A 120,401-nucleotide genomic window follows, 5' to 3' on the forward strand; every position below is an offset into this window, starting at 1 on the left:
TATGATGATCAATTCTGATGGACGTGGCCAACTTCAACAATGAGATGAACCAAATCAGTTCCCATAGAGCAGTAATGAATTGAAACAGCTACGCCCAGCGAAAGAACTCTGGGAGATGACTAAGAACCATTACATTGCATTCCCAATCCCTCTATTTTTGTCCGCCTGCATTTTTGATTTCCTTCACAGGCTAATTGTACACTATTTCAAAGTCCGATTCTTTTTGTACAGCAAAACAACTGTTTGGACATATATACATATATTGTATTTAACTTATACTTTAACATATTTAACATGTATTGGTCAACCTGCCATCTGGGGGAGGAATTGGGGGGGAGGAGAGGAAAAGTTGGAACAAAAGCTTTTGCAATTGTCAATGCTGTAAAATTACCCATGCATATATCTTGTAAATAAAAAGCTATAATAAAAAAAAAAACTTCTTTCACATCTCTGTTTCAAAATCCCCTAGTAATCTTTATATATCTCTCTCTAGTCCACTCTTCCCCCTTACACACACACACACACTCCAAAAGCTTGGAAACCCACTATTTAAAGTTTAAAAGTCATCTAGTTCAAGATTTGAATCTAGGTGTTCCAATATCAAATTAAGAATTTATTTAATTTCTTTGGAGAACAGATGATGTTTAAATTTGTTATCTGTGTCTATTCCAAACCCTTCTGTTTGACAGGTTCTTTGTAAAAGACCCCAACCAAAATCCCACCCAAACTATCAGCTTCCTTATGCCTCAAAGGGCTCTGGACCTGAGATTTAGAACCCCCATCTTTAGCCCTTGCTGTTATTCTGCATAAAAACTCATCATTCTGATTCTACTCTACATTCTGAATGTAGAAGCTTTTAGTAGAAAAAATAACTGGAAGTGTGGTCCTGATGTGGGTCTAGTGGTAGTGGAGAGGTGTGAGAATATGAGTTCGAATCCAGGCACTATCACTTCTTAGCAAAGTGACTACAGAAAATGCTAAAATTCAATACCTGGATTAGAATCCTGGGTCTGTACCTGTGTGATTCCCAGCCAGCTTTTTTTTGCTCTGAATTTCCTGATGGATAAAATGAGGCAGGTCTTTTCTTAAGGTCTTTTCTAACTCCAGATTTTATAATCCTATGACTTTCCAGGACCTCGGTTTTGATGGAGTAGTCTAAAGGATTTCCAAAGACCCCTTCTATGAATGTAATTCTGTGAAGCTTGAGAAAAGCTAGAACACAATGAAGTTTCTCCCCAAAGTCTCCTGCTGAAATTCACCCTTCTGTGTCTAGAACTTTATTCTCCAAAGGTGGCAAAAGCCTAGAAACCTTGTGACTGCAAGAACCTGGGCAATGCCCAGTTCTTGTCCTTTAAGCCTCCCGCCATCCTCCTGGCCAAGGTGACTCTGATTAATAATAGTGTCAGTCATCATAGCTAATCATTCTCACTTAGAAGCTAAGACAGAGAGAGCCTGTGAAGCAGAACAGAGGGACCTCGGAGAGAAAGACACGGGAATAGACAAGAAAGGGAAGCAAAGACATGGAGAGAGGGGCAACTGTAGAGTCTTCCCAGCAAACCTAGATGGGGAAGGGGTATTGGGAGTCAGGAGCCCTAGATTCTGAATCAGTCACTACTTAATTTAACTGCTTAACCTTGGGTTTTAGTCAGCCTACAAGCATTTATTAAGTACTTGCTGCATGCCGATCACTGTGTTGAGGAGGACATATAAAGAAAGGTAAAAGAGGGTTCCTGATCTCAAGCAGCAAACAGCTATATACAAATAAGATTCCGACCGGATTAATAGTAAATAATCATCAGAGGAAAGGCACTAGCCTTGATGGAGGGAAGGCTTCTCATGAAGTTGGGATTTAGCTCATTTTCCTTATCTACTAAAAGCACATTTAAGGCTTGATGACTTCCAGCTCTGATGTTTTCTGATTTAAGAGAAAGCTTTCTTGCCTCCCTTTCTTTGTGAAGGAGGCACATAAGCCACCCCACTGAAGAAGGAGCTCTCAGAGCAGATAGAGAAGTCTAGGAGCAGAGAAAGGGAGAGCAGGGCAGGGCTCAAGGGAGGGGAGGCCCGAGGTGTTGGGGCCACAGGGAGAGGACTTATAAGGGCAGAGAGAGCCAAGAGAGGAGGGATATTAGGAAAAGGAACAGAGGCCAGCCAGGGGATGACTAAGGGGCTCCTGGTATAAACAGGAGCAGAGAAAGGGCAGAGAGCGAAGGCTGTTTGGCTTGGCTTGGGTTGGGGGGGAGGGTAGGAGGACCTGGACAGAACATTGTGTCCACTCCCCCCAGACTCCTGGGAAGAGTTGAGTCACATTCTCATTCCCTCTCCCCATCCACAGCACACACCCCAGCGCCCAAATCCTGGGAAAACTCAAAGAACCTACCTAAACTGGAGATTCAGACAGGAACTGACTCATTTGCATGTCTTTTGCATATCATTTATATGCTTACTGAAATACAGGGTCTCCATAATGTCCCTCCCTCCCCCAGCCTAAATCTCAATACTTAAGTAAAACTGAAACTTCCAAAGTTCTTACTGGGATTACTTCAGAGCCATTTCTGGACTCAGGTGGGCAACCTCAGCCTATACTTCTAACAAGGGGTGCCGGTGATTGCAGATTTGGGGTTGAGAATGGAATACCTCCTTTACCTGGCAAACTGGCCCCTCTCTTGGGGTGTAGCTGGCACATGGAGGGATCCAAGCAATGGCTATCGGATAGAGTGGCATTGTTTGGGATAAGAAGTGGAATTTCAGTGATTAGTAACGGAGGAGTGTGATGGAAGAGATAAGTTCCCTGACCATATTAGTTCTGGGACCCCAATGGGGGGAATCTGTTGAAAAAAAAAATGGATCCACTTCCATCTGGGGGGTAGTGAAACAGAGGAGCCCGGGAGAGAGGGATAAATAGGGGCGAAGCTGTTCTCTGGCCTGTATGGTCCCTGCCCCCTCCCCCAGGTTGAGATAAAGTCCTGAATCCTGGGAGGTGACATCATCGCCAAAAGCTGTGGGGGGTGAGGAGGAGGAGGGGGCCTCTACTTTCCACGCTATGTGTTTCTCTTTCTGTTTCTACAGGGGGCTAAGGGATAGTATCTATATCCAAAACGTTTAAGAATCAGAGGATGGTGGGAAAAGAGTCCCAGGGATACTTTTGGCTCTTTAGAAAAACTGCCTACAGAACCCCCTTCCCATGATGGAAGTTTTAAAGGGCATCGTGCTACAAGGAATGAAAGGTCACTCCCTGCCCCAACCTATTCACAGTTCATCTTAAGTCAATTCAGTTAAGTATGTTAAATTAAGCTACTGTGTTCTAAGCACTGGGTCCACAAAGAAAATTTATAATAGCTAGCATTTATCTAGCACTTTAAGACGGGTAAAACAAAATATATAATATCTCTGGAAACATATATGCATGTACACATACATGTGTGTACGTACACATATTATATAGTAAAAATTAATATATAATTATCTCAAATAAAACAATCTCTGCTCTCCCTCAACAGTTCATTACCCTACAAGGAAGGGAGAAATCTCAGATGGCCAGATGTAAAGTCATCAGATACTTGAGTCCTTAACTCTTGATTCTGGGCATTGGGTTTATAAAGAAAAAAGAAATACGAATAGCTAGCATTTATATTGCACTGTTAAGATGGACAACGCATAATAAATAGATAGACTCTCACTTGGTGTAAGTGTATACATACATACATATATACATATACACAGATAAACAAAAAGATAAATTCAAATGAAACAGTCCCTGCTCTCCCTCAAAAGTCCATTCCCCTGCTAGAAAAGGAGAAATCTGAAATTCTCCCATGATACCTGGGACTTCGGCTCTTGTGAGGAACTCTGGCCTTATAGCAACTTCAGATTTAGAAAAACCCGATCTCTTTGCCAAACCTGGTGCAGAAAGCTTGGCACCTAGGATGCCTGGGTTCCAACCCCAGCTGGCGTGGACCCAGGCATCTGGTGGCCCCGGAAGGCAAGGAGGGAATCCCAGCTGGCTGGATGCCAGGGGTTCCCCTTCTCTCTACAGCCCAAGGATTTGTCCTGAGGGAGATGGAAAGGGAGGCCCCTGAAATCAAGATGAAGAGATTAGAGGGGGGGGCCCTCATCCCCACCCCTCTCCACCCTGGCTCCGTCTACCCTCCAGAGGTGGTTCCTTTCCTCATTAGGAAATTCTCCTCTCCTTTTTTCCTACTCCTTTTCCTGTGCGTTTACGTTCTACTTGTGGAGGGGAGGGGAGGAGGAGAAAGAGGAGGAGGAGGAGGAGGGAGTAAAGGAGAAAGCAAAAAAGGGGAGGGGGAAGAGCTCAAACGTACCCAGTCTAACCCAGTCCAGACCAGGCCAGTTCCACCGGGTGACTAGAGAACAGGGGAGCAAAGAGGAACCCCATCTCTCCGGGGTGCGGGGCGTGGGCTCTGCGTTCCAAAGACCCAGGAATGCCCCCCTACCCGCCCCACCGGCCGCGGGGGGGAGGGCTCAGCCGGGAGTTTGGCAAACTCCTCCCCGAGTTGAGTCATTCGTCTCTGGGAGGTTTAGGAAGCGACTCCGGGTCGGTGGCCCCAGGACAGGGAAGACTGGGCGCTATGGGGAGTTGGACTCCTGGGTTCCTATTGCTTACTCGGCTGCTCCGCTCCAGTCCTCGGGCCCGGCACCGGCTCCTGCAGCTGCTGCTGCTCCGCCCGCGGTCGCTGCTGCTCTCGCTGCTGTTGCTGCTGCTGCTGCAGTCTGGAGTCAGGGGCTTCAACTTGGACGGGGAGGCCCCGGCCGTGCTCACGGGACCCGAAGGATCCTTGTTCGGCTTTTCGGTGGAGTTCTATCGGCCCGGGGCTGAAGGGTGAGTGTGGCAGCGAATTGGCGCCCCGGTCCACTTGGAAAAGGGAGTGGAAGGATTTGGAGAGGCCAGAATTGGAGATCAGAGGGGAATAGGCTGGAGTCTGAGGATGGAGGGATTCGGTTAGTTTGAAAGAACCAGGGCTGGAATTTAGGAGCAAAGGGGTCTGGGTCTAGGGGGCTGGGACTGGGGAAGAGGATCTGAGGCTGAACTTTGGGGAGATTGCAATCAGAGGCGAGGCTCGAATCTGAATGGGAGGGCAGGGTTCCAGTTAAAGAAATGGGAGCCAAATGAGCAAGAACCGGGGCGGATTTTGGAGAGCTACGGCTGGAGGATGTGTGTGTGTGCGTGCGTGTGTTGGGGGGAGGGGCAGCAATTGGGTTTGTGGGGGTACCACCGTTGGAATTGAATGGGGGAGCAAGTTTGGAGGAACCAAGAAGTTTGAAAATGTGGGGCTAAAGCTGGGAATCCCCCGGGGCTGCGATGGGATGGGAAGAGGGGGAAGGGATGCAAGGAGACGGGGCTGAAGTAGTAGCAGACTTATGTCCAGAGAGTATCCAAAGAGCCTGGAACTTGGGGCGGGGGGAGGGCGAGGAAGCAGGGTGGGCGTCTGACGGGGTCTGGGCTAGGAGGTCGGGGCTGGGCCACTAATGGTGGGTGGGGAGAGAAACGGAGCCGAGGGACTGGTGTTTGGGGGCGGCTAGGAAGGGTGGTGACCAAGCTGGGCCACCGGAGACCGAGAAGACTGTTGTGGCGGGGCCAGGGGACTGGGAGTGAGACGGGGCCATTGTGCTTGGGGGTAGGGGTGGAGGGGGCGACGGTCAGAGCCAGAGTGGGGAAAACTCCGAGAGGGGAGTCAGGAAGTGGCGGCTTGGACAGGGAAGGGTGGTGGTGACTACAGCATGGGGCTAGGATGGAGGAGTCAGTCGGGCTGAGGGGCTCCTTAACTTCCCTTCTACCCCCCTCTGCCGGTCTGCCGGCAGATACAGGGCGAGTGCCGCCTGCTCTTCTCCCCTGTCCCCCAGAGCGTCCTCCACTTTCCTCCAACCTGGGCCGCTGGAGTCTTAGGGCTGCCGTTAAAGGACGTGGGTAGGAGTGGGGGTGTCCAAAGGAGACTTGGGGCTCTGGGAGGCGCCAGGACAGAAGGCGGGCTCAGTCCCGGGCGGGTGTGTGTGTATGTGAGTGTGTATGTGTCGGCAGGCGGGGCGGGGGAGGCAGCTTCCCTTTTCCTCTCACTTTCCGGTGGAAGAAAGAAGCTGATTTCCTGTAAGCAAACAGTGGGAGCTGGACTTGAGGCTAGGATTCCTGGGTCCTTATTGGAAAACTAGGGTTCCAGACAATTGTCTTCCCAGGAAACCTAGACCGGAGGGGGGGCTGCAAGAAGGTAGGGGTCTGGGAAATAGGGCTTTAGGGAGAGCTACAACCCGCAACTACTAACCTATCAAGATGACATGAAGTCCCCAGACCCTAGCTATCAAAGGAGCATGTTATCTTTCCCCAAACACGTTTCCATTGTGTTCCCTCCTGCCTCCCACCTGAGATGCGAGTGGAGAAGTTCAGCATTCTTATCTTGTCTGCAAATGTGGATCAGAGCATGGTTTCTTGGGGACAGAGAGACAGGAGTTTAGGATTTCTTATCCAGATTCAGAGAAAGGGTGTTATTTGAAGACACATGCCCTCCTTCAGTAAACTCTTCTGACTCTCAATTTGTGGGAGAATTGCTTCCCATTGAGTATAGCATGGAGTTCATCCAGCACACACTCACACCCAGGAAAGAAAGGGTTAATCCCATTTGGTGTCCTAAGTGGGGGCTTCTCTGGTGTCTATGGGAAAGGAGAGAGGGGAGGGGTAAAAAGAAGAGGGGATGCTTAGGCCCCAGCTGTTAGCTCTGGGCTAGTTGAGGTCCACACCCACCCCACCTCCCCTCTGGCCTCTTGCCCAAACCCCATTGCATCACCCTGGCCTGGGACCTCTGCCAGGCCTGACTTCCCCCAGGCCCCCCATCCTCCCCCCACATCTCCAGTGGGGCAGGGAGATAGGGAGCCACTTTTCTGTGGCCAGGATTATGCTGGGAGGGAAGAAGGCAATGGAGGAGCTGGGAAGTTGTGTCTGAAGCTGTAGGGAGGAAATAAGAGAAGAGAGATGGTTCCCTGGGTTCTTCTAGTGAGGCAAAGGGTGAGGATGGGCTACATAATTCCCAGGTGTGTTTTTAAAAGGCAGAGAAGAGAAAAGGCTGAACTAGAAATCAGCATTTTTTTTGGTTCCAGTTGGGATCAGGGGAAAAAGGAAGGGGAGGAGATATCACACCCAGATGACTTGACCCCCTTGGAAATGACTTTTTGCTTCTCCACCTCTTTCTGTCATTCTTTAAAACCCTTTCTCAAAGCATGTCTACATAGCCTATTTCACTGCAGGCTTCCAGCCTAGGTAGATACACTCTCATGAAGAGCCAGATGGCTTCTGCCCTCTCAGAAGAGGGAAAATACCTCTCAGCCATATTCCTCCCCCCCATAATTCTCTAGCTCTTCTCTCCTATTGGACCCTAAGGAAGATCCCAGAGCTAGAATTTGGGGACAGATTCTGACCCCATCCTCTCTGGTAACCATCGGGCCTGAGCTAGGGTACCTTTATTTTTTGCCTCAATCATCTCCCTGCTTTGCTTTACTTTGGAAAGATTTTTAGGCTAAGTTGTGGAGATTTCTGCTCCAAAGCCTTACCTCCAGGGATTAGAGAAATGAAGTCCCAAATGCAACCAGGTGCTGGTTAGTATAACTAATGGATGCTCTGGGAGGGGGACATCCCCATTCTCTGGACACTGCCCAATCTCCTGACCTTGTTAAGGCCAATGGAGTTAAACAAAAAATAACTTTGTATTGAACAAGCTTGTTAATCAATAGCTTGGCTGGGGAGAGAGGAGAGATATGGTTTTGTGTTTAAAATGGAAGGAGAATTGGATTGGAAGTCAGAAGCCCCGGGTTTTAGCCTGAAAACTCCACCACTAATTTGGGGGACCAGGATCAGGTTTCTAAGATCTCTCTTAATGTGGGGTTCTAGATTATGATCCTGGGGATTTAGGAGTTCTAGGGCCCTGGCATTTAAGAAGCAGGATCTAGAGTAAGAAAACAGTTGGGGAACAGGGATAGGAAGACGAAAAAGCACCCAGGACCACCCAGCAACTCCATACTTGAGTCATTATGTGCAGGCTTGCCTGCCAATGACCTCGGGAGTCCATCCAAACCTAGGTCTTTCGTCCCTGAGTGTCACAGACTTTGTTTGCCCTAGGAAAAACCCTGGTTAGGGAGCCCACCCACCTCTCTCATGCCTTGTCCCAAATTGTCTTCTCCAATACGTCTGAAGCTCTTTCTGATGGGGCTGCTTTGTAAAGTATGGAGGCTGAATAAATTGGTGGTGGAGATTGTGAGACTTCATTACTCACTCTCCAACTTCAGTGGGGCTACGGGTCCAGACCTTATGTCCTGGTATTGCTCGGGCCTGACTTCCAAGCCCAGCTCATGCTGTTCTTTGGCCAGAATCAGGTGCCAGTTCTGTGGGAATCAGAGCCTGAACTGACGCCAAGACCAACACTCATCTTAGAGGGCAGGGCTCCAGGGTTCTATTGAAAGACACTTTAAAGTGCCCTTTAGTCAACCACCCTAGCAGCAGAGCCCAGGAGATCCAGACAGAGGAGAGAGGAAGGCTAAGAGACAAATGGAATAGTGAGAAATTGGAAACAAACAGGAAACAACCAGTAGTAAATATTTTCTCTCCTTGAAACAACCTCGTCTCATCCCCTTCCTCCATTACCTTCCTTTGCTCCACCCCTTCTTCTGTCCCTCTAAATGGTAATTTTAGTTATCTCATCCACTTTTATATGTTCATTAAACTTGTGACCCAACTCCTAGACCCTTCCATGGGCAATGCTGGCTGTCCCTGACCTTCCCTTCTGTCTCTATTCCAGTTGTGGTACACCTTTGAACCCATGCTTTTCTCCCTGGACCCCTCAGGACTAGAGATCTGACACTGGGATCTTGTCCCTCAGAAGGACTTTGGTTAAAGAAAGTGATTGGAATGAGTCACTTATTGCCTAAGCCAGAGTGGGCAACTGGACCTCAAGGGAAAAGGTGTGGCAGGGAGAATTTGGGAAGCCAGAAAGAGGAAATAGAGGTACAAGTGGTAACAGGAACAAAGGTAGAAGGATGAAGATACGGCAGGCATAGAAGAGAAGACAAAGGTTCAATGACAGAAACCAAGAGAAACAGGGGGGAAAAGGAAAAAATGGTAACGGGAGGGATTATAAAGCCAAATGCCACATGGTGACAGATAAGAAAGGACAGGCAGGATAGGAGATGGAGAGCAAAGAGACACATGAGGAAAGACAGGCAGGGAGACACGACAGAGAAGCAGGCAGGCAGGACAAGCAGGACAGACAAACAAAGGCAGGCAGGGCAGGGATTGGAGAAACAAAGGCACATGAGGAGAAAGGACAAGAAGGCAGGCAAGACAAACTGGCAGGCAGGACAGACGGATAGGCAGGCAAGCAGGACAGACGGGCAGGCAGGCAAGCAGGACAGACAGGATAGGGGGTGGAGAAAAAGAGATACAAAAGTAGGAAAAGACAAAAACTGGCAAACGAGCAGGACGGACAGAGGCCGGCAAGCAGACCAATTAATACAGATACACAAGAAGAGGAGGGCAGAAGAATCAGCTTCAGAAAGGATTAAAAAAAAAAAAAAAAAAAAAAAAAAAAAAAAACAGTGACAGAAAAACCACTTTGTATAGAAAGAGAATTTAGAAAAATTCCTATTTGCTCTGACCACAACTACTGTCCCTTGTCATCCACCTCACTAATAGATGGGAGCAAACTACAGTATAATTTATAGCCCCTTGGGAACACAAAAGGGCAGGAGCTGGACACACTCAATGACAGTAGAGTGTGAAGATGGAAATATAGCCCACAGATGAGATGGGAAAGAAGCCTTGGAACCCTGAGCTCCCAAATCCAGAAGCTCAATGAAGAGTAAAATTGGGCAAGGAATAAGCAGCTCTTTGCCCCCTTCCCTTCCCCCTCTTCCCTAGCTCCTCTCTCTGTATTCCCTCCTTTCCTATTTTCAGGACTCACATTTTCCTCCCATTCCCCCTAGGCTGGGAAGCTGGATGAATCCAGGCTTGGGAGGGGTTTGGCTTCAGGAGGGGAGCAGAGGTGTCAGTGTATTTATACCAGTCATGGCTGGCTGAGGCCAGAGAGCTGGGTGTCCTGTAGGTTGAGAGACAACAATTCACAAGGAATAGTGGGTCCTCACCGCCCTGATAACCAAAGCCCTTTCCCTTCTTTTCAGGATTGAATTTTTGATTTCCTCTGGAAATTCTGGAGGAGGGAGTGAGTGCCGCAGGGACTCACAGGGTTGGGGAGTAGGAAGGTTTGTTAGTGGGGGAGAGGAGGAGAGGTTAGTGACAGCGGCACATGGGGACTGCCTGACTCCATCCAGCTTGTGCCTCTGGCATCTGTGGTATCTCCCAAGATATAAATACCCACCCAATGGGTACCTGCCCCTCCCCAGCCCCAGGGTCTGAACCCCTGGGTTCTTGCCTTAGAAGACCATGAAGTCTAGAATTCTAGGAGATCCAGAGAGCCTGGGATAGGGAGAAGTGGGGAGGGGGAAGGGAGATAAGATGGGAGAAGATAGGATAAGAATAGATAGAGACCAGGAAGCAGTGTGGGATTAGGAGTCAGAAAGCCTGGGTTTGAGCCTGGTTTTACCAGTAACTAATTCTTTCCCTTAGCAAAGAATTTCTTTTCTCTGGGACTTGGTTTCCTCTTCTGTAAAATGGGGATAATTTTTAAAAAAAATTTGTAAATGACAAAATATTTATAGAAACGAGTCATCCTTTTAAAAGAAGGAAGTTAGACTGTTGCCCCCTTATTTCAACAATCTCTAAGGTCTGTTCCAGGGCTAAAGTTCTTAGACCTAGCGACGATAAGGGGAAAGGCACCGGAAGTGGGAGGGATAAGGGTGAAGAAAAGGGGATTGCGGAGGGGCGCTACGGCCGGGGGACTGGCCCACCCCCTGATTAGCCCCTTCCCACAGGGTCAGTGTTCTGGTGGGTGCTCCCAAAGCCAACACAAGCCAGCCAGGAGTCCTGCAGGGCGGCGCCGTCTACCTCTGCCCTTGGGGCCCCAACTCAGCCCAATGTACCCCCATTGTGTTCGACAGTAAAGGTAACGGGCTGGGACCGGGTGAAGGGGGCGGGGCGTGGGTGGAGTTTGGGAGGGGAGGATGAGGCTGTAGAATAGGGCCGAGGGAAGGGGTGGGGCCAGACCAGCTTAGGGAGCTGTGCGGGTGGGCGGGGAGCACCCCGGAGGATGCCCAGCTTGGATGCCCCGGGTCGGACCGGGAGAAAACATCTCCTTTCCGCCCCTCATCCTTCCCCTGGTTCCCTGTGTGGCTTCTGCCAGTGGCACTGACGATATGTTCCCAGCCCAGCCTTGGCGAGGCGGGGCGGGCATGATTCAGAAACATGTGGCTCTCATTTCCCCTGAATCACCCACAACTCAGGGAGGCCGGGGGAGAGACAGAGACCCAGACAGTGAGAGGGACCGGAACAAGGAGAGCCATGGAGGCAGGGTTAGCTGGGAAGAGAGTCAGCAAGAACACTAGGGAATGCTAAAGGAGCAGCTAATGATAAGGGAAAAGATATGTGGAAAGGGAGATGCTGAGAGTGAGACAGAAACGGAAATGAGAACAGGAAGGGGACAGATACAGAGATGCAAATTTAGGAGGAATCCAAAAAGAGCTGAAAGAGACAATCAAGGAAAGAGCTTGGAGATGCTTGTTAGGAACCAGAGGCAGGAGAGACAGAGAGAGAGAGAGAGAGAGAGAGAGAGAGAGAGAGAGAGAGAGAGAGAGAGAGAGATACAGAAAGAGGACTGATCTAGGGTAAAAGACAACACACAAGCTAGAGAGGCGGAGGAAAAAGTAGAATGAGTTCATGTTAACAAATTCTGCCTGAAAATATTTTTGCATCCACTCCCTTCTTTCATTATTTCTCACTCAGCCTCTTAATTGGTTTTCCTGCCTTCAGATTCTCCCCATGCTAACCCTTCTCAGGAATCTTGGAAATATTTGCAAAATATTGTTTTGATCACATTACTCTCCTTCTCAGAAACTTTTAATGGCTCCCCATTTCCCTTTATGTTATAAATAGAAAGCTCACCTGGCCAGGTTTATCTCCTGTGACTTGTCTTTATCTCCTTTATGTTTCAGCCTTTTCTCCCTGAAGATACTTTCCCTAAGGCATCCTGTACTTTCCTTCCTCCCTACCTTTACTCAATATAATGTTTGCTTCTCTTTTTTCTCCTCACCTTTAACTCTTGTTCCCATTTCTTGCTGAGCATTAAAATTCTTCTCATCCTTTATGGCTTAGCTTAAATACCACCTGAAGCGTTCACAAGTTACCCTAGCTGAACTATCTCTTCTCTACATTCTTATGGTTATTTGCAAATATATTATCTTCCCAATAAATAGGAAGTTCCTAAAGAGCAGAGTGCCTTATTCACCTTCATATCCCCCACAGAGCATATATATGAATATGTAATACATATAATATGGCCGATATAATAATAAACAAATAAGAATATGAATATATAACATATGTATAATATATATAATATAACAAAGATAAATTGGCACATAGTTGGCCACAAATCTAATCGCACAGATCCCTGACCTGAGGGACTTTTAAATTGTCTATAAATTCTCACACTCTCCCAACCCTAACCCTAGACAGCTTGGCTGAATCAAGGAATTTTGACCTCTGCCTTAGTGGAGAGGTCAGGAGAAGGGAAGCATGGAGGGCAACTCTGGAAATCCCTTTCTGAATGAAAAGGGATGAGTCAGAGTAGGAAACTGTCTCTCAAAGAACTTTTTTCTCCAGTCTGTCTGCCAGTGACTCAGGAAGGGTCAAGGCTAGAAAGTATTTGGGGATCCCCAGCCAGAGGGAATCTAGTGGGGAAAGAGAGGAGGGTTAAAATTCTGGGTCCCAAGCTTTTCACCTTTATGTACATCTTCCCCTTACCTCTCAGGCTCTCGGCCTCTGGAGTCATCCTTGTCCAGTCCTGAAGGGGAGGAGCCTGTGGAATATAAGTCCCTTCAGTGGTTTGGGGCCACAGTCCGAGCCCATGGCTCCACCATCCTGGTGAGGGGCACAGTGGGCATGTCAGGGAGGTAGGGTGGGAGCCACGATTGGTAAGGAGGGAGTTGAATCCTGGCTGAGCGGTGCCTATTGGTGTCTGCAGGCCTGTGCCCCTTTGTATAGCTGGCGCACAGAGAAGGAACCCATGAGTGACCCAGTAGGCACCTGCTACCTCTCTACTGACAACTTTACCCGATTCCTGGAGTACTCACCTTGCCGCTCAGGTATGGGGAGAAGGAAGAACCAGAGAATGACTTGAGGAGGAGTGGAGTAGAAAGAATGGGGTCTGATTGTCTGATTGGGCCATCTTTGGCCCCCCATGCCCACTCCCTGCCTTCTCACCCTCTTCACTTGTACCTTCTCTGCTTGCCACACCTGCTTCTTTCTGCCCCTTCCCTTGTTGGCTAATCTCTCTATACTATGTCTCTTTTCTCCCTGAAGATTTTAGCTCTGCCACAGGGCAGGGTTACTGCCAAGGGGGTTTCAGTGCAGAATTCACCAAGGTAAGGAAAATACGAGAAGAGAGGGCACAACCAGGGTGGGAGCAGGTGTTGGGTTCATTTCACAACCTCTGTCCCCCATCCCTCTGCCCACACAGACAGGACGTGTGTTGCTGGGAGGACCCGGGAGCTATTACTGGCAAGGTGAGCCCCAGTGCCCAACTCAAAGCTTTGCCCAATGTCTTTTTGACCCTTTTGTCTAACTGTGTCCTGTCCCTGGTACTGAACTCCCTCTAGCTTTTTCCCCCTTCTCCCCTCTCTGATCCATCCTGCCCCTGCCCACCTTCCCCTTACCATCCAGGGCAGATCCTGTCGGCTACTCAGGAGCAAATTGCAGAGTCCTACTACCCAGAGTATCTCATTACTGAAGTTCGGGGGCAGTTACAGACCCGACAAGCCAGCTCTACCTATGACGACAGCTACCTAGGTGAGCAGAAGGTGGTTTGGGTTTGGACATAGGGGAAGGGAAAGAGGAGAAACACTCAGAAAACTGCCTCTTCTCCAACCCTGGGGCTCTGGTTCTCCCCTTCTATCTCTTCCATTCCCAGGAGTGGCTGATTGTGGAGAGCCAACTCTTGAGACAGTTGGGTATCTAAGTGAATAAACAGTTAGATTAGAAATTAGAAAGATCATCTCAGACACTGTATAACTCTGGGCAAGTCCTTTTTCATCTGTACAATAGGAATGATAATAACATCTACCACTCTAGAGTTGTTGTGAGGATCACATATTAAAGATATATGAAATAAAACATATTAAACACTTCACAAATCTCAGTGATTTATAAATGACAGCTATTATTCTTATCCAGTAGCTAGAGAAACACCTTGGTATAATATAAAGAATGCTGGATTCAGGAGTGACCTGGGATCATAACCTAACTCCAAAATTTACTATGAAAAGATACCTTTCTGAGCTTTAGTTCTCCCCTTTAAAATGGGCATAGTATTTTCACTACCATTGCACAAGCCTGTTAGGAAAGTATTATTCAAAACTTAAAAATCAATACTCTAATGGGGAATCAATACCCAGGTGGGAATTAGGGAGCAATGGGGAGCTAGAGGAGACTCCTCAGAATAAAAACTCTAACCACCCTGACCATTGTATTCCCCAGGATATGCAGTAGCTGTGGGCGAATTCAATGGAGATGGCACAGAGGGTAAGGAGGTCACCAGACCCAAGACTGAGGGAGGTGAATGGGATAGGGGTTAGAGACCTCATACCTAGAAGAGGTATCCCCTCTGCTTATCTCAAATGTTTCTTTCCTGCTTGCAGATTTCGTGGCTGGAGTACCTAAAGGGAACCTCACCTATGGCTATGTAAGACCCCCACTACTGGCCTTCACCCCATACTGTCCATTTTCTTTATTCATTCATTCATTTGTTTCCCTAACATTTATTGAGTGCCTCTTCTGTGCAAGATAGCATGCTTTGGGCTGAAGAGAATATAAAGACGTATTCTCTGCACTCAAAGAGCAAACAGTCCAGCAAGGGGAAAATTGATAATGCATATAAATAGATATCAAAAGAATCAGGGTATGATTAGGACCGTGTTTATTAAAAAAAAAAAAGACAGCAGGGGGAGAAATCATTTCTCTGTGGGGGAAGCTTAGCCATGTTCATGAGGGGTCTCTGGATCTGGGCTCTGAAGGATGGGTAGGAGTTCAGAAGGTATGAGCAAAGATGAACAAGGGTCTGGATGTCTTGTATTTTCTGTAAATAGTAACTAAGCAGGTTGCTTTCATTGAAGTTCAATATTTTTTCTAATAAAACATTTTTTAAAAGATATAGAGAAAAGCAAGTCAATAGTCCTATTTAACCAGAATATAGAGTGCGAGAATGAGAGTAATACAAAATAAAATCCCAGGATAAATGAGGAGTCTAAGTTTTTTCCTGTAGATAGTGGGGATCTCTTGAAGAAGTGGGGATAAGGGAGTGAAATGATTACTTACGTTTTAAGAAGATTAATTTTATGGGCATGTTTAAATAATGTCAGATTACTCACCATCTTGGGGAAGGCGGCACAGAGGGAAAAAGAGAAGGAGGAAAAAAAATGGAAATCAGAATCTTATAAAAGTAAAGGTTGAAAACTATCTTTACATGTAATTGGAAAAGATAAAGTACTATTAAGTGGGAATGGGGAGTAACGAAGACTAATCTTAAAGGCAACATGAGCGAGTTGATTGAATCTAGACTTGGAGGCAGAAACCTAAGTTCAAGTCCTGCCTTATATACTTACTTCACTTGATATCTCTGGTTTTTGGTTTCCTTATTTGAAAAAGGAGATGAATGAGTTCTAAGACCTTCTGGCTCTAAAGTCTACAGTCCTGTGATTTATACTATAATCTGGCAACGAGGGGGTGAGATCAGTTGTTAAAATAATACAGGTGAGCAGTCAGAAGGATTTGAATTGGTGTGGCAGTTGCTGGAAGAAAAAGTCTCAGTTTCCTCATCTGTAAAATGATGAGATTGGACAACATCATCTCTGACATTTGGTGATCCAATAATTGCCGTAGAGGCAAAATTAATAGAACTTAGTGACTAGGTTGATGCAAGGCTAAAATATTACCTAGGTTTCAAGGCTATTTACTAAAAAGAATGGTGATGCGTTAGCAGAAATAGACATTAGAACAAGAAATAGGTTTCAAGAAGGGAATGATCCCTGCTTTGGATGCATTGAAATTATTGGTCTAGTGGGACCCCTTGGTGGAATTGTCCAGCAGACAGTTGGAAATACTGATCTCAGCCTGGGAAAGATGCCAGGCTTAGATCTATTTTTGTCAGTCACTCCCGCCAACATTTGGGTGCCTGTCCCATGAGTCTTCTCCAGTCTTTCCAGGGAATTTTGGATGTGTTAGAAGTCCCAGTATGTATATACTGAGACCAATGCAATTATTTCATCCCATCACCCAGGTCACCATCCTCGATGGTTCGGATGTCCAGTCCCTCTACAATTTCTCAGGGGAACAGGTAAGGGCGACTTTCTAATCATTTGTTTGCATCCCCAACCTGCCTTCGGCTCTCCTCCCCCTAGTCCCTATTGTCCCCTATTTCTCCCTCTGGTGTTCTAGAAAAAGTACCTTTATTACCCAGTCTTATCTCCTTCCCTAGATGGCCTCCTATTTTGGCTATGCTGTTGCTGCCACAGACATCAATGGGGATGGGTAAGTAAGTGAAGGAGAAGAACCTTCATTAATATTTCTGGTTGTCGTCCTTTGTTTTTGAAAAGGACCAAAATGACATTACTGTGTTAGAGTCGAGTTACAATATGTCTGACTATTTCTGGGTCTGGGTAAGCACCATAAAAGTGGGTGGGAAATAGAAACTGTGGGACTCTGGCCCTTAGTATCTATGACTCTGGCATAAATACTGGTCTAGCAGCATGGAGAATTGAGGTTCAAAGGGGAGCACATTTACAGATCAGCTTAAGTTGGGGGTAAAGGGGGCCATTCTGTAATAGCTTCTGACCAGATGAAAAGTGGATGATAATTAATCTGCCACTAAATTTCAGTAGCCTGGAGCATCAGCCCAGTTATCCTGACTTAGTTATAGCTGGGGCATGGGGTTGGGAGTTGAAAAGGAATAGGGATTGCTGCTTTCTGCCTGTCTTGGGATTTAGAAAGGTGGGTAAGGATTTGAGGACAAATCTCTGAGTTCATCTGGTTCAGCCACAGCTTCTTCTGACTCTGACAGAAGGGGAGGACTAGGAATTAAGTATCATGGAGCCCGGATTTTTTCCCCCTGGCCAGGTTGGACGACCTTCTAGTAGGAGCCCCACTACTAATGGAGAGGACAGCTGATGGACAAGCTCAGGAAGTGGGCAGAGTATATGTCTACCTCCAGCACCCATCGGGCATGGAGCCCACGCCAGATTTGACCCTCACAGGACTTGATGAGTTTGGACGGTTTGGTAGCTCCTTGTCCCCCCTGGGAGACTTGGACCAGGATGGCTACAATGGTGAGAGCCTTGGGGCAAAGAGAGCCCCCACACTTGGATTTGGGGAAGATAAAGGAACTTAGTAGGGGAGACTAAGAGCTAGATACCTGAATCTGGTGGAAAAGTAGGAATCAAGAGGCCGAAGAGCCTGGCATTTGGAGGGTAGAATTCTGTTTCCTTGAGTGGCAAACAGATGTGGATAGATGAGTATAGACCTATTTTAAGGGCAGTGAAGAAGAAGGAAGATGGAATATGGACACTTTTATTTGAGAAGTTATAGTGTCTGAATTCAAAGGAAGTGGAGAGAGAGATTTGAAAGCTGAAGCATATGAGTCTGAGGGTCTGAATGGAGCTGGGAGCCAGATGCTCAGGTCTTAAGAGAACAGAAGAGAAGGGATTTAGAGCTAAAGCATACTGCTGAGGGCCAGTGTGGGCAGCAATGATCAGTGGTAATAGGGCATGTTGTGTATATATTTCAGATGTGGCCATCGGAGCCCCATTTGGGGGGCAGACCCAGCAAGGAGTGGTGTTCGTGTATCCAGGAGGTCCCAAAGGACTGGGTTCAAAACCCTCCCAGGTGCTGTTACCCCTCTGGCAACCGGGGCATAGCCCTGATTTTTTCGGCTTTGCTCTCAGAGGGGCTCGAGACCTGGATAACAATGGATATCCAGGTGAATGCAAATATACCCCCTTTTCTCCACACCTGGATTCCCCACCCCCCCATCTGAGTCCAAACACCTAATGGAGAGTGCTTAAATTCGTTGTCAAGGAGCCAATATTCCATCCTCATCTCCCAGATCACCTCTCCCCCTTAGGGAAATCCACCTCTCAAGTGCAATTTTCAACTATGGCCACGAGGTGGTTACATCTCCCAGCCAGAATTCCATTATGTTTAGGACACAATTTCAGATTGGGGGGAACACTAAATCCACTCAATGAGGATCTCTTTATAAAAAGCTTATTGGTGCAGGGTTCTTTTTTTTTTTTTTGGTTACTTTCACATCTCACTGATCCTCCTGCATAATCCTCATCCTCCCTAACAAACAAGCAAAAAAAAAATAAGATAGACACTTTGGGGTCACGCATTCAGACCCTAACTCAGATGGTTCTGGCTGTGTTGCTTAACCTGAAGGCCCCTTAGTAAGATGCAGAGAAGATGGGATTCTCCATTGGTCAAAGGGAGGTTCCTGGTCCCTGTCTCCGTCCCAAGCAAGACAAATCAGGGCATTGCTCATATATGAAAATGTGTTTCCCACCCAAATTGCGCTACCCCTCTGCTGAAAAGTGGAAGGCATGTGTCCCAGCTTCTGAATTCAAGATTGGTTCATGTGTTAAGCCATATTCTGATTCCTTCATTCCTAATGTAATTTTCCATTACATTATTTTGTAAATAGTAAGTTGTATTCAGGAGAGATTTTAGCTCAGGGTTCACTTTGTGACTTTTTTGCTTTTTTGCAGACTTGATTGTGGGGGCCTTTGGTGTGGACAAAGCGGTTGTGTACAGGTATAGCAGGGAGATGGGAAGCATCAGAAAACTGGGGGTGATGGGAGTCCAGGTGACTGGCTGGAGTACAAAGAGCCTAAAGTCCAGGATTCTGAACCCCTGTTTTCAGGGGACTGCAGAGCAGAGTAGAGTTCTGAACATCCTTTTTTTCTCCCTCATCCTGAAACTCCAATCAGGGGTCGTCCGATTATCTCTGCCAGTGCTTCCCTCTCCATCTTCCCTGCCATGTTCAATCCTGAAGAACGAAGCTGCAACTTGGAAGGGAACCCCATGTCCTGGTATGGTGCTGGGGGAGCGGATCGCACTAGGGCCTAGTTGAGAGGAGAAGCAGTTCTGGGGGGCAGATTCTTGGGTCTATGCTTTGGGGTGAGGTTGGATAGAATTTGTGATCAATGTTGTGCCATTGGGGACCGAGGAGACAAGCTGGCTTGGGGGGGAGGGAATTGGGAAATAATTGGGAGGACTGTGGACCTGTATGGCTGAGTCCATCAATCTACTTCTATCTCTCTACAGCATCAACCTGAGTTTCTGCCTCAACGCTTCTGGAAAACATGTCCCAGACTCCATTGGTGAGAATCCTTAGGGCCTTAGAAAGCTGGTCAGTCAATAGGCGTTTATTAACACTGACTGTGTGACAGACATTGTGATAAGTTCTGGGATACAAAGAAAGGTAAAACACAGTTCCTGCTCTTGAAAAGCTCACATCTAAGTGGGGGAGACAACATATAAATAACTATTAATCTATAAGATGGATGCAATGTAAATTGGAAATAATACTAGAAGGAAGGTGATTGATGGCAGTGAGGGGATCAGGAAAGACCTCCTCTAGAAGGTAGATTTGAGGTGATCCTAGAAGGAAGCCAGGAGACAGATTGAGAAGGAAGAACATTCCAGGTCTGGGGAACTGCCAGGGCAAAGAAATGGAATGAGGAGAGGAGAGGAATAGAAGCTCCTTTAGGGCAGTGACTGACTTTTGCCTCTTTTTTGTATTCCCAGCATTTAGCACAATGCGCAACACATAGTAGATAATTAATAAATGTTTAATGATTGGTTGAAAAGGCCATTGTTTTACTGGATTATGATCCAGAATATCTAGAGAAAAGTAAAACATTAAAAGGTGGGAAAGTTGTGAAAGGTTGTAGAAGCTAAACAAAGGATTTTATAGTTGGTCCTGAAGATAATGGGGAACTATTAGAGTTTAATGAGTGAGAGAGTGATGGGATCATTAGACCTGCCCTTTAAGATCACTTTGGCCACTGAATAGAGAATGGACTGCAGTGGAGAGCAAATTGAGACAGGGAAAACAACCTTCAGGCTATTGCACTAGTCCAGGTGTGAGGTGATAGGAGTTATGCTAATTAGAGAGAAGGGGGGCTTAGATGAGAGATATTGTGAGGTAGAAATGATGAGACTCAGTGGCAATTTGGGTATGTGGGACAAGTGCATGAGAGAACAGGTGATGATGCAAAGGTTGTGAGGTGGAGTGACTGCGGGGATGATGTGGCTTCAAGAGTAACAGGGGCACCAGGGAGCATAAAATGCTTTGGAGGAAAGAGGAATTCTGATTTGGACATGTGAGTTGGAGGTAGCCACGGGACATTCAGTTCAGGATGTCCAATGGGCAGTTGGTAATGCAAAACTGGAAGTCAAGAGAGATGTGAGACTAGTTAAATAGATCTGAGAATAAGTCATTGATCATTGAATCTATGGGAGTTGATGAAATCACTAAGAGAGATTGAATATAGGACCCCAAATTATGCTTTGAAGGAACATTCTCTGTGAGGAGGTATGACTCAGGATAAAACCCAGAGAAAAAGATGGAGAAGGAAGAGCCAGAGACAGGGAAGAATGAGGAGAGCAGTGTCACAAAAAACAAGGGAAGAAGGGAGGAGAGAATATCCATCTTACAGTTAAGGAAACTAAGGCAGATAATCATTAAGTAATTTGTCCAGAGTCATACACCAGCTACCCCTGGTGAGCCAACGGGACAGATGCCACCTCCCTCTTTAAGAAACTTGGCTCTTCAACAATGAGGCAATTCAGGCCAATTCCAATAGACTTGTGATGGAGAGGGCCATCCTCATCCAGAAAGAGACTATGGAGACTGAATGTGGATCACAATATAGTATTTTTACGTTTTTGTTGTTGTTGTCATTTGCTTGCTTATTTTTTTCCTTCTCATTCTTTTTTTCCTTTTTGATTTTTTTTGTGCAGCATGATAAATGTGGAAATAGGTTTGGAAGAATTGCACATGTTTAGCCTATATTGGATTACTTGCAGTCAAGGGGAGGAGGGGAGGAAGAAAAATATGAAACACAAGGTTTTGCAAGGATGAATGCTGAAAACTCTCTTCACATGTATTTTGAAAAATAAAAAGCTATTATTAAAAAAAAGAAAATTATCATTTAAAAAAAGAAAGAAAGAAAATCATCTAGGAAAGTTAGTAGATAGTCAGGAGGACCTGAATTCAATTGGGGCTTCAGACACTTATTATTCAGATACTGTGTTGACTCTGGGCAAATCACTTAACCTCAATTGACTCCCCCCAAAGCTCCCAAGAATATAACAAACAAAAAGAAAAAGAAAATCAGCTAACAAAGATGAGAAGAAAGATTGACCCCCTTCTTGTATCTTCTTTAGGTTTCACCGTAGAGCTCCAGCTGGACTGGCAGAAGCAGAAAGGGGGCATTCGTCGGGCACTGTTTTTGGCCTCACAACAGGCGTCCTACACCAAGACCCTCCTCATCCAAAACGGGGCTCATGAGGATTGTCAGGAAATGAAAATCTACCTTCGGGTATGGTCACCATCCAGAGTCCAATTCACAAGGGGGTAGTTAGAGAAGAAGGATGCCCTAGAGCTCTCCTTCTGAGGAGGGCAGGACAGAAATTTTACAGTTACAAAAATTGGCAGAGTGGATGCAAAAAAAATAATAATAATAATAATCTGTGCTTGAAAGAGGAAGGAAAATGGCCAGAAGGCACTTGGGTCCGTTGGTGGGGATGGGAAGTGACTACTATAGTGGGAAGGAATTAGGGAAATGAAATTGATGTTTGGATTCTGGAGAAGAAATATCCTTCAATTGGAATAGACCTCTGGCTAATGTTACAGTAGGCTAGATAGGCTGGTTATGCTTAAGGAAAATACCCTAAGGGTCTAGTGACTAAAACTGGAACTGTTCCTATACTGACTCAAGCCTCCAGTCTCCCAGCCCACAGCAGGCTGCATGGGGAAGGAAAGGGAAGGATGGTGTATTCTTCATAACTAGGAGCTGAGGCCAGAATTCACATATCCTTATTCAATCCTCTACATTCTGGTCCCTAGAATGAATCAGAATTTCGAGACAAACTTTCCCCGATCCACATTGCACTCAATTTTTCGCTGGACTCCAAAGCACCTCCTGACACCTATGGCCTCCGTCCGGTGCTGCACTACCAGAGCAGGAGCCGAATTGAAGATAAGGTAAGAGGGGATTAGGGGTTTAGAGGCCTTCACAGAGAGCAAGTGGGAAGAAAAGGGCAGAAAATGGAGGAACTCAGTCACAAAAATCTAGGTACAAATAGCACCTAACTCATAGGATTGTTGTGAGACACAAATGAGCTCATACATTAGTGCAATTGTAAGTTATTAAAGTTTTAAGCACTATGCCTTATGGGATACTCTGTATATATAAAACATTTTATAATTACACTACTCTATAGTGTATATAATTATATATATATTTATAATTTATAAGTTACATATAATTTATATATTTTTACATGCATAATTGTTATATAATGTTATATATATTATATATCTAGTATATAATATATAACATTACTATAATAAATAATGTTAATATGGTAAGTTTTATAACAATATAATAGCAGCATTATGATATATAACAATTATAATTATTATGGTATTATATAATCTATTGTACAATGTGATATATGATTATTATAAATTATATGAAGTACTTTAATGATGATGATGCTGGTGGTGAAGATGAGGATGATATGGAAGAGTAAGGAAGGAAAAGGTGGAGTTTAGGAGCATGGCACACTAGAAAGGGAGAGGAGCTTACAGGTTGCCTGTAGGAGGATGGGGCTGGGTTTTTCAGGGGAGAAATTAAATTAGAAGAGCCTATCTTAAAACTCTCCCTCCTCCCTCCTCTTCCTTGCCCTCCTTAGGCCCAGATTCTTCTGGACTGTGGAGAAGACAACATCTGTGTGCCTGACCTTCAACTAGAAGTGTTTGGGTAAGGGAATGTCCCAACGCCCGAGGCTCTCGGTGCTCATTGGGGCTTGGAAGGTGAAAGCCAGAGGATAGTGCAACTCTAACACCTTGGGGCTGGGACTGGAGAGGGTGATGTTGACAGACTTAGAAGGCCTGGAGGCAGCCTGCTTGGGTCCTTGGAGTCCAGGGTTTGGGAGGAGAGAGGATGGTGTGGGTGCTATTCTGGGGTTTAGAAGTTTGGTCTGTCATTTGTGAGACAGGGCAGGCTCTTGTGACCTCAGTTTCCTTGTCTGTAAAATGACATCCAAGGTCCCTTCCAGCTCTAAATGCTTGGTACCTTGTATGATCCCAGTCCCAGCAGAGCCATAAGCAGGAGTTCTGGCTCCCAGGGCCAGAATTCAGTATGGGAAGTGGGGTGGTGCTCCTTACTCAGAAGGAAGTCTGTGTTGATTCAGTTCAGTAGTGCTGGGAGAAGAGAAAGGAAAGGAAAATGTCCCCTTAGAACAGCAGTTCCTAAAGTGTGCAAGTCTGAGTCCACAAGGTCAAAACTATTTTTATAATATTACCTAGTGCTCTTTGGAATCCTCATTAATTTTTAAGAATATAAAGGGGTCCTGAGGGTGGAAAGTATGAGAACTGTTGTCTTATACTCCAGAGGCACTGCCCATAATCCCTGGCTTCCTCCTGACTCTTGAGGGGAGTAAGGGGAATAGAGGGGGCATGTCATTGGGGGAAGGGACAGAGATAGAGGTGGGACTCTTGAGGGTGACATTGGAGGAAAAAGCAGATCTGCCCTAGGTATGTCTGAGTCCCAGATCTTCTGTTAATGATAGATTGGACAGGCCATTTTCCCATCATGGAACCCAGTTTTCCTCATTTGTGTAAAGAGGGAGCCAGTGTAATTTGATTCTGCTCTGGATTTGATTTCATGCCACTAGGAAGGACTATGAGTCAGGGCCTGGGTCTCTTGCCAAAATTTGGGGGATTTCCACTTGACACCCAAACCCTAATATCTTGCACTTCCATCTTCCCTTCTGCCAGGGAGCAGAATCAAGTGTTCCTGGGGGACAAGAATGCCTTGAACTTAACCTTCCATGCCCAGAACCTGGGAGAAGGAGGGGCCTATGAAGCTGAGCTTCGTGTCATTGCCCCCCCAGAGGCTGAGTACTCAGGACTGGTCCGACACCCCGGGGTGAGCAGGGCTCAAGGCAAGGGATCTGTGCGATGACCAAATGGGAAAACCAGAGCTGGGACGGGGCTGGGGTGACTGAGGCTGGAGGACAGGATGGGGATCTCCAGCATAACCAGAGAGGGTACTAGTGCTACAACTCTTCCCCCCCTAGAATTTCTCCAGCCTAAGTTGTGACTACTTTGCTGTGAATCAGAGCCGTCAGCTTGTTTGTGATCTGGGGAACCCCATGAAGGCCGGAGCCAGTGTAAGTGGGAAGGGGCAGGGGCAAGGTCAAAGGTGACAAGAGTCAGGAACAGGGAGCGGTAGACTGGGGAATGAGAGCGCTCTAGGGAAGAGGCTCCAGCACAGTATTCTTCAAACAGGCCTCCTTTAATAAATATTTGTTGATTGATTAGTTGGAAGGGCGACAGGGGCTGAGAGAGGGAGGGGATTAGAAATGGGGGTGACAGACCTGAACAGTGGAGGAGGGAAAGGAGGAAGAAAGGGGACAGGAATGAGAGTGGGGTGATAAAAAAAAAAAAAGGGATTGGGCAAGACATCTTTCTTTATTTTCTCTGCATTGGACAAATGCGTTGACATTTATGCAGTACTTTGAATTTTGCAAAAGGTTTTACGTACATTCTCTCATTTGAGCCTGACCAATCTGACCTCTCCTTCTTTCTCTATGGTTACAGTTATGGGGGGGCCTTCGATTCACTGTCCCTCATCTCCGGGACAACAAGAAAAATATCCAGTTTGATTTCCAGATTCACAGGTAGGATGGGGTCAGGGCCTATGGGTATGAGGAGAGGAGTGGATTGAGCAGGGAAAGAGGGCTTCTGTTGGACCAAAGGCCTCTCTGTCTCCAGTTCACAATCTTCTGTTTTCTTTCCCCTCCCTTCTTTGTTCTTTGTTCTGCCCTCCTGCAGTAAGAATCTCAATAACTCTCAGAGTGAAATGGTTTCCTTCCTGCTTTCTGTGGAGGCTCAGGCCCAGGTCTCCCTGAACTGGTAAGTCACAGGTTAGAGATCCAGCTTGGTGACTGGGTTGAACCTTCCAAAGGTATCTGGGATCCATACTGATCCTTCTTTCTCTTCTCAGGGTGTCCAAGCCAGAGACAGTGCTATTCCCAATAGGTGGCTGGCAACCCCAAGATCTACCCGAAGAAGAGAATAGCATTGGCCCTGAGGTCCAACATGTCTATGAAGTAAGAAAAGAAAAATATCCGGGGGGCTGGAGTGGTGGAAGAGGGGAGGAAAAGCCTGGGGAAGAGCTGAAATCAAGAGCTCAAAGAGATCATTTAGTCCAAATATCTTCATTTTTTTTCTTTTTAAAAATTTCTCTTCATTTTGACCTTAAACACCAAATCAAATGGATATTTCCATATGTGCAGTAGAACTGAAAAAGATGAGTATACATGAAACTGCAGGTGTCTGTGAAGTACTTCTTACTCTTCTTTTTTAAATATAAAAGTTCAACCTGTAGCATTCAGAGCTATTCTGCTTAACTGGGCTTTTTCCTGGCCTACCTTCTTTTCTCTGCTTTAAAAAAAAAAAAAAAAAAAGAAGAAGAAGAAGAATGATCCTCTTTTTCATGTGCAATCATTTTAAAATATCTCCATATTAGTCTTGTTGTGAAAGAAAAACTAAAACAAAAGTGAAAAACCCCAAGAAAGAAAAAACAAATTAAAAAAAAAAAGGTGAAAATAGTATGCTTTCATACACATCAGTCTCCACAGTTCTCTCTCTGGATGTGGGTGGAATTTTCCTTCCCAAATCTCTTGGAATTGTCTTGGGTTACTGAGAAGAGCCATGTCTGGCACCCTCTTTTCTTTCACTATTTCTCTCCCTTTCCACCTTATTTTCTTACTCCCTAAAGGAAAAATAAAAAGTTCTAGTAACAAATACATATAATCAAAGAAAACAAGATTCCATATCGGCCAAGTCCAAAAATGTAAATATTGAACTTATTCTGTCCAGGTGACAGAAAGTCTTCTGTACTTATAGTTAGTCTTTAAAATGAAGGTTTGGAATTTGAGATGATCTCTATGGACTCTGATAGCTCTAAACTCCATGGTCTTGTGAATGGCACACAGGAGAGTGGGGGTGACCTAGGGGGCCATGTGGATGACAGATGAAGGCACAGCAAAGGGCTAGTCACTGGTGGTCAGAGATTAGGTACATTGCTGTCCTTGGGGGAGCAAGAGAGGACAAGACAGAGCTTCAGCTCAATTCTACAGACTCCCTATGGGGGTTTAAGGGAGGTCGGTGCTCCTAGGAGTGGAGGGGAGGGGATAGTGCCAGGAATGGTCATGGATTTGGAATCTATAGAACTGTGCCACTGATGATAAAGTGCTGGAGCAGGGGTGTGAGAGAAAAGGAAACAAAAATAATAAAAGTTATTTATATGATACTTTAAAGTTGCAGTTTTTAAAAAATGGAAATATTGTATCATTTGAGCTGGAAACAGTTGTGAGAAATCAGCATACCCAGTGTTTATCCCTATTTTATGATTGAGGAAATTGAAACTCAGATGTTGGAGGTAAATGTTCGATGATGTGAGGGCTTGCTGAGGTGTTTTCAAGGCTGCTCATCAACCATTGGTATCCACCCATTACTCAACTCTCACCTGGGGTTCCAAGAACCTGTAGCATACACAGTGACCACCTCCAGGCAAACCTTTTTGGCAGACAGGCTAAACCAGGCTGAGAGTAACTGACTGTCCTCAGACCCATGGGTGAGTTAGCATCCTAACTAACTGAAGACGTCCCCCTGGTGGAATGGACAGATGAGAGCGATTTGTTTCAAAGGCTATGACAATAGCTGAAGCAGGCTCCGTGAAGCACTCAGAGCTTGAAGGTGAACACAACAAGGTCATCAGTGCGTCCCAGGCCATCGCTGGTCACCCTGATTTGGGACTTTTGTTTCACCACTGGACAGTGGTGACTCCAAAAGCAACAGTGAGGCTGATGACTTCATGCAACTCTTCCTCACTTCAATTCAGCAGCTAATCAAGATATCCCTGATAATACCATTGATCCTTTTTGAAAATAAGGACAAACATCACCTAGGACAAAGAAATCAGCCTCATCCAGTAGCAAGAGCATGAATTCATTGGATTTGGGCTCAAGAGACCTGATTACAAATCCTGGCTTAGCCACTTACTGCCTGTATGGCCCTGGACAAGTATCTCATCTCTCTGGACCTTTCTTAGTTTCCTCAGCTATAAAGTTTGGAGATTAGATTAAATGATCCCTATGCTCCCTTCTAGCTCTAATTCTATGATCCTGTAACCATTGAGATTGCAAAAATGGGAACTGAGATCGAGTCTTCTGTTTATTCCACCAAAGTTGGATTTACACAGACCCCTAATGGATTCATCACTAAATTTTGGCATGGAAGCATTGACCTGCTCCATTTTTCTATTTTTTACTTCTGTCCTGGGTTAGTTTATCCTTCCTTAGCCAGGTTGATGCCCCCAATTCTCCCGAGGGTCACCATTTTTGGTGTCAGATTTGGTGGAAACACCTTACCAACTTGGCCCATTTCAAATTCACAATTCTTGAGCTCAAGCAAACCACCAGCCTCATTTTCCCAGGTACCTTGGGCTATTTTGAGACCAGATCTCTTTAGGAAGGGAAATTCTTTGGATTTGCTGAGTTTGAGCCAAAAGGGCATCTAACTATCAGGCAATTTATGATGTAGAATTTGGACCTACATATGCATACATACATACATATATATATATATATATGTGAGTTGTTTTTTTTAGAAATGAAACATGAACTTTTTCTAGAAGCAGATGAACTTACTAGGTGAAAGAATGTAAAAAAAAAAAGTTTCAGGAGAAGGAGATGAAAGCTGCACTATCAAAGGAGGCTGAAAAGACCAGTCACAGAGATAAATGGAAGATCAAGAGGATCAGTGTCCCAGATGATAAAGAAGAGTGTGTTCTGTCCTGAGTGATGATCAACAGTATTAAAATCTACAGAGAGGTCAAGGTGGATGAGTCCTGAGAAAAGGCTACTGGATTTAGTCATGAAAAACTCATTTTGTTATTGTTGATGACCTTAGAGTAAAGCAGTTTCAGTACAATGTGAAGAAGTTAGGCTGCAAGAAGTTGAGAAATAATAAGTAATCATGGGGTGAGGGAAAAGAGGGACTTCGAAATATGTACAGGGCAGTGGTATCAAGATCAAGAGCTGAGGTCAGTACCAGGACTGGAGTGTCCCCTACTAATAACTCCATTCTTCCTTTCCTCAGCTTATCAACCATGGTCCCAGCTCCATCAGCAGAGGGATATTGAAGCTTAGCTGCCCACTGGCCCTGGATGGTCAGCAGCTCATCAATGTCACCAGTATTTCAGGGCTTAGCAATTGCACAACTAGTCACTCACCCAACTCACAAGACCTGAAGGTAAGGAGATAAGAAGTGGGAGCAGAAGGAGGAGATGGGTGGTGGGGAGGGACTGGAATCTGGACTCTGGGGAAGAAATCTAGGGCAGAGGACACCAAACCCTTCAGTTCACTTTGTGTTCATTTATTATTCTGCCTGCAGTATGTAAAACACAGTGATGGCTGTTGGGGAAGATGCAAAGTTTAGGGAATATGAAGTCCTTGCAGGCTTGAGATGAGATCATGTAGATAAAGATCATAGAATCACAGAATTTGAGGGTTGGAAGGGACCTCAGAGATCATCTGTTATACACAAAGGAATTCCTACTCTATTTCCACTCTAAAATACCAGATCTTGTTTCAGAAAAAGGGACTACAACCTGTTGAGGGAACTTATTCCAGTTTTGGGATGTTGTGAGGAAATCATTCTCATCATCAAATCTAAATTTGCTTTTGTACAACTAAATAATACTAATACCTAGCATTTATAGGGTGCCTATTATAATCCAGACACTATACCAAGTGTTTTATAAATATTATTTCCTTTGCTCTTCACAACCCTTACTTAAATTGTGAATTTGGTGCCATTTTTATCTTCATTTGACAGTTGAGAAAACTGAGCTAAATTAGGTTAAGTGACTTGTCCAGGGTCCCACAGCTAATAAGTGCCTGAAATCAGGTGTAAATTCAGGAAGATAAGTCACATTGACAGTCCTTCAAACATTTGAGCACGTCTGTCATATAACTTCTTCAGACTAAATTTGTCTAGGGCCATCTATCCTGACTTTAGACAGGTTGCTCTGGAAAGGATCAGACCCTAGATCCTTTCCAGAGCAACCTCTGTTCTATCTATTTATACCTCCCTCATTTTCTACTTGGGAAGGTACTTTTTTGTGCCCATGTGCCAAACTTTATATTTATCTACACAGAATTTCATCTCATTAGATTCAATCTGCCAAGATTCCTTTGGATCCTAACTCTGTCATCTATGTGAGCTCTCCCTCCCAGCTTCAAGTCATCCACAGACTTGATAGGTGTACCATCTATGCCTTTATCCAAGGCATTTGGGATATCCAAAAATATATCCAAGGGGTTTGGGAGCACATGCTTAAAATCTTTGCTATTAAGGGAATCTGAGGCTCGTGGAACTCTTTGAGTTCTGGGGTCTGAGCTAAACTGGCCTAGAGTGGAAAGTAAGCTAAAGATTTAAAAAAATAATAATAAAATAAATAAAGGATCAAGGATTAAAACCCTGGGGTCCCTTCACTGGAGCCTTCTGCCATGTTGACGGCAAACCATCAACAACTGTTCTTGGAGTCTGACCATCCAACTAGCCCTACGTCCATCTAGTTGTATTATCATCTAATACAGACTTTTTCATGTTTTTCAAAAAAAAAAAAAGTATAACATTTTATTAAATTATTTGCTAAAATTGAGGTAAACTATATCCATAGTATTCCCCCGATTTACTAGTTTAGTAATCTTGTTTAAAAAAAATATATGAGATGAGTCTGCCATGACTTTTTTTTTTTATTCTGGGTCTCCCTGTGTTACCTTAAATTGGAAGTACAGCATTTATTCATGGATCCAATCCCACTGTTGTTCAATAATGAAGATTTAGCCTACTTTCCAATCTAGGCCAGTTGAGCCAGAGCAGGTTAGCTCAGACCTTAGAACTTTCCCCAGCTTCAGACTCCCCAGTAGCAGAAAGTTTAAGCAAATGCTAACATACTTATTGTGACTTGTTCTTAATAAAATCATGTTGGTTCTTTGTCACTATCACTTCCCTTTCTATATATTAGTCAACCTCTTTTAATATTCTTTCTAAAATCTCCTGAAGAATTAACATCAAGCCCACTGGCCTGTAGTTTACAGACTATTCTCTTCCCTTTATGAAATATTAGAACAAAGTTTGCCCTTATGCAAAGTTGTGAGACCTTTGTTGTCCATGATCTTCCATATATTGTTGACAATGGCTCCCGATTCATCTGCCCATTGTTTTCCTCCCTTGTTGTCTTGATCTTCCATATACTGTTGATAGTGGCTCCTAATCCATCTCCCCATTGTTTTGGGACCTGAGATTGTATTTCATCTAAGTCAGTTGATTTTAATTCATTAAAGGCTCTTAAAAGGCATTAAAGTGCTCTCTTGGGTATCATATCCCTGTTTGACATTTTTATTCTGCCATTTCCAGTGAAAAGGTTCTACTTTGCTGAAAAATCTGAAACAAAACAAATATTGAGCTGTTCTGCCTTCTCCCAATCCTCAGCTATTGTCATCCCAACTACCCTCCCCGCAAAAAAAAAAAAAAAAAAAAAAAAAAGAATTGAGCAGCTCTGTTTTCCTTCTGGTGTCAGTTATCACCTCACCTCCCATCCCTCCTTTGATCCTCCTTTTTCTCCCCAGATAACTTTAAAAGTTATTTTTATCATCCTCAGCTTTCCTCAACAGCCTTAGCTCACTCTAATACTTTTTACAGGACTTATTTTACTTAATTTTTTTTACTTACATTTACACTCTTTTTTTGTTGTCTATTTGTTGTCTATTTCCTGGCCTTGATTCCATTTTCTGTACATTTCTTTTCAAAGTCTCAGTCAATTGGTGAGTTTCCTGTGCATCCACATTGCTCTCTAGAGAAGTTTCATTTCTGTTCCTCATTGGAATGATTTCCCCTTATGTCTTTAAGACTTCCTTCCTGAGCATCTCTCAGGCCTCCTGGGCTGACTTTTGAAATATTTTAGTCTATGACATCATCCTTGTTTTTCCTCTGACCCCAAAAAAGGCTGATTTCCCAAATTCCCCTCTCAATCTATCATCATTTCTAAGGTAGAGTGGTCACTTCCCCCCCCCAAGTTTCCCAACCTTCCCACTCTTAACTATTTATTATTTCCTCCCTGTCAGTAACACTCATATCCAAATTAGGATTTCCTTTTGATAGATTCCCCATCTTTTGAAGGATGAAATTATTGCCAAAGCCAATCAAGAAAGTAATAGATAAAAACTTAGGTGGATTTCATGTTTTATTCTGTTCCATAGTTAAGCATATAACAGAAGTACAAGCAAAGTGCATTGTATGGGAATGGGGGTAAGGGAGTCTCTCAGGGTGGGAGAGGAGAATCAAGGAAGGTTTCCTGCAGGAAGTAATGGTTGACTTTAAAACGTAAATTCAGAAAGTGAAGGGAGAATATTCCAGGAAAAGACACAATGGGAAGGCTGGTAAGAAAAGTCGAAAGAAGGCAGATATTGTTGAGGATCCTAGAAGGAATCAACAAAAGTAGTTAAGTGAATTGTGCTCAATAAGATGTTTGAACAAGGTTTCTCTAGAACAAAGAGCCAGGGTTAAACAGACCTGAAAATTGGGTTACCTCTATAAGAGAAGGAAAATGGAATCTAACCTGAGGTTATCTCCCTCCAGCTGGATCCCCAGGAGCCTCAACACCGGCCGCAGAAGTGGGAAGCATTAAGTCGGGGATCCACCCCTGTGCCCCGAATTCTGGTAAGTTTGGAATTCTGGGAACCCTGAGACTTGGGAGCTTTGGGGGGTGACTGAGGAAGTAGACTTGGGACTTGAGAACTGCTAGAGAACATGGAGCCAGGGATTAGATTAAGAGTTAAATGTTAAGACTCCTAAGTTCTGGACACCTTCATCTTCTAAACCTTCCTCAGAAATGTCCCGACGTAGAATGTTTCGAGCTGCGCTGTGAGCTAGACCAGTTACACAGGCAGGAAAGCCGAAGTTTACAGTTGAACTTCCGAGTATGGTCAAAGACCTTCCAGCAGGTAAGAGCCGGATGCTTGACCTTTTTCTCCCTCCCTCTCTGTCCTTGCTTCTTCCTCTCCCCTTTCCCTTTCCTCTCTGTCCCTGACCCTCCTTTCCTTCCCCCCTTCTCCTTCCTCTCTATCCCTGTTTTTCTGACCCTCCTCCCCTCCTCCCTTCCCCTTCCTCTCTATCCCTGTCTCACCTTCTCCTCCCTCATCCTTTCCCCCCCACCCCGTGTCCCTCTCTGTCCCTGACCCCCCTTCCCTCCCCCCTTCTCCTTCCTCTTCCCTTCCCCCTGCCTTTCTTCCTGTGGTTTCCCAGGTCCAGCTCCCAGTCAGGAACTTTCCCAATTACAGACCAGTGCCTTCTCACAACTTCCACTGCCAGAGATTTGTCTGGGGCCCAGAGATGTCAAAGGGTCTTAAACCCAGGTCTCCTAAGGCCCGCTCTCCCTGCACCACCAGCTGCTTATGGGTGTCATTACTTTAAAAAGTTTGATTGATGTCCTGGCACAATGGCTAGAGAAACAGCCTGAGGGGCAGGAAGAACCGGGTTCGAGTCCTGTTTCTGATACAGGTTCATTAGCCACTGTGGTCCGGATCATTTACACAGACTGGTCCCTGATACGATGAATTACAGACAAGTTGCCAGGATAAGGGAATATTTGGCATTTCTTAACCTGATGCAATAAAGGGTCCAAGGCAAATTCCCGGAGTTGCTCCTGGTGCCACAGGGTTTTCCCACTGTAACCTCCCTGCCCTGAACTTTCTGTTGTAGTCCCCCAGGTAGTCACCGAGGCAAGGTTGGGACCCCATCTCTCTGTAAAAGGAAATATAGTCCGAGATTCCAACTCCTGACCTTTCCCCTTCAACTAGCCCCACCTCCCTAAGCTCCAGCATTACATCTCCTATCCCCAACCCCCATCTCTCCCTTCTTCTACTTCCCAGACCCAATCTGTATCTCCCCCTTCTCCTGCCTATTGTCCGAGCTATAAGCCCATGCTGCCACCTGGTGGGTACGATCGGCACGGCAGCCCCTCTTTCCTAATCTCTTCAACCACAAAGAGCTAGGAGGGGACTTGGAAACACAGACATTCAGAGCAAGGAGAGGGGGAGGGGAAGACCCTACCCCAGTTGGACAAAAAGACACAGGCACGAGAGGAACAGAGGCAGACGTGCTTTGGGAGACAATTCAATACAAATCAATTTTTACTGAACACCTACTGTACGTAGGGGACACTGAGCTAGGTCCTGGAGGGAGCCTTGAATATGTAAAGCATCTGGGAGTCTGTCGGTGTGGGTGCTTCTTGACCCCCTTCCCCCGCGCCTGCAGCAGCCCTCAGTAGATGGCCCTTTTTTTGCCCAAAATGTCATCACCCGGTGGCCAACCAGGTCCCTCCTGTGGAAGCTTTTCAGGTTTCCAGCTTGCTCCGCACTGGCAGGAGCCCTCGTTTACCTCCATGCCGTAACAAGGTGCCGGGGAAGGCTCGAGGTGCTCTGGGGTGATGGAGGGGTCGCATGCAGCTTCAGTAAGGTGGGATCTTGCACTCCTGCTGAGGTTAAAATCCAATAGAAGACACAGCTGGATGTGAGAGCATCCTCCCTGAAATCAGGAGGCGGGATTCCAGTCTGGCCGGTGGTCCTGGGCAAGTCACTTAACTCTGATTGCCCCAAAGGAAAAATCTCTAACAGAGAGATGCAATACAGAGAGGCAGTTGTAGTACAATCTACAAATCAAAATGCCTGAGACCCAGTGAGGTGAAGTTCTGAAGGAAGCCAGAGATGAGGGAGGACTTGCTGAGGGTATTAAACAAGACTATGGATAGTAAGCTCTGGAGCTGGATTTTGAAGGATAGATTGATTGACAGAGACCCAAGGATATTGTGAAGAAGAGACAGAAGGCTGGAAAGACAAATAGTTATTCAATTTCCTCATTCACAAAATAATCATCTTGTGATTTGATGATGCTAAGAGATTCACAAAACTACAGGAAAAAAAAAAAAAAAACAATGAAAAAACAAGAGATCTCTCTTCCTGGTTCCTGGCAGACTGAACTTAGCGGGAAGGGGAAGAGCAGTAGCCCTGACTTTCTCTTTTTATGCTGCAGTGGGAACATCAGCCAGCCACTCTGCAATGCCAGGCAGTATATGAGGCTCTGAAGATGCCCTATCGGATCCCACCTCGACAGTTGCCTCGCAAGGAGCTTCAGGTAAGTCAGGGATCCAGTGCTTGGGTCAGGAAGTGAGAGAAAACCATGGCATCCAGGAGCTGGGTGGGCTTGCATCCCAGGCCTAGGGCCCAGCTGTGGGCTTGCAGGGCCAGATTTAACATAAGGGTAATCCTGCCTCCCTCTGAGACCTTCTTCTCCCCTCCAGGCGGTAACTGCAGTGCAGTGGACCAAGGCGGAAGGCAACCAGGGGGTCCCACTCTGGATCATCATCCTCGCTGTGCTCCTCGGCCTCCTGCTCCTCGGCCTCCTGATCTACGTCCTCTATAAGGTCAGTGGCAAGCTCACACAAAGTCCCTGTGTCTCTCGGGCAGAACCCCCAGCCCCTTGCAGTAGTCTGACGGTGCCCATGGTGATCACTCCCCCCAACACCCCTGCTCTCATCCTCTGTGGTGGGTTTCAGCTTCAGCCACAATGTCTGGAAGAAACCAGTCAGAAGGACACTGGCTTTGAAGTAGAATCTTGGATTCAAATCCTGACTCAGTGACTTGCTACCTTAATGTCTTGGGGCCTCAGTTCCTCCTCTGGAAAATGAGGGTGCTAGACTAGATAAATGCCGCTGAGGTCCCTTTTGGACTTAAATTTAAGTCCTAGGATTGCAATGGACAGTGAAACCATCCGGCAGTGGGTTAGCTCCCATGCTGTGTTTTATCCTGGAATAAGTACTGCTTCCACAGAGTGTGAGGGTGGTGGTGACTGACCCTGTGCTGGGGACTGGGGGGAGGGCCCTCGAAGCTGAGGGTAGGGGACAGGGACTTTGTACAATACCCACAAAACAAGGATCAGGAGGATATGCTAGAGTCTCGTCACTTTTGTTATGGTGCCTCCCCCTGTCCCTCTGCCCATGAGATATTTCTGCCAGCTTACAGGAAACCAAAGTGATCATTAATCGTGCCATCTAATACAGGCAAGAGGAAGGGGACCCATGCCGAGGAGAGATCCTGAGGGATTTAATTCATTGCTTTTAGTCCCTCAATCTAAGATCTCTCCCCAAAATCCAGCTATCCCCCCCCCCAGCCTCAAATAGCTCATTGATGTGTTTCCTGTGATTCTATACATTACCAATGTCATCTCATCTTCATGACCTTCATTATAGGTTCCCAACTTTCCCTCCCCCATACCCTCCATCCCACCCAGGCTGATGGGGCCCTCCCTAATTTCCATAGGCAGTCAATTGGGGGAATAGGGAGAGAAGCTAAGGGTCCATTGCAAAGAGGACTGGGAGGGAGATGACTGGACCCTCACTTCTTTCTCCTCCTATGTCCCCAGCTCGGATTCTTCAAACGTTCCCTCCCATACGGCACCGCCATGGAGAAGGCTCAGCTCAAGCCCCCCGCCACCTCGGATGCCTAAGATCTCCCTGCCCCGGACTCCTTATCCCAAAAGCCCTGTCCTTCCTCAGCTGACTGGGGTGGAGGAAGGGAGCAGGTGCTTCCTAAAGGTGCTTAGCAAGGAGGGGGGATTTGATCTTCCCTCATCCCAGCTCAGAGACATACTTGAAGAGTCAGAGCTGGGAGTGGGAGAGCAGGGGACCCTCTCCCCAATGCACTGTGAAGGACCCAGATTATGGGGACAGACATAGGACCCTGCAACCCTAGACCCTTGGAGACTTGGGACAGAAAGTTCTTTGGAAATGGCTCCAGAACCAGAGCTGGGAAATCCAGTGCCAGATTCCTGGGGGCCAGCTGTAATTCTCCAGCTTCAAGTCCCCTAACGGGGGAGTCCTGTCCTTAGCCTTGTAACTGACCCAAGGGCCAGAGAATCTTCTGGACTGTGAACCTGGAACTCTGCGGAGGGTGGATGCTCTGGACCCTCTGAAGCCAGCCCCAGCTCTGGGTAAAGAAGAAACGTAGACCTAGGCGGGTGAGCCCAGGGGCTGATATAGAACCGGGAAGTTCCATTCTGTGGACTTGGCACCCGGCTCGAAATGGAGCCAGAATTCAGATGAAGACAGATCTCCAAAATGATCTGGCACTGACTTAGAACCCGGGGCTTTCTAGGACTACTTGAGGATTCCAATCAGGCTAGGACTCCAGGTTAGACTGATGTAGCAGCTCACCTGGAGACAAGTCCAGGACCTGACTCAGGAGAAGTTGGAATCCCAGGAAGCCCAGGGCCTTGATGGGAACTACAGTGGAGGCAGCTGCCAATCGGAAACTCCACTTTGGCCTCATCCCAGGGCCTCGGAGCAAGAGGGCCTGCCTGCCCGAGCCGGGCAAGAGTGTTCTTACAGCTGTATTGATGCTGCCTCCTCCCCTGCCCTGCCCCTCTTCTTGGCCCTGGGGATGTCCTGGGACTTATTTAAACTCTGTTGCAAGTGCAATAAACTTGGCTAGGGGCCACCACTGACCACAGGCCCAACTGTTGTCCTCCACCGCTTTGCTCCTCCCAACACCCCCCCCCAACTTCCATCCTATCAGGGGTCCTGGTCTCACTGTATCTCTACATGTTTTGCCTTCTCCCTGGGAATGGGATTTAGTGTCCAAGAGCTGATGGGCCGAGATGGGTCAAGAGAGAAAGTGACATGAGGAGAAATGGAGAACCTTCTGGACTGAAAGCTCCAGAAAGCCCAGGTGGGGAGGGGGTCTGTGCTGAGATTGATCAAGAAAAGCCATTATCATTCCCAAATGTCAGAAGGATATCTGTTGGTAGTAACAAGATGCTAAAAGTCCAGGGAAATATCAGGAGAATTTGAGCCAGGGAAGAGAAGGCTGAGGAGGTAACTGGACTTTTCAGTCCTCTAAAGCACCAAACTGTTAAAAGAAGGGAGATACTCTCTTTTCTCTTTCTCTCCTTTGGACTTGAAGCAGGGAAAGAGGAAATGATTTTAAGATGAAGCCGAGATTAAACTTGAGAAAAGCTTTTCTGCGATGTGTAGAAGACTAGAATGTGAAGGCAGCTGTCCAGAGCTGTTCAGGCAATTGGAGGGCACTAGGAGACCGTCCTTCATAGTCTGAGGTTGCAGTGGCAGGATCTAGCCACAGGGGAGCAGCTTAGTCCCAAAATTATGGGATGATGACACGAGGGAGACAGAACCACCAGGTTGTTGTGATCTGTGACCCAGCTCCCGGCTGCAGCCCATCAGCATTTGTTCCCAAACATGCCTCTGGGCAAAACATGCTCTTTTCCTGCACCTTTCCCACACTTTCCAACACTTCCCAGGTTCAGGAGTTCCTTCTCAAGAGGCCTGGGATGAAGAAGAATTGTTATCTGGGGGATGTGGGAAGGAAAGATAGCAACAAGAAATGGCAGGTTACCTTTATTCGGTCCACCTTGTTCCCTGTTCTCTTGGGGAATCTTCCAAAGTATGTAAGGAAGGCTAGTTATATGGTGAACTCTAGGCTCCGGAAACAGGAGGCCGAGTTCAAATTCAGCCTCAGACACTTAACACTTACTTTCTACCTGGGTGATCCTAGACAATTGCCTCACCAAGAATTAAAAAACACAACAAATAAAGAATGTAAGGGCAGGGGAAGAGGAGAGACTCCCTTCCTGAAGAGTAAGGAAGGAATGTTCACACTAAAATGTGGGTCCCTTACCCCCTCTCCCAGTCTCCCAGATCCTATGGGTGTTTGCCTAGCACATGTCTCTGGATCCAAGCTGTCTTGTGTATGAGACTTAAGTGACTGGAGAGAGGCAGACATGAAAGTGTTGGTGGGTGCCTGTATACATCTGTGGGTGGCCTGTGTTAATCAGTGGGACACATTTTATTTATGAGGGACATTGTGTATCATGAAGAACAGAGGACACACAGCGTGTCATAACTGATTTGGAGCTCAGATCTAGGAGGGATCTCACAGAGTGCCTAGTCCCGTTTCCTCATTTTACAGATTAGGAAACTGAGGTAATGTGATTTGCCCAAGGTCACACAAGTAGGAAATAGGAAAGCCAAGATTGAAACCCACATCCTGTGGTTCTAAATCCTGCATCAAGTAATCAGAAATAGAGTGCAGAGTTTAATCCAGTTCCAGGTACAATTATTCCATCCCTAAATGGAGGGTCCCTCCTTATCTGAGATTTAGATCTTACCTTCCAAGATTCCCAAACACTTAGAGAATGAGTGGGGCTTCCCATCCAGATACCTGAATAAATCAAGAGAAGAGAGGAAGATAGGAGCTGGAGTTGGGGATGCTTAAGTCCCCACACTCTATGCCAGAGATCAGAGGAACAACAGAGACCAGAAAGCTGAGTAGTCAAATGTTGGAAGGGTGCTGCAGAGGTAGAGCCAGCTGGCCGGCAGGAAGCTGATCTGGGGGTCTCGGGTTTCCCAACATCAATTAGAGCAGCCAAGCAGGCTCATTAGCAGCCTGGGGCGCAGAACTCATCAATAATAGATCCACCCCCCCTACCCTGGCCACTCACCAAAGTCACCCCCTCCCACTTTCACCCTTTCCTCCCCTTGGCAATCATTTCTCCCTAGAGTAAGATGCTCTTCCACTCCAACAAGAGCTCTTTTCCATTGTCTCCCTATCTTAGGGATTCTGATGCAGCATGAGGTGAGCATGGGTTATGAAGATCAAAGATCTGTCTCTGCTTCTCTCTCTTCCTTCCTCCCCTTTCCATCTTAATCTCCGTCTTCCAGTCTGTCTGTCTCAGTCTCTCCTAAATTCATCTCTCTCTCTACCCAGCAAAGCACCCCAGAATCCTGTGCCTCAGTTTCCCTTATAGAATAGCAATAGTTCATATTTCAGTAACACCTCAATGTTTAAAAAATTACTTCCCTCTCAGTACCCATATTATTATTCCCATTTTACAGATTAAGAAGCTGAGATTCAAGGGTTGTGACACAACCAAGATTTAAATGCTCTCTTGGTCTTCTTACTCAGAGGCTAGTGCCCTTTCCATTATACCACTCTGCCTTTGGAAGGCTTCTCTGGAAGGAGGAATAAAGAGCGATTCTGGGCTAATAGTTCCCTTTTCTTCGACCCATGAAAGATAAGAAACTAAAACTTATTTCCTCCTGGAGGTTGGAGCAGGAGCAGAAATTAGGAATAGGTGAAGACTGGGGTTAAAATAACCTTGTCAGGCTCACAGGATAAGGAATTCAGATTTTCCAAGGTCTCTCTGGTCCCTAATCTCCAGCATCTAAGAGTCTAAATTCCAAACCTCTTTCATCCTCCTTGAAGCAGGACAGAACCCAGATGTGCAGGACTCCAGTTTCTCAGCACTGTTCCTTGTCCTTGAAATGGAGCCCTTCCATCAGGGAGGAGAAATAGATCTCTTCCCTCCCACATTAGATCAATGAGAGGGGACATGGTGGAGGAGATCAAAGTGTCCCAAAGAAGGGAACATGAGCATCTGATCTCTCATCGATTAACTCTCTGGGCCCTTTCCAGATCTAATTCGGTCATTACTACAGCATTGAGATTCCATGCAAGCCCTTCACTCCTTAAGAACTCAGCCATCTTGGCCTCCAGCTCTTTCCCCCCACCCCCCTAATCTGTTCCCATTTCTATCACCCTCCCCCAGACTCATTCTGCCCCTTCCCAGTTCTCAGTTCTGCCCAACCCAGTCAAACTTTCTCCTGGTTTTCTGATTCAGGTCATCCAGAGAATAGTCTCAACATTCTGGGACTTTAGGGACTAGATGGTCTCTCTTTGTATCTTCTTTACTAAGGGCAGGTAAAAACAAGTCCCAGACATTAGTAGCTTCACCCATCTTCTCCACTGCCTCCCTGAATCTCTGCTCATATTGCAGGGCTTTCCCCTCCCAACCCCACCAAACATGCTCATCTGTTCTATCCCTCTGCCTCCTCCCTTCCTCCAGAACTCGGGTGTACAGGGCCCAGCTTCAGATCCTTTCTGGGCCCCAACCTCCACTGAGAGCCAGATATCTTGCTTAAGTCCTGTCTGGTCTGGGACCAGTCTATCAGAGCCCAAGTACTCTGTCCTCCAGTCCTTTGGGTGTCCTGTTTACCCCAATATACTGTAGTATCACATACATAACACGCACACGCACACTCCTCAGCATCTTCTTTAGGCTCATCATTTCACGCAGGACAAAATCACCCTATTCCCAGCCCCTTGTTCCTCTCAGGACCCAGGAATCCCATTCCCCAATCCCTTCATTCAGCTCAAGGCCCGAGTGTGTCTCATCCCCAAAATCCAGGCATTCTTTTCCTCAAAACCAGATCTCCCCTCAGGCCTCAGGTGCTCTACCCCACAACTATCCCATCAGCCTCCCTTCCTTTAGGACTCAATGCTCCAGCCCATTTTCCTCTTCAGGACCCAGGTCTTGCTCTCCGCCTCATTCATCCCGGCCCCTGCCCATGGCCTAGCCTGTGGCCCCCCATCCCCAGGGCCCAGGTGCCCTGCCCCCCAGGCCTGGGCCTCCCTCCAGGACCCAGATAGCTTCTTCCTTAGTCCCAGGCCTACACCCTTTTCTGGGGGCTGTCAGATAGCTGTGTACTCCTCCCCAAAGCCTCCACAGCTTTCATGAACTTCAGCCTCGACTGTCCCAGGCCCAGTTCTCCCCCGGCCGGGCCTCATCCCGCAGCTCCCCCGCTCCTAGGTATTCTGTCCCCCAGGGCCAGACCTCTTTTTATGAACCGTGAATCCCATCCCCCAGACTCAGGTCTTCCCTCCTCCCATGCAGATGTCCTGCCACCCACACTGAGGGCTCAGGAAAGAAACAGAGAAAACCTGAGAGACAGAGCGAGACTGAAAAATAGTCTGAGAAAGAGACAGCCGCCTGGAGAGATGGGTGTGGGCCCGGGAGCCCCCTCCCACAGAGCGCCTCCTCCTCGCTCGGCCTCCCTCGCCCCGTCCCCTCCCCCTCCTCACCTGCTCTCAGCCCCAGCCCCGCCCCCGCTCCGCCCCGGCCCAGCCACCAGCTCCGCCCCTGGCTCCTCCTCCCCCCCCCCAACCCCGCCAGATCGGCCCCCGGGACGGAGCCGCGCGGAGCCCCGAACGCTTGGGTCCCCAGCATGATCCTCGGTGAGTGGCCTCCGTAGCTCCAGTCTCCGGACCCCTGGGTGTCCCCTCTGGATCTCCGTTCCCCCCAAGCCTGGGCTTCGCGATGACAGCAGTCTCCTGTCAGAGCCTGGCTCCCCCTCCCCCTACATCTGGCTCCACATCTGTGCCCCCCCCCCCCCCAGAGTCCCCTTTTTCCCTGCCGTTCACGACTGGAGGAGATGGGGGTAGGGGAGAACGAGACTCCTATAATGAGTTGCTGCATATTCATGAGACTCATGAATATTCTATGAAGACAGTCAGGGATTGAGGAGGGGGATTGTTTGGGGGCCGGGGATTTGGGGGTTTTGGGGGGGGGACTGCACGGCCACTACCACCTCTCCAACCCACATCCACAGGGGCCTGAGCCAAAGTAGAAGGGGGAAGGAGGAAGCAGGGAGCAAGGATAAATTAAGGGAGATTAGAAAGGGGTGGGGGAGTACAGTTTGAACCTAATGGGGACAGGGCAGAGTGGAGAAAGGAGGAAACTGGGGAGAAAATCGAGTCTGGAAAGACTGTGGGAATAGTAAAGGAAGAGGGACTGGGTTGGGGGGGGGCAGGGGCTAAGAGTAAGGGGACTGGGGCCTGGGTGCTGGGGGGAGGGGAAGGAGCAGGGTGTGGAGGCCTGAGAAGGGGGTCACCAGGACTTGCAGAGTTTTGTGGGGTAGGGCCGTAGAGAAAGGGAGGAGGGGTGGGGAGCTGCCTATCCCAAAGGCCTGGGCGGTTCAGATCCTGTCTCTGCTCCTGTCTCAGCAACCGTCCTGGTCCTACAGGCTGAAACCTGCCCCATTCACTCCCAGTTCCTGGCGCTGGGAACCTGTACTCTCCCCACCCCCCTTCCCTTCCTCCTCCTCCTCCTCCTCTTCTTCCTACAATGCTGCCCAGGGCCGGGGGAAGCCAGGCTTTGAGGGGGAATGGGGAGAGGGAAGGGGGAGGGGATTCTGCCTGGCCTCTGACAGCCCATAGCCAACAACATCCCCATCCCTGGTGACCTACATCGAAAGGAGCCCTGGGGGATGGGGGTGGGGTGGGAGCCCGGCTCAGTCTCCGTCCTCCTCTCGATCTCTGTTTCTGACTTTGTTTCACTCGGTTGCCTTCCTCTAAATTCCCGAAGGTTCCGTTCTGACCTCTGATCTCGCTCTGCGCAGGCTGGTTTCTGATGTCCCCACCCCCCAGGTTTAGGGGAGCCTGCCTCCGTCCCCACCCCAGCCACCTGTAACTCACTCCCTAACCTACCCCCTACCTTGAGGACACCTGGACTCTTTGCTCTAGGCCTAACAGCTGCCCTTCTCTCTAGCTGCAACCTTACTTCTTGCTTTTCCCCTTTGGCTCTTTTTTCCTAATCTCCTCCTTCCCTTCTGGTCTTTCTCTTCCACTAACTCATTCTATTTCTCTTTCCTTCTATTCCTTTTGTTCTGCCCACATCTCTCCCTCGTCTCTCCCCCTCTATCATTTTTCTTTTCCATTTCTCCTTCCCGATCCATCGTCTACCTTTCCTTTTCCATTTCCCTTATGTCTCTCCGTTTCTCACCTTCTTTCTCTTTCCTCCTCTGTGTGGACTCCATTGGTGGAGGAAGGAGGGACTGTTATAGTCAGCAGTCCTGAAATTCCTCATCCTCTTAGGAGTACCTCCTTCCCCAAAGCTTAGGCCTTTGTCCAGAGGCTCAGCATTCCTCAGGCCTCTGTGACCCCACACACCCTTGACCACACTGGGAGCCCAGGGACTCTGTGACAGCAAAATCAAAATGTTGTAAGGTAAAATTGGTGGAGGTGATTCTTTTATGCCCGATAGAGTCCCGGGAAACGTCCTGAGCATAAGAATAATGTTAAAAGCTGGGGCAGGAGTTTGGGTCCAGATTTCCTTAAAGTTCCCTTTCCTCACATCTCCCAGGAAGACACCATAATAACCCCTTACTCTGTGCCAAACATAACAACAGTGGAGGGAAAAAAGGGGGGGAGAGTGTGGTAAGGCTGCCACACCTGCCAGGAAGAAAAGGACTGGAGGGAAACAGAATCAGAGAAAAGAGAGAGAGATACCCCACAGTCTGAGTTATAAATCCTATATTCTAGGCCCTATATTCTGGGTGGGTTTAGTTATGTTGGGACTGAATAGGAGTTTTGATCATAGGGTGGTAGGGATTCTAGGATTGGGTTCCAGTTCTGTTTCTTATTCTAAAGTACAAATTGAGATCTTTGACTGGTCTTTTGTTCTAATGGGTCAAGAAGCCCCTCTGCCCTTCACTGTTTAACTCGATTCTCCCCACTCTCCCATCTCTCCCCCACCATTCAAAAACTCATGGCCATCCCTCCCCCACCCCCATCTCCCTGCCCCCAGGGGATGTGTGTGGAGGGGGAAAGGGAGCTGTTATTACAGATGATGGTTTAAATAGTTGCTCATAATCATCCCCCTATCCCTTTCATCTTTGACTTCAAAGCATTTTCTAGCTCTTAATTTGCCTCCTTCCTGGAAAAGGGAAACTGAGGAAAAAGAGAAGTAGCTCTGAGCCTCAGACAAAGAAAGAATAACCCAAGAATTTACCACTTCCTCCATCTCCCCCTCCCCACACACTCCTTTGTCAGGAATAAGAAAATTTGGGGAAAGAGACCGGGGATAGGAAATGAGTTCAAATTCCCTCAGATTAGCATCCTAGACCTAGGCCTGCACACTTTAACCTCAAATATTACCTAGTCTCTTAGGAGGTAATTGTCCCCTTGGGGGTCTTCCCTTTTTGGGCTCCTAGAGACTAACCCCATCAAACTCACCCCTCTATCTTTTAAAGTCTCTTTCTTTCTTCCAAGTCCAATTCAGACAATATTCCTTTCATGAAATCTTTCTTGAACTGATTCTCTGACTGTACTCCCCTTGCCCTCTCTCCCTCCAAAGTGATTTCTTCTTCCTCAAATTTCTCTTAACACTTTTCACATTTTCTCTTAGTGCAGTTATTAATGTCCATGACTTTCCTCACTATCAATATATAAACACGTTGATACCAATTTTTTTTTTTTTGTATCCCCAGGGCCTGCAGACTGATTATGTATATAGTAGGCTCTGTGTATATTTGTTGAACTGACAAGAAAACTATATTTGCCCAAAGCCTTTGACCTCGATCTCTAGCTTGACCCTTTACCTTGACTGACTTCCGTTCCTACTGAGCCCCTAACTCCAGTGTCCTGATCTCTGTGTTTCCATCTGCTTCTCCCTAGTTGGGCTCCACCCCTACCCTTAAAAGGAACCTCCCAGTTCCTCCTTCTAATCCTTATCTCATCTTGAATCCTGCTCTAACCTGAGCGGTCCCTACCCTCATTCACTCTCTATTCCAATTGTCTCTGGTTCCTAAACTTCTATTTTGTTGCCCACAGGGCTACTAGATTTTCCTCTTTCCCACCCCTCCTCAAACAAGACTGCACAAACCACTTTTTCTCAATTGGAATGAATGGACCTGACCCAGGAGTAGGGGATAATAGAAGATGTTAAGGGATAAGGCCTTAATAACGGGAACCTAGTGATTCCCGAGTTCCTAGCTAAGAGGGGCTGAGGGGTAGGTTTCAAGAAGAACAAACAGGTCCCAGAAAATCAGACTCAGGAGAAAAAAGGATGAGGAAGGCCAAATATATCTTGAAGTTAAAGGGGGAAATGAAGATAAAACAAACTTTAAAAAAAGATAAAAAGTAAAATTAAAATGAATATAAAAATTTTTTAAACTTTTTTTAAAAGGTTGGGGATAAAGAGACATCAAAAAATATTTGAGACCATTAAGATTGTTTTTAAATGCCCTTGTTAGGTTGTGTCTGACTCTTCATGGGACCATTTGGGGTTTTCTTGGCAAAGATAGTGGAATAATTTGCCATTTTCTTCTCCAACTCATTTTACAGATGAGAAAAGTGAGGCAAAAGGGTTAAGTGTCTTGCCCAGAGTCACACAGCTAGTAAGTGTCTGAGACCAGATTTGAACTCAGGAAAATGAGACATTCTGACTTCATCTCCTGCCACCTAGCTGCCTCTTCAAAGAGGGTAGGGCTCTTTCTGCTGGAGGGCAATTACTTTAATGAGCGTCTCTTCTTGCCCTAACCTTGATCCAGTCCCTCCCTTTAGCTGCACAACCCCTTCCTCTCAATCACTGGGACACCTGGATTCCCTGTTTCATTTCCTGCCTCCCCACTTAGATGCCTCTAACCCAATCAAATATAATTCAATTCAACAAACATTATTTAAACTCTTAGGTGAGAGACTATCCTCAAAATCAATCCTGGATTTGCTTCCTCCCTTCTTCCAGAGTCCTCATGAAAAGGAGAAACAGTCCTCTGTTCCCAGGAAAGAGGGTCTCTTATTTACCCTCCCCCAACCAAACCTGGAGGCTCTGGTTGGATAGAGCAGGCTCAAAAGAGAATGTCATGGAGTGGTAGAAAGAATGCTGATTTTAGAGTAATAGGACCTGCTTCTGAATCTCAGCTTTGTCACTAGTGACCTATGTAACCTTGGGCACCCAGCCTCAAAGGGACTCAGTTTCTCAGCAAACTGAGAGACGATCTCACAGGCCCCCTCCAACTCTATTATCTTAAAAGGAGGCATTTCAGAGAATGGGGCCAAGCAAACCTGCCCCACCCCCTCTTTATTTATAATAACTCCGGTTTTTATAGCATGGTGAGCTCAGTTCTTTTCCTCACAACATCCTTGTCCAGAGGGAGCCCAGGCATTATTATTCCCTCTCTTTACAAATGAAGAAACTGGGGCTCACAGAGGTTAAATGACAATTATTAGATAATCCCAGTTTGTATCACAGCCCAAGTCTTATGACTTCAAGTCCAAAAGCTCCTTCTACAATACCTCTCTCTGTCTTTATTCTCCCCCTAAATGCCTAACTGTCCCCCTCTCGTCCTACACAAACACAACACAGCAGGAGTGCAATCTGGTTGAAAAAAGGGGGGGTGGAATTGGATAGGTACCACTCCTCCCCTCCTTCGGAAAGCATTGGGCACTCAAGACTGGCCAGAGAGCTGGAAAGCTCAGGGTTCAAGTTCCCTGCTGGGAGGGAGTGGTGTGGATGTGGGTGCATGTTTGTGGCTTGACCTGAGCTTCCCATCCTAAGGATGCTGGAGAGAGGGAGGGAGAGGGGGAGGAGGGGGAATTACTGATTTCCCCTGTGTCAAGATCTAGGAGTCAGGGTAATGGGCATGGTGGCCAAAAAGCAGCCTCCAGTTTCCATGTGTGTGTTAGAGGGAGGAGTAGAAATGATAGCTCCTAGCCATCTGTGGTGGGCAGAGAGTGGGGAGGGAGGGTGGCTGGGGGCTCTGGGAGAGCTCGGGTTTCTAGCACCATTCCCTGCTGCCACTCTAGGCTAGTTAATGCTGCCCAGGCCTGATATACCAAGGGATAAGGGGGAGGGGGAGAAGGAAGGCATTAGAGCACGAAATAGGGAGAGGAAGTGACCAAAGTACCCCCATGTCCTTCTATTTTGTCTTAACCTCTGTCATTTTCCCTCTGTCTTCTGTCACCATTTTTTTTTAGTCTGTCAATCTCTTTATTCCCATTTCTTTCTTTCAAAAATATTATTTATTTTAAATTTTGAAATTTGAAAATTTGAATTTCAAATTTTGAAAACTTTTGAATTCCAAATTCCCTCCCTTGGATTTCTCCCCTCCTTCCCCTCAACCCCACATCCCCACTGAGCCTTCTTATCCCTTTTTCTTTTCTTTTATTTTTCTCTCTTCAGATCTGAGATAGCCGAGGGCATAGAACCTGAGTGTTCCGATTCCCAGCTGCTAATCTAGAAAACTCTTATATCCCAAGCATCCACTTTTAGCTCCCCAAGCCTGACCCCAGCCTCTAGTAGCCCCCGCTCCTCCTGAACCTCCCAGGTAGAGCACCAGGATTCAAGAATCCTGGCCAAACAGCCTTAGTTCTGAATGGAAGAGATGCCCCAGGACCCTGGGGACAAACTCCCCCCATACCTTGAGCTGTGCCTGAGTCTTCCCCAACCCCCTCTCTCTCTCCTCTGCTTCCCCTAATCCCTGCTCCCCCGCCCTCCCCTCTGCCCCACTTTTCCAGGATCCTGATTGGCTGATTCTCTTGGCCAGGCTTGGGGGGGGGGGGGTTAGGAGGGGAGGATAGGAGAGGGAGGGTGTCAGGGGCAGGACCCAGGAAAAGGGAATTTGTCAGGCCTAGAGCCCTAGGGGGGCTGGGGCCAGTACCTTGGGGCAGTGGGCACCAGTTCCACCAGGTATGAGAAAAAAAGAAAATCCTGGAAGAGGGAGGAAAGGAGAAATTTAAAAAGGACCCAGGCGATCCCTTTCCTCCTTTGAAAGGAAGAGGGGACAGGAGCCAGGCCCGCAATCTCCGATTCTACTTTGGTTCCTGGGAGAAAGCAGGTGGGGGTGGTCGGTGACCTGGCAAATGCCCCGGAGCTCCCTCAGACCAGGCAGCCCAGGTCTGCTGGAAGCCCTGCAGGTCTCCCCAGAGTCGCTGCCTTGGTTGGCCTCAGTTGGGCTCTCCTGTTAGGCTGGGTTGGGGTGGAGGGGTGAGGTCTGGGAGGGTTGGGATTTTCATTTCCTCCTTTGGTTCAGACTTAGGCATTCCCCATTCTGATTGCCCTGGACATGCTTCCTCCTTCAAAAGAGAAGCAGGAGATGCCTGGGTGAGAGAAAACGCCAATGGAACTGGGGAGGTGGGGGGAAGGTGGAGGGGAGGAAGGGGGGGGAGGAAAGAAGCCGAAGAAAGGTTTACAAATGTGCTACTTACACACCCTTCTCTGATTCTGTATGGTTTTAGAGTGATGTTGATTATTAGTTAAGCTTTGTAATGAGGAATGGGGAAAGGAACAAGCCTTTATTAAGCCAGACACTGTGCTAAGTGCTTTATAAATATTATCTCATTTGAACCTCACAACAATCCTGAGAGGTGAGGAGGTGAGTGCTATTATTATCATCCTGTTTTATAGTTGAGAGAACTGAGACAGACAGAGATTAGGTGATTTGCCCAAGATCCTACTACTAGTAAATGTTTAAGACTGAATTTGAACTCAGGTCTTCCTAACTGTGATTGATCCCAGGGATCTCCCCATCCATTGAACCAGTTAGACATTACTTAAGTGCTCTTGTAGACTCCTGAGGGATTCTGTACCTCCATCCTTCAATCCTGAGCCTCCATCTCTCTTTTGGATCAGTAGGCTGAATCAGCCATCTTTCTCCCTAATTAATTCTCTTAATAGAAGTACAAAAAGAGAGAGAGGATATTTCTGCAGTTCCTGCCTAGTCAGATCTCCTCTTCCTTTTCAAGTTGGAAGGATCCCGAGATCACAGAATTTTGAGTTGGAGGGGACTTTAGAGGTTCCCTAGTCCAAGCCTTGATGTTACAAATAGGAAACTGAGGCCTCCAGAGGTAAAAGATGTACAGAGCTAGGATTTAAATTCCACATCATTGGCTTCAAACGTGACCTTTCCCATCCTACATGGAATATTGCATTCAGTTCTGCAGTGTTCTTATAAAGGATATATTGCTAAGTTGGAGTCTATTTAAGGAGCTCAAAATCATATCACAATAAGGCCATTAGGGAAAAGGTGTTAGACTAGTCCTTCCTGGGTCCAGAAGGCAAAATGTGGAGGAATGAGCAGAAGGTGCATCTAATCAGACTTCTACTGCATAGAAGGAAATACTTCCTAACAACTGGAGCTATCCCAAAGTGAGAAGGACTGAGTCACCTCCACCTCCCTCTTCCTGTCCCCATACATCCCGTCCCTCCTCCCTTTCACTGGAGGAAAGGGTCACCTGGGGTAGGACCTTCTTTCATTTCTCTTTTCTTTCCTCTTCTAGGTTTCTCCTTCCTTTTCTTATACCTGATTGGAACTTATGCCCACTGCCCTGAAATACTACCCTCCCTCCCCCCCATCTTAGCGCCCCAAACTTGACAAATTTCCTTTTCCTGGGTCTTGCCCCTGACACCCTCTCTCTCCTGTCCTCCCATCTCTCCCCCTCTCCAAGCCTGGCCAAGAGAATCAGCCAATCAGGTTACTGGAAAAGTGGGGCAGAGGGGAGGGGTTGCCTTGGGATGCAGTGAGTTTCTCATGATGGGAGGTCCTCCAGTAGAGGCTTGGAATGACCATTTGTCAGGATATTGTAACTAGGATTCATGATTTGTGTCGGAGTTGAACTAGATGACCTTGGAGGTTCCTTCCGACTGTGAGAATCCATGACTTTTCTTCCTTTGGGGTGTTAAGGGCTTTAGGATCCTTAGAGAGCAGGAAAAATTCCAGATTCCTGGAAGATAGAGCTAGGATAAGGGACATCTGGGTCCCATGCTTATCAAATAAGAGGATTCTTTCTGTGTCTAAAAAGTGCTTAGAGATCTTGGGGGATGGGAGAGATCTGGAGAAGGGAGAAGTGAAACCAGCCCTGGAGGGAAAGAAAGAGTTGTACCCTCCCTGTTTCTGTCACCATATATAGCATGCTTATAGCTGAAGTCCCATGGAGTGAGTCTGGAGGGGTGGGGGTGGAGGGGTGGATGAACAGGACAGACAAGGTGGCTGCAGTTGGGGAGGGCAGAGCCCACGACTGCCACCACTCAACCTCCCCCCTTCCCCTATAACCTACCTTCTCCTGCTACAGGAAGCCTGAGCCGAGCGGGGCCCCTCCCTCTGCTTCACCCGCCCCCCATCATGCAGCCCCCCCTCGACCTCAAGCAGATGTTGCCCTTCCCAATGGAGCCAGCTCCCACCCTGAGCCTCTTCAGCAACTTCGGCACGGTAAGGATGGCCCTGCACCCTCCCCAGCCCCTAACTCACTCAAACCCTCCCTCCTCCCCACTCTTCCCTTAGTCTCCATCTCTAACCCCCTTCTCTTCAAACTCCACCACTTCCTCTCCCTTTACCTCCCACTCTTCCCTCCCTCAGACCCCACCCCCTTTCAGCAGATTTTAATCCCTGTTTCTACCCCTCGAGCCCTATTCACACTCTCCCTTTAGACTCACACACTTTCTTTTCAATTTCAACTCAGTGCTACTTTTATTAAAGACCTACTTAATAAAGATACAAAAAAAAAATTATGATAGCATTTCTAGCTTGAAGCAATTTACAATTTAGTGAGGAGATGGGATATCCCCACTTAATTCCTCAGACCTTGTTCTCCACTCTCCCCTTCCAGCCCCGCAGATTTTCTTCCTTAACTGTCCTTCTAAGCCTCAGTGTCCTCAGATTGCCTTTCTATATTAAAAATAGTCATTGCTATTTCTCTAGAATTGTAAAGTATACAGAATGCTTTCCTCACAACTCTTGAGAAGAAGGTATCACTGTCACCATTTAACATATGGGAAAACAGACTTAAGGAACGTTAAGCAATTTGCCCATGAGCACAGAGGATTTAGGATTTGAATTCAGTTCTCTGGATCTAAAATCCAGCACTACTGCTATTATTTGATGCTTATGATGTGCCCAGCCCAGAGCTGAGCACTGGAAGAGGTATAAAGAATTATAAGACAGGGGACAAGAAGAAGCATTTACATAAAGTTTTCTATATTCCCTGCTCTGTGCTAAGTACTTGAAAACAAAACAAAACAAAACCCCCAAAACACAAATATTCCATTTGATCCTTTTTACTTGAGATGTAAGAATAGATTTTGCCCTCAAGGAGTTTATAATCTAGTTAAAGGGATACAGTTAACTTAAATGAAACACTAACATGTAATTAAGAGCAAATAGTATCCAATTAAGTTACAGATTTTGTGATACAGGCTCCAAGTCCTGAAAAAGTTCAAAGGAAGGGAAAATCATGAGCAGTCAGAGAAGACTTCCTGGAGGAGGAAGGCTTTCAAAGAATGGATAACTATTGGGTCCAGGAGGTGGTAGAGGACATTCTTATTTGGGTACCATTTGGGTACCTCTAAGGACCCTCCTAATATTAAGGTTCTTAAGCATAATGTTAGTGCCAACCACATTATCAGGGACAGTTTCATAGGAATTATAATTTAAACAGGTGATCAGATTACAAGGTGAGCTTTTGCAATTTTAAGTTGGTGTCTGGTTATGATTTGCACAGGGCGAGTTTTAATTAGCTTGAAACCACCCTAAATCACTTTGGGGACCCCCATACAATCCCAGCTCATGTTTCTCTGGGACTTCACTTTCTGTTCTGTAAAATGAAAGTTGAATTAGATGATCTTAAGGTTCTGGTTCTAGACTCCAAGATTCTGTAGAGTTGAAATGTCCCAAATGGCTGCTGAAATTCCCACCCTCAGAGTGGTCAATGTTTTAAACAAGTGATACTCAACCCTAAGGTACTTTGTAACACAAAATTCAAGACCTTTGGGTTACAGTGTTCTCTTTACATAGCAGGTTCTATAGTCCTATACTGTAAGTGGGCAAAGAGACCTGCATTCCAATCTCTAGGTCACCAATGAGAATTACTTAACTTTTATCTCTGAGCTCTTTTTCTCATCAGCAAAATGAAAGTGAAGCTATTTGTGAGGAAAGCACTTTGTAATCCTTAAAGGATTAGAAATGTGAGTTATATGATGTCTATGCAAGTGGCTAGAGTTCAGGACTGAATTATTAGCTGAGTGACTGGGGCAAGTCACTTAATTAAACACATACACACACACAAATATAACACATACATGTGCGTGTATGTGTATGTGAGCTATTTATTAAATCAGGGAAACATAGGTTCAAATCCCTGACCACTGACATTGGGTGATACTAGACAAGTCATTTAACAGTTATATTCCTCAGGCAATTCGCTCGATCTTATTAAGATCTGCATTTGTGTATTTCTGGAAGGAGTTCCCACGTCTCAATTTCTCTATGTGGTTGAAACCACATAATGCGTATTTTTATATTAAAGTTGAACAAGGCAACTGTAGAAGAACTTTATTTATGTATTTATCTTTGTATGTGTCAGCTAGAGGCAATGCAGATTGACAGGCCTGAAAGTCAGGAAGACCTGTGTTTAAATTATGACTCAACTTACTAGCTATGGGACTTTGAGAGGTCATTTAATATCTGTCTGCCTCAGTTTTCTCAGCTGTAAAATGGGGATAATAATAGCACCAGCCTCCTAGTGTTGTTGCTGTGAAAATCAAATGAGAAAACACTGGTAAAGTACTTAGGCACTTAATACTCACCAATTCCAATAGATATTGCTATGTTTTATTTTATTTTTATATCACCATCTCCTAATATACTGTTTTCTACAGTTGACGCTTCATAAGAGTTAAATTGTTGAGGTAATAAAGAGGAAGATGTCCAAGACGATTGATTATTGGTGTCCATCTTGAATGATGGAAACAATGGAGATGATAGAGAAGTAGGTTTGATTTCAGGGAGGTGCTAAGTTTCAGACACATTTGAGTTTGGGGCATGGAAAGGATGTAGAAATAAAAAAGACCCAGAAGACCATGAGAAGTTCAAGACTGAGGACAGTGCTACAGAGGTCATGTGATATCCTCAATCTGAAATCATAAGATCATGAGACTTTTAGATGGGAGATCATTTAGACCAAATCCCTCATCTTACAGATTAAGAAACTGAGGTCCAAACATGTTAAGTGATTTGTCCAAGGTGACAACAGAGTTAAGATGACTTCCCAAAAAATTCTCATTCATGTATTTTTGTATTTTGTTTTTAAATCTCCTCCATTTCGAAATGCATGTCCCTCTTCTTCCATTCCCAGAGAGCTATCTCTTCCTTATAATAAGAAAAAAATGAAAGAGAAAGAAGAGCAACTCACCAGAACTAACCAAGATGTCTATTAGCTGAGAGTATTGTGACTATAATGTTCCATGCTTGTAGCCCCGCATCTGCGCAAAGAAGGGAGCTGTCTTTCAGACAGCAGATCCTCTACTTTCCCCATTATTTTATAAGTCAGAAGACTATCTATTATCCTGAAACCAGTCACAAGTAGTCTAATGGAGATTTAGAGCTGGGACATCTCTGAGCCTCAGTTTTAAATCTATAAAATGAGAATAAGGAGACAAGCACTTTCTATTCTGTAAAGCTGTTGTGAAAATAAAAAGTTATATAAACCAGAGGCATCAAGTATGTAGCCCATACCATTCCTAAGTGGCCTGAACTGGATTAAAATGTAATTTAGAAATATACAATAAAACATAGATAATACATTCTTAAACTAAGTCAATATGGAGATATTGGTATAATCATATAATTAGTGCCCCCTCATTTCTATTTGACTTTGATACAAGTGGCAAATACTATTAAACCCTAGGGACATATGAACTATTATTGATTTAAACTGCATAAAGGTAATAGTTAATGCCTGAAGCATAAAGAGTCTTTCAGAACAGCCCACTTAACAGAAGATGGACACAGGAAAAAGAGCCAGCTGAGAGGAAACAGAGAAGGGAAAGATGGAGAAGGGGAATGAAGGGGCAACACCAGAAGAGAGGAGGGTCAAAGAAGACAAGGAGAGAGTTTCTGGAAGGAAGATATTGTCAGCAGTATCAGATGCCCTAGAGAAGTGGGGCAGGGGGGAGGTTAGGAAAGATCTGTAGCCTTAACAATAGGGATTTTCTATTCTTCCCTTTCAGCTCCTACTCAGAGAGTAGTCAATTCTGGAGTAGAATACACTACTATTATGTTAGAGAGAGAAGGTATCTTTGGCCCATCCTATCATTTTACAGATCCGGAAACAGACCTACAAAGAGGAAGTGACTTACCAGGTCATTGGCACATAACGAGTCCACGTAGTTTATTATTTATTAAATACCTACTATGTGCCAGAGGCAGCTTGAACAGAGAACAAACTTTGAGACCAGGATCCAAATCCTTCTATTCTTACTAGTCCTGTCATCCTGGGCAAGAGCACTTAAATCTCCTAGCTCTTCAGGCAAATCTTAAGACTGTAACTTGTACAGAGAAGAGGTTGGCCTGGGAGCTCTCTATACCTATAAAATCACAGGTCCAGTCTCTATCCCTATCTATAGACAAAAATACAATAGTTCCTGCCTTCAAGGAGTTTATCTTCACAGATTAAGAAATCGCAGAGCTGGACTTTAAATCTGGTCTCCAAATCCAATTCATTTTCAGCTACAAAGCAGCCTGGAGACCCTTTTAGGAAGTCCATGTGGTGAGGTCACAGCCATCTTCATAACAATACCAAGACATTTTCATTTGGAATCTAATAGGTAGACAGAATCCAAATAAAACCAAGCCTTTTTGAAAAGTCCACAACTGTTTTTTACATAATTTTAATACCCCAAAGTTTGAGAATTGCTCCATTATACCACATCTGCTCATTTTCCCTGAAGGATTTACCCCAGTTCTCTCTGTACACCCCACAAAGGACAGTGTGCTGACTCTCCTCGTCTAACTCCCTGCCCTTCCCAAAGACAAGCTCTCTTCCAACTCCTAGCCTCTGTCTCGCTTTAAAAGGTGATGAAATGAGATCCAAAAATACAGGTTAGGGAGACTCTATGTTCGAGGTATAGGAAGGGGAGGGGAAGATGAGCAGAGTGCAGGACTGGAGATGTGCGTTGGGGGAGAAAAAGAGGTCTTAGGTGATCTGAGGTTATCCTGTGTTGGATCTGTCTTCCCCCCAATACGCCCCCGCCCCGCATCCTGCCACATGTGGCCGCCAGAGGGCAGCGCCTGCTCAGATCCACCAGCTTGGTTGGGGATAAGGGAGCTCTAGCCTCTTCGCTGTCTAAGGTCTTCTGCGGCGTGGTCCCCCGAGTTCTATCCGACTGGGGGAGGGGCTCGGGGAGGGGCCGGGGACCTGGATACCTGAGTTCCGTTTCCATCTTCCTCGCCTACAGATGAAGGATGGTGCGCTCCTTTACTGTGCCTCAGTTGCCTCCAGTGTAACCGGGGAGAGCAAAGGGACCCCCCCAAGGAGAAGCCGCGGCTTGCGTCCCAGTCCCAGAGGGGAGTCAGGGCAGGGCAATGGATGGGGAAGATGATAGTGTTGAGGAATGACAGACAGGGTTCGAGCATGAGAAACAGGGACGTCAGAGAGGAGTGCAGTGCAAGAAGGCTGGACGCCAGAGATCAGACGGAGAAGGGTCATTTACGCGGGGCGCTCAGGGGCTGAGATCTGGGTGGAGAATGAGACCCCGCATCCCCATCTCCTTGTCCCGGGCGTCTGCGGTCCTAGTTCCCGCCCCCGGCCCGGGTCCGCCCTCAGCCCCTCCTCCGGGGCGGGGCTCAGGCCCCGGCCAGTACCGCCTCCCTCTACCCCGGCCGGCCCGGCCGCACAGCCCCAAGCCGCACGGGCAGCGAGCGCCGAGTCCCTGGCCCGGCCCGGCCCCCCTCCGCCCGGGTCCTCCCACCCCGGGCCATGGAGTCGCGGCCCCCGGGGTCCCGCAGGGTAAGCGACCCCGGACCCCCGCCCCCCTCCGCTCCCCTCGGCTCCCGCCGCTGCCGCAGCCCCCGCCTGCCCCTCCCCTGCAAGCTGCCTCTCCCATCCTTTGAACCCCTGGTTCCCCACAGGCCCCCACAGCCCTGCATCGCTCCCCACCCCCACATCAGATCCCCCGATCCCAGAGAAGACCGCCCAAACTGCCCCCTCCACACTGGATTCCCCGCCAGTCCCCCCAAGATCTCTTTTGGAGCACTCCAGGTCTTCAGGCTGCTCCCACCACATCACCAGATTCTCTACCCTTCTGCAGAATCCCATGCCTTCCAGAGCTCACTGCATCTTCCTTTTCTCCCATCCCAGCTTCTCATCCCAAACCTGCCCTCTTTGTGCCGGATACATCTCCCAGGATTCCCTCCTATCCCTCCAAGTCTCCCACCTGCTTCTCCCAGACACCCCTCACCCATCCTCCCCTCTATCAAATCTGGATGTCCCTCTCCTCCAGGCCCCCGATCTCTGGCCTTCTCTCTTCCCTTCCTGTTTTCCTCTTTCCTGGTCTGTTTGTTTTGAATTCTGTGGGGGTTTTGATCTGGAAAAAAAGGGTAAAGAAATCAATAGAGGGGCATCTGGCTTTGTAAGATAAAAAACCAATGGAAGGAAATATAATCAAAGCCCCCCTTCTCAATTTCCCTTTCTGGTTTCTCCCTGCCTCCTTCCCTCCCCCCAACCCCCAACACACATAGCGTCTTTCCTGATTTATTCCTCCCTAGCTTCTCAAGACAATCCACATTGATTTTTAATCTTTGAGGGCATCTGGGGGAATGTATTTTGGAAGCCCCTATGGAGAAGGATCCTGTATTTCAGGAAGGGGCCCAGGTGTGGGGATGGGTTTCGGAATATTTAGAACTAGGAGCTAGATCACTTAAGTCCCCCTGACCTTGGCCTGAACCATTCCTTCTCTGTGGATAGAATTGGGCCCAGGCATTCTAATACCCAGGCTGACATTTATTCCAAGGAAGATACCCAGAAGGGAGTTGTATGACTTGAGTATCATTCAACCTTCCCTCCCCCCCACCCCCAGCCCCAATCTAATATTTACGGAGTTAAACTAGACCTTTCCCAGAACCTGGATGTAGGATAAGAGAGCTTCTGGAAAGAAGGTTCTGTCACCCTGAAGGGGGGAAAGAGAAATAGAGGAGGCCAATTGTGGGTCAAAAAAGGTCGGGGAAGGGTAATTGGGAAGGACGGTGTCAAAATCATTGTCTGTATGGTGGAGCCTTAGCATCTAGGGAAGAAGGCAGGAACTGGGGGGATCATCCTGTCTCCTTTACTCCCTCTCCGTCTCCCTTTTTCACACACACACACACACACACACACACACACACACACACACACACCATTCTCTCTACCCCAGCTCATCCGACTTGGGTTTCTTGGCCCATATTGAGTTTCAGGCTGAGCTGAATCTCAAAGCAGAGGACCTGGGGCCACGGGGCCAGAATACCCCCCAACAGGGGAAGGGAAGCGTTTAGGGTCTCAGGGTAAGATGGTTTTGGTTCTGGAGGCCTAGGTCTGGCAAGGAAGTCTGTGTCAGTTCTATTCTCTCTCTCTCTCTCTCTCTCTCTCTCTCTCTCTCTCTCTCTCTCTCCTTCTGCCTCTTTTCTCTCTCTCTCTCTCACATACACACACATAATCACACACACACACACACACTCACTTATATGAATGCCAAATACACATTATACACATACGCAGATAAACACATATGTCGATTATACAACACAGCCGTTCACCCTTGTCTACAGTCCTGTACACACAGAGATAGATGTAGATAAGCAGCTGACGTATAAAGAGCACATGATACTCATTCACGTCCCACCCATACACAAAGACTCATCACAGCATGCTTAGTACATACTCACACACACCCCCTTCTATTGGTTGGCTTTTCCATGGATGTGGGCTTGGTCTTTCAGGGGGGTAAGGAAGGTAGATATTGACATCTGTCATTCAAACTTTTTTTGAATTAAGGCAAGATTATTAGCAATAATATTATCAAAACTTGGGGAAAGGCAGTGAATGGTGGTCACTGTCAGTGATCTTTCTCTCTAGAGATCTCAAAGCCCCTGTCCTAGCCATAAATTTCTTCCTTCCTTTTCTGGCACAATTACTGAAGATGGGTGGGTGGGAGCTTCTCTGATCATCTCCCAGTTTCACTTTTCAATTCCAGAGTCTCTCTGGAAAGAGTGAAATCAGAGCAAGGGGAGTTCAGCCATGGAGCTGAGGATCTTGGAACCCCCAGCTACCCGCCCTCACTTGACCCCTCCATCTGGATGATTATGCTTCAACCCCAGCTTGGCCCCATTCCTATGGGTGGTCCCTGTCACCACCCATTCCTCTCCATCTCCAGCTGCATTCCAGACCTGCCACTCCCAGGCCCCCTAAGAATAGAGGGGCTAGAAACAGAGGCAGTGAGGAAAAGCTATTGTCTAGAGCCAGGGGTCCCCTGGCTCCATCCTCTGGCCTCTCCTGGCCCCCTGTGGCAGAAGTCTTCACAGGAACTCCCATCTCCTCCCCTCCCCATGTGGCCTCTTGGCAGGCTGCTGAAGAGACATCTGCTGGCCCATCTTTCCCAGGCTAGGGAGAGATGCTTTTCAGATCCTGACCAGCACTGTAGTCCTGGCCCTGGGGGCTGTGCTGCTCGGGGAGATGGCTTCAGAGATCCCTAACTTTCTTCTTCTAGCCAGAGGGAGCTTTGAGGAGGGGCTGGGCTCCTGGCTGGCCCCATCACCCCGGTTCCTTTGCTGAATTCCAGCCACAGCCACATTTTAGGAGTTACTCTGGTCACCAAGTGTATTGTAGAAACTAGCAAGTCCCAGACAAGCTTGTTAGGAATTTATTTTGCCACTCCGTTACATGTATCCAAGACCCACAAGGTATTCCTTGTCCACAGCAGAACTCTTCTAACTTGGGTTCAGCGAGAAGTTTACTCACCATGTCTGAGGGCAGAAAAGATGGAAGAAGGGATTGGAATGACAGGGTTGGGTATGTTGGGGTTGTGAATATAGGGCTGAAAATAGGAGAGTACACTGAAATCCAGGTCAGATATAGTTGGGGGGCTGAGAAGGCAACCGTGGAATTGTAGTATGTAGATGCCGAAGGAAGAGAGCCCTTTTTGGCCTTTGGAGACTGGCGCACTATGCTAGGGTTCATGACTCATCCCCTGACTCTGTCCTCAGATGGATCCCGTGCAGAAGGCTGTGCTGTCCCACACCTTTGGGGGACCTCTACTCAAGACCAAGCGGCCAATCATTTCCTGTAACGTCTGTCAGATCCGATTTAATTCCCAGGTGAGGGGCCCAAACCAGCTAAAGGGAGAAAGATAGACAAGAGCTGAGGGGACGTCAACAGGAGCGAGGAGGGGTCTGGAAGAACATTGGGGGAATCTTGGGATGAGAGAAGCGGGAGCTGGGGGGACCCTGGAGGAGACTGGGAGGACACTGAAGAGAGAGAACTGGGGTTGCTTTACTTTGGACAATACACTCTTGATACACAAATGACTAGGTCAATTAACTTGTACTGTTTCTTGGTCCTGGAGAGCTGGTAGGCAAACTTCCTCTTGGGCCCCCTTCAGGCAAACTGGCTTTTCCAAAGATCACCCCTCAGTTCCCTCTAACTATAGAGGAAATCTTCGAGGAAAGCTGAGAGATCTTTCTTGACCTGGGGAATTTCCAGAATAGGAGAGATAAGTTTGAAAAAAGGAAGAATCATACAGTTTAAAGGCAGGAGAATGGCTAGAATGACCCTTCAGGAAGTGTCTGGGTCTTCTTTTCTAATAACAAGAAGAATCTGTGACTTATGATGGACTTTTCCCGATATAAATTCCTTTTCTCTCCTCCATCTATTCCCTCTCCCCACCACCCTTTCAAACTTACTAACACACATATATAGACACATAAACACACACATACACACAATATGCATATATGCCACTTGCCCCAGGGGCTCAGAGCTACCCACAACCTAGTGAATGATCTTTCCTGATAATCTCCTTTCTAAGTTTCTTCTGTGTGCGACAGGAAAAAGAATTTTTGTGGCATCTTAATGCTTTGAGATCTTTTAGAGGGAAAGCAGCAAAATTCACTCTGCTGAACCTCTGAACAGTGGAAATTAGGAAAGAATGTTTAGTTTCTGTCTTTCTTCTCTTCTTCCTTCTTCATGCTGCTTGGCTCTGACTTCTTACTACCCCTCTAGACCAAGCCTGCTGAGCCTGCCCTCTCCTCCCCACCCCTTACATTCCTCCCTCTATCCCAGGGACCTTGTGGCTCCTGGGATCTTGTTCACCCAGCAGAATATTACTGTATTGGGGGAGGGGAGGGAGACAGAGGGAATAGTAGAGAAAGTTCAGGTGTGAGGAGCTGACTCACTTGGAACCAGGTATAGGACCCAGGTATGCAATTCCCCTGAACATCTTGCCCTGGTCACCAGTGGTTTGTAGAGATCTAAGTGGTAGGGAAACAGCTCCCCTTTCCCCCCATTGCCTTCTCCACCTCATCCTCACCCTCCCACCTCCCACTGTGGGTTCTGTTTTGACAGCTGTCTCTGCTTCTGTCCCTGTCTTTTCTGCTGGAACTAGAAAGCTGATCCAGAGGGCCTGTGGCCAGGGTCCTCCAGGGTCTCTGCCATGGAGACCTCTGGGGAAACAAAACCTAGGACAGTCAGGACAAGGACCCAGGCATATATATATCCCAGACCCAATCCTTGAACCTTATCCTGAAACAGGGACACTGAAAAAGGGCTAGGCAGGAGAGGTGAGGATATTGGGGAGTTGGGGAGGGTAGCAGCCAGGGGGATATGCAGGCCCTTTCCAAGAATGGATTACATTCTGCTCTGGAGAAGGCATGTAGCCCCTTCCCCCTTCTCCTAAGGGCTCGGGAGGGATAGTAGTCTGAGGCATACCAGAGTATGGAGATGGGGTAGGAGAAGGTGGGACTAAGGTGTTACTGACTCCTTAACTAGGGGTCCCTCAATGAGGTGTGTGTAGATAGATATATGGATATATATTTGTGAATGTGTATGTATATATGTGTGTATATATTTGTGTGCACACATGTGATTGCATGCATGTATATGTGTATATGCATAAATATGCATATATGTGTGTATATATAGTTAATATAATTGATTTCCTTTGTAATTCCATGGATTTTACTTTGTACATTTTAAAATGTGATCCCAAGAAAGGGTCCAAAGACTTGGACACACCAAAAAGGTTAAGAACTCCTGTTCTAGAGCCCGAGAACACGAATCTCTGGGAACAGGAAATATTTCTGCTTCTTTAACATCAACGAAACACCCCCAAAATAATTGGAATAATTTGTTATTATTTATAAATACAAGTGATCAAAATGTTTCCCGTGATTCTCTCTTCTGCCCCACGCAGTCCCCCAGCAGTGAGACCTCTGGGGGAGAGTGTGTGTGCAGAGAGGGATGTAGAGGGAGGAGGAGACCGAGGCTCCGAGGGAAAGCACGATTGTCAGCCCCTTTTCTGACTCTCCTCTTCTTCAGAGCCAGGCAGAGGCGCACTACAAGGGCAATCGGCATGCTCGCCGTGTCAAAGGCATCGAGGCCGCCAAGACCCGGGGCAAAGAGCCCGTCATCAAGGAGCCTGGAGAGCCAGCACCATCAAGCAACAGCCCTCCCAGCGAGGATGGGGGGGCCCTCCGACCAGGTGTGTCTGTCAATCCCATGATACACAAATGCACATATATTGCATACAAATACACATAATACACTTATATACATAGTGCATCTCTACAGATATGTTTCTCTGCGTCTTTCTGTCTCCTACTAGCTTCTATATCTCAAATACAAGAAGGAAGAGACATATTAGATCTGGAAAAAAAATCTGGGTATTTCAGTGGCCTCCAAGCTCAATATAAGACGGTAATTTGGTGGGCAAAAAGCTAATCCCTTATGTTCAGAGAGGTTTCTCTTCCAGGAAAAGGGGAGGTGATAGTGCTCTGTTCTCATCAGAGTGGTAACGGAGGTTAGAATAGAAGCTGATAAGCTCAAGACCATCCAGAGAAAAACAAGGATGATGAAGAGTCTTGTGTTTAAGCCATTTGAGGATCACTTGAAGGAACTAGTGATATTTAACCTGGAAAACATTGTCTTCAAATACTTGAAAAGATGTCAAGAGGGAGAGGGAGTAAGCTTGTTCTGTTTGGCCCTAGAAGACAGAACTAGGAGCCATAGTTGGAAGTTACAAAGAGGCAAATTTATGCGTAATAGTGAAGGAATTTCCTAATAGAGCTGTCTAGTAGTATAAAGGGTTTTCTTGGGAAGTAATGGTTTTCTCCTAATTGGAGAGCTACAAGAAAACATGCTTGGTTCTTTTTGCCTCTGTTTCTTTGCATTCTCTTGTATTCCCCACTTTCCCCCATCCCTTCTCTCTTTCTGTCACACCCTTTCCCCCCTTCTCTGTTTTTTCTCTCCCTCTCTTGCTTCTCTTTGTTTCTCCTTTTCTTTTCTTCCCCCTTTCTCTTTGCTCCCTTATCTATGTTTTCTGCCCCTACTATCTCTCTTTTCCCACTTTCTCACTTTCCTACTCCTCTTTCTCCCTCTCCTTCCTCCCTCTTTCTTCCCTTTTTCTTTCTTTTCAAATAATACACATTTTGAGATAGGAAATGTATGTATATATGTATGATATATTATATATATATGTATGTACAATGGTGTGCAAATTGGGATGAATTAGAATAATAAAATTTATTGGTTTATACATTTAATTTAGCAACTTTTTACATCTTTAAAAATCTTTTAATATGCATTATAACCTTCCTTTGCCATAATCACTAGTTTTACATGATTCTTCAATGAGTGTATAAGATTTTGACACATATTCTTTAATTCTTTATTGCAAAATTACATTTTAATCATATTGAATATTAAGTTTACCTTAAGAGAAACAATCCATTTCCCTAGATTGAGCCTTAATTATAGGCCATGGGTTTTCAGTGGAATTTCTGTTTCAGGTGATTTCCTAGGCCACAGAGGCACATTATCTCCATCTCTAGGATTAATTTCTTATCTTTTCAGGATGTGTCATAATACAAAGTTGTGCAAAGATATTCATCTACATTTTAAAATTTATATAATTCTAGAACAATTCTACTTCTCAAGTACATTGGTATATTTAACAAAGAGTTAGTCATTCCCCCAATGGGGACAAGACTTTCAGGGTCTCTAGAAATAATAAACAAACAAAAATAACAATACAAAACATTTTTGGTGGATATTTTACAATCTGATGAAGAAGCCTAGTCATGCAGGCTCACTTGAATTGAATTCAGTGAATTCATCCGTGAATGAAAAAGTAATTTTCATCAGTAAAAATCACATTTTTCCCAAATTGTCAGTTCCCAATCTTTGTATTCTCTTGCCCATGACGAACATTTTTTTCTTCATAGTAATGGTTAGTGGGTTTTTTTTTTTTTTAACTTGTCTTCTCATTTTTTTTCCAAGTTCAAGAAGCCATCAGTGCACTATAGAAGAAATCAATAACAGTCCATCCAGCTACCAGGTCTCTCTGAAGGTCTTTGCTTGTTTTTTGAGAAATAATTAGGCTGTTTCACTGCAATGGTTTTTCCATTTCTTGGTGCTGTTTTTTTTTTTTTTTTATTGTTGATCTCACCTCCCTTTGTGCTTCAGTGCAACTGATCTTGTTTCATTCTGGGCTTGAATACACCTTGGAATGCTTGGCTTCCCCACACCAACAGCTTGCTGTAATATCTCTAACAGTCACTGAAGTGTGCTCATTAAGAGTGACACTTTTGCATGTTTCCTTAGAGTGATATCCACTCTTAAAAACCATAGATTTAAAAATGCAACAAAAGATAGCAACAAACATGTATATAGAATATGAAATCTAGCATTCAGCTTTCAGAATTAACTAAAGGTGGGGGAACCAGCCCAGTTTGGTTTCATATGGTCAAGGTTAGGTATCCTGAGACAGTCTAGAACCAGTAAAAGAATACAAAAGAGATCAGTTCTGTCACAGAATGAAAATATCAAAATCATTGCTTGTCCTGGGTAATTTGCACACCATTGCACATATAATGAGTGATTTATCCTCTCTACATTTTTGTTTCACTCTCTCTCCATTCCTAGCTCTTCTCACCTAGGTAAGCCCATGAGCCAAGCCCAGAGACCCCAGTGATCTAGACTTTCCATCCTGTCACCCCCTAGCCCCACCACACCCCATTCTAGCTTTTCCTAGCACAGAGTCCCTTCTGTCTTCCCTGAAGCCCAGCCCAATGACTCAGAGGAAAAGGAGGAAGAATTGGCAATGTTTTGACCTGGCTCCCCTCCCCAAGAAGAGAGGCCCCTTCACAGGAGAGGGGAAGTACAGGAATTCTGAGCCATCTTTCCTCTGGACCCCACTCTTCTCTCCGGGAACAGTGGGGAGAAAAAGGAAACTAGATTGGAAGTCAAGAGACCTGGATTCTGGATCTGGCTCTTCTCTTAACTAGCTGTGTGATCTTGGACAAGTCATTTGTCTGTGAACCTCACTTCCTCATCTGTTAAAACAAAGAGGTTGGACTAGAAGTCCCTTCTGACTTAAACCGTATGATCCTATAATCTCGAAGGTCTTTCTCAGTTCTGCCCGCCAGCGGCCATTCCAAATCCAATTCAGAGCCAGGAATCAGAGAGAGAAGAATGGGTCAGGGGAAGGAGGCTCATGGACTGGGCATCCTCACCACCATTATCCTGCCGCCACGGCAACAAATGTCAGTCATGATCTGATCCCTGTACCTCCTCCCCCTCCTTGACTCAATATCCCCCATCTAGGGGTGCAGAAGGGATCCAGGCTTGCAGCTTAGACAAAGAGAAAGCAAAGGAGGGGAACAGACAGAAGGCCAGCACTAAAACCTCATGACCTTGAACTTCACCTTACCTCTCTCAGCCTCAGTTCTCTCATCTGTTAAAAAAAAAAAAAAAAGTGGGATGGGAGGACATAGAGAGGGAGATCGGTGCCTTCTTTGTATTTCTCTCAGTACTGTGGGGAAGATCAAACGAGGTCATGGAAATAAGCTTTGAAAACTGTAAAGTTTGATCCGAATGTCAGCTATAATTATTGTTATTAGATGAGACAACAACACAGAGAGAAGGGAAGACACAATAGGACGGATGGACAGACTCTTGCCATGGATGGCTCTTTAAAGTATTGGCTCCCTTCTTCATTCAGCCGCCCTCACCCCTACTCCCGGCCTCCCTCTGACCCGGAAACTGGATCATCTGCAGGAGCTGGAGTTTCCCCTGTTGAGAGTTGAGAGGCTGGAGCCCAGACCCAGGACTAGACCCTGTGCATCTTTAATGGAGCCATGAATTATAGAGCAGCTCAGCCAGGGTCCCTGTTCCTTCACTCTCTCTATCTTTGTCTATCATGTCTCTGTCTCTAACTATCTCTGATCCCATCTCTATCTCCTTGATCCTTTTCTCGGTGCTCCTCGGTGCATCCCGCTTCCCTTCCCCCCTTCCCCTCCTCCTCCTCCCCCTCCCCCCTCCTAGCTGTCCTTTGTGGGGGTGGGGCAGGGCCCTAGGGATCAACCAGGCCTGGAGCTGAGTGAGGCCAGGCCGGGCGGGTCCCGGATCAGCCGTGCTTCTCCAGCCTGGCCAGGCAGCCTGCCAGGATTCTGCTAAGCAGGGAGGGATGTGCTCATTCCCTGTAGGGGAGAACAGTGGAGGGGAGAGGGGAACCACTTGGCCATTACCAATTAGGAGGCCAGAAACTTTGAAATGCAGGCTAGGTGCTTCCCCGGGGAAGCTGGGAGCTTCAGCCCGGAGGTGGGAGGGCTGGCTTCTTTTGCCTGAAGAAATTCCGGGTAAACTCAACTTTTCCCTGGTGTCAGAGGCTTTTTGTTCAGAGGCAAACCATTTGTGACCCCTGTGTTCTTTTCCCATCCTTCCAGTTGTGGTGGAAAACGGGCTGAGCCTGGCCCCCCGGTCACCGGAGAAGCAGCCTGGTGTCCCCTCCCCACCCAATGTCCCAGAAACTGGACGGGCTGGAACCAAGGGCGACGGGAGGACTCCAGCCCCAGCCGCACTTCCAGGGGGCAGCAAGGAGGAGGAAGAAAAGGCCAAAAGGCTATTATATTGTGCTCTGTGCAAGGTGGCTGTGAACTCCCTGTCCCAGCTTGAGGCACATAACAAAGGTAATGAGTCCCCATGAACCCTTTGACCTGACCTCAGCTGACCCTGGTCCAGGACCCTCCTCCCAGCTTAGGATACTTGGTTATCACATCTGCCCAGACTTATCCATGGCTTTCCTGTATTATCCTCTCCTCGCTTCTCTTATGATCTTGAAATGTCTCGTGGTCTCATGCTTAACCCTCAACCATCTCTCTGGCCGTCAGAATTTCCTCTAGTAGATCAGTTAGTTAATAAACAATTTATTAAGCACCCAGGATGTGCTCCCCCACCCTAGTGCAAGTCTCAAAATTGAGGGATTTAAGGAGTTGGAGCCTCGAAGGAGGGGCAGAGGTGTTGATTAGGAACCTGTATGCCCGGTTCTCCTTGGAACTTTAAGGGTATAGGAGGAAATCAGGGGGCCTCCAGGTAACCTCCAGTATCCTTTCTTCACTCTTCAATCCTCAACTTCAAATTTCAGGTACCAAGCACAAGACAATCCTGGAGGCACGCAGTGGGCTGGGCCCCATCAAAGCGTACCCCAGGCTGGGGCCCCCCACTCCTGGGGAACCTGAGGCCCCTTCCCAGGACCGGACCTTCCACTGTGAAATCTGCAATGTTAAGGTCAATTCTGAGATCCAATTAAAACAGGTAAGTTAGACTTCCTCATGTCTGGGGTCTATTTCCTGGGGCTCCTTAAGAAGGACTACACCTTGAAAGCTCTACCAAAGGAGAGTTTGACTGGCCTAGGGTTCCATCCTCAGGGCCAGCACCTTTTCTCCTTAGACAGTAATGAGTGGGCGCCTCCGTTGTTTCCTCATCCTAGCATTGTGAGCCAAAGCCTCCTCCTTCATTCTCAACACACCCCTATTTCTTCTTGAATTTCTGACCCACGCCCTGTAACACCCACTTCATCTTTCTTTTAGCACATCTCCAGCCGGAGGCACAGGGACGGCATGGCTGGCAAACCTAACCCCCTGCTGAGCCGCCACAAGAAGCCACGGGGCGTTGGGGAATTGGCGGTATGTCTGGGTGTCTATCCGGGGCCAGAGGATGTGGAGTGATGGGAGGGGTGGGGGGAAGAGGTCCCCGAGAGGAGGAGCAGAGAGGCCTGAGGAAGAAGAGGATAGGGAATTCTGGGGACAGATAGGAGATTGGGGGGAGGGTGCCAAGGCTCTGGGTAACCTTTGCCTCTCTTTCACGCAGGGCACGCTGACTTTCTCAAAGGAGCTGCCTAAGTCCTTGGCCGGCGGTCTTCTCCCCAGCCCTCTGGCGGTGGCTGCAGTGATGGCGGCAGCGGCTGGCTCTCCGCTGTCCCTGCGCCCAGCCCCTGCTGCCCCGCTCCTCCAGGGCCCCCCCCTCACCCACCCCCTGCTCCACCCAGCTCCCGGGCCCATCCGAACTGCGCACGGACCCATCCTCTTCTCTCCCTACTGACCCCAACCCTGAACCCCCAGCCTCCCCCCATTCCTATTGGGACCCAGGCTCTGGGCCCCCCCAAGCCCGCCCCCCTCCTGGCTTTTCCTGGGAAGGAGTCTCTCTTTCCTCCCCCAGACCACCCCAAGGTACGGGGTTCCAGGAATGGGAAGGGGGAAGCGGGGGAGGGGGGCTTCAGAAGGGGGGGCACCCCAGATCTCAGGGAACCCCACCCCTGCCCCTCCCTCTCCCTCATAAAGGGGGGGCATCTCATCCCTAGCCCTTTTGGAGATTACCCCTCTCCCAAAAGCCATGTCCATCCAGACCCTACCCCCAAACCTAGCACAAAAACGGGGTTCACAAGCCATGTCCAGGGTCCGGGTCCGGGGTGAGGGTCAGGAACGGATTTTCTTGGCAATAATCGGACTCTGGGACTCCGGATCCCATACTCCCAAACTGAAGCGCTTCCGTGAACATCCCCATGGAGGGGGGCAGGAGGGATCCGGGGTCCCTCATAAGCACTTTGGCATTTTGGCCTGCAGCCTCACTGTGTCCACCTGGCCCATCCTTCACCCTACCCCAACCCTGTTCCAACCTGTACTGGGGGCAGTATTTATGGGGGGGGTTACACCCCCACCCTCCCCCCTTACACAAACACCCAATCCCTAGCCTGTACTCTCTCCTCCAGCCCGGGTTTCCACTGTCTTCTCACCAGCACCCATGGTCCATGGGGGTACTGAGGGGGGCAGGGGGTGTCCGTCCAATCCGAATCCACCCCGGCCCTGCCTTCCGCAAAACTGTGAGCGAGCAAAAAGCAATAGAAGCCCCTTCCCCCTGCTCCCTGCCGAAGGACTCGCACCCAGACCTGTAACCCTGCTCCCTGACCCCTAGCCCAGTTACCTCACTCCCCTCCCCACCAGCCCCCTCAACTGCACAACTTGGGCGGGGGCGGGGCCTCTGTGTTTCTCTGTCCTCGGTGTTGTCGAATTCCTGCAGTCCTGGGGAGGCGGCCCCCCTTCTGCACCACCACCATCACCTGTTTCTGCTTGATGATGTAGCATCTTCCGCCTCCCAACAATAAAGTCCAGATTCGTTTTGCCCTTCGCTCCCCAAACCTCAGTCTCTAAATTTCCTTCTCTCACCCCCAAGTACCTCCGGTACCATTCTTAGAGGGGCTACTGAGCCTAGGGAAGTGGGGGGATGGAGAGCTTCTGGGAGCCAGGAGGTGGGAGGGGCGGGGGTGGTTGATGTCTCCAGCTGAGCAGTTGAGTGAGAAGCACCTCCCCCTCTCTCCCTACTCCCCACACCCCCCAACCATTTCGAGTACTTAAGCTCAGCGATCCAGGAAAGGCAATTTCCCCGGGCTGCGTTAAGAGACCCAGCGGTTCCACAAGGCGGCGTCAGAGACACACAAATAGAGTCGAGCTCCAGCTACCGAGGTTTTGGAGGTGAAGCAAAACCGTTACGTCCCCATTCTAGCTGCAGCATCCCTCCGGAGGTTCACGACTTCCGACAGTGAATAGGGGTGCATGGGTGATTGGACCTGTTGTGGGAGACACGGTCACACACGGGTCCAAAGGCACCTACATCCGTCTCTACCTGATACAATTAACACACTTTCAGACATTACATTGTTCGTGTAAACACTGATACAGTTGCAAGCATTGAGATTTTGTGTGAGAGAACACCCTGGGACTTAGACCTATCTTCTCACCGCCCTCTTATTAAACAGGTCCCTTCTCTTTGTCTAGACCAGAAATTCTCAAACCCTCTGGCCTCAGCATCCCTTTTATTCTCTCAAAAATCAACGAAGACCCTAAAAGAGCTTATATGTGTGTTAAATCTATAGATATTTTTAATACTGGAAATTAAAACTGATCATCAAAAATGTTTGTCATTAAAAATTAACAGTTCTATGTTGCTATAACGTTTATATGAAGAATAACTTGTAAAGATTAGTGGGAGGGGAAGCATTGTTTTTACATTTTTTTGCAAATTTCTTTAACAACTGGCTTAATAGAAAATAGTTGGATTAGCTACTAATATTTGCTCCTGCATTCAATCTGTTGCAATGTGTTGTTTTGATTGAGATATGTGAAGACAAGCACACAGATATGTAGTTGGAAAAGAGATAAATATTGTCATAGCTTTAGTATCATTATGAAAATAGTTTTAACCTCTAGGACTCCCTTAAAGGGTCCAAATATCACCCAAATATTTTTGTCTGCTTCTTGGCTTTCAATAATCTCCCCATATTCTCTCTTCAATGTGAAAGGAATACATTCCAGAATTTACTATGCATATGCACATAAGTAAAACTGAAAAGACTGAGTTCAATAATAGTGAGTTACCAAACATCTCCTGACCCTTTTGATAAACTTCTTGACCTGGCTTTGGGATACTCCAACTATAGATTAAGAACTCCTGTTTTGATCACCTATTATTTTTCTTTTCTTTTTTTTTCTTTTTGTTGTTGCAATTGGGGTTAAGTGACTTGCCCAGGGTCACATAGTCTGAAGTCAAATTTGAACTCGGGCCCTCCTGACTTCAGGGTTGGTGCTCTATTCATTGATCATCACTAATCTTCAAAACACTGATGAGGAGAAACAGAAAGCCTTAGCTCAGAACCGTACAAATGTTTGTTTACTTATGCTTTAGTTTTGGGGAAATGGGAATAAGACCAGCTAGATAAAAAGGAAAAAATGGGGGAAAGAGAAAGTAAAAAAGCACTTTCCCTGTGCTCGTGAGAGAAGAGAGCAGAATAGACTTTGTTCCCGGAAATGGAGTCCAATTATGATCTTGATCAACTCCACAAAAAGAATTAAGATCCTGGAGAAAGATAGGAAGTAGCTGGGGGAAGAATGAGGGACAAGAGCTGTAGACTTTTGAGGTGGCAATGAAGAGAGGCAGGGCTGAAGAAATGCCAGTGGGATAGAGGGCAAGAGTTTGGAACTATCCTGAGGAAAGATGGTAGGACACTTCCAAGTGAGGTTGAAGTGTGATCAGTGGGAATAGAGGCAATTCTGTACACTTGGCTTAGAGCTTACACTAATATATAATGAATGCTTGTTGATTGTGGAAAGAGATCCCAAATTCCCTGAATCTTGCTTTAGTTTACTCTTTTTCTTGGTCTCCTTTACTAGAAGGACAAGAGGAAGGATTATCAGTAAAAATATCACAAATGTCTCCTGGTCTCAGAAAAGTGTAAGTCAAAGCTCCCTTAGAAGCTTTGATAATATGATAATATTTCAGGATAATAGACAAAGACCTGAATTTGGAGGCATCAGTTTAGTGTCTGTTTGTGACCTATTTGGGGTTTTCTTGGCAAAGATATCGGAGTGATTTGCTATTTTCTTCTCCAGTTCATTTTACAGATGAGGGAAACAGAGTTAAAGGATTTGTCTGGGGTCATACAACTAGTGTCTGAGTTCAGATTTTAGCAAGATGAGTCTTCCTTACTTCAGAGCTGGCATTATATACACTGTGCTATACAGCTGCCATCATTTAAGGCTTAACTCTTACTCTGCCACCTATTATTTTTCTTTTCTTTTTGCTGAGGCAATTTGGGGTTAAGTGACTTGCCCAAGATCACACAGCTAGGACGTGTTAAGGTCTGAGGCCAGATTTGAACTCAGATCCTCCTGACTTCAGGGCCAGTGCTCTATGTACTGCACCATCTAGCTGCCCCTCTGCCACCTATTATTTATGTGATCTCAAATAATTCATTACTCTGGACCTCTGTTTCTTCATATATAAAGTGAGATAAAATAGGGTCATCTCATGTTGGAGAGAGACTTAATGAGCTTGATTTTCTGGTGGTCTTCAAGCAAAGGCTGGATGACCGAGTGTTGGGAGAGGAGCTGTAGAGGGGCCTTCCACACAGATATAGGTTCGACTAGATCACTTTACCCACCACTTTAAGATGTGATTGAACTTAGGAGTCCTGCTACATGAGGTTGAGGTAGGGGGAGAAAGTAGAGATTGAGGCAATGGGTAATCTGGAGTCTAACAAGGGAACAGACAAAAATTGGAGGGGTCTGAAGAAAAGCAGGTAGGGAGATTTCAACAGAAAGACTAGCCAGTACTTCATCAGCCCTACCGGAACAGAAGAAAGAGGCCAGAAATGGGGGAAAGAGGAAGAAGGATGTGACCAGAGAATTTGGCAACTTTGGAGTTTCTAGATACTTTTTCTGAGTATAAAATCAGTCATATTCTGGAGACTAGACCTCATTCACTGTCTTTAACCACCTGGTATAACTGCCTATAACCCAGGTAAGTCAGATTTACAATTATCTATATAGGTGTAAAAAGGGAAAGTATACTAGGATATGAGAGCCAGCCAGGTAAGATCTACATATCCCTTTTTTCCCCAGATTTTATTCACCAAGGGGAGACACACCTGGGCTTGTTGAGGCACTGGAGGTTCTGATTCAGGGGGAGCAGAAGGCTTCCTGACTCCCATTCCATTGGATGAAGTATTGAGGGAAGGAAGTGGAAAAAAAAAAAACATTGGAAGCTCAAAAAAACATTGGGAAGTCTTTGAGGATAAAGATGAGAGGGTTAAGGATCTTGGGAGAATTTAGGAAGGTGAACAAAAAAAATTCAAAAGGACTAGGAAGAGGTGTGAAGGAGTTTTTGAGTTGTGAAATTTGGAAAAAATGATGGCTAATGTCCCTGAGCAGAAAAGGGATATACTCAGGATGAGAGCTTGTGCCCTCACAGCTCCTGATCTCTTCTCTATTCTATAGATACCCAGGCTGACCCTCTGGCTTTTCAACTATGTGGAACACCTCGGAGGATTCCAACTTTTCTTGCTACCACCCATCAGTAGTGGACTATCGCTATGTTGCAGTAAGCTGGGGTGTGGTGGTGGCAGTGACAGGCACTGCTGGCAACCTGCTTACCCTGATGATCCTGGGTGCCCAGCCCAAGCTCCGTACCCATTTCAACCTTCTCATTGCCAACCTCACCCTGGCCGACCTCATCTACTGCGCTCTTCTGCAGCCATTCTCTGTGGACTCCTACCTCTATCTTCGTTGGCGTACAGGGGAGACTTTTTGCCGGGTCTTTGGTCTCCTCCTCTTTGCCACTAACTCCGTATCCATCCTTACCCTCTGCCTCATTGCCTTTGGCAGATACCTTCTTATAGCTCACCCGACCCTCTTTCCCCGGATCTTCACATCCAAAGGGGTGGCGCTGGCACTGGTAGGTACATGGGTCATAGGTGTGGCAAGCTTTGCCCCACTCTGGCCCATCTACATCCTGGTGCCTGTTGTCTGCACATGTAGCTTTGACCGAATCCGGGGCCGTCCTTATACCACCATCCTAATGGGCATCTACTTTGTGCTCGGGCTCAGTTCTGTTGGCATCTTCTATTGCCTCATTCACCGTCAAGTGAAGCGGGCAGCCCAGGCGCTGGACCAGTACAAGCTTCGCCAGGCCAGCATCCGAGCTGGACACGTGGCGGGGACTGGAGAATCCCTGCCTGGACACTTTGAAGAGCTGGACAGTGGTCTGGCATCAGGGGTGGCCAGTGAGGGGACATCGTCTGAGCCAGGCAGTACTGCCACCACCCAGACGCTGGAGAGTGACTCATCTAAGATGGGAAGCCAGGAAAACAAAGTGTCTAAGGTAGAAAAGGGCAGCCAAGGGGTGGCTGCCCCCATGCCGCGGGCTAAAGTGACTAGGAAGACCCAAGATGGCTCGTCAGAATTTGGGAAGGTGACACGGATGTGTTTTGTGGTGTTCCTCTTCTTTTCACTCAGTTATATCCCTTTTCTGCTTCTTAATATATTTGATGCACGGGTGCAGGCTCCACGAGTCCTGCACATGCTTGCAGCCAATCTTACCTGGCTCAATGGCTGCATTAACCCTGTACTTTATGCAGCTATGAACCGGCAGTTCCGAGAGGCATATGGGTCCGTCCTGAGGCGGGGACCCCAGAGTTTCCGAAGACTCCGGTAACACTTTACGCAGGGCAGAAAATGGTTCCACCTTCATTAACAACAAAGTGGATATTCTGGCCATGGGCACCAACTGGACATGTGGATATCTTCATGGCAATATTGGGTCCCTTCTGTGCCCCTCTTTCTTGCTTCCCCTTATGCAGCATTACTATTAATAAACAGGCTTGGGGTTTGTCTCTTCCATTGGGCTCCTGACAAAGAGGAACCAGAGCTGGGGCTCAAGCTGGACTGAAATTTGGGAAGTCCGACTTTTAGACCTGACCCTGAGACATTACTCTACCTTTCTTTCATTTATATAATGGCCTAAACAATCTCTTAAGATCTCTTCCAGTTTTAAAATACTATAATCTTAGGAAGGCTAGGGAAAGACAACCAGGATTCATAGCTGGAAAATTTCAAGGCTAATTAAAGCTAATTTGCATGCTGATTTGCATACGGTTGCAAGTTTTTTTGTTCAAATTTCCAGAATGTTTTACCTTACGGTTCTAACTCCATTTCTCCTAAGGTCCCCCAGCTTCTCTGGATAAATGAACATATCCTGGAAATATCGGTCTCCTGCTCCGGTGCCACTGGCTACAATCACAACCTATTCAGAGAGACTCTAGAGTAATATATCTCTTGGGTGTAGAAAGTCTAAGTTATGTCTTTGGCTAGGAAACTGAGCAAGAAATGATTAGGTAGCGATATCGGGGGCAGCAATATCAGGGTGGAAAGCAGAATGAGCACTAAGCTTATAGCCCTTGCTCTGGCCTTCACATCCCCACTCACCCCACCCCCATCAGCTGCAGTCGCTGTTCTGCCTTGTGAAAGAGGAACGACTGGGATGATAGGGAAGGAACCTTGGGGGCTACAGAGGGGCTAGGGCCTCCCATTCTAGGAAGAGGGAAGTGGGAAAGTAGTGTGTCTGTGGGACACACGGCCACTAGGTGATGCTGGTTTCACATTTTCCCGTCTGCGGGGGTTAGGGTGGGGGTGGGCATCTGCTCAGAAGTTCCACCACCTCGCTTCAATTCTTTCCCTTTCTCTCAAATACTGGGAAGGGTGTTGGGGAGTTCCCCATTCTGAGACTTGGAGAAGCTGAGAAACAAGGGTGATTCCTATAATCAAAGCAAGGTTAAACAGACACAGAGAAATACCTCTTCTTTTAAACATCCCCAAGGCCTCCTGGGCTTAGGAAGATCTGAACTCTTAGAGAGAGAAGCCAGCTCAGGGAGAATGGAGACAGACACAGTCCTTCCTTTCTTCTCTTCACCCCCTCTCCCTCCTCCCAAACACATGGACAGGATCATATCCAGGAAATTCAAGGATCTCACCTCCCAATCTAAGGCTTTATCTTCTTAGGTTCTCCCTTCTCAAAATAAAGTGCTCAATCATGTAAACACAGCAGAGTCTCCACTCTTGGAAAATGTGCGAAAAAAGGAAGGGGGAAAGGGAAGAAAAAAAGGTGGACGGGGTAATTATATAGTCTCCAAAGGGCTATTCGGTTGAAACTAGAGAACGTGATCTTCCATTATAGCAATTGGCTTTGGTTAGACAAAAAAAAAAATCTCACTTGGCAGGGAGAATCTGATACCACCAAGATGGGGTAAGAAGGTAAATTAAAGGGGATAGAAGTGGCCCTCCATCTTTTCTTGGGCAAGGGCTGAAAGGTCTCGTGGAAAGGCCAAAGGAGGGCGTCTAGAAAGCGGCAGAGCCCTTCGCAGCCTCCGATGGCCGGAGCCTATGTGACCAGAGGGAAAATATGGATGGCCATGAATGTGTGTGTGCACGCCTAAGTGTAAGCATGTGCAGGGGCAAATGCATGCATTCACTTCGCTCCGTGCGGCTCTGCGTGCTGGTGTTTCTGGGGGGGAGCACGGAGTAGGGGTTTTGGTGAGGTGCACGTTAATGCCTCTTTGTCTGTTTCTTATTTGGGCTGGAGTTCTGCGTCTTTTCATCAGACTCCTTCTCGGGCAAGGATCACTTTTCTCTGTGTATGTATGTTTCTCTCTTAGTCTGTCTCTGCATCTCTCCCCCTCCCTCCCTTCTTCCCCCTCCCTCTTTCTCTCTTCCCCTCCCTTCTACCCTCTTCCCCTCTCTCTTGCTGCTTTCTCTCTCTCTCTTTCTCTGTCTCTCGATGGCAGATTTATGGTCATTTCAGGGGTCGCCATTGGCTAAGCTCTGACAGAGCCTGATTTAGCGCCGTGCCCCATTGGCTGAGCCTGACAGGCCGATTTACGAGTTGTTCTGCCATTGGCCAAGCTTCCCAGGCTCTGATTTATGGTCCTATGGCTGGGGGGTGGGGGGTGGAGGTGAAAGAAGGGGGGCCGGAGAGAGGATGCTCCTCCTTTCTTCCCCTCCCCCTCCTTTCTCCCGTCTCGCTCCTTTTTCCTCTCCCCCCCTCCTCAGCTCCCTCCTCCTTTCTCTCAGGGAGAAAGATGGAAGGATTTAGGAAGCAAGATTGGGGGGCGGGGGAGAGAGATGGGGAACTGGGGAGATGGGAGCTAGAAGGAAGAAAAAGGAAGAGTAAAGGAAACCTGCAGGAAAGAGATGAGGGAACTGAAAAGAAAAGCTAGATTCTAAAATAGGAAAATTAAAGAGGAGAGATGAGGAACAGAGGAAGAAAAGTGGGGAGACCAAAGGGAGGGATTCTAAAATGGGGAGATTAAAGAAGGGACACTAGGGAACCGAGGAAGAAAAATGGAGAGACAAAAGGGAGGGATTCTAAAATAGGGAGATTAAAAGAGGGGACATGAGGGAACTGAGGAAGAAAAATGAGGAGACCAAAGGGAGCTAGCTTGGGGGAAGAGGAGACTGCAGGGGACTGAGGAGGGAAAGAAAAGGGATTTAGAGAGTGGAAGAAGTACCCCTCTCCATATCCTAGAAATAGACTGAGAGACTGGCACTTTCTTTTTTGGATCTGCTATTTTCCCCCCTGAGAAACAAGAGTCAGAGATATATAACACAGAGATAGAAGGAAGAAACTGGGGAGCCAGAAAAGGGAGAGACACATGGAATTGAAAGAAAAGAAGGAGGCACTTTGCTGAGAAGAGGTAATATCCTAAATGTTAAAGTCCTAAAGGAGAATTCCCCTACCTCCAAACCATCTCCCTTCCCCTTCTTTCCCAAAGACTCTGGGATTGTACTTCTCTGTTCTGGTCCCCTTCTCAGTTAAGTATGGCTTCATGTTGAGTCTTCAGGATTTGGGAATATTTGTGTTCTAGCAATCACAAGCATTTCTGTTTCACCTCAGTCCTAATTTAGGACTACAAAGAACGGTGTCCACCCTCAAGGAATTGGCAGGAAATAGGACAAATGATACATACTTATATGAGAGCTTACAGAATGGTTACCAAATGAGAAAGGAGGTCTTTGATAGCTGGAGAGTTTGGGAAATGTTTGAGTTTTAAAGGATTTCCAAGGGATGGAAGTGAGGAGGGAATCATCTTAATTGTGAGTGCAGGCTAGTACAAAGGCAGGGAGGTGGGAGAGGGGACTTCATCTTTAAAGACCAAATGGGGTTTTCTATCTGATCTTAAAGGTAATAGGAGACACTGGAGATCGCTGGGGAGCAGGGTGATGTGGTTAGAACTGCACTTTAGGAAAATCACTTTGGCAGCTGTGTCAGATTAAAATTTGAGATTGGGAGACCAAACGGGAAAATAAGCCTCCTTATTGTAATAAATAGTCCAAGTGAGAGATGATGAGGGCCTGATCTAGTACACCTGGGTGAAAAGAAAGTCTAGAGTGGAGGGATGTTGTAGAATTTGAAATGAAAATTTGGGAATTCTGTGGTTGGAAATATCAATTCAAGGGTAGGAATGTAGGAGACCAGAAGGCTGGTGAATCCTTGAACAGTAAAGGGAAGTTTAAAAAATAGGTTTTAGAGGGGGGAAACAATTTAAATGTGGTAAGTTGGAGATGTCTCCAGGAGACCCATTTTGAAATGTCCAGTGGGAAATGTGGAACTAGAACTAGAACTCTGAAGAGGAATTAGGGCTGAAATACAGATTTGGGAGTTGTCAGCATAAAGAAGATAATAATGATGATGTCACCAGGTGTTAAGAGGGAATAAAAAAGGGCTTAGGATATACTCACACATATCAGAAATAACCATTTGGCTGTATCCACAAGCAACCTTTCTGGGCCTCAGACTCTTGGGGCACATATTGAGAATGACATGTTCCAACAAAAGGAGACAGAGAAGGAGGGAGTGCCATGCAAATCCAGAGGAGAGGGACCATCCAGAAAGAGAAGCCCAGAAAGAGAAGGATTAAGAGACCATTGGTAATTTTGGAAAATTGGAAATTTTGGAAGCAGTTTTAGATCCAAGATGGTTTAGAAGAGAGAGAAAGTGGATGTATTTGGGCTGGGCTGCTTTTTCAAAGAGAATGAGATCTAGAAGATGATAACTATGTGTTGAGGGATGGGTGTGGGGGCGGTCGGCGCTACAGGAAAACAAATAAGGGCTCCTGCTGCTAGATCCTTCTTCCTCTTCTCTCCCTTCCCCTGGCCAGAGAAGTGTAAACTGTGGCTCATTGTGGGGATTGTGGAACTCTAGGAGAGGAGGGCACAAGGGCCCTTCTTTCCAAGAAATCACCCAGAGGGATATGGGAGCTCTTGGAACAGGCAAACTTAAAGGTAGAACCAGAGACTTTCATGGTACCTCAGCATGTCTGGGGACTGATGACTCAGAGAGCCCAAGCTGTCCAATTCCCTTCTACTCTCTGAACTATGGTTGCCGATGAGTTGAGAAGAGGCTAGAAACACACTGTCTTTTCTACTGTCACCTTCTTCATAGGAGAGGAAGATTTGAAACTCTATCCTTCAACTCTCCTGTGGTCTGGTCCCTGAGAAAAGAATGTGGGGGCCACGGGCTTGCATCTCCTACAAATCTCAATTCCTTCCCCAACCCCAGATAACACCCCATTATCTCCTACTTGGTCCCAACACACCAGGGAGCTAAGTTATGATTCCCCAGTCCTAGCTCAAAACACATCCAACCCCAACCTGTTTCTGTATGCAGGTATCTCTGATTCTCTCAATCTAACCCAGCCAGGATTTGTTCTGGGATTGGGAAAATACAGAGCAAACGGTGGTGATAGGAGGTGGAAGGATCTGTTAAAAAAAAAAAAAAAAAAAAAAAAAAAAGTACAAAAAGAGCCTTTTCAGTCAGGTCCTACAAAGAGAGGCTCTGTTCCAGAAAACGCTCATACTCACCCCTCACCCCTAATCCTAACCTCCTCGTTCCCTGAGGCAGGTCAGTACACCCAAGAAAACTGGTTTACAAGGGGAAGAGAAGACAAGAGTTGGGATCTGGGCTGGCCCTTTAAGAGCCACTTAGGGTCAGAGAGCCTGGGCTACAGGGAAGGGAAGGAGCTGATGTCAGAAGATAGATGGGCAGCAAGATGGGGATTGATGCTAATGGGGGAGCTAGAGATAAGTACCCAGACACTCTAAGGGCAGAACTGCAGATTTGTCTTCCTTATGCTCACCCCCAGCCCACTGCAAATCAGGCTGTAAATCTGCTGCTTAGATTGGGGAGGGGACCAGACACGTGGCCCTCTCTCCTTCTCCTTTCCTATCCTCCTCCCTTCTTCCCCTCAACTTCCTTTGTCTTTTCCCAGTCCTCTCCACAATCACACACCCCACTCCATACTCAACCCTACTTCCACTGAACTTCCCAAGCACCTAGCGCTTACAGCAGAAAGGCTGGAGGGTAGACTGCAGGAGGAACCAGCCAACTGGGGATCAGCTGCAAGATGAAAGTGGGGTGCAGGGTGACAAGAACTTCCTCGGGGGAAAGGAACATAAAGCGCCTGGGAGGGAGGGGGGACCTGGGGAATTCAGTTACCCCTGCCTTTCTTCTCAGGCCATTTTGGCGGCATCACTAGCAGCCTTCCCCTCCTACCTCCACCCCCAGACTCTCCATAGCTCGGTTATAACCTGGGGGAAAGATCCTGGCCCCCAAGGTCAAGGGCCAAGGAAAGGGGGAGGAGTCTTCGGGAAGCTGGCAGTGTACGGAGGGGGCAGGGAGCCTCAGATCTGCTCAGTCACAAAAGGTGGGGGAGACAAGGTGTATGTGTGTGCGTTGGAGAGAGAAACATTTCCATTTTCGAGTTCTGGAGGGTGTGGGAGGGACTCTAGAGGCTGGTTTGATTTGGGAGCCAGCTCGGGAAAAGGCGTGAGCCGTCCAGAGAGAGATATATAGTCCAGTTTCTTGGAAACTCCCAGACCAGCCCATCTCCCTCCTCCTGTCCCACTCCACTCCCACCCCCACGCCCCCCACCCAGCCTGCTGACAAGAGAATATTCAGGCCAACGGTCTATTTACTGTAAAGGCTACAGACATTCCAGCAGCTCCTTCCCACTAGCCTAGGGTCTGGGGGGGGACTGGAAATCCTCATCAAAAGGGGTGTTTGCGGGCTGCTTCGAGGTGACTAAGGTTTGTCCCACAGGGCCAAGTCTGTCCCTTTGTCCGTTCCCAGGCAGGACTGTCTCTGAGCTTTTAGGCTCTCTGGGGGAGTTGTCACTGTTTTATTCACTCCTGCTCCCCACTGTTTACGGCCTGCTCTTGGAAACCTCGCCCCCAACTTCTTTCTCCCCCCGGCTGTATCAGCCCTATTTCTTTTGGCCAGCCCGGGATGGAGACGAAGAGAAGAGTGTCTCCTTGCTTTGCACCGGTGCCGTGCTTTGGAAAGCTGGAGGCCATGTGATGCTATTACTTCCCCCTCTTCCCCATTTCTGCCACCCTAGTCTGAAATCACTCTGTCACCTTTGGCTTTGTAGCTTGGTTTCTTGTACACACTGAGTCATTTCTCCCCATCCTGCTCCCCCAGACTTCAGGAGCGAGGAAGGGAGGGAGGAGGCAGGAAGGGAGGAGGAGGCATCAAGTCTCCCAGTATCTCGACCAGTTTCCCCAGCCCCAGTCAGGGTCACTGCCCCCAACCCTTTCCTCCAGTCCACTTCCCCACCCCCAACAATAAATCCTGCCTTTGTCTTTCTCTCCCCGCCGCCCCGGTAGGCTGGGGGTCAGAGGTTGGGAGTGAATGTGTGTGCGGAGGGGGAGGGGTCAGTGTGTGGAAGAGAAATAGAAGCAAAAGAAGGAAGGGGGATCTAGAGGGAGAGATGGTCAGGAACAGCTGGTGGGCAGGCACTGAGGGGCTAGGGAGGAGAGGGGGAAAGGGAAGTGCACCCCCTCCCAGGGGAAATGGGGCCTCTCTCCTTCATTGATTCAGGCTGCAGCATTTGGCCTGCCAACATTCCAAAGGAGCAGCCCGAAATTTCTGGGAAGAGATGGGAAAACATGGGAATGGCCCCCACGGCATGAGGAATGCCAGGGAGATGGGGGAGAGGGCTGGACTCGAGGCAAGAAAGCTAAGGAAGGTCACCAGATAATGGGGATACTGTGGGAATGTGCTGCCCCTTCCCCCCAAATACACAGGATTTATGGGCCATCAGAACTAGCCTGCCCCAGGAGCCGGCTTTCCCACTGGGCCTTCAAGCCCCTCTTTAATAGTATCTTTTCTGTCTCCTTTCTCAGACTTCCCTTTTCTTTGGTCTTTCAGTCTTCTCAATCTGTTTCTTTCTCAATTTCTTTTGTATTTTTTCTCTCCCCTCTCCCCCCTTTCTTCCTGTTTCTCCATCTGGTAGTCTCTCTCTTCCTTACTCAAACCAACCCACTAGACTCTTTTTCCCTTATCCCTTCTCAGCCTTCCCTCCCCCTTTTCCCTACTCTAGAACCAAGCCTCCAGCTTCAGGGAGACTCCAAGAATAAGGTACCATAGGAGAACTTTCATGCTTGAATCATGTAAGGGGTTCAGGCCAGAAGAATCTCAATTGGGAGATTCTTAACCTTTCTTTGTGTGTTGGTGAAAGCAATGAATACCTTCTCAGAATCGTATTTTTAAACAATTAAAGGAAATGCTAAATTCCATTTAGCAATTATTGAAAAGGAAGATTTAAAATTTTTTCTCCCATCTTTCCCGGTCCATGGAATGCCTGTTCTAGTGGAAGACACTAAAGTAGGAAAGGAGGAGACTGAAAGCTAGTGTTAAAAGGAGCAAGCTTAGAGAGGGTAAGAAAGAGGAGTGAAATGAGAGATGAAGCAGAGGCAGGGTCCAGTGGGGCAGGAGGAGGGAAGACCTGGTCCCCTGGAGATAGTGGCTGAGAGAGATCCTCTGAGCCAGACTGAGTCGACAAACACAAATAAAGACACACAAACCCAGACTCTGCTAGGAGCCAGATGCCAGGTCTGAAGAGAGGCAGGTTCTGGCTGGGTCTGGCTAAACTCCAGACACCCTTGTCTCCTCTGCAGACAGAAACTAAAGCTGCCTGTCCCCTCCCAGACTCCCCCCCCCCCTTGCCCTATCCTCCCTCCCCACCCCAATGACATCAGCCTTGGCTGCTATGGCCCCCAGTGGCCCACAGGCTCTGTTGATGACACATCACTGGGGTGGACTGCAGGCAAAGGAAGGACCTCACTAGGGAGAAGGATAGGGGTTTGGGGGAGCCTTTGGGGGACGATGATAAAAGGGAAGAGGCGCCAGCAGCACTCGGGGCAGGGGGACTTAGGACTAAGGGACGCCGTGGGGAGAGGATAAGGGCAGCAGGGAAACTTGAGGAGAGAGATCTAAGGGGTTTAGGGAGCACTAAATCACCCTGTGGGGGGGATCACCCTGTCTGTGCTCAGTAGGACGGGGAAAGGGTAGAACTGGGGGGGAGGAGATGAATGGGGGAATTGCCACATCTGGCAGGCAGGTGTTTGGCACAATTAAATCTGCAGTTGATTTCCCAGCCAAAAAAGCTGGGGGTGGGGAAGAGGACCTGCCAGAGTCCCCTCAGGGTTGATGGAGGCTTAAGTTTATAAAACTGAATTGAGGAGGGGTGAGAAGACATACACAGAGACAGAGATGCAGTGAAATGGAGAAAGAAAAATGACAGAAACAGAATCAGACAAAGACAAATTCAAGATGAAAATCATTTAGTGAGCTGGGAACCCAGACATTCTGTCCTCCAGTCTCCTTCCTCGATCCACTGTGGACACAAGCATTTGGGTAATACTGCCAGCTAGAAGTTGACATAGGTGCCACAATACTAGGATTCCAATCCTGGCGAGGGAGGGGCGGCAGGAAAGGCAGACAGATTTGACTAGGTTAGGAAACTGAGGGAGGCTCTGATCAGATGTCTGGGTTTGCAAACCCGGTCTTCTACAGCCATACAGGAAGGGTTTGGGGTGTGTGGGGGTGCTCTTAGCAAATAGGGCAAATCCAGGAATGGGGGTGGAGGGAAGAGTTGCATTTCCTAAGCTAAGACAGGAGAGGGCACTGGTAGCTAACCATCAGCCCCGTGGAGCGGCGGCTATCCCATCTCGAGCCCCACATTTTAGATGCAGGAAGGTAGGGAGGGTAATGGGAGTTGGTCCAAGGCTTCTTCAGCTTGCCCCCTGGCCCAGCCACGGGGCTCCAGAAGGGGCAGTCAACTGCCCGATAAGTAGTAAGCCCAAATAATCAGGGGCACCCGAGGCAGACCCTGCCCAAGATCCTCTACTGCTGCTCCCTACGCACGCTTTCACAAAGATCCCCAAACCCCAAAATTCAGCCAGCTTTGCATACTCTGTGTCATCTCAGAGTTCCTGAATGGGGAAGATCCAACTCTACAACTGAATTAGTACTATAGCAGAGGGGATGGTCCCCAAAAAAACACTAGAGGGAGAATAGGAGTGGGAAGAGAAACAAAGCTTACTCTGTCACCGAGGCAACCATAAAACCTCCAGCTAAATCTATCTTGTGAGCTCACCGCCCCATTAACATGCAGGGCCAGGCTCTGCGCCAGCCCAAGCCACATTCATTTGTGCGAAATAAAGGTGGGGGGAGGGGGCTGCTGAGGAGGGGGAAGCAGGGCTCAGGAGGCACAGGGGAGCTTGTGAGAAGAGGTTATTTACACCGCCGTCCTGACCTTCTGGAGCAGTGCTGGCTCCGATAAATAACCCGCTCAGCACCGTTTTAGGGGGGGGCAGTGGGCTCAGGGAAAGGGAGGAGGTGCAGGAAGGGGAGCCTGTCTGCTCCAGCAGCCCCCATGCAGGTGCGTGTCTCTTGGTTACTGATGGCACAGGAAGGAGGCAGCTGGGGGTGGAGGGAGGAGGGGCCGGGTAGGGGGCCAGGCAGAGTAGAGAAGGGAAGGTGGGAGGAAGGGAGGTTTCAGTTCTTTGGACTCCGGAGAGAGGAATACGCCATCTCCACCCTGTCCCTAGTGTTCATTTCTAAGTGAAGGGATGGAGTGATGCTGAGGGAAGTAAATTATGTTTAGAGAAAGGGGTGAGGGGAGTTCCTGAGGTGGAAGAAATGTCAAAAGAGTGAGGGCTGGAAGAATGAGCACAGTAGTTACCAAGAGGAGCACCTCCCCACAAAAATACACCAAAGGCAATTGAGGGGGAAAGATGCTTTATTCCCAATGGCTAGTGCAGAGTAAGGTCCATGGGCAGCTGCCCTCCATTTCCCACAAGCCTGCTCCTGTCCCCATCTCTTCCTTCCAGGACTTTTCTGCTCAGAATGTGGCAAACTGGGGCTGGAGATAGGAGTGGGCAGCTGTGAATGGTTCAGACTCAGGACAATAGCATGAGAGGGAACAGAGGACTGTTTCTTAAGGGAATGGTATATGGAGTCAAGAAGGGTCACATCAAAGAGTAGTGGCTGGTCTTCTACCTTCCCAAGGAACCTCAAGGCTCACTGATTTAACCAAAGGTGACTGTATTTGACAGAGGTTTCACAATAGAACAAAGCTCCAAACTAGCCCCCTCTGGTGTCCTTGAAGATAAATCTTCACCTTATTCCGAGTCTCAGAAGGGTAATTCTAAAATTTTCTTACTGCCCCTTATCCCCACCCCCACGCCCAAAAGAATCCTATATCCTGCTGCCCAGCAGGAGTGAGGAAAGGCCAGCAAGATGGAGAAAAGGTTAAAATCAGGGTCTATAGACACAAGGCTGAAACATTTATCTTAAACGTATAGGGCTGTGATTGGGGACCGAAGGAACCCGGAGAATAGGGCATAAATCTAGCCCTCAACCAAATTCTAAGCAGAAAACTCTTCTTCCAGAGACTGGAAGCTGAGCTTTCTCATCCAGGAGACTGGCTCTGTCCCAGAACTGGGGAACATGGTGTACAAAATCCCATTTGTGGAAAGAGTGGAGATTTATGGGGGACCAACTAGGCGACAGAGACCCCCAAGATGTACTCTTTCCCAGGCCACAGAATGGTTTGGCCCTATAAATCAGGCCTGGGATTGGGTTTGAGAAGAATTATAGTGAATAACCGAGGAAAAGCGATGTCCACCTCCAATGCCACTCTCCTCTTCCAACCCCTATCTCATCCCAATTAGAGAGAGAGCAGTTGTCTTGCCTCTCCCTCCCTAAGCTTCCTTCCTCCTTTTTCTATGGTTGGGGGTTGTAAGCAGTAATAAGAGGAAATACTTGAGAGACTGATAAAATCTGGGGACCTCTGGATAGAATTATTCCTCTTCCCCCTGCATTGGGCTGAGGGCCAGGGTACATGCAGGGTGAGACCAGAAGAGGAAAACGGCACATTCTTCCTCAAGTTTTGATCCGGGTGTACTGTTCTGGCCCCCCAGTCTGTTCCCAATTCTGCTAGGGCTTGGGCCACTTCCAGGAACCTTACTGCTTGAATGATGGGAGAGATGAGAAAGCTGGAAGGGACATAACCCCTCTCTCTTTGTTCTATCCCAATTTTTGGTCTTTAGGATAATTTTGGGAAGAAGAGAAAAACAGGACAAAAGGCAAGAAAAGTTGTGAAAATAGAAGGCCCTCATCATTCCCCTGAAATGGCCCTGAGATCATCAGTGCAGAGCAGGAGGAGTTGGGGATGGGAAGTGGAGGCGCCACAGGAAACAAATGGCTCTGGGAGCGACGAGGATAGCAGGAGAATAATGGAGTCTTCATCGAAGCAGTGACCACTTGATCTGTTCCTTTGCCGACTGCAGTACCTGCAGACATAGGAGCATCTCACAGTGAAAACTTGGTTGGTGAAATGGGGGCCTTCCCATTTTTCTTGGGGTTGGGTTTCTTAGTCTTTTTACCTCCCTCCAAAGCCTAATTCCCTTAGTTTATAAAGGGATGTTAAAAATACTATGGGGGTTATGGAAAGCTCTGAGATGCAGGGCAGTTGGGAGATCGCCTGGGAGTTTTCTGAACCCCTTCAATGAAAAAAACTTGAGGGAAAAGAACACGTAAGCAGGGAACACAGAAAAAAGCCAAGAAAAATGGGCTTTAAAGTACAATTCCTGTTAAAGAATTCCCAGCAGGCAGAGAACAAAGTCCCTTCCCTGTATCAGGTAAGACAAGTGATAGCTGAAACCCAGGAAGGATGGATCTGTCAAACCTGCACATTCTGGTATGTGCATTCCCAGCTTTGCCCTCATTTGAATAATAAGAGAGAGGAGAGAGAGAGAGAGAGAGAGAGAGAGAGAGAGAGGGAATGAATGCACAAAAACCATCTGCTTAAAGCAAGCCTCTGCTGGGGAGTAAATCACAGAGTGAAGCTGCAGGCAGGGAGGGCTTGAAGGAGACAGGGAAAGGTTGAGAGCCATCAGTCAAAGAAAACTGGGGTGCAGATTGTAGAGAAAGGAGACTGGGCGATCCCAACAGAAAACATGTCTCAGGTCTCTGCAGTGCTGGGAGCTGAGAGGAGTTTTACTCTAGGGAAGAGATTCTTCAACTCCCATCTTTACTCTGGACTGGTGAATGGGAGATAAAGAGTGCCTACTCCTAGATAGATGAAGGAAAACCAGGAACATACCTGAGACACGGTCTGCTCTGTAAGAGGGACATCTTCACCCTATAATAGAGAAAGGTGGTCAGAGTACAAGACTACAACAAAACCTTCGAGGGAAAGGGAGCCTCACGGATTTTGGTGAGAGGAAGAGGATGGGAAGAAAGAATATCCTTAAATTGAAGTCTAGTTGGAAGATAAATAGCTTTGACTCTCCTGTTCCTGTCCCAGATAAAGGGGCATAAAACAGGCCGTACTTCTCATAGGGCTAGATCTGATTAAAGGAACTTTAATTTCCCTTGCTTTAGGGGCAGGATGACCTTATAAAAGACCCACCCTACCTGGATACTCTGATCTCCATTTCTCTCAGCCTATGAGGGGGTGCTGACACCCCAGTTAGAGAAAATTTTTCCATGAATATCAATCTCACAAGGGATGGGAAGGGATGAGGGGAGGGCTGGAAGAGTGTGTGTGTGTGTGTGTGTGTGGTAGTTTAATGGATACTGCAAGGCCTAATGGATAATGACAGCATGTTAATTTGAATAAACTGCTGCAACAGCAGCCCAAGAAGGGAAGAGTGGGAGTGAGGGTGGGATGTGGGAAGACCCTCCCTCTTTCCACATGCAGACATATGTTAGAGAAGAAGATTAAACTATGCAAATGGAGCCTGTGGCAGTTAAGGGAGAAGACATTTCCCATTACCCAGCACTGACTGCTTCTGCTTTGTGGAGGTCAGAGCTGGGACATTCCTAGAACAGGGAGTCAAATTTGTCTCCCCAATCCCTTCATTCCTTCACTATAACTTGCTATTGTGATGTTCTTGCATCTGCCCCCAATGCGAATTACAAGCACTCCCTCTATACCATAAATGTCCCCTGTTTAGGATTTCTAGCAAAATGAAAAATGCAGAGAAAGACTTCCTGCTAGAAAGATTGGAAAAGATAATTCAGGAGGTGATTCTGAGTTTCTAACTCAATGATCTGAAAACAAAGGGAAAGTTCCCATCTATCTGAGATGGTTGGCATCAGTCCCATCTGAGGACTGAGATTACCTGTCAAGCTCTTTTTAGCTCCAAGGTTCTGAACAGTTTTGCTCACCCTTTTAAATATTCTTTCAGCAGCTATAGAGAAACTCCTTCCTATTCCCTTCTAAGAAGAAGAGGGGAATTGAAATGTAGGGAGTTTTTTTTTTTTTTAAGTTTAAACCCTCAAAGGGTAAATCAGAAAGTGTTCAGATACGGAATGAGTCTAGCCTGCTGGGCAGGAAGGCACTTACCCGTAATGCTACTCTGTGTACCACTTGCTGCGGGTCACTCTCTAGTATCACCCTGTGGAGATAAACAGGAAACTTCTACCCACCATGGCCAGGACAAGTCCGACTTGGGAGAGACATCTCCCCTGACAGGATGCTTTATGTCAGAAGAGAACTTGGAATCTACAATTTCAGATTGAGTACAATCCCCTCCTCTCCAGCCCAGAAGACTCACCCTCCATCTACAATTTCATCTACAGCCAGGAAGAGGCCTTCCATGTTCTCCAGCAGCGCTCGCTTCTCAACATTCTTCCTGGGTCCAAAAGAATAGAAGGAAGCCAGGTTGTAGAAAGGAAGAAGCTGGGGACACTAACTGTAAGGAAGCACCCAAACGAGGCTGGCACATTCCTCAATCTTTTCAAGAGGAGCAGAGAAACCCCCTTTGCCCCAGAATGCACATCCTCACAGCTGAGCAAGCTAGTGCCTGGTTCTCCCTGCCCTTCCTCAGACTCCAGGACCATAGGATTTAGAGCTGAGGACTTTGACAATCATACAATCAATTCCCCTCACTCGGGGCAAAGTTCCAAATAGCTTTCTAGAATGGCTTCACCAATTTACTGCTCTACCAACTGTACATTAATGTGCCTATTTTCTTGAAGCCCCTCCAACATTTGTTATTTTCCCTTTTTGTCAACTTTGCTAGTCTCTGAAGAAAGTTGCCTAATTTGCATTTCTCTACTTATTAGTGATTTGGGGCATTTTTTTCAGGTGGCAAGAGGAATAGTTTGAATTTCTTAAGAACTGCTTGCTCATATCCTTTATCCATTTAAGAAGTAAGTAGTGGCTCTTATCTTAATAGATTAAAAGTTGCTTTACAGATAAGGAAACTGAGGCCAAAGTAAAATGCCTTAGCTAATAACAGCCAGCATTTCTATAGCCCTCCAAGGCTGGTGAGGTACTTAAAAAGGATCTCGCTGGCTCTTCACAACAGCTCTATGAAGTAGGTCCTGCCATTATTCCCGTAGGGTCCAAAGCTAGCATAAGTCTAGAGTGGGATTTGAATTCTCCTCCTTGAGGCTGGCTGGTGGCTGGGTGCCTACTTAGAGCCTTCTACAACGCCCTCTTCTTTCCCTTCTTTCCTTGGTCTTTCCGTGTTATTTCAGGATTCATCCAGTCTGTATTTCTGAAGACACGGCTGATTCTTGGGCAATTCAGCCTCTCTGCCCTAGGAATACTGACATCACTCAAGATCCCTTCTAAGACATTTTGGAAAGATGGTCGTTTGGTATCTGCTCAAACATCCTAGAGCCTGAGGCTAATCTCAGCTCCAGTTATTTGAGTTCCTTGTGCTACCCCCAAATCTTGCCTCTCTACAACTTTTATTCACTACTCTTACTTCTGTCCTCTACAGCTACAAAGAGAACTCCTTGTTTCTATCTGCAGAAGGCTACAATAGTGCCCCTAATCCTTTGCTTTTCTATGCTAAACACCTCCAAGATATCAACTCATCTTCCTAAGAGAGGACTCAGGGACTCATAATCTCAGATTGTTCTGATGATATTTTCATCAAGACCAGAACAAGGCGATTAAAGGTCATTCATTTTCCCTAGTCAAGTCACATCTGGAACATTATGTTTGGTTCAGAGGGCATATTCTGAGGATGCTGACAAACTGAATTGTGTAATAGGGGTCTGAAATTATGAGTCCATGTCTCCACCATATTGAACTTTCTAGTTGGCAGGTCACACTGTGGATTCAGAGTGAGCTTGCAGTAACCTTAAACCTTAAATGGACATAGAGAGGATATAAAAGAAGAACCAACTTGAATGGGGAATAAAATAACCATCTATTTATACTACTTCCTTGATCTAGCTCCTCAAAGACCTCATTTAAAAAAGCAGGATCTTAAAATGCAAACCTCTTAGCATCTTGGCCAGGTTTGCACAAAATATGAAGTGAGGATTCCCGAGTCTTCAGGTCCAAGACCAGAGGGAGGCCCCCCATTGATCTGAATTTGGCAGTGGGTGATTTGGTCAGTAACATCAATGAATTGTTTTTGGCCTTTCCTTTTTTACTCTTTCACCTAGAACAAAGGGAATCATATATTCCCCTGCTTTGTCTAATGGACAAATATGGAACTGAGAGATGCAGTGGATAGAGTACCAGCCTTGAAGTCAGGAGAACCTAAGTTCAAATCTGGCCTCAGACACTTAACATTTCCTAGTTGTGTGTCCCTGGGCAAGTCACTTAACCCCAACTGCCTCAGCAGAAAAAAAAAGGAACTGAGGACCTTAGAGATTTTAGGGAAAAAGTCTATTTCTACCCATCTACAAACAAGACTACTTTATAATTGGGACTGAAAAGAAATGGAGACTCTCTACTAAGGAAGGAGATTGGTAATGGGGAACAAAGAGTCCTGGGTTCTAATCAGGCCATTACCATTCCCTCCTTATAAGTTTTGGAGTTTCTCCTTTACTACCTCAAACTACTACCTTAAATCTGATCTTCCTTTAAAAAGCTTCTTATACTCCTATTTAGATTCATGTCCTGCATATGAATTCAGCTAAACAAGAAGAGCAGGGTAAAGGGCATCCCTAATTTCACTTAAAGTTCAGGAAGACATTGTCAGAAGACAGAAATAATGCAGCCAAATTAGGGTCAAAACTCAAAAGTATCGGACCCTTGTCCACTGATGACTTTTCTGTGACAATCTTTCTTTCCCCCAGATATTCACAGGGGAGGGACTGATAGCCAGAGAAGATGAGGCAGCAGGTAGTACAAAGAAAACTGAATTGATCCAACAGAAAATGTGAGTTCAGAGACCTGAGATTCGAGATAATGAACAAATCCCACAATTTTAACCTTATTTTTCTTGTTTGTAAAATAGAGATTCTAATTATGTTACCTCATTAAGAGTGTGAGGGAATGAGAATGTGTGCCCAATACTTTGTAAAGCATTACAGAAATGCGAGTCATTATTTTTCAGATTACTACTAGGAGCTCTCTGATTGGGATATACAGAGCATGACGCAGATTCGGCTCACTGCCATTCTTGTCTTTAGATGGAAGACTTCATAGTCGAGAGGACACTCTTGTGATATGATTCAATGGGGTAGATCTGCCTCATCCCCTGGGGCTTTGGCTGAAACAATTCCCAGGAGAGCCCACTGAGTCCTAAAGGGCAATCACATGCTTCCTCCCAACCCTTCCAGAGATGGCCTGGCTTACCTCAGCATCTGGCTCAAAGAGTCAAAGAGGCAATTCAGAACAGCCATTAGCATCAGCTGTGAGAGCAAACAGAATAAGGCAGAAGTTTGGTGAGAGATCCAGAAATCATCGACTCTTTCTGAGAACTAAATCCTCTAATGCTGACCCAAGAAAGAAAGGTCCATATAGAGATGCCCCAAAGCATGGGGATTAGGTAAAAGGATTAAAGGGAAAAGATTCTGTGGCCTTAGCTATTCTTACCTAGAACATCTAGTCAGAACCTTTCAGTCATGCCTTTGCCTTGCCTTGGAGAGGGGGGAGGGGGGAGGAGAGGGAGAGAGGCACTCAAAAGGAATAACTGGATGAAAGGTCTGACCTTAGCTTGTGAGGAACAATGAACTATTTGTTCCTGTCTTCTCCACACATGAGATGATATATAAAGTGAAATATCATGCTGCAACAACATGGGAAGGGTTCAACACCAGCATGAGCCAAGGAATGGACAAACTGACCCAGATTCCAACAAATATGATCCAAGGTTGGTAATTTCAAAACAGACTCATTCATCACTTTCCCTTTCCTTATCCTGATAAGGCATGCTGATGGCTACTCACAAGCTTGTGTGTTGTATATAGAAGTAAATGGTTAAAATATGGGCAATGCTTCCCACTTGGCAGTGACAGATTGTTTTGAGAAGAGCTTTCTGATAGGTCCATTTATTTATGAGTCACATCCTGACTACCATTTATTAGCTTTGTGATCTCTGAGCTCAGTTTCCTCATCTGTAAAGTGGAAAAAATACTGCTTGTATTCTTATACTTCCAATGGATCAAATAAGAAAATGAAAAGTACTTTATAAACCTTAAAGCTAACAAAGTGATAGTTATTAATAAAGACCATTTCAATGTCTCAATCTGGTGAGGAGGTAACTTCCAAAGGTTATTATAATAGAGCACAACCTGGAGGAAGTCTGGGGCAGGAGGTGTCTTACCAGACAAAATTTGATTTTGGGGCCTGAGTGATGAAATCTATCTAATTAACTTTGGAGAGGCTCATTATCAAAAGGTTGGCTGTGGCAATTAATGAAGAACACACAACAGTTATAATTTAAGAGCTCACACTTCTATGACACTCTAAAGGTTTACAAATTTGTTTTTCTTACAACAATCTCATGAGATAGAGAAGGTCAATATGCCTGTTTTATAGATGAGGAAACTGATATTCAGAGAGGTTAAGGGACCTGCTCAGGATTCCACAGCAAGGACAGCTTCTAAGTCTCTAGGCTCTAAGCCTGGCCTGGCTCAGCTCCCTGGATCTACTTGTCTTTCTTAGTAAGGGTTATTATCTCAACTGGTGAGCACCTGTCACTAGGAAATCAATGATATTTCAAAGTATTGAAGGAATTGTGAGACTGGCTGTGAATACTGACTTCATTGGCCCTGTTAGACATAGACAAGATATCAAAAGTGCTACAGATTATCTCTTGGGTTGGGATGGTCCAACAGGTTAGACTCAGCATTAACAATAAGACTGAGGAATCTTACCTCATTTTCATAGGAGCTGCCAATCACATAGAAGTAGAGATCAATACTGCCTTTGTACACTACAGTCAGTCCTTCCAAGAGGGCAATCTCACCTGGAGAACAGACAGAGGAATGACTCAAAGACCCAACACAATGAATGAAAGGAAGAGCTGAGAGGAGCCCCAGGCAGGGACCCAAACAACTTAAAGGCCTTGGTGTATGGTAGCCTCCAAGGCAGGGGGGGGAACCTCCTAAAATCAAATTCTTTCTCCTCTTTGGAAACAGGGTTGGGGGTGGGGAGGATGGAGCCGAGAAGAGTTTGGCCAGATCCTCCCACTGCCGCCCCATATTTCCTTCCTTGTGGATGAGGTGGGAAACCAGTCAATCCTTTGGAGGTGAAAATGCAGAGCGGTCACCTTTACAGACTTCCATTTACCTGCCCTAATGGATGCGGTACAATAAGCAGAGCTGCAGTTAAATTTGTCAAGTGAGGCTCATAAATCCAGGGAGCAGACAGGTAGCTAACAGCCAACCTTCCAGTACAGTATTCCCGAGTGAGGTACACTCACCTCCCCATTCCATTTCTGAAGAGTTTATTATTGGGGAGGAATGGGGGAGCAGAAGAGGGAGAGTAGAAAGAAAAACCCAGGAGGCTGAGAGCAGCTTCCTCTTCTCCTGATAAAGCAGCCCAGCCTCTCTGTCCCTGCTTCCCACCCTGGCTGCCCAGGGAAAGGAGGGAAACGACCTACTGTCAGTCCGATGGGTCTTGTTGAAAATGTTCTTCTCAAAAGCCTTCTGCTCCTTGACACTGGGATAGGTGTCGTCATAGTACTGGTGGGAGTGAAGAGGAAGGGGCAGTCAAGATACAATGGGGGAGGGTGCCTAGGGAAGACTGCCCGAGGACTGCCTTCTTTGCTTTGGGGGTCCCATACTTCTCCAGTTTAACACCTGATCCTCCTCCTCTGTCTCATGCCTCCACTCTCCCACCCTCAGCTTAGGAGGAGAACAGCACAGGAAAGAGAGGACATTGGAAACAGAAACAGACACATAACCAAAAAAGGAAGGGAAAAGAAAAAGCAGTGATTGTGTACACTTTTGCTGAAAGACAAAGGGAGAAGGGCCCTCCCCCAAAGGCTCCAGCCCACAGGTCCCACAAGAAGCAATAGCTTCGTGAGGCAGTTGAAAAGCCTTGGCTCCTTCCCACACCCTAAGCAAGTGCTCCTGGGACCATTCCAGTCAAGTTTTTCCTGGGAGCTGCTGCAGAGCCTGCAGAAATGTCAGCTTGGCCCCTTCTGATTTCCAGGGAGCTCAATAAACATTGTGCCTTTGTCACCAAAGGCACAAAAGACTCTGGGAGATAGTGATGCATCTCCCTCTCAGATCTGAGTTCCCACTCATCACTGCAGGGAGCTAAAGCTTAGGGAAAGGCTTCGATAACCTTCTGAATGAGAAGCAAACGTTCTCTTTTTTCCCCCCATTTCGCCACATCTTGACTTCTAAAAGCAATTGAATCAGGAGCCAATTTGACACATTACTGAGTCCACTTCAGGCTCTCCCTGACAAGAGGGCAGGGACCTGCACTGCTAAATCGTTCTGCTCTTTAGGGGCCAATCCGTCGCAGTCAGCTGAAGACCTATGACAGATCTGGCATTTAGTAACTGGATAACTGTTTCAAAAGGTGTCCTGCATAGTTACATCCAATTACAGGATGGAACAGCTGGTGAATTCTAAACTAATCTCTACCTGCTGATTGATTTATGCTGTGCTCACCCAGAGCTAATACACTAGGGACAGAAGGAATTTCTCCAGAAGGGGGAGAAAAAGGCTGGGGGTTTAAGAAAGGAAGGGGAAACAGCATCCTTTCCTTTTCCATTCACCAGCTCGAAAACACTATGCTGGGGTGGTTAAAGGGTACAAGGCTGGAATCTTGGGCTTATAGAAAAAGGGTGGAAAGCAAGGACAAGGCCCCTGAGGTTCTTTCTGAGCACACTGAGTTTTCCCCTTAGATGATTTTTTTGTTCAGATTATGACACTTTACTCCATTTGGGGAAAAAACCAAAACAAGACAACAAAGATGCAGCAGTATGCATTCTCTCCAGTGTAGGAGAAATAAACAGGTTTAAAGGAGGGGACTAAAGGGCAGAGAAAATGAAGTGGAATAAGAACACCTGCAAGGATATATCTGGAGGGTTACAAGGCAAGGAGAGGAAAATACTCAAAAGCTCTGGTGCCTGAGACAGTGGAAGGAGATGGCAGGGGCAGTACTCTCCACATATCTAGATCTGCTTGTGTTCTCACCTTGGCAAAGAGCCGCTCTCCATCATTGTCCAGGATCAGGATGGCTTTGACTGTGTACAGAGAAGGTTCCTGAAGAGACAGGGATTGCTTTTAGTTGGAGGGATTCTTGCCAGTGCTGACAGCCTCAATCCCTTCCCTCTCCCCTACTGGTGTGTTGATGGAAGATTTTAGTGTCCTTGCAAGTCTCCTATCCCAAATTCATCCACACTAAAACACCCCAGATCATAGAGGCAAGGAGTCAGGGTTATAAAAGAATGAGCATGACTGTAGGATATATATACAGAGTTGAAAATTATGGAAGACATTTTATAAGAAAGTTCTCAATAAGGATTAGAAGATCATATTTCTTCAGGGAAAAGTCCAAGGCAGGTCCCTAGTCCCCACTGAGCAATGATCAAGGCAGGTCAGAGAGGCTATTCTAGTCAACAAACACGCTGAATTCCTTTTCTCAGGGTCCTACTACCCTAACCTATTGTCCACATACAATTGCAAAAGGTCAATCAGAAGTGTTCTTTGCTGTGGGATTAATAAGGGCTGCAGAGGAACAATTCAGGGATGAGGTTGAGCATACACAGTTATGTTCTGGCTTCAGCAGCAATGCAGACCTATAGTGCGGCAGCAATGCGGAGGAGGAAAGAAACCTTTAACAAAGCCACTTCCATTCCAAGCTGAGGGAAACGTGTGTTCTTGTGCTCTGGGCTCAAGCACTGTAGTGCTGCCACATTCTCCCCCATTTGCCCCTCCTCTCACAGACATGCTGCTGTGCTTCTTCCTCCCCACCCCCTCCAAAAGCACCATAATGCTACTTGGGATTCCTGGGACAGTTTCTTGGCTCCCCTATCATCCCTATCTTTAACTGGGACCGTGATCACCACTACCCAAAAGGCAAATACAAAGATTGGTCTGCACTTGTGGGATTATGAAACCAAGAAAAGACCTCTCTGAGGAAGACAGAGCCAGTAAGAAGAGAATTTCTTCTCCCTCCAAGCTGCTAAGCTCTGAGTGTACAAGTTTCTTTGTGAAGGCCAGCCAGCCATGATGAAGGCATCTGAGGAACCACTACTCCTTTACTGCAAACATAACTCCTTCCCCACCTTACAACTCCCCAGTTATAGAGGCCTGAAACTTGCTCCCTTGAAGGTTTCAGGAAATAGGCTCATCAGGCACAGGGCAGAGAGTACATACACCCATGGAAGGGACTCCCAGATTTCTGTTATTTCACCTTCTAATCAGCACTTTATCACATTGGTGCTTCAGTGTTTATAAAGAAACTGTTAATGACTACGAGGTTAAAAAAAAAAAAAAAAAGTTAATTACCTGGCCTTGTCTAGAAAATTTTCATACAATACTAAAAGGGGCCAGGCCCATCATCCCAATAAGCTTGGCTGTTGTCAGAGGCTAACAATAACTTAATGGAAGGGAGGGGGAAAGATACAGCCAAGAGCCTGATGTCTTTGAGAAAGTAAACTGACGAAATAGACCTCTCTAAGGGCCTTTGGGTCACTTCTGTAGCATGCCTGACCTGAGAGAGAGCAGGGAGCACCCAGTCTTTAAGAATTCACACTAAAAGAGTTCTGAGGGATATAAGGAATCTTTCTACATTTACATCTCTAAATTTAGACAGATCTACCTGTTGAGATAAATAATTAGCAAAAATTTACACCAATCCCAATTTTAATCACATGGAACAGGCAATTGCTCTCTACCCCTGCAGAAACCCCCCAACAGCCACTTTCCAGTCACTAGTTCCTATGGTATTAGATATAGGAAACAAGAGAAATCTGTGAGTGTTGGGTTCCTAAAACCTTAAGGCATTGACCCACTCTTTATCACCCCTGAATCCTATCCCTTGGTTGAAAACCAAAAAAAAAAAGCCTCTATAAATGGATCCTCTCTTAAAAGAGGCTTTTTCTCTGTGGCAAATTAAGAGACTGGGCTAAAAGGGAAAGAGAAGTACTGTGGGCCAGCTGGGCCTGGCAAAGCCAAACACAATCATTACAGCTTCTGGGTCTTCCAGTCCAGCTGCTCACCTGGCTCAGCTGACAGTGACAAGTTTCTGTTCTTGGCTGTTTCCTTAAACTTACTTGAAAGTTTCAGCAATGTAACATTCGAAATCATACATATACTTTGTGGTCTACTATGAAAAATAGGAGAAGGGTAAAAAGAGCAGAGGAAAAAGAATGTAACTCCTCTCCAAAACTCTGCCGATAGACAAAGTCCTATGAAAAAGTGTGCTTACTCAAACTAAAACAGAGGTTAAAACAAGGCAAGAAACTGAATTCTTCAGGTAATTCCAGGAAAATGTCTTCCAATGACTGAATCCCCACTTCAATTCTTGACTTTGTTTTCCCCTAAGAGCTCCTCCCCTGATTCTTTCCTGGTGAGCTTTCAGGGCAGAGCCTACCTCTGCCTCCACCAAAAGCCCTTACTTCTTGAACAGCAGAAGAACCCACAGTTCTTCTGCCATAAAACAGATCATGCTAAGCCTCCGGAAGTCATTACTGATAATGTCATTTCATATAAAATTTTTGCAAAAAGGCAGGTTTATAAATAACTGCTATCAGGAAGGACTGTACTTCCTGCACAATAGCCAAGGCTTGACCTTTGAACAGAGGCTAAGGGATGGCTGCTGAGATAGCACTGCTGGCCTGGGGAGATGTTTGCAGGATTCAGAAGTCTGTCCTTCCACTCCACTCCCCCCAACAGACAGCTGCTTGAAAGCTTTCGAGACAAAGTTCTGTGATGCACTGACTTTCAGAGAGCCACAGTCTGAGTGTATAACAGAACTTCACCTCAAATGCTAATGATGTCTGGAAAACGGTGGATGGAAGGGAGTTGAGGGGGAGCCCAGGAATCAGAGAGCTTTTCAGACAAGCATGTCCCTCTCATGGAAGCAACTGGAATGCTATCTGCAGCAGAGCTCAAAGAGTGAGCCACCAAGGATTGGCTCTCACACCAGCACCTTCCCCGGCGGCCTCTGCGCTACAGGAAGGCCAGGAGGTCAGGCTTTCCCAATGCTGCCCCCTATGGGCAGCGCTGCCCACCTGCAGCCACACTTCTCAGCCCTTTAGCCTCAATAAGCAGGAGACAGGTCCCAGGTACAAGAGCCTACAGAAACCCTGTGAGGTAAGCCCGAGTCGGACAATTCGGGAAGTCTGGAGAGTTAAGTACATCATTTTGCAGGCCCTCGCTATTTGGCAGAGGAAGTGAGACAGAGAGCTCAGGGGGCTGGCCTACAGTTAGTGCTGGTCGCCGGCGGCCCGATGGAGGCTGATTTAAGTCCATTTCATGCTGTAAGTGCTCAGAAAACACTGCTGAGCAAGGACCTCCATGTGACAGCCGAGAGGCCACGGCCCAGAGATAATGAACCGGGTCTACAATCCAGGAGAGAAAGCAATGACCGAGAAATGTGGGGATGCCGCCCGCAGCAGCGGGGAAAACCTGAGGCCTGGAGGGAGGGCTGAGGAAGGCAGCCCCTCCTCCCCCCCACATTCTATTGCCACCCACCTCTTCCCTTTTTCCTGCAAAGGAAGCCTGTCAAAGCGGGAGAGAGGCGGGAGTCCTGCACCCTGCTCCCAGTTCTGTGTGTCATAGGACAAAGGCTTTCCTCTCCCACTACACAGAAGCTCCCCCAAACTCAGGCAGGGGCAGATTTCACACACAAGAGGACCTTGCCCAGACCCAGGGATCCCAGAAATGTGAGTCCTCATGCATCTTCTTCAAATGTTACCTCCTCACATCAGACCACAGACTGGCAAGAATAGAAAAGTAAGGAAAAGCCTGAGGAAAATGATCACTGATGAGAAAACACCTTCCCAGGTGGGAAGCTGACAGTCACTCACCCAACTGAATTCAAGTCACAGATGACAGATTTAGAACTGGAAAAGAACTCCGATTATCTAGTCCAATCCCTCCATTATAAAGCTGAGGAAACTGAAGACCAAAGAGATAAAAAGATTTGTTTGAGATCATACAGGGAGTAAGTGGGGAAGGTAAGACTTGAACCCAGGTTGGACCCTGACTAGAGAGTATTTTTACCATACAGCATTTGTTAAGCACCCATGTGCCAGGCTTTGTGCTAGTTAGTGAAGGGATGAAGACAACAACATCCTTGCCCTTAAGAACTTAAGCTGAATTTCTTGGGGTGGGAGTAGAAGACAACATGTAAATACAAAATACATACAAAGTAATTTTCAGGGGAAGGGCAAAGATAAAATTCCTGAAAAAAAGTGTCACCTGACGGGAAGCCAAGGAGTCCAAGAGACAAGTGTTGAGAAGGAAGGGGGGATGGAGGGGTTGTGTCAGCCTATACAGTGGCAGGGGGGGTGGGAGATGTAATTTTATGTGTGTGTGTTCCTGTTCCTACTTCACTCTTTGTTCCTATTCACAATTTAAACACACACATACACACACACACTCTTGCTCACAAGCAAACAGTCCAGGTGGGTGAATAATTAAAAGTATAAGGGAGATATACCCTTTAATCCAGCCTGGATCCCAAAGAGAAAAGAAATCACATGTGCAAAAATGTTTGTGACACCCCTTTTTGTAGTAGCAAGGAACTGGAAACTGAGTGGATGCCCATCAATTGGGGAATGGCTAAATAAAGTGTGGTATATGAATGTTATGGAACATTATTGTTCTATAAGAAACAACCAGCAGGGTGATTTCAGAGAGACCTGAAGAGACTTACAAGAATTGATACTAAGTGAAGTGAGCAGAACAAGATTATGTGATGATCAACTGTGATGGATTTGGCTCTTTTCAAATTCCAATTGACTTGGGATGGAAACTGCTATCCACATTTTGAGAGAGGATGATGGAGACTGAATGTGGATCAAAGGATAGTATTTTCATTTTTGTTGTTATTTGCTTGGTTTTTCATGTTTTTTCACTTTTGATCTGATTTTTCTAGTGCAGCATAATGAACATGGAAATATGTTTAGAAGAATTGCACATGTGTAGCCTATATCCAATTGCTTGCTGTCTTGGGGAGGGAAGGAAGAGGAAGAAAAATTTGGAACAAGAGATTTTACAGAGGTGAATGTTGAAAATTATCTTTGCATATATTTAGAAAAATAAAATATTTTTTAAAAAGCATTAGGAAGAGTAATGTGCAATAACTTGGACAGGTAGGCTGGAGCTATAGTGTATTCTAGGCTGAGGAATCATAGGGAGCCACCATAGCATCTTTAGGGGGTGGTGTGTGTGTGTGAAAGAGAGAAAGAGAGAGAGAGAGAGAGAGAGAGAGAGAGAGAGAGAGAGAGAGAGAGAGAGAGTGTGTGTGTGTGTGTGTGTGTTAGATTTGTGTTTTTAAAATACCACTTTGGCACTGTGTGGAGGGAACTTAGTGGAGGCAAAGAGACCGATTGGAAGGCTATTGCAATAGACCAGACAAGAAATGATAAGCATCTGAATTATAGTAGTGAGTGCATGAATGGAGAGAAGGGGACACATGCAAGATATATGTGGAGGCAGGAAAGACAAGCCTCAGCAATTGGGAAGCCATTTAGGGGAAAAGAGAGTTACAACAGAGGCTACAAATCTGAATGGCTGGAAGGACTATCAAGTTTGAGATGCTTGTAGAATATCTCAGTGGAAATACAGGGCTGCAGCTGTGTCTATACAGACCTGGATGTCATCTATGTAGAGATGATAACTGATGATAATGCAGCTGATTAGATCGCTAATGGGGGGGGGGGGGCGGAAGAGACAGAGAGAGGAGAGCTAGAGAGACAGATGTAGGGGGAGATAGAGACAGACATGGGGGAGGGGAGATAGAGACAGAGAAAGAGAGGGGGGAAGGGGAGAGAAGAGGGAGGGAAAGACAAAAAGGGAGAGGGAGAGAGGGAGAGAAAGAAAGAGAGCATTCCAGTGCCCAAGAGGAGCAACATGATTCTGAAAAGAAGACCAAAGAGCAATCAGAAATGTAGATAAGAGTCAGAAGAAAGAAGCCTGATGAAAACAGTGCTCATTTATTCAAAAATTTTTTGAATGAATATTATTTGCCAGGAGGTGCTAACAAGACTCAAAATATCCCAGTGCTGCTACTTACTGTGTATATGATTCAGGGTTAGTCACTCAGTATTCTCATCTTTAACAAAGTTTCTTAAAACTGTGGGTCATGTATGATCCTATATGGAGTCATGTAACTAAATGTGTATGGGGGAAAGGATCACAAAATAATGATTATTATCAGTAAATATTTGATTTATATATCTATTTTATATATGTATATACATATATCCAGGGTTGAGTAAAAATTCCTCAAGTGAAAAGAGATTGTAAGTGAAAAAACTTTAAGAAGTCCTGGTTTATAAAAATGAGGGGTTGGAGTACAAGAAGTGCCTTCCCGCTCTAAGGCAATGATCCCATCACATTATAAATTCTTTTGGAATAAAGAATATGTTTTATTCACCATTGCAGAGGTGGTGAAAGAGTCACCATGATGACTAGTACTCAGAAAACCTGAGCTGTGGCTCCCAAGTGACTAGTTGTGAGACCTAACAAGGTAAGTCACATCTCTGTGACTCAGAGGATAACACTATGTGCATTACAATGTCATGTGCCAGGACTGTTGTTAGAGAAGTATATGTAAACTTTAAAGGGCTACAATGTGATTTGTCTACAATGTTTGCTGAAATAAAGGAGGAATGAAGTCCACATGGAGCATCAACCAGCAGAGGGAGTAAAAACCAAGCCCAGATCTAAACCAGAATACCAGAGCTCGGAGCTCCGTGCTTCTCCTTCCCACTGGGACGAGGGCTTTACGTTGACTTCAGAAGGCAAGGGAAAGAACTGAGACAGAGAGCCATTCTCTGAAAACTTGTTTGCTATGGACTATGTATGTAGTGAGACCACTTGCAACATCTCAACTATTATAAATTTGCATAAAATCATAAAATTGGATGACTGAAAAAGGTGAGAGAGATAGGACAAATTAGTTTCAAATGCAACAGGAGTGACTTAGATTGCATAACCTGATGATTTAGAGAGGTTTTCTGAAAGGAAAGTCTATCCCACAATGGAATAAGAGCTATTAGACTAGAGAATCTGTTCTATCTTCAGGTAAGAAAAAACAAGATGATTTGGAGGGCCCTATGTGCCCATGGATATGATGGTTGACATGCATCCACGAGCCAAATCCATCAACTATCCCATGGGACAACATTTCAATTTCTGTCAAGTCCTCTGTCATTCCTACTTCAGACAGGAAACCAACATGAGTAAATAGGAGGGATTCATTCATTATCTTCCACTCATCAGTACTCCCTAGCTTTCCTTGTTAAAAACCAGAACTCTTAATGATCATATCTACATAAAGAGGACTAAAATGAAAAGCAGTAGTTAACATGGGGATAATTTCAAGCCCAACTTTGATGTTTTCTTAATTACCTTTTCACTCTATGCTTTCCTTGTTCTCCCTTAACTAGCTGTCTCTCCAATACCTTTCCCAATAACCCTGGATAATTCAGGCAAAGCTAACTACCTTAATTAACCAGATAATTGCCTCTACTAACTAATCAGTAGACCAAGCCACTTAGGAGTCTGTTTTTTTCCCCAATCTAGAGAGGTCTCTTTCTCTTGACCATGTGACTACTTCCTTGGACCTTTGAGGTAATTTACACCTTGCCAGGGACTGGCTCCTTCCCACCACAGTGAGGGAGAGGGGAACAAAATATATAAATACGTCGGAAATGTATAACGAGGTCTTCTCGGAGGGCAAGGCATGAGGAGAGTTAGAAGCTGCATCAATTGCTCTTCAGGGGCTTTAGTTCAAGCTGAGGTCTGCTTCCAGCAATCAACCATTAAAACAAGCCGGCCAGAGTAACAGCACAGTTTATTCTGATCATTTAATTTGAAGTGTCAATAAATTAAACTTCAATCAATTAAACTAGGTGTGCAATAACCCAGATGGACACCCTGACACCAGCATAATCACAATAAAAATTTTTATGGCTGCCAGGGACCTCACCGGGGGCAGTGCTGGCACCGTTCTCGCCCCAGCCAAGAAATATATCTCCACGGTGTGAGAGCGAGGAGATTACTTCTAACTAAATGGAAAGGCCAGGCAGCAGCAAGGACACAGCTGGGAAAGGGGTACAGGGGACTGCCAGGAACTAGATGGGAATGCTTTGGGGGCTTAATGTAATTGATACCTTTGCTGGATCAGGGAAAGGGGTATTCTAGGCCAAGTGCCTCTACTGTTAGTGCCAAAGGAATCAAACAAAAAAAAACCCATTAAGATGATTCAAGAACTAAGGGGCACAGACGAACATCAACCCTTAAGTTCACCGGGTTGTTTTCAGTTTCCCTTCTCCCTATATAAACACATCTTCACCATCCTTAAATAGCCTAATTTTCTAAACAAAGTCTGGAATCTTGGCTTTGTTAACTGTTTGGAAACTATAGAGCTGTTATAGGAAGAGAAACAGTAAATAGCTCTGGAAGTCTAGACAACCAACACTAAAAGAGAAGATTGAGGATTAAATACAAGAATACAAAAGATGGCATGGTGCAATAGAAAGTGTTGGATTTGCAATCAGAGACCTTAGTTGAAACCTTAGTTCTGCTACTTACTACCTGTGTAAATCAGAGCAAGGCTCTCTGAACCTCAGTTTATTTGTTTGCAAGTTTAAAGGCCTGAACTAAATGATCTCTAAAATAACTTCCCAATCTAAACCAACGATTCTAGGTAGGATCTATAAGAAAGATGATTCACTGCTTAGAAGCAAAGGGTGAGGGAGAAGAGCAGGAAACTGAACCACCATCTTTAAGGTTCTGATAGCAAATAACTAGATCTTTCTTCTTTTCAATCAGAAAGAAAAGGAAAAGATTACATTAATAACTGAGAGATTAATCACAAGACTGATTTAGCCAATAGGACTGTTAAGAACTTGAAATGGGGGAGGATTTTCCTTCCTAAGATGATCTCGTGTAGGTTAGACATATATCTACAGAGAATGAGGCGATGGGACATTCAAGAATTCTACAAAGCTTTGATTTCTACAACAAACAAATGAAAAAGCATTAATTAAGTGCTCACTATGTGCAGAACACTGCACTAGGTACTGGGAATACAAGACAGTCCTTGCTCTCAAAAAATTGACTTTATAACAAGGAAAGACAACATAGATAGAATCCATAGGAGCACATTAGAATTCAGAAATCGCCACAATCAGGGCAGAACCTTGCCCCATGATCCTGTGCTGACTCTAGGTCCAGAGTCCTTCCAAATGAGCAAACACTATAAAAATAGTGAAGAAGCAGTGAGGTAGTGCAATGGATAGAGCACTGGGCCTGGAGAAAAAAGACTTTCTCAAGAAATCCTCAGATGGGGTCCCAAAGAGTTGTTCATGAGTGAAACAACTGAACAGCAACATTAAAAACTGCTAAAAGAAGTAAAGATCTAAGGATTTACTTAGTTAAGTACCAAAGGTTTCTCTAGATGTTGAGTTGGGGCTCTCAACAATTAAACCAGGAAATAATGTGAAAGAAGATACAGAGGGAGTTCGGAAAACAATCTGCCCTTCCCAGTAGGGGTACACTGTCAGACACTATCCAGGTTAGACAGTTATTTAATTCGGCACCACAGAATGATTATGGAGAGAGTTCAAGACCATATGGTGCTGCTCATTAGAGAAAGTGAGAAAAAAACAGTATCTCATTCTTACTGGTAAATATTTTAAGAATTAAACTGAATAATCAAAAGAATCTAAGGGATTTTGAAATGAAAAAAAGCAAAAATGAATTTATTTTGGGTATATGGCAGCACTAAAGGCAAAAAGGGGAGAAGATTGCCTAACAGGAAAGGAAAACCTTGGCTATTAGACCAAAGGAGAGGAAACAATCCAAAGAGAGTTCACAAATTAAAACTTAATGCAAACAGCAGAATACTGTGTTAATGTGTATGTAATCCAACGAAAGGAAAATTTGGTAAAACTGAAGAAACTAATGACCAAATGAATAACAAATGTACAATGTCTAGAAGCACCCACATACTAATAATGACTTTTAAAAGAACTAATGTTTTGAAAGGAAGATTTGGACAAAAGGGAAATTAAATAAAAGCACATTTAAATAAAAGAAAGAATCTGGGTCTAGGAAAGGGATCTGTATGGTAAAACTGGAGCTTAATTCATAATTTTACTTTTTGTGCATTCGCTAGCTAAACTCAAGTTTTCCTTTTACCCTCTATCACATAGGTAGATATCTGATAAACGAAATGAATGATTTCCAGAGTGAAGTCCAGGGATGCCCACTGCTACTATGATACTAGAATATCTGAAGTACAAATCAAGAGAAAGGCTGTATCAGAAAAACAACTACAAAATGAGAGGCACTGAGGAAAATCAAGACAATTTCAAACTCCTTATTCAACGACTCCATACACTCTCCGGAAAGGGTTATATTCATATACCTGTTCTTCAAGAAAGACACCTTTTAAAAAGGAAGGAAAACAAGCATCTAATTTTTAAAGGGTTCCATAAAAGAAGTTATCCCATTCACCACTTAAGTTAATGTTGTTGTTTTATAGTTTTATATATATATACACATACATATATACATATATATACTAGCTCCATTTTAAAATTTTCTATTTGGACTCTTCCAACTCCAAACTTTTAAGTTTCATGGCCACTTCGTGAAAAGAAAGAGGCATCCCCTGGATTAACCACCTTGGTTAGAAAAGAGTGGAAATGCGGTACTCTGATACTAAGGACGACCAGGCAGATGTTTTTCTCTTTGCTGGGAGTCGGAAGATTACTGCTTCTCTAAGATGTGGGTTGGGGGCAACGCTAGAAGGAAAATTCCCAACATATGTCCATCTTTGAGGAGAAGAAGGCTGTTGACTTTATTAACTGTCTAGAAACTATAGCACAGTATGAAGAAGGCGAAAAAACCCCTACAAAGCTCTGGAGTTCTAGACCACCTGTACTATCTGCACTTTTGGCAGAAAAGGACTTTCTTATAAGAGAGTCAAGTCCTTCATATAAAAAAGGGACAAGCGTAAAGGTCGTTATGGGGTGGAGAAAGAAAGGAGCATTTAAAAGATGGGAACAACAGGTCTGAAATCAGGGCCACAGGGTCCTCAGCAGGAAAGATGCGGAAGTTCCATAGGGTAAAAGACTTTGAAATGAAAAAGGACCCAGACATTGACCCCGTTCGCTCGGGTATAAAAAGCAAGGGGGATCCGGGGGTGACAACTTTTCTCCCCCTAGTCTCATGGAGGGACCACCTCTCCCCAACTCGCCAGGGCTCAAAAGTGCTATTAGGGAGTGAAGGAGCGGGCGGCGCTTAGTGGGGGATTATTCCTGGCGCCCCGCAGACCAGAGCTCCTCCAGCTTCACCTTCCCACATCACGACTCCCGATTTACGCAGGCCCTAATACAAGAGAGCTCCCTCCCCGGATGAGACTCCTACTCGAGCCCGAGGCTTTGGCCAGGGCACTAGGCCGCGCACTCTGTGCAGCACGGGCGGCGAAGCCAGTCCCCTGGAGATGGTTCCTGACTATCCCTTCCCACCGTCTGCTCTAACCACCCCACCCCCCGGTGACTAGAACTGGCTCGGACCGTAGGCCTCCCGAGGGACCCCAACATCCCGGGTGCCTCCCCAACTCCTACCAGGATCAACGCCTCCATCTTGCCCCGCAGTTGGTGCCGACGTGGAGCCACGGAGCCGACGAAGTCGCTGATTGGCTCCAGGCCCCGGCTCTTCTGACGAATCAAAAGGCAAAGCTTCCCTAAAGAAGGGAGGGCTTTCAACCAGGTCTTCCCAAAACAAGCGCGGGTTCTTGATTGTCAGCTTGATCAGTCAATAGCATAACCGAAGTAGACCACCAAGGAGGCGGAACGATCGGAAAGGGGCGGTGATTGTTTCCATGGGGATCAGGGGAAGCGGCAACCGCTAAATTTCAATTGGAAGAAGTGAAGGCACGTGATTTCCATGAGGCAATTTCCTTCCAAGTCAACGCGGGCGGGCGGACGGGCGGGGAAGAGGGAGGTTGTTAACTTGAAAGTTTCAATACTTCCTCCTTCCTCACGTCTGCTGTAGATTTCAAACAAATCAAGGAAACTTACATTTAAAATGTGGCTTGAACTTTCCTCTACCTTCCTCCAGCGCATCCTTTGCAGGGGTGGGAGGTCCACAAGTGGTGAAAGTGGCATATATTTTGAGTCTTTTCCATATGTTGATCACTTAGGCTGGTTATTTATTTGTTTTGTTTTTATGATATTCTTATATGGGGTGACTCTCTGAAAGGGGGAAAAGAAAAAAATACCGGGGGAAATCATAGTAATGTGAAAAAAAAAAAAAGACATCAATTAAGATTTTTTAAGTCCCAGGGTTTTACAGTTAATGATGTTAAATGTGAACTTATTTGATTTTACTCATTCCAGTCTTTCAGGATCTGTTTCCTAGTTTTGTCTGAATATTCTTTCCAACTCATATCATAAAGCAATCTGTGTCCAAAAATAAAAAAAATGTTGAACAGTACAGGGTGGAAGATGGGCCACTTGCATCATTTCCTTTTTTTTTTTTTTTTTTTTTAAATTTTTTTATTTAATAGCTTTTTATTTACAGGATATATGCATGGGTAACTTTACAGCGTTAACAATTGCCAAACCTCTTGTTCCAATTTTTCACCTCTTACCCCCCCCCCACCCCCTCCCCTAGATGGCAGGATGACCAGTAGATGTTAAATATATTAAAATATAAATTAGATACACAATAAGTATACCTGACCAAAACGTTATTTTGCAGTAGAAAAAGAATCAGACTCTGAAATATTGTACAATTAGCTTGTGAAGGAAATCAAAAAACTTGCATCATTTCCTTAGGGAAACTGAGATCCAGAGAGATTGTAAGTGAATATGATCTCTATATTACCTTTCAGCTCTAACATTTCATGATTTTTAAAAATTGCACTGTGAATTTAGAGAATATGTAGATTATTGTAGGTGGAAGAGGATACTTGGCAGGAATTGGCCAAAAGTGGGGACAAGACCAACAGGTGGGGATAATGAGATGAACAAAAACATGTTGGATAGATAGTACAAATCATGTAGAGCAAGGCGTCTTGAACTTTTTCTGTTCTTGACCCCTTTTTGCCCGAGATATATTTACATGACCTCAATAATGTGATTTATGAGACAATTGCTGGTTCCAAACAATGAGATCATAGACACCAAATGTTGGAGTTTGGTTACTGAAGGATTTACATTGGCCATTCTCTTTGGCAAAAAAAATATGTTTATTTAGAAGAAAGATTATAGAATATGAATATGAAATAAATATGGTAAATATGAAATAAAGTTGGAAGAGCATATAGTTAGCAAGGAAAGGGGTTTCAACAATTAGTGATGGAAAAGACAAATTCCCTAGGAGAACTCACAATTAACCAGAAGAAAGGGAACATCCCATGAAATTAGAGTATGCCCTTAGCTGGCAGGCTAATTTTATAGAGAACTGTAGCACCCTAAAAGAGTTAGTTATTTATAAGAAAGAGAAAGAATAGAGGCATGGTAGGGAATGAGAGGAGAGACATCACATTGCATGGAGAAGGGAGGGAGGGAAAGACTATAAAGTAGACTTATGTGGTAGACATAAACCCAAAGGGGTTCAGCAAAAATGGTCTGAGCCATGGGCAGCTTTATAACAGAAATCGACATAACTTGGATATCTGACTGTACATAGCAAGGTGGGCCTGCACATGACCTCCACAGAGGGTGGGACTATGAGGCTAAATTGATCCCTATCAGTGCCCTTCCCTTCCCTGTCTGCTCTAAGGGAGCAGTTCCAGCAATACTCCATTTTTTCTCACCCAGTTACTCAGGAACCCATCACCCAGTATGTAAAATAGATATGCAAATCAAACATCCATTGCTAATAAATCACAGTTTGCCATCCTCACAGTTACGAGATCTCATTTGAGGTCAAAAACCACAGTTTAAGAAGCTGGAATGGGGCAGCTAGGTGGCGCAGTGGATAGAGCATCAACCCTGAAGTCAGAAGGACCCGAGTTTTCAAATGTGACCTCAGATACTTAATACTTCCTAGTTGCCCAGTGACCCTGGGCAAGTCATTTAACTCCAATTGCCTCAGCAAAAAATCCCCAAACAAACAAAGAAGATGGAATATAGAGGTATTCCTCTTGGCTCAAACAGAAGATTCACTTAGTGAAATAGTAGGAGAAAAGTCTGGTAGTTACAACTTCTTTCTGATGTTAACAGCGAATCAATGAAGAGAGAAGAGGAATGACTGTGAAAAAAGTTTCTCCTAAAATTTAGTCTTCATGTATTGCTTTCTGTGGTATGGTGTGGAATAGCACAGAAGAAGAAAACAGAGTCTAGAAGAGGAACCCAGACCATTTGAGTATTGTAGAATAGAAAAATGCTGTGGGGAGGATACCGTTAGAATGCTGAAAAAAATAATTGCTAGAATTTTGTAACTATCAGTAGAGGACCTCTAGGTAATTAAAGATACCACGAAGGTTTCAAGTATGAGCAACTAGGAAAAGAGAGATACAGTTATCCTTTTCATATCTCAACTTTCCCCATTCCAATTTTGAAAAATCACCAGTTGGCATAAAATTTAAATGGGAATTTTGGGGAAGTTTTGCAGAAACGGAAGATGACATGAAAAGGCCAGCAGACCACAGAAAAAGTTTAGAAATTTACAAACCCATTTTATATATATATATGTATATATACATATATATATATAATATAGTATAATATAGTCTATGATAAAACATTTAACCTAAATTTTACAATAAAGTGCTGTAAATACCCCATACATGAAAAAGAAAAATCATACTTCCTTGGTAAGAAGGAAGGGCCAAAAAAATTTTACTCAGATTTTTCCAGGTTGCTGTGAGGGAGGGGGGATTAGGAGGAAGGCACATAATCTTTGAGATGTAGAAGGAATAATTAAACTTATAACAGAAAGAATGAAGTTAGAGAGAGGGATTGAGGTGGAGAGCGGTAGACATAAGTTTTGTTCCAGGTGAAGAGGTCTTACAGATCACTGGAGATATGATTCTATTATTTGAGAGAGACCTCACCTAGAAATTCAAGAACATTTTGATCTGGATGTCACTAGCTTACATTTCTTCATTGAAGTTATGTTGTGCTTATGTTTTCTTTGGAGAAGAAAAGCAGCAATATACTGCGCCCTAGGAATCTGTCCTCAAATTGTGGGAAAGATCCTTAAACCCAAATTAAGGTTAACATAGAACCTGAATTTTTATTTTATTTTATTTTTTTTTATTTTTAAGAGGTTTTTAAAAATAACTTTTTATTGACAGAACATCTGCATGGGTAATTTTTTACAACATTATCCCTTGCATTCACTTCTGTTCTGACTTTTCCCTTCCCTCCCTCCATCCCCTCCCCTAGATGGCAGGCAGTCTTATACATGTTAAATATGTTATATGTTATCCTAGATACAATGTATGTGTGCAGAACCAAACAGTTCTCTTGTTGCACAAGAAGAATTGGATTCAGAAAGTAAAAATAACCTGGGAAGAAAAACAAAAACGCAAGTAGTCCACATTCAGTGGACTTCTCTGGGTGTAGCAGATTCTGTCCACCATTGATCAATTGGAACTGAATTAGATCTTCTCTTTGTTGAAGATATCCACTTCCATCAGAATACATCCTCACAGTATCGTTGTTGAAGTATATAATGATCTCCTGGTCTTGCTCATTTCACTTAGCATCAGTTCGTGTAAGTCTCTCCAAGCCTCTCTGTATTCGTCCTGCTGGTCATTTCTTACAGAACAATAATATTCCATAACATTCATATACCACAATTGACCCAACCATTCTCCAATTGATGGGTATCCATTCATTTTCCAATTTCTAGCCACTACAAAAAGGACTGCCACAAACATTTTGGCATATACAGGTCCCTTTCCCTTCTTTAATATCTCTTTGGGATATAAGCCCAGTAGTAGCACTGCTGGATCAAAGGGTATGCACAATTTGATAACTTTTGGGGCATCATTCCAGATTGCTCTTCAGAATGGTTGGATTCGTAGAACTTGAATTTTAAAACTGTTAGAGACCTTAAAGATCATGGTCAATTATTTCGACAGTGAATCCCACACTATCACTAGTCCTCTTGATTTTTGTCCTGCTACTCTGGAAGAGAGCCTGAAGCTAATTCTGCCTGATTTAAATCCAGTTCATGAGCAAATCAAGATATCACCCTATGATGTCATTGTTCCTCTTGAGAAATGAACAATCAGCAACAGCAGCAGCAACAACAGCTTTTGCCAACATCCTGAAATCTAGTCCTCTTGATCCGCTGTTATATATACCTTGCCAGTCCCCAACAAGGAGAAACCTCAATTATCCCCCTTTTATGTCTCTAAAAATTCTGAACAATGCTAGAGGAAGTCTCGGTATCACAGTGATTAGATACCTTATAAATCATATAATGTAATATCATCTAGGTCCTGTTGTTGGTCAGCAATATTTTAATTCTTCATCTATGGACTCCCTAGCAAGCTTTTGAATAAATTTTATCCATTTTCCTTAGGTCCCTACCCCACAAACTTCTTTACAGAGTAACAAAATTATACCATTTATACAGCATAATTTATTCAACAATTCTTCAATTGTTGACTACTTTATTTCTAGTTTTTTATTTAACAAAAAGTGTTTCTCTTCTTCTCTGCCTCTGTCTCTTTCACTCCCTTCTCTTTCTCCCTTCCTCCAGCCCTCTTCAAACATTGCTTTTTAAAAGATCATTTGGTATTCTTTAAGATTTTTCATAAGCCTTTGCTCATCAAAAGTCTTAGCTTTTGTCACAGTTTTTTAAAATTGATATATTTTGTATAAAATCATATATAGTCAAAATTAGTGTTGAAAAAAATTCTTAATTTGTCCATAATGTATAATACAATATTTTAAAAACAGTGGTATCTAGACAGACCTAAGGTCTCTTTAAAAAAAAAAAAAAAAAAAAAAGGTAGTCTGTAAAGGAAAACAGATGGATCAGAGATGGTTGCTATGGAAACAATTGAACATAAATTTTTATTTTTCCCTGTTAAACTATTGACCAGGAGAAAAGCAGGAACCAGATTTCCACTTAAATATAAGAAAACAAAAAACAAGTTAAAATGTAGCTAGCAAGAAACTGATGCTTGGGAGGATACTCTTAGAAATTGCTATTTGGTTACTTTAGGCGATGATCACCCAACCACATAATTCTCTTCCCCACCCCCTCCTCATCTCCCTCCTTTTCATAGAGCAAGAAAGGACACAAGAAAAAATAGAAGGGAATACTCTGTCTCTGTCTCTCTCTCTCTTCCTGTCTTTGTCTCTGTCTCTGTCTCTGCCTCTGTGTCTTTCCCTGTTTTTCTGTCTATGTTTCTGTCTCTCCCCTCCTTTCCCTTGTCTTCCCTCTTTTCCTTTTCCTTACCTTCTCTCTCTGTCTCTCCCTCTTTTTTTCTTCATCCTATCTCCTCTTTCTCCCTTTTTTCTCTCCTTTCCCCTTTTTCTTCTCTCTTTCTCTCTTTTCTCTTTCCCTTTCTTTTCTCTCTCTCCATTTGTCTGTCTCTCTCTCTCTCCCCACGTCAGTCTGTCTCTCTTTCTCTTCCTATTTATCTATCATGCACACACATACACATACACATGCCAAAATTATAGAAAAAAAAAACCCTGAAAAAAAGAGTCTCTCAATGCATAGGTACTCAATTCAGCAAAACAATTTCCTCCATTAACTGTCCAAAGATGCATACATATCTCTTTCTGCATTTTAACTTTATTCATCTCTCTGTCTAGATGCTAGTAGATTGTTTCTTCACCATTCTTTTGGCTCATGATTTCCAAAGTTTTTCAAAGTCAGTTTTTTTTTTGAATAAAGTTATCACTGTATAAATTTTTCTCCTAATTTGTGTACTTCATTCTCTATCATTTAGTTTCCTTTGAAAATGTTCATTTACTACATTGTTGGTGGAATTGTGAATACATCCAACCATTCTGGAGAGCAATTTGGAACTATGCTCAAAAAGTTATCAAACTGTGCATACCCTTTGATCCAGCAGTGTTACTACTGGGCTTATATCCCAAAGATATCAAAAAGAAGGGAAAGGGACCTGTATGTGCACGAATGTTTGTGGCAGCCCTCTTTGTAGTGGCCAGAAACTGGAAACTGAGTGGATGCCCATCAATTGGAGAATGGCTGAATAAGTTGTGGCATATGAATATTATGGAATATTATTGTTCGGTAAGAAATGACCAACAGGATGATTTCAGAAAGGCCTGGAGAGATTTACACGAACTGATGCTGAGTGAAACGAGCAGGGCCAGGAGATCATTATATACTTCAACAACAATACTATATGATGACCAATTCTGATGGACCTGTCCATCCTCAACAATGAGATCAACCAAATCAGTTCCAATGGAGCAGTAATGAACTGAACCAGCTACGCCCAGCGAAAGAACTCTGGGAGATGACTAAAAACCATTACATTGAATTCCCAATCCCTATATTTTTGCCCACCTGCATTTTTTGATTTCCTTCACAGGCTAATTGTACAACATTTCAGAGTCCAATTTTTTTGTGCAGCAAAATAATGGTTTGGTCATGTATACTTATTGCGTATCTAATTTATATTTTAATATATTTAACATCTACTGGTCATCCTGCCATCTGGGGGAGGGGGTGGAGGGAAGGAGGGGAAAAATTGGAACAAGAAGTTTGGCAATTGTCAATGATGTAAAGTTACCCATACATATAACCTGTAAATAAAAGGCTATTAAAAAAAGAAAATATTCATTTAATAATTTCTTATAGCACAGTTAACATTCTATTAAAATCATATGCCTTGACTTGTGTGGTCATTCCCTAACAGAAAGATAGCTCCTGACGTTTCCAAGTTTGGACTATCATGAAAAGAATTGCTATGAAAATTTTTTGTACATATAAAGCCTATGCCTCTTTCTCTGGAGTCACAGTTAGTAATATAATTGAGTCTAGTAGTATTATAGTTGAATTAAAAGTTGAAATAAAAATTATGCATAGAATGATGACTTTATGGGCATAAAAATACATTTCTTTCTACAATGGCTGGACCAATTCACAACTTCATTACAACACTGCATTAGTGTCCCTGTTTTACCATAATCTATTCTGCATTTGGATTTTCCTCTTTTGTCATCTTTGCCAGGCTAATAGGTATGAATTATAACCTCAGAATTACTTTATTAACAAAGTTTTTCAAATCAGCTTATTCTTTTTCATACCTTTGATTTCTTCTGAAAACTGCCTTTCATATCTTCTGACCATTTATCAATTGGAGAATGACTTTTTGAAAACAAAAATTTCACTCAGTTTCCTATATATTTGAGAGATGAGACCTTTTTAAAGATAAACTTGAAATAACATTTTCCTCTAATTTCTTACTTTCCTTCTCATTTTGCCTGCATTGATTTTGTTTGTGAAATAAATTTTGTGTAATCAAGATTACTCATTTTATTTTCCACAATCCTTTCTAATTTTTGTTTAGTCACAAACTCTTCCAGTATTCATAAATGTGACAGGATATCGCCCCCCTCCCCACCGCCGCTTCCTTAATTTACTTATGCTATCACCCTTTATGTATAAATCATACACCCATTGTTCTGAAGAAGATCTGAGAGTTTTAATACAAGCTCAATATGAGCCAGCAATCTAATGTGGCCTCCCAGAAACCTCATGCAGAAGCCTTAAGAGAGGAATAGCTTCTGAGGAATAAGGATGTGATAGTCCCACTGACTCTACCTTTGTCAAAACTCATCTAATATACTGTGTTTTGCTTTGGGTGCCATGGTTTAAAGATATGAATAAATTGGAGCATGTCTTTAGGAGGAAAATCAGTCTTTGAGTCTAAATTGGATGAAGATCACATGAGGAAATTAGACATACTGTAGGCATAAACTTCTAGGCTTCTGATTCATGTGCATTCACCATAGTAACCACCCAGATCTACCATTGCTGACTTCCAATTATCCTTATGCTATGCTGAAACATATATACTTAACTCCTTGTCCTCTAACTCTGGAAGCAGTAATCAAATTGACATTGCTATTGTTGGAAAGGGAATGTAAATTAATTGCTACTCACCATTCCTTTAACTCCCCTGGCCAAAATATCCTTTATTGACCAGCATTTCTTCAGAAGTTTCTTTTTTGGGGTTCAGAATAAAATTTTCTGTCTCATTGGGCCAGAAAGCTACAAGCCCAACAGGAGGGTAAACATAGCTCCTTCCCACAAAGTACTAGTAATGGGAAAGACAATCACTAATAATGAGCAAATATATTTTTTCATACAAGCAGCATATAGATTAGGGTAAATGATAGAATACACAAGAGTAAATAATTATTTTGACTCAGAATCAAGATCAGATCTCAGTTCAATGAATGGACATAGTTTCTCTAAGCAATCTCTGAGTTAGTTGGGTGCTGGGGGATTAAAGGACATCTTTGGGAAGCCAATTTCCCAAGACTCCTGTGAGGTTTTTCTTTCGCCATTCAAAGTTTTTACCTTACCTTTCATCTATCACCTCTCCCTGATCCTGTAATCTCTCTTTCTCTACTATATTCAGAGTATTGGGATCAGAGGTTTCTCAGCCAGTCCAGTGTCACATCTTTCTACAATTACACAGCAACACAAGACTGTCCTTCTAGTAAATGATCAACTCTTTGGCTACTGTGGTCTTACACAACTGGGACTTAAGTGTGAATGGAGAATTATGCAAATAATTTTACATATATATTCTTTGACCTAGAAATTCCATTATTGGGTATATGCCTTCAGAAAGTTATTGATGAAAGAAAATGCTCATATGAACTAAAATATCTATAGCAACATTTTTTGTTGTAGCAAAGAACTAGGAGAAATGTAAATGTCTATGGATTAGAGAATGGCTCAACCATGTAATTGAATATTTCTGTACTGTGAAAAAGATGCGTGATGAATATGAGGAGTACAGAAAATCATAGAAAGATTTGCATGAACTGATTCAGAATGAAGTAGAACCAAGAAAACAATTTGATCAATGACTATTGTAATGTAAATGGAAGGAACAACCTCCAATGAAGTCAAGTCATCAAGCATCTCTTAAGTACCTAATATGTACTGGGTACTTTCTAGGGGCTGAGGATGCAAGGGAAATAAAAACCAGACCTGACCCTCAAAAGTCTCTCCATCTAATTAGGGGAGCCAACATGGAAATACCAATGTTGAAGAAGATACATATTGGATAAATTGAACATTGTCTCAGATAGTACTAACATTAAGACCAAGAAAGATTTCTTGTAGAATGTAAAACTTTAGCTAAGACTTTAAAAATGACTAAAAACAATCAAAAATAAATGTTATAAAATTATAAAGAACAAGTATGATCCCAAAGAAGAGTTATGAGAAAATTTCCCCATCTCATTCTTTGCAAAGATAGAAGACCCACAAATGAAGTAGTATACATATTTTTAGCTTTTGTACTTGTAGTAATCAATTTTAATAATTTCCCCCCCATTCTTCATCTTTTTCTTTTTCTTTTTTTCTCTTTAAAAAATATTTGTTATATGGGATGCCTCTCTGGGAAGTGAGGTAGGGACTTATACCCAATGAAATTCCACTGATGTAAAAACAAAATATATCAACAAAACTTATTTCAAAAAATAAATTTAAAGGTATAAATGGAGAAAAGGGAACAGATACGGAAGGTGTTGTAGGTATAAAATTGATTGGTGTTAACAATTAATTAAGGATGAGGATGAAGGAAAACGAAGAACTGAGGATGACTCATAGAATGTTTGCCAACATTTAGCAAGGTTTCTAGTCATAAAGAGAGTGCTTAGTAAATGTTTAATGACTGATTAGACAGATCATGGTGCTCTAGATAGAAATAGGAAAGTCAAAGGAATATATAGGCAGGAAGAGAATGAATTACGTTTGGACATATTGGGTTTTGAGTTCTTCTGTGACATGTAGATGGAGATGTCCAGTAGGCTATTGGTCATGTGGTATTAGAGATCCAAAGGCTAGATACAGAGATAAAGGAGTCATCTTTACAGAGGTGATAGATGAAACAATGGAGCAGAGGAGATTTCCAAGAATATAAAGAGACGTGATAGCTCAGGATGGAGGCCTGAAGAGCATCCACAGAAAATATAGATGAGGTTTTTTGAGCCAGAAAGGAGATTAATAAGAAACAGGTGAACAGACAGGGAGAATTTCAGAAGATAGAAGAGTCAGTATAACCCCAAAATGACAGTGGGTTCAAGAGAATTGGTTAGCCAATAGTGTCAAATACTTCAAGAGGTTAAAAAAAAGGATAAGTACTGAGAAAGTCCTTGGATTTAGGAATTCAGAGAGCTTTGATAATATGAGTTTCTTGCTTTTAAAAGAAAATTTTATTGATAACTTCTATTTTGTACACTTTCATTTTAACATATTTCCCCTTTCTGTTCCTAATATGTCATTTTTTTTATAACTAAGAGAAAGAGAGGATGAGGGAAGGACAGAACAAAGGAAGGAAGGAAGGAGAAAGGAAGAAAGGAGGGAAGGAAGGATAAAAAGGAAAGGAAGTAAAAAGAACAGGTCAGCAAACCAAGAAATACATCAAATAGATGTGACAGTTTATGAAATATTCCATAGCCAGAGTCTTTTATCTCTGCAGAGAAGGGGGAAAATGTGTTTGAAGAAAATTCCTATTAGGTGGTGAGTTCAGATGCTAGATTGTGAGGCTTTGAGAAAATGGAGGCAAGGAGTATAGATAGCCAGAAGTTTGGCTATGAGAATGATGGAAAGAAGGGGCAATAGCTTTGAGGAAATGGTGTGGAACAGATTAGCAACTCACCTGTACATGATAATCTTAAAATGTTGTTAGGGGTGAGTGGGTGAGAGAGAACTGAGAAATTAATTGGCTTAACCATAAACACATTAATATGTGATTACTTGAACTTGGATCTTTCTGACACCAAGGTGCCAATTTGTGTTGGTGCCAAATACTGAACCTGGAGGCACCAGACTTGAGCTTCCATCCTGATTCTGCTTTTTTCTAACTATGTGACCTTATATAAATCACTTGATCTCTCTGGGCCTAAATTTCTTCAGCTGTAAAATGAGGAAGTCAAGTATCCCTTAAATTCTTTTATTTTTTAATTATTATAACTTTTTATTGACAGAGCCCTTGCCTGGATAATTTTTTTTTACAACATTATCCCTTGCACTCACTTCTGTTCCGACCTTTCCCCTCCTTCCCTTCTCTCCCTCCCCCAGATAGCAAGCAATCCTATACAAGTTAAATATGTCACGGTATATCCTAGATACAATATATGTGTGCAGAACTGAACGGTTCTCTTGTTGCACAGGAAGAATTGGATTCAGAAGGTAAAGATAACCTGGGAAGAAAAACAAAAATGCAGTTTACATTCATTTCCCAGTGTTCTTTCTTTGGGTGTAGCTGCTTCTGTCCATCCTTGATCAATTGAAACTGAGTTAGATCTTCTCTTTGTCAAAGAAATCCACTTCCATCAGAATACATCCTCATACAGTATTGTTGTTAATGTATATGATGATCTCCTGGTTCTGCTCATTTCACTTAGCATCAGTTCATGTAAGTCTTGCCAATCCTCTCTGTATTCATGTTGCTGGTCATTTCTTACAGAACACTAATATTCCATAACATTCATATACCACAGTTTACTCAACCATTCTCCAATTGATGGGCATCCATTCATTTTCCAGTTTCTAGCCACCACAAATAGGGCTGCCACAAACATTTTAGCACATATAGGTCCCTTTCCCTTCTTTAGTATCTCTTTGGGGTATAAGCCCAGTAGTAGCACTGCTGGATCAAAGGATATGCACAGTTTGATAACTTTTTGAGCATAGTTCCAAATTGCTCTCTAGAATGGCTGGATGTATTCACAATTCCACCAACAATATATCAGTGTCCCTGTTTTCCCACATCCCCTCCAACATTCTGCATTATCTTTCCCTGTCATTCTAGCCAATCTGACAGGTGTGTATTGGTATCTCAGAGTTGTCTTAATTTGCATTTCTCTGATTAATAATGACTTGGAGCATATTTTCATATGGCTAGAAATAGTTTCAATTTCTTCATCTGAGAATTGTCTGTTCATATCCTTTGGCCATTTATCAATTGGAGAATGGATTGATTTCTTATAAATCAGAGTCAATTATCTATATATTTTAGAAGTGAGGCCTTTATCAGAACCTTTGACTGTAAAAATGTTTTCCCAGTTTATTGTTTCCCTTCTAATCTTGTCTGCATTAGTTTTGTTTGTACAAAAACTTTTCAGTTTGATATAATCAAAATTTTCTATTTTGTAGTCCATAGTGATCTCTAGTTCTTCTTTGGTCATAAATTCCTTCCTCTTCCACAGGTCTGAGAAGTAAACTATCCTATGCTCTTGCAATTTATTTATAATCTCATTCTTTATGCCTAGGTCATGAACCCATTTTGACCTTATCTTGGTGCATGGTGTTAAGTATGGGTCAATGCCTAGTTTCTGCCATACTAATTTCCAATTTTCCCAGCAATTTTTGTCAAATAATGCATTCTTATCCCCAAAACTGGGGTCTTTGGGTTTGTCAAACACTAGATTACTTCCCTTAAATTCTTACCAGTTCTAAACTGATGATCTTTTTATCGCTCCCTATTTTACCCATCCTCATCCCCTGGGGTTCATGAATTTTTCCACTCAAGTCCTATTCTCATTTCTTATTTTGTGATAGAAGAAATTCTGACATCTGAAAAATAATGACAATGGGCTGCAACTTCTGGTATCTTTTCCCTCCTCTGGAATTTTCAGTTTCAAAGGTTCTTGATTGTATCTTTAAGTCAAGATTGGTTTGAAGACATCAATTCTTTCAGGTGCTTTTGAGTCAAAAAGGGAAGGAATATGCATACAGAATATTGTGTAGCATGTCAGCTGTTTTTGGCACCTTAACACATGGTTCAAAAAACCGTCCCATTCTGTGACACCATCTAGTAGCCAAGGCCTTTACTCTCCACATCTCATTTTCCTTCCAAAGTCTCAATCTTGCAGTGGCAGAACTAATTCTGATGTATGATTGCAAGGGGATATTCTTACACCATAAAAAACAATGAATATGAGGAATTCAGACAAACTCAAGAAGATTTGTTTGAACTGGCATACTGTGAAACAAGCAGGGTGAGGAAACTAACTTGGACAATAAGTACAATAACATGAGGGAAAAGAACACTAGCATGAAGCTTTTAATACTGTTTAACTGCTATGATCACTTTTTTTGGGGGGGGGGAAATTCAGGAATATCTTTATTTTTTTTATTTAATAGCCTTTTATTTACAGGTTATATGCATGGGTAACTTTACAGCATTAAAAATTGCCAAATCTCTTGTTCCAATTTTTCACCACTTACCCCCCCCACCCCCTCCCCTAGATGGCAGGATGACCAGTAGATGTTAAATATATTAAAATATAAATTAAATACACAATAAGTATACATGACCAAACCGTTATTTTGCTGTACAAAAAGAATCAGACTCTGAAATATTGTACAATTAGCTTGTGAAGGAAATGAAAAATGCAGGTGGGCATAAATATAGGGATTGGGAGTTCAATGTAATGTTTTTTAGTCATCACCCAGAGTTCTTTCTCTGGGCTTAGCTGGTTCAGTTCATTACTACTCTATTGGAAATGATTTGGTTGATCTCCTTGCTGAGGATGGCCAGGTCCATCAGAACTGGTCATCATATAGTATTGTTGTTGAAGTATATAATGATCTCCTGGTCCTGCTCATT

The 120,401-nt window shown here is 45.2% G+C and overlaps 4 protein-coding genes across 7 annotated transcripts; 3 read left to right on the forward strand and 1 right to left on the reverse strand.

Annotated features, from left to right (window-relative positions):
- Window positions 1-4,298: 4,298 nt before the first annotated feature.
- Window positions 4,299-37,088, forward strand: ITGA5 (integrin subunit alpha 5). The gene is made up of 30 exons (XM_003772334.4): window positions 4,299-4,837; window positions 10,921-11,051; window positions 12,915-13,027; window positions 13,128-13,248; window positions 13,466-13,527; window positions 13,623-13,668; window positions 13,826-13,951; window positions 14,639-14,683; window positions 14,800-14,843; window positions 16,437-16,493; window positions 16,635-16,687; window positions 17,273-17,481; window positions 17,940-18,131; window positions 18,919-18,964; window positions 19,141-19,242; window positions 19,478-19,533; window positions 21,605-21,759; window positions 22,287-22,424; window positions 23,138-23,205; window positions 24,225-24,375; window positions 24,527-24,619; window positions 25,050-25,129; window positions 25,284-25,364; window positions 25,456-25,561; window positions 28,617-28,769; window positions 32,163-32,243; window positions 32,414-32,527; window positions 34,614-34,715; window positions 34,882-35,004; window positions 36,003-37,088. Exons 1-30 carry the CDS (start codon window positions 4,440-4,442, stop codon window positions 36,084-36,086), a joined length of 3,330 nt encoding a protein of 1,109 aa, XP_003772382.2. The 5' UTR covers window positions 4,299-4,439; the 3' UTR covers window positions 36,087-37,088.
- A 4,515-nt stretch (window positions 37,089-41,603) lies between these two features.
- Window positions 41,604-68,699, forward strand: ZNF385A (zinc finger protein 385A). 4 transcript variants are annotated; one of them, XM_031937722.1, is made up of 9 exons: window positions 41,604-41,668; window positions 48,244-48,314; window positions 50,282-50,418; window positions 59,218-59,328; window positions 61,547-61,709; window positions 65,953-66,195; window positions 66,651-66,820; window positions 67,096-67,191; window positions 67,376-68,699. In XM_031937722.1, the coding sequence occupies exons 3-9, from the start codon at window positions 50,332-50,334 to the stop codon at window positions 67,604-67,606; spliced, it is 1,101 nt and encodes a 366-aa protein (XP_031793582.1). In that variant the 5' UTR covers window positions 41,604-41,668; window positions 48,244-48,314; window positions 50,282-50,331; the 3' UTR covers window positions 67,607-68,699. The 4 variants fall into 4 exon arrangements, with proteins under 4 accessions (XP_031793582.1, XP_031793581.1, XP_031793585.1 ...); XM_031937721.1 differs by lacking the exon at window positions 48,244-48,314; XM_031937723.1 differs by lacking the exons at window positions 41,604-41,668; window positions 48,244-48,314 and adding an exon at window positions 49,697-49,855.
- A 3,002-nt stretch (window positions 68,700-71,701) lies between these two features.
- GPR84 (G protein-coupled receptor 84) lies at window positions 71,702-73,978 on the forward strand. The gene is made up of 2 exons (XM_003772332.4): window positions 71,702-71,857; window positions 72,334-73,978. Exon 2 carries the CDS (start codon window positions 72,365-72,367, stop codon window positions 73,547-73,549), a length of 1,185 nt encoding a protein of 394 aa, XP_003772380.1. The 5' UTR covers window positions 71,702-71,857; window positions 72,334-72,364; the 3' UTR covers window positions 73,550-73,978.
- Window positions 73,979-83,954: 9,976 nt separating this feature from the next.
- On the reverse strand, window positions 83,955-106,391 carry COPZ1 (COPI coat complex subunit zeta 1). Its single transcript, XM_003772321.4, has 9 exons — window positions 106,216-106,391; window positions 94,592-94,660; window positions 93,043-93,124; window positions 92,315-92,406; window positions 90,792-90,847; window positions 87,799-87,876; window positions 87,588-87,639; window positions 86,340-86,378; window positions 83,955-85,527 (listed from the first exon to the last, which is right to left on the reverse strand). Exons 1-9 carry the CDS (start codon window positions 106,231-106,233, stop codon window positions 85,480-85,482), a joined length of 534 nt encoding a protein of 177 aa, XP_003772369.1. The 5' UTR covers window positions 106,234-106,391; the 3' UTR covers window positions 83,955-85,479.
- Between the last annotated feature and the right edge of the window lie 14,010 nt (window positions 106,392-120,401).

The sequence above is a fragment of the Sarcophilus harrisii genome, chromosome 5, assembly GCF_902635505.1.
Source record: "Sarcophilus harrisii chromosome 5, mSarHar1.11, whole genome shotgun sequence".
Lineage (NCBI taxonomy): Eukaryota > Metazoa > Chordata > Mammalia > Dasyuromorphia > Dasyuridae > Sarcophilus > Sarcophilus harrisii.

What these genes read in the sequence shown, in the direction of transcription:
- ITGA5 (XM_003772334.4), top strand. Translation starts at nt 4,440, where the DNA reads ATGCCCCCCTACCCGCCCCACCGGCCGCGGGGGGGAGGGCTCAGCCGG. An exon ending in CGGGAGCTATTACTGGCAAG is followed by an intron (nt 13,669 to 13,825) that starts GTGAGCCCCAGT and finishes CTTACCATCCAG; the next exon opens with GGCAGATCCTGTCGGCTACT. An exon ending in GGAGCCGAATTGAAGATAAG is followed by an intron (nt 22,425 to 23,137) that starts GTAAGAGGGGAT and finishes TGCCCTCCTTAG; the next exon opens with GCCCAGATTCTTCTGGACTG.
- ZNF385A (XM_031937721.1), top strand. An exon ending in AGATCCGATTTAATTCCCAG is followed by an intron (nt 59,329 to 61,546) that starts GTGAGGGGCCCA and finishes CCTCTTCTTCAG; the next exon opens with AGCCAGGCAGAGGCGCACTA. An exon ending in CTGAGATCCAATTAAAACAG is followed by an intron (nt 66,821 to 67,095) that starts GTAAGTTAGACT and finishes TCTTTCTTTTAG; the next exon opens with CACATCTCCAGCCGGAGGCA.
- GPR84 (XM_003772332.4), top strand. Translation starts at nt 72,365, where the DNA reads ATGTGGAACACCTCGGAGGATTCCAACTTTTCTTGCTACCACCCATCA.
- COPZ1 (XM_003772321.4), bottom strand. An exon ending in GATGAAATTGTAGATGGAGG is followed by an intron (nt 87,640 to 87,798) that starts GTGAGTCTTCTG and finishes TTATCTCCACAG; the next exon opens with GGTGATACTAGAGAGTGACC. An exon ending in TACACAGAGTAGCATTACGG is followed by an intron (nt 86,379 to 87,587) that starts GTAAGTGCCTTC and finishes TCTCTATTATAG; the next exon opens with GGTGAAGATGTCCCTCTTAC.